Here is a 144,179-nt window from a genome sequence, read left to right on the forward strand (position 1 = left end):
CAAGAGGAAGATGATTTTTCATCAAAAATAATCCTGAGTGATGAGGCCCATTTCCAGCTTAGCGGGAACGTAAATAAGCAAAATATACGCTTCTGGGGCACTGAAAATCCGCGTGTAACCCACGAAGAGCCATTACACCCGCTCAAAGTCATTGTATGGTGTGCTGTTTTCGCTGGAGGAGTCATCCGACCTTTTTTCTTTGAAGACGTCGCGGGCCAAACGGTTACTGTGAATGGTGAGCGCTACAGAGCAATAATCAACGAGTTCTTTTTGCCGCAACTTGATGAATTGGGATTGGAAAACATGTGGTACCAACAGGACGGTGCAATGGCACACACTGCACGTGCCACAACCGATATGCTGAAGGATGCATTTCCCGGGCGCCTAATCTCCCGTTTTGGCGATTTGCACTGGCCAACAAGATCGCCTGATTTGACCGCTCCAGACTTCTTTTTGTGGGGCTTTTTGAAGTCGCGGGCTTATGTCAACAAGCCTCAGACTCTTGCAGCTCTTAAAGACAATATCCGTCAAGAATGTCAGGACCTATCGCCGGAAGTTTGGCAAAGTGATGGAAAATGCCATAAAAAGGGCTCAAATGGCAATCAACTGTGGCGGCGGCCATTTACATGACATCTCGACTTGATGTAAAAAAAAATTAAAAGACCTAATAAAAATAATCCACAAGAAGAACTTTGAATTTTTCATTTTTGAAGTGAAAACTTCTTTATAATCGTTGGAAGTGATTTGAGACTCGATGAAACGAAAAAGCGACACTACGAAGCGTTATATGTTGATTTACGTATATGTGTGTGGTTGCGTACTGCTGAGCCACGCTAGTATAGTGAGTATTGTAGTATGTATACTACACTGCCTATTACTTGCTTTGGTGTTTAGTTCAAGCGTCATACGTATGTATGTTTGTATGTATGCTAGTACCTGTGTGTGCGCGCCTGCGTATTACGGAGCCACGGTGAGCGAGAAGGCATTATGTATACCTATACTACACTAATACTTTATTTTTTTTAATTACAGCCAAAAAACATCGCAAGGTTACTTTTGCGCCACCTTGTACATTAAGCAAGTCACCACAAAGCAATCATATCCATTACGATTGATTACCGCTTCTTTGTGTAATCTGTGAATGTATAAAATCATGTATAAAAAAATGTGAATAAAATAAAAATAACGCAATTAGTTTTCAAAATGAAATATTTATTTATTATGGGAAATAAAAATTAAATTAATTACAAGCAAAACTTTTATGATATGAAAATTACAAATTACAAAATACTATAATGTGATATAAAATTTAACATTCATCGCATTAAATTACACGGTTATTATTCGGTAAAAAAATAAAACGATACAATTTTTCTTTAATTTTTGATAATGTGATGTTTTACGAATTTTTTAGATGTGCTTTGCATACTAATGCAAATATATTTGCTAGATTAATAGTAAACAACAATAATTTTTCTTTGCATATTTTCAAAATTGCAAGTTTTATGTTGAGAAACAAATCCAGAAAAAATAAAAGAATGATCGCGCAACATTCTACATGAGAAAATGTGGAGAAATATAGGTAAAATAAAAGTAGAAATATAGTGTGAAACAAAAGATAGATCTCCGAAGACTTTGCGTTGGAATTATCTACTAGACAAAAATTACTTTTAGTAGAGTCTAAAGAACAACCTAAAGATTTAGCAACATATACTCGTGTTCAACTATGCGGTCAGAAACATTGATGAAATTTTGTTTAACAAAATACATTTGAGTTTTGTAAAATAATTTAGTTTGCTAGATCACATACAATACATATTACGTACATTGATTTCTTTTTTAAACATAGCAATCTGGCTTCAAAGTTCGGTTTAAGTGAAACTTGGAAAATGCTTGAATTTTTATTTAGACCTAAAAGATTAAAAAGGTTATGAAACTAAAAGTATTTAATACGAAAAGGCCAATTTGCATTTGATTAAATTTTAATTTTAATGCAGTTTAAACTAACTAACATAAAGAGTTACGTAAGTATACAATAGTGTGTAAAAAACTTGTTTGATTTAAATTTTCTTTCACAATTCCATTAAAACATTTTCTTTACTTGTTTTAAACAATATTTGCACTTTGTTATTGTTGTTGTTGTTGCGATAAAAACATAAAAATTGTTGTTGAAAAAAATTGTGTAAACTCAAATCTAAACATACACATTTTTTTGTTTATATGTATGTATATATTACTATCGCATGCCAGCCTGTGACAATTTGAACTTTTCAATGCGTGATTCTTTTGTTTTTTGTTTCTTACTTTTTGCTATCATTCGAACAACAAATATCGACTCTAAGCTTATATTAATATGCCTATGAAGTTATGTGTCGGTTTTCGTTATTTTTGGCAGTGATCTTTCTTACGCACATAAAAAATTATACAAAAGCTCAAGCTTATGCTTTGGGATTACCGAGCGTGTTCGAGTGTGATGGTGCCGAGCTTTGAGTGTTTACGTAAATTCCAATATTTCAAGATTTCAAATTCAATGCTTTTCGGGAGTGACTAGAAATATTAAAACAAATTTTGCAAAGCTCTCTAGTCTCAATTACATTTCCATCGAAAATGAGCTATGGGAAATATAAAGAAATCAATTGAAGTGTTAAAATAAGAGACGTTGAATGTTTCAGGGTATCAAAGATAGCAGAATTTGATAGCAGATATCGTCCCCTTAGTATTAAAATAGCCTATACATTTTTTGATGTTCTGAGAAAATGAATTTCAAACTTTTTGTCGAAAGTAGCTCTCACTCAAATCTCGTTATGTCTGTAAATATTTATTATTTTTGACTGACGTTTTGACCCACTTTGTGGAACTAGAATTTGACCAAATTTTGACCACATATAAAATCGACGATGGAGAATCCAAAAATTCAATAAAAAAATAATAGCCTATGAGCACATAGGCTATTGCTATACTAAGGGGACGATATAATGTACAAAATGATGAAAAGGCAAAAAGGCAAACAACTAGGGTGCGGACCATGATTCAATTATTAAAGGTTTGCTCACTAGTGACATTTGATAACACTGTGCAACAAATTCAGGTTAGGTCCATTCTGAGAGTGGCGGGTGAAAATAGAGGCGAAATTAGAAGACCCGTATCGCGCCGTTTTTTTATGTTACTTCGAATTTTTTTTTAATCGGCCTTCGAAGTTCGAAATCGGAGCAAAATTGTTTATATGGTTTTTTGGCTATAACTCGTCGACTAATTAATATTTTTTCAATCTGTAAAAGCCAAATTATTGCTAGAGACCTGTGCAACAATTACAATTTTTGAAAAGATTGATTTCGAAAATTTTTGTGGTATTTATGAAACAATATACTGAAAATCGGCATTTGACTGCAAACTTCGAAGGCCGATTAAAAAAAATTCGAAGTAACATAAAAAAACGGCGCGATACGGGTCTTCTAATTTCGCCTCTATTTTCACCCGCCACTCTCAGAATGGACCTAATTTTTGCTAACCTGAATTTGTTCCACAGTGTAATTGACACTCCCTTACAAAAGGTCGCATTTAAGAAGGGCGTAGAAAGTGGAAAAATTAAATACCTTCTTGGTAAAAATGGTAGCAAAAAACGTTTTCTTTTTACTTAAATTATAACTGGTACAAACAGAAATTGCCAGGAATGATATTAAAAAAAATGTTATTAAGTTAAACCCAGATTGATATATTTAGTGAATTAATTTTTAAATTGAAAACTGAGCACGAAGTTGGGAAGTTTTACCAATATGAAGCTACCATACCTAAGCAGTATGGCCCTAATGAATTCCTTGCGCCTTGCTTTACTATGGTATGCCCACGTAAGTTTGGAGTTTTGACCCCCAAGTCGCGATTATCCATTCCTAACTACTTGACAAACTACCACCACGGGCATGAAACACCAAATGATGAAAAAATGTTGTTTTTTAATAGCAGAGGCTCCTCGACAGGCAATGGCACACCTCCGAGTGTGACTTGTTTACAGTAGCACAGAAAACAAACTATGTGACATATCACGCTGAAATTTGCCATGTAAGCTTATAACAGTCCTACCAAAAAGAAAAAATTTATTTTTGCCATATATCATCCGCGGACCGTTTTATTGATAACGTCTCGTTCATATTTGAGCAGAAGGTATTTCTGCCATGAAAAAAATCCTCATAAAAAGCCATCTGCCATCAGGAGGCTATGATTAGTTACATATTGCAAAATGAGCTCTTGTTGGTAACTTATGTATCTTAAAAGTAACGTAGTAAGTACTTCCCCCACCTGTATTTGAAAGGCATTGGACTCAAATTGTCAAAACGTTCATCTTTCCCGTTCATTGCCCCAAAAATATGCTTTGTGTTATCCTGATTTAAGCTGTATGTCAGTATGTTTTCCACATCGTCTTAGTTATTCACATACCGAGCAAGTGCTTATACACGCTTTTGAAAACGAAATGTTTTTCCTACAAATTTTACATTTCTTCCACTTTTGCTAAAAATTTCTAGAGTTAACCACCCAGTGTCTTGCTAAGGGACCGGATTTGTCAAGAGGGAATGAGAAAGCTGCTTACTGAGCAAACCTTTTATTACTGAATCATGGGTGCGGACGAAAACAAATCAGTTACGATTCAAGAGAGGAATGCAACTCTGGAAAGTTAACAATTCAATATGCTAGAAAATGTATATCGTCAACATGTCGTGTAGCCGTGTCCTTCGAGCCGTTTTGAGCAATTTATTTAGCACATGAAAGATCCGTCTGAAAAAGCTTACGGAACACAATTTTTTGCGAACGCCTCTTTTCAATTAACTCATAGCTATAAAGTTGGCATCATTACTTGATGTGCTGTTGTTTAAGTATTAAGGGCAACAAATTTTTGAATTACATCAGTTAATATAAAGTTTGAGTTTCATTAAGAGTAATACTTCTGTGAAGTAAATAAAGCTTGAAATACACTTGTATGCTCCAAAATTGCAGGTATACTATTAAACTAGTTAGACTTGGATGGGTTATATGGTTATGGTTGTGGAATAAGTTCACAGCGTTTTTATATTTTCTTTTATTTCACAACGATTTCGTTGCTCTTTCTGCTCTACAAAACTATGTTAATTGCATTTTTGAGTTATTTATTGGGTATGGAAATAAGTTTCCGTCCTTTCTTAGCCAAAGTAATGAATTATTTAAACAATTAAATAATGCATGATATTATTCGAAAACTGACGAAAAATTCGAGTTCTTTTGATTTGATCCATTCATTGAGCCAGTTTGCAATGCTCTCGTAAGAGGTGAACCGCTCTCCAACAAGGGCAGAATGCATTAACCGTAACAGATGGTAACCCGAAGGTGTAATGTCTGAGGAATGCGGCGGGTGGGGCAAGATTTCCCAATTCAGTCCCTCTAAATATTTCTGGACCGATGTAGCAACGTGTGGCCTGGAGCAAAATCAGTTTGTCATGTCTACCGTCCCATTCCCGCCGCTTTTCTTTGAGAGCTCGATTCAAACGCATTAGCTGCAGTCGGTAACGATCGCCAGTGATAATTTCAGATGGTTTAAGGAGTTCATAATAGATGACACCGTTCTGATCCCACCAGCTGCACAACATAACCTTTGAAGCATGAATATAAGTTTTTCGCTGTCGATGGACCTGGTTCACCTGGAAGTCTCCAAATTCTTCGACACTTAAGGTTATCATAATAGATCCATTTTTCATCACCAGTGACGAAGCGATGCAGAAAAACTTTTCTATTCTGCCGTTCAAGAAGCATCTCACACGTCACCAAACATCGCTCGATATCCTTCTCCTTCAATTGATGAGGCACTCAGTTACCTGCTTTCTGGACCATTACCCACATTTCAGCTGCACTTTTCTTTAAAAGGTAATAATGAAGCATGATTTCCCGCAATTACTGATTTTTCGTAAACATTTTTGACGTCACATAAAAAAGGCTATTTACGCTTTAAACTCATCTCAACTACTGCGATCGAGACCTCACATATACACCATCAAATCAACAGTATTTTACTAGAGAAACTAGAAACTTATTCCCATATCCAATAATTTTTTATTAGCTTTGAGGCTTAAAAATGGAATACCCAGGAGGCAAAAATCAACATTTTCGACACCTGCTCTTCTTTGCTTTTCATCGAGATCAAAAAAAAAATGTACTGCGTGCATAAAACGATTATAAATCATCTTCGTTCAATGGGATTTTACCGAAAAATTGGAAGCCTGGGTTTCTCACGAGTTCAACGAAAAAAACAAAGAAAGTCGCCCTCAAATTGCTTCTCAGCATCTCGCCCGCTATCGAGCTTTCATAAACAGCGTTTTTTCTACCGAATCGTCATGGGATATGACAAATGGTGTATATACATCAATATGAGGCAAAGAAAGGAGTGTATGGCTCCAGGAGATACGCCAAAGCCGAGAGTCAAGCCGGATCTTCATCCGTAGAAGATCATGATATGTGTTTGTTGGGACTTGGAGGGCATGCTTCACTGGGAATTTCTCGAAAAGAATACCACGCTCAACAAGGAGCTTTACATTGTCCAGCTACACCGCGTGAATGAAGCTATTCGACTGAAAAGACCTGATCGACATCATCAAACCATACTTCTTCGCGACAACGCCGGCCCCGTGTTACACAAGTCGTCAAAGTCAAAGTTCAAGAGCTCAAATGAGAGATCCTTCAGCACCCGTCGTATTCTCCGGGCCTTGCACCCACCGATTACTATCTTTCCCCGCTCTCTGTCCAACCATTTGAAGGACGTTACCTTCGATAACATAGAGGTACTTAAAAACTGCCAACAACTTCTTTAACACCAGACCAGGCGATTTTTTGGCGGAACGGCATCAACAAATTGGTCGAGAGCTGGAAAGAAGTTGTAAACAGCAACGGCGAATATATAATATTGGGTTGGGGAAAAAGAAATGTCGTATTTGTGATCGAAATTTGACGCTTTATTTAACGTACTTAGATTATCCGATTCAAGTCAGATATGCCCCGTTTTGTTCGCAAACTTGTTGCCATTTAGAAGGCAACTCCATTATCCCCCATTTATAAAACCCCCCCTCCTTATTTGCAAAAAACTCAGACAACCAGTTTTCGCAAACCTCTTTTGAGGCCAACTTGGTATCACCAAGGGCGTTTTGCATGGACCGGAGAAGATGATAGTCATTTGGTGCCAGCTCCGGACTATATGGTGGGTGTAATAGGACATCCCATCCGAGCTCCCGTAGCTTTTGGCGGGTCATCAAAGATGTGTGAGGACGAGCGTTATTCTGGTGGAACACAACACCATTCCTATTGACCAATTCTGGCCGCTTCTGGTCAATCGTCTGCTTCAAACGGTCAAGTTGCTCACAATAGAGGACCGAGTTAAGGGTCTGGCCATAGTTGAGCAGCTCATAGTGAATAATTCCCTTCCAATCCCACCAAACACACAGCAAAACCTTCCTGGCGGTCAATCCGGGCTTGGCGATGGTTTGGGCCGGCTCGCCGCTTATCGACCACGATCTTTTTCGCTTGGCGTTGTCCTACGTCATCCACTTTTCATCGCCAGCCACCATCCGCTTCGAAAATAGGTCAAGTTCGATCCGATTTAGCAGAGAATCGCAAGCGTTGATTCGGTCCAAGAGATTTTTTTGCGTCAACACGTGTGGCACCCAAACATCCAGCTTTTTTCGGAATCCAATCTTCTGCAAATGGCTCCAAACGGTTTTGTGGTCTACACCTAGTTCCTGACTAATCGAGCGAATGCTCACATGCTGGTCTCTTTAGATAATTTCAACGTATTTATCAGTCTCTACGACGATAGGCCTACCAGTACGGGGTTCATCTTCGACGACATCGAATCGTTACAGTATCAGGCCCATAAGCTTCAGAAATTTTTGCCGTCGCCTTCGTTGCATTTTTACCTCTAAGGTAGTAAAAACGTAAAATATGACGAATTTCTTGCTTGGTGGACTCCATCTTTGACTCGCTATAACTTAAGACTGAAACGTACGATCACAACACTGTCAAAGAGACACTTGTAGTACAGATTGTCGTCTTCAAATCGCCGTTTAGTGTGACCCGATGTAATAAGTACAACGCAAGACATGTTTTAATGTCGCGCTCAATTGACAAAATACGACATCACTTTTTCCCCAACCCAATATATCGTATAAACATAGCTTTGGTTTTCACTCACTTAAAAGCCCGCATATTAAATGAGCTTTTAACAGCAAAGCATTTTTCCAAGCATAAACGCAAACTACTATTAATTTCCGCAGATATGCCAATTATTGCCCTCGAGTAAAATATTTTTTGCGTGAAATTTTTGCATTTGTGAAATTTAGATATTGATATTGACATATTCTAAGTTAAAATGTGAAGCGATCACAATGCAATTCCTGTCTCCACCAGGTTTCTGAAGCTGCGACAGCAAAGTTGTTAACAAGTTCTCAAGTCTCCAGAGCACAATGTAGTCACGTAGTGCTTTATAGGCGCATACCCTACAAGACAGCTGACTATCATATTAGCACTCATATTATCATCATCACTATCATCATCCAACTACACATTTTTGTTCTAGCCATGGGAAAGTTCTGATAGTTTCCCCTTGTCGGTGTGATATTCTATCTCTCTTTTACCAATACAAATTTCTTATAACTGAAAAATATATCTGCTTTGCTCTAAACTACTCATTTTCGTCATCAAAAAGGAATCAGCACAAACTCCTCAATAACTCCTCATTAAAAAGTAATCAGGCTTATGCGTTTCGTTAAATTGTTTTATTTAGAAATTATAAAATTTATATTTTTCATTGAGATTCGAACTCACGAATTTTCAATATTTTTTTGTTTACATTAAAAAACTTGTACACACCAATTCGGTGTTTCATCCACGGAGATTCGAACTCTCGAATTCTCAAGTCTTAGCCAAGCAACTACTCGCTCGGCTATAACAAGTATGAAACAAAGACAGCTAAATCTCACACTAGAACTGTTTTCAGAACAGCCACATTATTTCGTTAAAATTAATCAACACTGATGCCTTGGCGTTTAAAGTATAGTAGATATATTTTTCACTTATATAAAATTGCTATTGGTAAAAGAGAGATAGAAGTCACACCGAACAGGGGAAAAGAATATCAAATGAAATATTTGATTTCCCCATTAAAAAATGTTGTATATGCTATTCTGATAATGAGCATGTATTAGAGACTAATAAAATACTTGTAAATGTGTTGGAATTTTTGTCAAAAGTGCTCAGCACTGTCTTGTAGGGTAGATATTCGGATATTTCATACCTTTGCGCAAAGTGCTATGAAATGAAAGCCTTCACGAATGAATATACTTTCACTGAGTGATTTAATAGCGCCATAAAAATGCAATACTGCCGCCGAATGCGCATCCAATATGAAAGCTTTAAACACTTTTTATTTTTAGTTCACACCATTCCCGCTGTTTATATTCTAGCAATTGAACGTTGAATATTCAATAGCAGTTCACTAGAGCTTTCCAAATTTAAATATCTTCATGCAAATGGAGGTGATATTGTTAATAAAATTTTATGATAAACTTTTCAAGGTGGTTGAATTTAGTGGAAGCTCAGAACTGACACTCAAAGCTGCGTGCATTCGAAAGGAAATTATTTCCACGCATTTCTTTGCCGATTTTTAAATGGCATTCCCATCTATTAGCTAAAGCGGAGAGCAAAGCTTTATTATATAATACAAAATTTTCTTATTTTCTTTTATAAACAGTGCACAGTGCATACATACTTTGCTCTACATATATACCATACTTATGTATATATATGTACATATATTGCATTTACTTGCATTAGTTCGTAGCTACAAACTTAAATGCATATCCATTTCATTTACGTAAAGTTACTAATTCATAATACCAAGTTAATGTTTAAATTTTTTTTCATGTGCTTCGCGTTTTCAATGCAACAAATACAAGAAATCTAGTTAATTATAAATTTTAGTTACAATAATTATTTAGTAATTGTAATAATAGTAATAATAAAAAAATTGCTTTACTTTGGTAAAATTTATCATTTGTTCTGTATACTCAAATAGCAAAAGCTCTATCAGCGTACAAGGTCTAACACTCAAAGCTTTCACACATTTTTATAGAGTTTTTCATGCACTTAAAAATAGGTATTTTGGATCATGTTTTACATAGAAAAACATAACAAAAACAAAAAATACAATTACGACTAAAAGGCGAAAATTATTTGTAAGCTCTTAAAGATTTTTATATACATACCTATGTAATGTATGTATTTATTTATTTGTATGCGTGAATTAAAGCAGCTTTGTAGCGATCTAAAATGTAATGCATTGAACACCTGAAGGAGTACAGTATGTTGTTATGTCAACATAATAAAATTATCAACTATTTGCATTGTTCATTTTTGTATACAATACATTTTTATATTTGCACACAAATAATATGGAAATTTGTTGAATGTGTTCAAAGATTAGCCTAAATTTATGTAGTCGCATTAGATAAAGTTAAACAATTTGAAATAATTTCCATACGCAATTTTGTATTTTTTTTTTTTTTTTTTGGTTTTTTGTCATGTGTGTGTGCGTTTTTTTGTTTTGATATTTATTATTATTTGTATTTCCTTAACTAATTATTTCTTAATATTTGCATTTTTTGTGTGTTGATGGCACATTATGATTACATTTCTCAATTATCAATTTTTTTCATTTTATATGATTTCTCTTAATATCTAATTTTTTTCCTTATAGCTAATTTTAGTACGTATGCTTTTGCTTTGATTTTTTGCATTTTTTAATTATCTTTTCAGTTATTCTGCTACATATGTACTGCTTTCGGTTAGTCTTAACACATTTGCACATTTTGCACCTTCATTTGGTATGCCACTTTCGTTCATCTGTTTCAACCTAATTGCTTCATTCTATTTGGAAAACTTTTTGTTATTTACATGTGACGCTTCATATGCAACGCCAAGTGATCTGAACGGGAGAAGCAGCGATCACAGTTACGACATTTAAACGGCTTGGCGCCCGTGTGCTTGCGATAGTGTCGCGTCAATTCGTCGCTGCGTGCGAAACGCCACTCACATCCTTCCCAAGAGCATTTATATGGTTTCTCGCCTGTAAAGAGAGAGAAGATGACGAAGATGAGATCATAGGAAAAGGTTTAGCCAGCTGATTAGATAAAGGTTCATGAATACCTTGATATTATGTTAAACTATAAACTTAGTTACATAAAACATTTGGATAAAAAGCTTTCTGAGGCAAAACTTGCAATAATTGCTAGGTGGCTGAAATACATAAACACTCCGAGGATAAATATTTCAACAGTACAAAGCATTTTGTTACAATATGGATTTTATTTCTGTCTTTTTATAACAAAACAATATATTTTAAATTCATGTTTTTTAAATTAGTATTTGATTCTCTACTAATTACTAGAAAACAACAAAAAAATAAATTACAACAACAAAAGTTGTAGACAAAAACAAAATTTAGTGCATATTTTGCGCGTCAAAATAAAGTGTACAGAAATATATTTTACAAAAATGATATCGATTTAGTATTTTGTTGATTTCCCTTTTGCTTTGATAACGGAAGGCAGTCTTCGTAGCATCGACTAAACTAGTTTTTTTGACACGTCAGATGAAATTTTATCCCACTCTTCCTGTATAACGAGTTTCAGCATATCCATATTGGTGATTGTCCTTTTCCGGATTTGGCGGTCTAAATGCTCCCACAAATGTTCAATAGGGTTTAAGTCCGGTGACTGTGAAGGATGATCCAATGTCTTAGGAGTACGATAAAGCAGTCATTCTTTTACTATTTTTTCTGTGTGCTTGGGATCATTATCCTGTTGACAGATCCAAGATCCCTGCAAGTCTAATTCTGCACACTGGTTAGAAAATTATTTTGGTAAATATTCAGATAATCTGTTTTGTTCATGGTACTTTCAATAAAAACCAAATTGCCAACTCCGCGTGCCGCCATACATCCCCACACCATCACCGAACCCCCACCGTGCTAAGCTGTGGTTATCAAGTTTTGGTCGGCATACTCTTTATTTTTGGTTCTCCAGACTTTAACCGGTTTTTTCTGCCCAAATACCTCGATTATCGCTAAACAGGACATTATTCCAGAAAGAAACATCCCGATTTTCGTATTTTTTTGCATAATCAAGACGTTTTTTTTATTAATTGTCGATATTAGCGGCTTTTTTCGTGGGAGACGACCATGTAACCCATTTACATGCAGCGCTTGACGTATTGTACTGGCACTTACGCTAGTATCTGATGCAGTTGAAACTTCTTGTGATATCTTGGCCGCACTTTTATAGGGATTTTTCTAGACATCATGCACTATAGACCTTACTTCAATCTTATTTAAAACTTTTGGACGCCTGCACCTGTGCAATTTTCTACTTTGCCGAACTTTTTGTTTTCGTCAACTATTTTTTTCACAGTTGACAATAGAGCCAATTTCAAGAAAGGTTTTATCTTCATTGCGAAGCTTTAGTACCAGTTCTCTAACATCAGTCGAAGTTTGTTTACCCATTATTAAAAAAAATAAATAATAGAATTGAATTCACTGTAGACAAAAACTTTTCAGTCTGCCGATCACAACCACTTAACCCTTTCGGTCCGAACGGGACTTATATGTCCCGGCAATGTTTGAAGATACCTACAATTTTGATGGGACAAAAGACTTTTATTTCACCCATAGCAACTAATAAACATATAAAATAATTTGTATTTCCGTTAGCGGCTTTCCGTACCGAAAGGGTTAAAATACAATATGAAAAAAGTTTCAGTGCATCGAAAAAGGAAGTAAACTACCAAATATAACGGATTTTTTTACCGTACAACATCGCTAAAATGCTACTGATGTACGCTGTACACTTTATTTTGACACGCACAGTATATTATACGGTGCCTTAGTCTACTGGCAGACAGACTCCGTCGCATCATGGCTAAGGTAGCAGTAAGGTAGGGATTACTTTGGGTTAAGAAGTGAACTAAAATATACAATGGTGTAGATATTGATCCTTTTTCAGTCAATTTCCATATAATAATTAAGGCATTTTAATAAAATTTTTCTAAACTTTCAGGCGCCTCTTGCCTCGAAAAAAGTGGTTTGCAACGAAAAAATCGAAATGCCTTTTGGCAAGGGGACCCGGTGGTATAGACATTTCTAAAAATCGATTTTTTGTTTTTTCGACTTTTCGAAAGTATGGTATCTTAAGAATACACTGTGAAATTTTCATGCGGAAATTTCCAATATTATAGCTTCTACAGCCCATTAACTAGGTAGAGAGCGGTCCGCGCGAGTTACGTACCATCACTCCACCACCCCATCTATTTATTTCTCTTCTTTGAGTTGTGAGAGTATTGTCTTACATTTAATGAAATTGGAATCATACACCAAACTATCACAAGTAAAGGTTCCCACCAAAAGATTTGCTTAGTATGCAATATTACACCGACACGTTTTTCGCTCAATGCAGTTATGCTCTCAATAAGCATAAAGTACTGCATAAACTGAGCGCAAAACAAGTGTTATTAGAATTAAGAAAATTATTTTAAGTCAGTCTGTCGATTCACAACAACCAAGAAGGTTGATTTTGTTTAAAACAAAAATAAGGAAAAAAATAACTTTGGTGGTTTTAATTTAAGTCCAAAAACTTAAAACACATTAGTCGCGCTTCTGTACCTTAAACTTTAAACTCATTTACATATCTCGAAACGACTTTTTTCGGCACGACGGGGATAAAAACAAAAAAACTATTCAACCGAAACACTTGAAATTTTAATATGTGGTTCACAACATGTATCGCTATCGTCGAAACTAGAATCATAATTTTATTTAAATAATTTCCTATTTTTTAAACTAAAAAACTAGTGAAAAAACCTCGATTTTACGAACTTTTTTTTTTAAAGTGCGTCATTTTGTCAATTTTTCATTTTTTCGGTTAGTTCTAGTTCCGATCATAACTGCACTCTTTCTGATTAAGAATCTTCTTGAATTTTGGGTTTCAGATGCGTAGAAGTCTGGAAATCATCTACGCCGTCCGGGTTCGATTTTTCGAGAGGGTCATCTTCAGCGGCATTTTTATATATTAATAATAAATATTGTTTCAAAAGTAAAAAAAGAAATTTGTTGTATGCTCAATAAACGTACTAATAAGCCCGAAAAGTTGAAACATCGTTTTTTAAATTTTTAATGGCAAAAAAAAAAAAATCGTGAAAATAGGTGAAATTTTCGTGCTCTAGACCACCGGGTACCCTTAAATAAGATGTTTCCAGAGGTGTTCTTTAGAGTTTTTTTCCTTTTTTTTCATTATATCATAGCACTTGGAAGCCAGAAAAGCCATTTTAGCTGAACAAATCGTCAAATTGGTTAATGTAGGATTGATCAGGTATCATTTAAAGAAATAAAAAATGCAAAAAGAAATTTCAAATACCTTATCCGCAATGAGCTATTTGAAATCAGTGGAAGCTATTTCACAGAGTTTTGGCGCTCTTTAAACATTTGGCAGACTTGAATCTGAGAGATTCTCAGCTAAATTCAGTATATAGTACATGTATACGTGTGTACATATATTTCAAGAAATAAATCATCATAAAGCATGCATATTGCACACTTTGGAAAAGCCTCTAGGAGTAAGCTTGGCACCAATAAAGAGAGATTTGATAATCAGGGTGCAGTTATAAGTCTGCTTCGAAAGGAATTTCCTAATGAAAATCCCTTCTAGACTGGAATGGTTTGAAGAAGATCCAACTTCCAACACACCCGTAAAGATCTACACGGACGGGTCTAAGATGGACACCAGTGTAGGATCAGGGTTATTTTGCGAAGAGCTTTCTATTAGTGAATCCTTTAAATTACCGGATCACTGTAGCGTTTTTCAAGCGGAAATAAACGCTATTCATGAAGCGTTAAAATGGTTAAAGATAAGACAGAATATCATCAACGAATATCTGCATTCTATCAGACAGCCAAGCTGCCCTACGAGCCCTGGATGCATTCCAAACAACTTCAAGGAGTGTCTTACGTTGTCGCTAATCTCTAAATGAGATGGCCAAACAATATCGTATAATCTTATGCTGAGTTCCAGGCCACAGAGATATACCAGGGAACTGTAGGGCAGACCAACTTGCAAGAGAAGGTACCTGTATGCCAGACATAAGTAATTTTATGGAGAAACCTCTCGCAACTTGTAAGCTTCTCATTAAGGACGCATTAATCAGGTCTGCAAATCAAAGATGGATTAGCGTTAATACCAGTGAAATTGCTAGGCAAACATGGCCAAGGCTCAACTTACGTCTGTCTAAGAGTATTATAAAACTGAGTAGACTTCAAATCAGGACCTTAGTAGGGGCCCTCACAGGACATTGTCTCATAGGAAATCATGCAAAGAGATTAGGCGTTTACACGCATGATTTCTGTCGTAGCTGCAGAAATGAGGAGGAGTTGGAAACGATTCAACACCTTTTTTGCACATGCCCAGCTCTAGCCAAAAGCAGAAACCGATTTTTAAAATCCTACTTCTTAACGAATATAGATAATCTATACACTTTAGGTATCAACAACCTTTTACGCTTTGTCAAAAGCTCAGGATGGTTTAATATGGGGAGGGAAATGTAGCCCAGCCCCTGCGGTTCACAACGGACCCATTTCGTGGTCTAAGTGGCATCGTTGTCTCTATGTGCGATGCGGCTGCCAAACCTACCTACCTATAAGTCGCGCATTGAAAAAAGTAATATAATTGAACGGTAATCTTAATTGTCATATACATATGTACTTGCATAGGCATACACATCCACTTGCCTTCCCAATATTGCATACGGTTACAATATAGCAGATATTTATTCAAATATAAGCGAAAAACTTTCTCTGCCTTCTTAAGTACGAATTCTTTGTTTCAGTTTTTGAATAAAGCAAAGAAACAAAAAATTAAATATTAAATACAATTCAAAAAAGTATGTGTGTTAAATAAAAACAAAATTCTCATACAACTCAAAATGAAGAAACTTTTCGTATTTCCCTAACAAAATATGCGCGAGCAAAGCGGAAAAAAGCAAGAAACAACCAGAGAAACTGTTGTTTCTACCTCAGCACATCCAAGGCATATTCTAAGAAATAAGTAAGCAAAGCAAATACTGAAAGAAAAATAGCTATAACAACAACAATTGTTACGAGTACTAGCAGCAATGCGGTTCGTAGCTCAAGCAACGACAAAGTACAATAGATGAAAAATAAAACTGCAAAGGATGCGGAACAACTGCGAAACAATTAAACAAAACAAAAGAATTAATATTTACAAGAAAGTCAAATATTGTAATGAGAATATTTACTAAGAAAGGAAATGATATACTCGTAATATATACAGTGGTCACAAAAATTATTCGTACACTCACAGTTTATAAGCAGATACACCTGATACTTTGCATAATTTTTTACAAAGGAACAAAATTTTAATATATTGGTAAAATATAACATTTTTATTCAATATTTGAGGAACAAAAACTTCCAAGTTCATTTCTAGAATTAAAGAGCTTAAGGAATAAGGCACAATTTTATGCAAAAATCTTTTTCGTACATAGCCATATAAGGAATATTTTATTAAAAAAAAAATAATGAAAAAAAACGAGTATTTAGTACTTTGTTGGGCCGCCTTTAGCTTTAAGAACTGCTTCTTTTCGCCAAACTTTTGCAGGGCCATCTGATCCGGAAACATTAAATTTGGAATCATCACAAAATATAACGTTTTCCCAAAAAGAGTCTGGCTCAAATATATAGCGTTTGGCGAACTTCAATCTCTGCTTTCTATTAATACATATCTGGTATGTAGGGCTAGCGGTGTACCACTCTGCTATGATAACCAGCGTTGTGCAGACAATTAAGGACTGTTTGTGGGCCTATTTTTTTATGCAAAGACTCTAGAATATTTCGGCATAGCATCGTGGAGGTTATTTTCGGATTTTGCGCGACTAATGGTACTTTGCTGCGTTCCTCACGTGGAGTCAGTATTTTTCGCCTTCCGGCTTGGTTGTGATTAGCTTCCAATTTGCCAGTATTAACGTAATTAGCAGTAACAACCGTAAAATGCGATTTGCCAATTGTTTTGCCGATTTCGCGCAGATACTTGTTTTCCAAGTACAATTTTATACATTTTCATAATAATTTTACGCCAGCGAGATATTACGCGCGACTGAAACTGAATCGGCGATAAAAGCTAAGAAAAACCAATCTTATTTCGTTTCAGCAATTAGTAAAAGCACAAACAATTCTTACCGTTACTTTTGCAGCAACAATATCATGAACTGCAAGTGTACGAATAAATGTTTTTCAGCATTTTGGCACATCTGCCTGCTCTCCTTGGAACCTTTCAGTGTGAGTTGAAATAATGGGAATTTTGTTTGCGGCAATTCATTAGGAATGCAACATTTTTACGGTGACCCAAAAGAAATATATTGTCACAGCAAATATTTTGCGCAAAGCTAAAGTTTTTTACGTACTACGCAGGGTGTACGAATAAATTATGTGACCACTGTAAATACATATTTTTGACTTCAAAGTACATGTAATATAAAGTAGATAAAGCTAAAAAAGTGAACTGCAACGTAAAACGCAAATCTGTAAAGTCAAATAATTGTATCGTTATCATTCTACCTTAATGAAAAAGCACCTTTATAGTTTCAGTCACGCCTTTGCGGTCATGGGGTGCGTTAGATATACTAGTGCTTATTTGCGGACCGAGTATTCAGAGCCATGCATGGCACATTACCATAGATTATTCTTTACACACAACAATCCAGTTTTAAAAGCCTACCAAAGTATTGGCTCTTTTAAGATACTATTATAATGAACAGAATGAGGACTACAGTGGCACATATTAGTTTAAACGTATAACCGCTTTTAATCAGTTTGATGTGGAGAATGTGGAGTGCATTTGATAGAAAGTTCAAAACATAGGAAGTTAGCAAACAATCCAAACAAAAGATATACATGTATAATATTCATAAAGCACTAATAGCATAAGAAATATTCGTTTAACCCTGGAAAGTCGTGCCACGTCGTTTCGACGACGCGAGCTTTTATTTTACCGTTATCACACCGTTCCTTTCTTTGTAAGGTGCCTTTCTTCTTTACAGCGTTAGTCGCTGTTGACGCTTGCAGTTGGTTGGCTTCGTACGATCTCTGTAAGTATTTATTTTTTAAAAATGCGTAGTCGGAAAGACGAACGATGAACTTTTGTGTGAGTTTTTCGTTCCGAAGTTATTTTTCTTGTTTATTTATCTGTTTGGTATGTACAGTTGTAATATAATATGAGTGGCAGCAAAATTTATACTGACGAAGAAATTGAAAAATTAAATTTCTTGCAATGTGCGACGACGAGAATGAATTAGAAGATGAGTTAGACAACAGCGAACTAGAATCTGATGCAGAAATCGAACAAAACGAAAGCTTAGGGGATACAAGTTCTTTAGAAAAATCAACCGACACAGATGAAGATAATATACCTTTACATTTATTGAGAGCCAAGTCAAATATAATTTATTTTAATAAATCTATTTTGCGGGCAAAAATCAACATAAGTGGTCAACAAAAAAGGGCAAATCTTATCGTTATGGTGGAAATGTGGTACATAAAGCTCGGGGACCAACACACCATTGCAAAAATATTATAGACCCACTGTAATGCTTCCCAATGTTCATTACACCCGAGATCGTGGAGAAAATTGTTCAATGGACAAACATTGAGACTGCCGATTAGAGTCCATCTTACTTGTAACTACAGATGAAGCTCAAAGAAAAGCAAATTCTTCAAATTAAATTTCTGCCTTAATTGGACTCTTGGTACTAACAGCAGTCAAGAAAGATCAGCATCTGTCTGCAGATGAATTGTTTGACAGATCTTATGGTGGAGCAACATATATTGCAATAATGTCAAAAGCAAGGTAAAAATTTCGTATGTCGTGTCTTCGATTCGACGATAAATCTGCACGCCTTCAAATAGTTGAAGACAAGTTTGCCCCCATCAGAGAAATGTGGGAGATGTTCATTCAAAAGTGCCGTGAAAACTATACGCCTTATTCACACAACGTATTTCAAACAAATAAAACACCTCTTAGTCGTCTAGCTTTTATGAAAAAATTGCATTATGTCCTTATTCAAAGTCACTTGACAAACAGACTTGAAGTAACAGCATTGTTTACATCAAATATTGAAAATGTTATTTCTTATGATGAAAATACCGCATATACTAATTTGAGCAATTTGTCCCCCTGCTAAGCGACGTATGACGAAATCATTTTGTGCAAAATGTAAGAAAAGTCTTTGTGGGGAGCATAAAATAGAGCTTTGTGCCTCTTATACAAAATGAGAACTTTCATTCCCTGAAGTATTTTATTTTTTTAGTTAATAGTATTATCTTTATGAAAAAATATCATTCAGTGAATAATATGTTATGAAATAGCTACTTTTTTTTTCTTAGTTTGCATTTTGTACAAAAGCCAAATGAATCAGAGCTGTGAAAATTTTATTTATAATAAAAAGATTTAAGAAAAACTATTTGATATTATTTTATTTAGAAGACATATAAACAAGGTAATGTGAATATATTGTTTTGCGTAGGTTTTCATAGGTAGGATAATAAATTAATGACTTTGAGTAATGCCGTCGTCGAATCGACGAGGGATGACCTCTACGTTATAAAAATAACGATGACCTTCTAGGGTTAAACGTACTCAGGAAAAGTAAGGAAGTATTGAATCAGTTCAAGTATTCGTTTTGGCATCGAAAATCCTAAAATTTTTAGCCCAAACATTTTTAATTTTCAATTTCATTTTGTGTATTTTTGAACACGAACCCTGGAACTATTACGACACATAAGTTTCGCTATTTCAGTTGCAATTTTTTGGTCGCCTCATATCTAATCGTCCCAATTTGTCTATTTATCAATTTTTGATTACCTTTTGTCGAATTTTTGACTGATATCATCCGTTAATCAAATATCCCATTTTTCAAATTGAATATTTATTTTGAATTTTGATTTTTTCTTTCTTCATCAATTATTTTCCTATAGGAACTTCTTGTATCTTCTGAGAAAATGTCAAGAGATCTCTACCACGTTTTTTTAATTATGTTTATCGAAAGATAACTTATCAGTCTTTACTCTAAATGTAAAAAAATAAATGCAACCTTTTGTAAGGGAGTGTCAAAAATCGACTGTCACAACTGAGCAAACCTTTAATAAATGAATCATTGTATGTACTTGGCCCCCATTACTTTAAAACAAGTTTTGGACTATAACTACGTTGGTTGGGAACCCCATGAATATTACAATATATTACTCAAAAAATAATTTGAAAATAAAAACTCAATGACATGGGTATTTAAATTATTCTATTTATCCCGGATTTTTGAAAAGTTTGCTCGCCCAAGCCAAAATCGGTTAAAGTCGCGATTCCCACTTAGACGTCAATTCAAAAGCCACTTGCAAGAAGCCATCAACAATAACCACAACTCAACTTACCCACGCTTGAAATTCTGGCAATTTTGTTCTGTTGCCAATTTTGTCTAATTTTTTGGTTTTTTGGGCATTTCAATTACTTAAGCGTCGAAGCGGCTATAAAAATGCCAAAAGGAGAATCGTTGAGAAAATATTACAAATGCAGTCAAGTGAAAGGACACAAACAGACCAGAAAAATGGTAAGCTCCGACAACAGCAACACGAATGACAAACGCCACACTTAGAACTGTAAAACAAGAAGTTGTGAACTAAAGCGGCAAGTAAACAAACGGAACACTGATGCTAGAAAATAGCAACTCAACAACCGCCACATCCGAGCCAAGATTTTCGAGCAACAAAAGCCAAGTGCGACTAAAGTGAGTTAGTAGCTACCAGCATGTGTAAAGAGATATTTCAAATAATGTTGTAGTTGCAACAAAGATGGCGAAGGACTGCGATAATAGAAAATTCACCAACAGAAAATTAAAAATTCCTTTCGAGTTTAAAACAAAAAGAGGCGTAAATACGCAAGGAAAGATGAACAGCATAGCAGCAGTGCGATAAAGAAGGTGGCTAACGGAGGCGACAGAGGAGCATGTTCTCAAAAGTATTAACATGGCAGAGCAAGTAAAGTGGAATAGCAAGATAAGATAGACATGAACGCAATTCCATTTAATACAGTGAGTTAGAAAGTGCCAAATATTCTGGAAAGCATAAAGGATGACTTCTGACTCACTTCTGAAAAGTTCAAGAATTTTGCAAGATGGCACTGTTCTATTTGGTATTCACTGCTCACCAGCCACCACCTTAAAGGCAAGGGCAATGCACGGGAAGGTTATAATTATTACTAAAATCTCCAATATAATTTGTTGTTCATATTGGAGATACCTTCAAAAGCTAGGAAAAATATAACAGCTGCTGGTAACGAGACTACGACAGGTTTGATTCGTAAGAAAAAGTTCTAATTTCAGAATAGAAATATCGCCGCTTAGATCAAATTTTGTACGTTTTCATTAGGAACTACTTTTTAAAATCATTCATTCCAAATTTAATGACACTACATTCTTTGGTATTCGAATCACTAGTATATCGAACTTTGTCTACTGGCAATCTACGCGAGAATAGTATATATTAGGCCGGGTCGATTTGTAAGGAGGCAAAAAAATCGCCCATTGTTCTGTGAAAATCATATTCTAAGGATCAAAATAAGAAACTTTGCCGAAGGAACCATACCTCTAAAACGAATTCTGATGTCGCCCAATTTGAACTTCGTCGAACTTTTTAGTTTCTTTTCTCATGTAAAGGCCAAAAATGGTGAATATTTTGAAATGATTGTATGGGGAACCCCCCAGGGGAGTTCCAGGGGGTGTGCCACTGGCATGGGTGGATCGGCCGTCCAGAGTTAGTGGGGGTCGGTCATACATTTGGACTCGATTGGAGCACTCTAAATGGGTCAAAGTGGGATTTTTCGTTCGACCCAAATTGGGGGACATCAGAATTCGTTTTAGAGGTATGGTTCCTTCGGCAAAGTTTCTTATTTTGATCCCTAGAATGCGATTTTCACAGAGCAATGAGCGATTCTTAAATCGACCCGCCCTAGTATATAGTCTGTGTCAGAAAACAGGAACCGCGATTATTCATGAAGCATAAAATATATATTATATATTTAAAAAAATTATTTACATGAAAGTACATAGGTATGTACAAAACTACGAGTCGCAATTACTCAATAAGCCGCGTAGTCTTCATCGTCTGGCATCTTTTTCATGCTTTGAACCAGCTTTTCTGAGTAGCTCGTCGGCAAACTAGATTTTGCCAACTTGACGCACGAGTTGCTTTAAATCATGGACCGGATTGGCATCTGAGTACTGGGAAGGCCAGTCAAATACTGTGACGCCATTATCTTGTTTTTTTTTGTTTCTTAATGTGTTTTTCTGAGAGCAGTGGTTTTGATGGTGTGGGACGGTAGGATATGTTCGTCTCCTTCAGTCGACGTGGTATTGATACTCACATCTATTCCCTTTTTAGCAGGAACTGATCGTGCTTGGCGTAGTCACAAGGAAGAGTCCCGCTTAAAAAGTTGAACGATCACTTTATCCTGCTTTTTTGTCGTCACTCGCTTCAAGCCAAGCACGCAAAATTGTGGTACACCTTATACCGCTGAATCACAACAAATTCTTTTGACTTTTTATTCACTTTTGCAGCGGCGTAAGATAATTTGGGCATTCTCGAATGCGTGCATAAAAATATCGCCTCAAAACGGTTCGCGTACTTCTCACTCATTTTTATTTGGTTGCGTTTACGGGAAAGTTTCGAACGACACTAACCTGAGTTAGCAGCACTGGCGTTGTTGATGTTGTTGTTTTAGCAGCAAAAAAATTCCCCATGCATGCATAGGCAGTGCTGCTGGAGTGGCAGTCCTTGGCCGAATACATAGTAAATCTGGGTCGTTCCCGTAACGTAGAACCGACTGTCGGGGGAACTGCACTGGCGATGACCTACAGTTTCAAGCCGACTCCGAACGACAAATATTTTTTATAAGGAGCTTTTTCACGGCAGAAATACACTCGGCGGTTTGTCATTGTCTGCCAAGGGGCGACCGCTATTAGAAAAACTTGTTCTTCATTTTGGTCTTTCACCGTTATTCGAACCTACGTTCGCTCTGAATTCCGAAAGGTAGTCACGCACCAATCCATTCGGCTAGGGCGGCCGCGAGAATAGTATATGCTATCACTAGCTATCCCAATTCTATCTTCCCTCGTTCTTCATTGACATATTTTTCCAGCCATAGAGATTTCGTTGTGAAGAGAAGCTGTAACTCCCAGTTCTGCGCAAAAATTGGTGAATTACATTAACCACCCATCGCCTAAAATCCATTGGTTGCAATATAAGTAGGATGCAAATTAGAGCCACTTAGTTTTAGGTGCTGTGAATATCGTTCGAGAGATGTTTTAGAAGTTCTCTGTCCCTGGAAATTCCTGTATCTAGAAAAAAGTGGCGTTAAAGGAGTCTTCGCACTTTGTGCCAATTTTGCATTTAGTTTTGTGGAACTACTCTCCAGAATATTGCTATCCATCACTATAACGATGATTAGCATTGATATTGCATTCAGTTATGATGTACTTTTAGACAGGCTCCTTTTTATTAATAGTGAATAGTTTTACTGTAAAGATTGAACTTTTTATAGGTATAAAACTACAATTAAATAATTCGCATTAACTATTTCACAACGTCCCATAAAGTTTATATATTATATTATATATTTTGTTTCTAGTGCTTCAATTATTTTCATTTTTTGTATCTGTAGTGCGCCCAATGGCCGACACTTCCACCTAAAAGATCTTTTGTGACCTAATTATTTGCGCTGTTGTGGTACAATTTAATTTTTCTGTCAGATCTGTTCAGATAGAAAAGGATCTAGTTTATTCCCATATGACGTCCAGAAACGCTATTATTCAATGCACCTTCAACCTTCTTAGTTCTAAGTAATTATATACCAAGCAGTCATAGGATCTAAGTAGATCCGACTGAACCTGAAATGAATTGAAATGGTCCACCGTCATCCATTGTCTTAGTAGACAAATCCATCAAGTTCTAATGCAAACGCAGTCAGTTATAACCAGTTGGGTAACTTCCGCGCAACTTTAACTAATCCCTATCTAACCGAATTGCTTTCTTCCTACAGAAGTGGCATTAGTTTTAGCTCCTAATGATCCACTGTGCTCAAGGTTACCCTTGTTTACCTATGCAGTGCAGTGAAGTAAGACCTCCGCGATTACTACGGAAATGGAAAAGAAAAGAACAAAATGCACTAAAGCAATAAAAGAAAATGCGCTACTACGACTTAGCTGCATTTTGTGGTCGAAAATAGCGAGTGGTTGCCAAAGCGAATGTATGTGTATGAGTGTAAGTGAGCATTTAGTGGCTATTTGATGCTACTGTACTCTTGACCGAAAAGAAAAAAAAGGAGGTTAAGATTCAGAAGAAACACACTAACAGCTTTTCACACAAAAGCAATAGAGCAAGACGTTTGCTAACTAGTAGCCTTGCAAGTTATTGTGAATTCATAGCATGGCGACATCTGCAGTTGATAAAGCGTTGAGGTTACATTTTATCTGCGATTGAGGCAATAAATTTTCGTGTAATTTTATGGTTGCATTTTAAAAATGTATGCAACGTGCGGCAGGCAGCGAACAGCAGCATCCAAGTGGCGTCGCTCAATTTTTAAGTAAGTTGAATGTGCACACAGTGGCTTAGGTAAGTCTTTGTCTGAAGGATTTAAAATCTGTGCTTTTGTCATTTTTTAAACGAAAATTTGCTTTATGGACTTCCTTAATATGATGTTAGAGAGTATAGTGTATATTGCCAACCTTATGGCCATTTATATAAAGTAGAGTTAGGCAACAAATAATATTTAAGAAAAAACAATGTAATTAATATTTAGTCGGCAAGCCTTTATTTGTGCTCACAGCATTCGGTCTTTTTGGCATGTGTTCGACCAGCTTCTTGCATGTTAAAAGATCTATTTTCCCCCACTCTTCTTTAGTAGCATATTCTAGGTCTTTCTTGTTTCTAATAACTTGCTTTTTCAGTTGGTTTTCCAAATGAGCCCGCAGATGTTGAATTACATTGATATCTGGAGATTGTGCAGGTGTTTCACGAATGGCAGTTGCACGTAACTCATAGACGCACATCAAGTGCATTATGCTTGGGATCGTTGTCTTGATAGTACTGGGAATTGTCCTTAATTCCCAACCTTTCAGCACTTTGTGCCAAATTTTCTTTCATAATTGTTAGGTATTGTTTGTGGTCCATATTGGCGTTAATGAAGCAAAAATTTCCAGTACCAGCAGCAAACATACATTCCCATACCATTACCAACCCATCCCATGTTTAACAGTAGGACGTAAGTTTTTTTCCAGCACTCTTCATTAGGTCTTCTCCACACAAATGATTGTCCATCTGACCTAAGTATCCCTACGACGCTTTTTGAATTTAATTCTCTTGTGTCGATTAAACTCGTTGGTGAAAGGTTTTTTTCGTGTAACTCTTCCATTATAATTATTATTTCGCAATACTATACGTATACTTTCGGGGTTTCAGTTAATATTAAGGTGTTGGGCAACTTCTGTTGCAATCTTAGAAGCGCTCAAATTTGGAATTTTCTTAACTCATTGCACTATCCATCGTTCATCTGCATCCGAAAACAGTCCCGATTTCTTCTCAATTTCACGGATTTTGTTTCTTTGAAACATTGTATCAGGCTGCATACAGTCGAACGGATAGACCCCCGTTATTTCTACGATTGACCGAATGGTTTTACCCTTTTCATGATGACTAATAATTTAATTTTTGAATTCAATTGAGCTTGGTCTACGCTGTCTACCCATGTTTATAATTTGGATTTTCATTGCACAAAGCACGACTGAAATTTTATTTTAATTTGTTACGTTTGCTTCTTTCTTTACACTGTTCTACCGAGAGCAAATTAATTGTGGGATTCCCCGTTCTAAAGTGATAAGCAATCGTAATAATGCCAGATGTCCAACTCATTTTTTGAACCTTATTTTGCGAATGCTGCATGATAAATTTGCCATCCCTTCGTCGGCCTACCAGGGGTGCATGGAAGACTGGGTTAAACGTTGGCACATGTGTGTTGTTCAGACGGGTCATATTTTGTTTTATTTAAACATTCCCGGTACTTTCTGATCATAGGGTATATATGTAAGTACCTATGTACATATACGAGTATAACAAGCTCTGACTTGGACAAAACTGAAGTTTGTTCAAGCGTACATCTTTCACACCTCTTCTAATCTCGAACCCAGCCATTAACATTTATGATACCGACTCGAATCCTATTAGTATTGAATATTATCCTCGTATATGGTCCTGTGGCTAGGGATCCATATATGTAAGCTGAATGCGACTGCGCATACCTAATAGGTTTAATCTCTATACTCCAGAACTATTGATTACTTAACGATAAAGAAGATAAAATCTTAGAATGGTAATCATTAATCTCCAACTTGCATGGGGCTCAACCGCCTCTGAACGGCTTTCTCATCTAATCCACTGCACACTGCACTACGTAGCAGCAGTAAGTATATGCTGGTATGTGACCATTTGCTATGCTCGCCTGTCGTCACCTTTAAGTTTCGTTCGTTATTATCATTATTTACAGGCCCGAATTTACAATTTTTCCTTGGGCTTGCTATACGCTTATGCACTTATACGCGTGCTACATAGTTGCATGTATGTAAGTCGCTTGCTTTCTTATTCCACTTACTCTGTTTCTTGAGTTTTGCTACAGATTGTCACCGTTTTTATTAAAATATCTGTGTGTGCTCACATTTTATTTCAGTACTTTTCCAAAGCTTTTTCTTCTTTCTACTTAAACATAACAATTGCGTTTCCTTGTTGTTACTTCCCTTATTTTATCCTGTTGACTGGCTCTATTTTATTGTTTTCCGCAAAATCCTTTCCTCTTCTATCCATTTTTTTCTTTTTGTGCGGAAGCAAGATTTCATTTATTGCACTTTGCTACTCGTTGTGCCCTGTCAAATGCAAGCGTGCATTCTACACTTTAATACTTAACCTATTTTCTTTCTCCAGACAAAATATTGGCCGATGCGAACCGTCAGCGGAATAGCAAGGTATGGATAATTTTGTGGTTAAAGTGAAAATATTGGAGTATTGCAATCATATAATGGCTTCATAAAGGTTTTCCCTTGTGCAATTGAATAGAACGCGTGCGCGTCCGCAAACAAAAGGAAGGTATGAAATGTGCAAAAAATGTTAAATGGAAAATTACTAAGTGGCAACGGCAAGGAGGCGTCAAAAATGGATGCAGGCACTTACATATATGGGAAAGTTCTCGAAATATTGTATCATATTTACTTTTTTATGCTGATTGTTGAAGGAAACTTTTATCGTTATGAAGTAGAAGGTTAAAGAAATGTTACATAATATAATTTGTGGCTACATAGATTGGAATGTTTTTGTCAAAAAAATTAAATACAAATTAGTCACAGAAAATGTTTCAGTTTTGATTATAAAAAATTTACATATTTCTCTCAGGAGTTCAAAAATATTTATGAGCGAACTAACTGAGATATGAATATTAGGCCGGGTCGATTTGTGGGGAGGCAAAAAAATCGCCCATGGCTCTGTGAAAATCATTTTCTAGGGATCAAAATAAGAAACTTTGCCGAAGGAACCACACCTCCCACCTGATGTCCCCCAATTTGGGTTTTAGTTTCTTTTCTCATGTAAAGGCCAAAAATGGTGATATTTTGAAATGATTGTATGGGGAACCCCCAGGGGAGTTCCAGGGGGTGTTCCACTGGCATGGGTGGATCGGCCGTCCAAAGTTAGTTGGGGTCGGTCATACATTTGGACTCGATTGGAGCACTCTAAATGGGTCAAAGTGGGATTTTTCGTTTGACCCGATTTTCACAGAGCAATGAGCGATTTTTAAATCGACACGCCCTAATGTATATGTATGTGTAGAAATGTCGGATGTACCAACTTTAGCAAATTCAATTATTCCAATTATTCGTGCTAAAAATAGTTTATATTGCTCTTGGATTGAGAAAGATGACTAGTGGCCGCTGAATGAATTATTTCCTGCTTTGCGTTTTTACTAACATTACTTTTGTCACAGCGATTTCACAATACAAGCTCTGACAAATATCTAAAAATATATATACATACGGACATTCTACAAAAAAAGGGCCGGAGATTGATAATTGAAAAGTCTGTTCAAAATGATTTAAAAAATTCGAAAAAAGACCTGACGATAAAAAAAGTAATATTAATTGAGCCTTATGTAGCGTTTAAGAAAGCAAAATCCTAAAAAAAGAAAAAAAATATTTGTAAAAACAACTTGTGCACCGCGATTACTCCAATTTCACAAAGTTTTTATTCTAAACGAATAGCCGTCTTTGGCTGCAACAAGACATAAAAGAAAAGTCGACTCCAAAAAATCCGTTTCAAACATGTTTTGGGACTCTAATCTGTAAAGCGATGGAAATGGGAATTTGTATGGAAAAACGATTATTTACACTGTATGAATTATGTATATGAATTGTATTGCTATCTATGTGTTAGGGACTTTTCTGTCCAAGTGTTATATGCTCTCCCCTTTCTAAACGAAGCTAAGACCTTCGTAATCAACAACGCACAAAGCCATCAACGTCGTTTCAATAATACAGAATTGCAATACGAAAGAAAACTTAGTATTTTTTATAGGAAATATCGCATTTAAATATAGTATATCTCTGAAAGAAAATATAGTTTCAAAGAAATTTAACTAATAAAATACTATTTACTAACAAAAGATATTCATTATGCAGCTGCTTTGCACCTTGATAAAGATGTAACCATAATGGAAGTCCAACAAATAATTAAAAATGCTAAAACAAACAAAGCACCTGGAGAAGACAGAATACCTTATGAGCTACTAAAGGCTATAGGTCGCTCCATTTGTGGAACAACATCAAGACGCACGCCACAAATAGGAGGAGAGCTCGGCCAGACACCCAAAAACACACTATGTATATACATATATGTATATATACAACAGCATTACAAAACATGCATTGACGCGGATGATAAGCAAATTTTTCGTCACACAAATTTTGGTACAGTGATAAAGCCTAAAATGGCACATAAGAGTGCTAAGCTGAGTCACACGCGAGACATGATAAAAAACATTATAAATTACCTAGACGATATCTACGAATGGCAGTCAGAACGCCAAATTATACAGTAGTCTGAAATCAAATAAAAATGTTTGCCGATACATAAAAATTTTGCAAAACCATATCAACTTTCTTGGAATATACTGAGGTATTATTAGCGAAAATAGCTTAGGAACTATGTCAATAAATTAGGTATGTATAGGTATGCCGGCATATACGTACATATGTATGTATAATATGATTACCCTTTAGGAAAAACAATCCGAATGTAGTGGACACACTTCTAATGGCTTTAGAACCTTCCATTATTACTTTTTTTTTTTGAAGCAGCAACTCATAAATTTCACTCAACGAAGTACAAGCCGTAGTATTAATGTTTTCCCACAAATGGAGGGGCCTACAGTTGTAAGCAGACTGCGAACGGCAAATGTTTTTTATGACACCTTTTTCATGGCCAAATTGCAATCGCAGGTTGTCCATTTTCTGTCGATGAGCAACCTTCTAATACCATTGTACTAAATATCGACAAATAAGTATAAGCAATAAATTATCTCGTTGTATTCCAAAACCGGCCTTGATTAAAAAAAAAATATATCCTAAAAAATAAATTTGAAAGTGTTTAAAATAGTTGAATAATAAAATTGAAAACTTATTATATTATATTTACTGAATTTGAAAAATCCAGATGATCTTTCCACTCGCGGTTGAAGAAGTAACCAAAAAATCACGGAATGAACGCTATGAAGACTTTTACTTTGATCGCATGCATCGAGCATTTTTTTTTTGCATCAGATATATAGTAGATATGCTTCTTTTACCATTTTAGGTTTTTCCTGCAGGGTAAGTGAACAAAAGCAGCAAATAAAAATAAGTATGTACACAAAAGCGCGTGGTTGCTGAAATATGTTTACAGACACATATACATATGTATGCTTTTAGCTGCCTAGCAGCGTAGCTTTCGAGAGTGACTAGAATTACACCAGTTACAAAGTTACCAATTAGAGGTGTTTAAGGAACAAGTACCTATTATATTTCTATTTTGTAAAATTTTATTTATTGTAATTATGTTTTTGAATAGAAATATTTAATAACATTTATTTTTAATGCTTTCATTCACTTTCTGAATAAATGAAATTTCGTCATTTTTATAAATAAAATTATATTAAATATACCTGATGCTAGCACTAAAAGAATGGCTAACTACTTCAGTTGCAAAGTAAATTAGTTCTAAGGTAGTTCAGAACTATTAGTTTTGTCTACAGAGTTGTTGATGTGTAAACATATTGCCGCTAGAGGAATTCCAACTATGCTATTCGCACGCTACACTAACCAACAAGCAAAGCAATCAAGCCACAACGTACTGCACTTGATAACTGTTGTTGTACGATAGGTACAAAAAGTCTAAGCAAATTAAAATTTCAATTAAGCGCACACTGGCACAAGCACAAGCGGTAGGTATTTTTTTATAGGTACGTAGTTTTATCTAATTTTACTCTTTTATAACTCCAGGCGTACATGTTGTAAATCCAACATAAGCAACACAAAGCCAACTTCTGTATGATAGCTTTTGGCGGCCATTATTCAGTATTTTTGGCGATTTCACTTTGTATTTGATTTTTTAATGGTTTCGAGGCATTGGAATTGGCATGAACTGAGGCTATTTGCTATACAATCATAAACACTATTTTTGGGATTTAGACGAGTATATGTACATAGATGGACAAAATTATTTACACATGACATTTACAGTATACACATGGTAGAAAAAGTCTGCTTTCACCCACTGTTATAAAGTATTAAAATAATTTAACGTGTTTATCTTAAAACTCTCAGTTATTTCTTTTCACTTATTTCAAAGAAAATTATTCATAGAGGTTATGAACAAAATTTTTTGGAGTTTGAGCTGCGTCGTGTTCAGATAACGGGATTGAAGTACAGTTACTTAAATACGTTGAGCAGAAAAAGTGTGCGTTCATTTCGAATAGTGACGATTATTTGCATGGCAATTACGTTAAATTTAATTTTAAATCATTCATGTAGTTGACGCGGTTAAGAACAAATCTAAAGAGGGAAAAATTGATATTAGAAATACATTTTTTGTTACTATGGACCAAAGACGACAAGAAATATGTAGATATTGGTGAAAGGAAAATCATTGTAAGTTTGTGGCAAAATAGTAAGAGCTATCGGGAAATCGCGAAAATTGTTGGGAGGCAATACTCCTCGGTCCAAAGAGTGATAAACAACTTCAGGCAAACGAATTGTTTGGAGTCTAAGCCTCGTTCTGGGCGTCCAAAAAAACTGACGGAAAGAGAAGAACGCAACATAATTATTCTTGTGAAGTCTAATCCACGACTAACAGCAAGCCAAATTTCAAAAGACATAGAAGTAAAATACCAAAAGAAAGTACATCCAGATACAGTAAGAAAAATTCTAAAAAGAATCGGATTTCACGGCAGAGTGGCCCGAAAAAAACCCTTCATATCGCGAGTAAATCGACTTAAGCGGATGGCTTTCGCCAAGTAATACGTAAATAAGCCACCAGAGTGTTGGAATAGTGTGATTTTTTCAGATGAGAGCAAGTTTTGCATTTTCGGGATAAAAGGTCGTAAAATTATTTGGAGGAAAAACGGAACGGCACTTGGAAAGCAAAATCTGGTACCTACGGTAAAGCATGGGGGAGGAGGTGCCATGATATGGGGGTGTTCGGGCGTTGAAAATATACAGCTTATTGAGTCGATAATGAACAGACATGATTATCTCGATATTTTAAAAACGAATTTGAAAGAAAGTGCAATCAAACTGGGACTCGGTGAAAGATTTGTTTTCCAACAGGACAACGACCCGAAACACACAGCAGAGATTGTTAGGTTGTGGTTGTTGTATAATGTTCCAAAACAACTTCGCACACCCCCCCAATCACCTGACCTTAACCCCATTGAGCACTTATGGGACGTTCTAGAAAAAAAAAACGAGAGCGTATAATAACTAGCAAGGAAATGCTTAAGAACGCGCTTAAAGAGGAATGGGAAGCCATAAGTCCAGAAATAACAGCCAAACTAGTTGGATCAATGAAAAGACGCCTTCTAGAAGTCATAAAAAGGCGTGGATATCCAACTAGCTATTAATTTTAAAACATTCCTATGATCTTAAGCCTTTTATTTTATTATTATTGAAGTGAACGCAAACTTTTTCCGTTTAGTTTGAATGGCCTTTTTAATTTTATGTGATCTCATTTTAAATTTGATTTTGTTATTGGTAGCGAAATATGTGTGATAGTTACGTTTAAGTGAACTAAATAAAACTCATTAAAAAAAATGTCTGAAATATTTATTGTTTTGAACTTTTTCTAATGCAAAGAATATTTGAATATGTGAACGCAGACTTTTTCTACTATGTGTATATGTACATCAATCCATATCTTCTTACTAATGCATTTACTATATGTACCAAAAAATTTTCTGCATATAAATTACTCTTTTCTGAAGTACTTAAATATAAATAAAAACAGATAAAATGTTTGCCAGAACAAAATAGTGGCTTTAATTTCGTAAACTAATCCCATTACAATGGGGACATAATTATTCACACATTGATAACTACTGATCTTAAACATTAAAATTTTTATGTAATATGGCATCGCTATTTCTAAAATTAACAGTTATTTATTAGTAGGCGTCATTTGAGTAAAAATTTTTTTATTTGTGACATTTGAGCGTTGCAAAAATTGTAAAATCTTTTGAAATGGGCCGAAAGCAGAAAGAAACCACGGAAGCTGAGAGAAGAATAATGTTGGAGCTGCATAAGCAAAACAAATCGTGTGCACAAATTGGTGAAATTGTAAAGAGAAGCCGATTTACCATCTACAGTATCATAAAACGCTTTCAAAGTGAAACTAACCTCAAAAGTCTTCCACATAGTGGCAGGCCTCGAAAACTGACTACCAAAGTTGAACGAAATATAGTTAGGAAAATCAAAAAGGATCCTAAAATAACATCCACAAAGTTGGCTGCAGAGTTGCTAGAGGAAACTGGAAAAGATATTCATCCCAAAACCGTTCGCAGAACTCTGCACCATGCTGGTTACAATTCTCGGGTAGCACGAAGGAAGCCACTCATAACCAAAGTGAATAAAAAAAAAGGGAATTGAATTTGCAAAAGCATATTTAAATAACCCCGTTCAGTTTTGGAGTTCTGTGTTATTTACAGATGAAAGCAAATTCAATATTTTCCAATCTGATGGACGAGAGAGAGTATGGAGGCAGCCTAACTGTGAACTTGAAAGCAACAATATAGTGAAAACTGTAAAACATGGTGGTGGGGGAGTGATGGTGTGGGGTTGTATGCCGGCGGCCAAACAGAGTTATCTCCTTTGAAATATGATTCGTCTGAAGCAGCACACATATGCCAACGTTTAACCCAGTCCTCCATGCACCCCTGATAGGCCGACGAAGGGATGGCCTTCAGCTCCTTCCTCGCATTCTCTTTGATCTCCTCTATCGACTGAAATCTCCTGCAACGAGGTGGTAACTTCAACTTGGGAAACAAAAAGAAGTCGCACGGGGCCATATCAGGTGAATACGGTGCTTGCACGATGGTATTTACTTGATGTTTGGTCAAATAATCTAGCACAATTTGGGCTCGGTGTGATGGCGCGTTACTATCATGCAAAATGTAAGAATTGTTTCCCCAAATTTCCGGCCGTTTGCGACTTACAGCTACTCTCTAACGCTTCAAAACGGATAAATAATATTCTTTATTGATTGTCTGGCCCGATAGACGGTACTCATGGTGCACTACGCCTTCGGTTCGTTTAAATTAAACATTACGGGTAGTTTCTGATCATAGGGTTCTTAAGGTCTTTAAAAAAGAAATCCGTGTTGCCAAAAAAAACTCCTGGAAGGACTTCTGCGCAGGTATGGAAAAAACGGTTGAAGTGGCGAGGCTTAAAAAGCTATTGTCAAAGCATCCTTTTGTACCTAACCTTGTCAGGAAGGAGGATGGTACATGGACCAAAAACATAGCAGAAACTCTAGAGGATCTCATTAGCACCCACTTTCTAAGCTGTGTTGACGTAAGCAATACCGATCCAGCCAGGGTTACAGTGGGATTCACTAAAGCAGACACAATTACACACGAAAGGCTGGATTGGACAATCTGAATCTTTCTTGAATCTTTCAAATCGCCTGGAATATATGGTCAATCCGGCCATGACACAAAAAGCTTCACGTTTAGTATTATAATACCATGGTTTAAGAATATTTACGAGGGATGTTTGAGGCTAAACTATGTACCGGCAAATTGGACAGTTCCGAGGGTCGTCTTTATGCCCAAATCAGATAAAAGTGGTCATCTGTACTCGAAAGATTATAGGCAGATTAGTCTAACGTCATTCATTCTCAAAATCTTTGAAAAACTCTTGGCAAACCATATAGGGGACAGGTTACGTTCCAAAGGGCTGGCAAAATCACAACACGCGTACATTAGGGGCAGATCCACCGAGACTGCACTACATATTCTGGTCTTGAACTTTGAAAAAATTTTGGAATATAAGGAATATGATTTGGGAGTATTTCTGGACATTACTGAGGCATTCAACAATGCATCAAATAACGCTATTTTAGAAATCCTGAATGGTGTAGAAATGGATCCTGCCATATATCACTGGATTTCAAACCTCCTGAACTGTAGAAGGATTGTGGCGGAATGGAATGAGACTATTTTAACGAGGGAAGTACGCACAGTCCCTGTCCAATTCTCTTGTTGCTTGTCGTAAACCAAATACTGACTCGATTTGAAGGTGGATCTTCAAAACTGATTGCATATGCCAATGAAATTGCTATAGTTATTACAGGAAGGTGCCTACGCTAAGCGTTCTAATGAGCGACACAAACACCCAACTGGACTAGCAATGCTGACCTGAGCGTCAATGACTTTACCCTCGCTCGGCGATGCCTCTCTATCGCTGAAAAACTGCACCAAGTACCTAGGATTAATAGTGTACAATAAATTGGCATGGAAATCGTTTGTTGAGGAGAGGATGAAGAAGGCCACGAATGCTTTATACGAATGTAAAAGGATGCTTTGAAGCACATAGGGCCTATCACCCGCTCTTATGCACTGATGCTACAGTGCAATTATTAAACCTATATCACTATTTGGCATATTGGTGTGGGGGAAGGCAGTATGGAAGAACACACATCTCAAGCCATTGGTAAAAGTTCAACGACTATCCGCGCTTAACATCACTATGAAATCAACTCCAACGGCAGCTCTCGAGGCTATCCTCAACCTAACACCGATTGAGCTCGATGCAGAAAATCGAGCTGCAAACTCAGCTGTGAGGCTACAAGCAACCGAACAGCTTACCTCTTGAACCTTCGCACATAGCTCTATTACTGGAAATGCCACAGTCAATTTAGACTATATGGTTCCAGTTATGAGTTTTGGCTTGGTTCCGAGGAGTAACACCATCAATTTATTCACTGATGGATCAAAAGTGGAAGAGGAGGTTGACGCTGGCATATCTTGTGCGGAATTAACCATCAATAAGGTATTTAAACTCCCTAACTATTGTACTAATATATGTTTCAAGCTGAGATATTTGCTGTAAAGAAAGTAGCTTGTATGTACCAATGCAGCAATTAACTGGGCAATAAATTTCTATGTGGATAGACAAGCGGACATAAAAACGATAAAATCATACTGTTAATCAACCAAAAATGTCCTTGAATGCAAGGAGGCAATCAGCAAGTTCGCTCGTAACCGCAGGCTTCATGTTCCTGCGCATAAAGGCATAGAGGGAAACGAGACAGTGGATGGAATAGCTAAAGAAGGTGCGAGACTTGCAGGGGATTAAATAAGTCCGATACTTAAACCTCTGCGCACAATTCAAAAAGAACTAGAGGAACCCATGCTAAGAAAGGCAAAAGGCAGTTGGCCAAGCCTCACCAATTGCACAGTTGCCAGGATCATGTGTGAACACGCATATTATGAGAAGTATACTAAATCGGTTATACCGTTCGATAGAAGAAATTGTAGAACTTTAGTTGGTATACTAAAAGGACACTGCTAGTTGCAGCAGATGCTTACAAGCTAAATTTAACCATTAACGCCGTTTGTAGGAAATGTAATGAGCCGGCTACAAGAGAAACCTTGAAGCATCTTCAAAGCTACTGTCTGGCTCTCTCGAAAACTAGACTATGCTACCTGGGTTCTCATAGCTTTGAAAGGCTTTGAATCTATCCCTGAACTGGAGCTCGAGCGACGCCTAAAATTCGTGAACAGTACGCGTATCGTGAGTGATACATATTTTCGCTAAATAGTACACTGATCTGGTATCACTATGGACCAAAATGGTCTCTGCGTGGCTTCGCCCAGCCAGTATAACCTAAACATAGTAGTAGTACAAGACAAGGAGAAAAGCTGTGGGGCAAATTTCTCCATACATATGTAGATGTTTCCAACGTGGATCTCACCTGGAATCCTCAGGCGATTGTTACTGCTAAAAACTAGTCCACTGATTTCAATAAGGCTCAGGGCTACAGTTGCCAATGTTGGTAGTTTCCAACCAAACTTGGTCGTTTTCTTCTTATTTTTTAGAAATTTTTTATTTGGTAGTTTCTTGCTGATTTGCTTGTTTGCACTTAAGAATTATTATTTTTTCCTTTAAAAATAGTATGCAATAATTTACTTTTAATTTGACCAAACAGGCCGATATTGCCATAGTATAGTAGCCATACATACATTTCTGAACATTCTCTTTTACATACGAGGGGTGCCTTTTATATGTCGGGATTTGGCAACCCTGGTGTTGCAATCTGGCAACTGACAGCTGTATCGCGAAGTTTGACATTTTTTGGCTTTTACGTACTCAGAACGTTTTGAAATACCAGAGCTATTTGTGTTGTTTACAGTAACTTAAAAGATTCATCTCGGTCCAAAAATGGAATTAAATCGTGAACATTTTCGTGCAATTATTTTTTACAACTTTCGACGTGGATTAACTCAGCAACATTGCATGGATGAACTTAATTCATTTTTTGGCGATGAAGCTCCATCAAGGACCAGTATTTATCGATGGTATGGTGAATTCAATTGTGGTCGTAGTTCACTCCAAGACGAATTTCGTGAAGGTCGTCCAAAATCAGTTGTTGTTCCGAAAACCATTGATGCTGTGCGCGAACTGATATTGCAAGATCGTCATGTGACCTATGGTGAGATTGAGACAATCTTAGGCATTAGTGGGACCAGCATACATTCAATATTGCAAAAACATTTGACTGTCAAAAAAATTTGTTCGCGTTCGATCCCACACAATTTGTCAATCGCTCAAAAAAAGGTTCGTGTCGATTGCTCGAAGGAAATGCTCAAAAAATACTATCGCGGGGCTTCGAAACACGTCTATGACATCGTGACAGGTGATGAATCATGGATTTACGCGTATGAGCCCGAAAGTAAACAGCAGCCGAATGTATGGGTGTTTCAAGATGAGCCAAATCCAACAAAAGTTGTTCGCGCACGAGGCACTTCCAAGCAAATGCTCGCCTGTTTTTTTCCGAAAAACTGGACATGTCGCAACCGTACCACTAGAACAACGCAAAACAGTAAATTCTGAGTTTTACACAACCATTTGTTTGCCAGTTGTCTTCTAAGAAATTAGAAAAACCAATCGCCAAAGACGGATTACTCTTCACCAGGACAATGCGAGCTCTCACACATCGGCTCAAACAACTGCATTTTTGAGCACCCAAAACATCGAATTAATGGGTCATCCGCCGCATAGTCCTGACTTGGCACCGAACTGGCACCTGACTTATTCCCGTACGTAAAAAACAAACTGAGAGGTCAACGTTTTTCGACACCTGAAGAAGCGGTTGCGGCATTCAGAATGCATGTTTTGGAGGTACCTCATTCAGAGTGGCAAAAGTGCTTCGACAATTGGTTCAAACGCATGCAAAAGTGTATAGATCTTCATGGAGAATATTTTGAAAAACAATAAAGTGATTTTCGATGATTAAAATTTGTTTTTGTTCTCTAATCCCGACATATAAAAGGCACCCCTCGTATTAACTCGAGTTCCTTGTATTTTTGATCTGTTCTCTTACTATACAATAGGTCTGCTGAGGTGCGTACGCAACGTTTTTCCTGTAACTTCTGACCAAATTCTATAAATCCTAAGATAACAAACCATTTGTGTTTCACAATTTCATCGGATAGTGGAAGGCCAAACGCACCAAATATAGTAGCGGCACACATCATTTTATTGTTATGATGTTAAGATTTTTGTTTGCACTTTGCAAATTTATTTACTTTCCTTTTGCCAACAATTTTAATTCTCCACCTACTGGCAATGCTCTTTTGGCGCTGCCCCACATCGTTTATCTTTTGCCCTGCGCCATTTTATCTGATATCCTTGTTTGGCGATGCGCATTTCAAATTCAATACAGCCGTTGGCGATTTGGCATGCTTACGTCTTTTTCGCCTCGCGCTCGCAACCACTCGTAGCTTTCCACTGCACAATGCGTTATTTATGGTCCTGCCATCGATGCTGATGGCAAAAGCACTTTTGAAATTTTGCCAACAACAAAAACTTCTCAACAGTATTGCCTTTTTTCGTTGCCTAATAGCAAAAAAATTACAACAACGTGCAACCGGAAATCAGAAACAGCAAAAACAAGCTGCTGAACGATTGAGAATCCAAACGACATAGCTTGAATGTCTTTATGCTTATATGTATGTGTGTATGTGTGTTTGTTTTTGGTGAGCGGCTGTGGTTGTACAATCAGCTTGGCAACAGACAGCGCTCGTTACAGCTACTGGCGGACATAAGTTAACGATTGTTCATTCAGACAACCAACCAGCGGGTGAGAGTTCATTGTGGCTCCTGATCAAGCAGAAGAAAGAACAGCAGGGAATGAAGAAGCAGACAAAGGCAGGAGTTACAGAACAGAGCTGGAATTGTCTGCCTGCTAGTGACGTTGATTGCAATACCAGTTAACTGTTAAACGCCTGTATGTGCACTTATGTTATATATATGTATGTATGTATTTACGTGTGTTTGTTGCTGTATACATACATGCCAGTGTGGCGAAAGTGCAAAAGTGCAAAGTCGTTGAAAACTCTTGCAACATATTCGCCTAGCTTGGGGTTTTTATTGCAGCTTTTAATGGATTTAGTGATTTTGTTAGTTGTCAAGGATTACCGACAATTGCTCGCTTGTTGTGCTGAGTTTTAGTGTAAATGTGTACATGTACATACGCATGTACATATGTTGATTTGGGCGTTGGAGCTTGACCTTAACGCGCTCCATTGCTTGTCTGTTTGTATACTATAGTTGTGTAGTGCCAAATATGATTGACGTGCCACGTCTTTGCAAAAATTATAATCCGACAGGGTGATTAGTTTTATGCCAACTTGTATAAACAACTCGAAAAAGCATCAAACAGTGGCTAAACAGACATTGCTACAACAAAAAATGTAACAGAAGTCGTTAATAATTTAAATAAAATTAATTTAATTTAAATGAAATTGTATCTGTCATATCTACTATCTAGCAATTTTGGTCTAGTCTGTAATAAACGTACATGCTAGTAATCAGGAAGCGGTTAATAGCTGTAAAATAGAAATAAATAGTTGTAATTTCAATTTTAATATTTTTATATGTGTTGCATTTACGAATTTAATTTTCAGTGTACACTAATTTAAATTTTTTTGTGATAAAAATTAATTGTTTTTTTGTTTTATACTTATATAATATTATATGGATTTCATTAGTACTTTTTTCTACGTTTTTTTGGAAAATATTTCGAGTTTTTTCATCTTACACAGTATGTTCAATAAATAACAGAACTTTTTATTTAAATCATGGAACACGTAGAGCTATCTATTAAACTTTGATCATATTGAAAAGGTACAAGCGTCAGCTTTCAACCGCAGCCAACTTCATGTAAATCGTTTGACAGGTTAAAAAGTTACGCGCCTTTTATTGACAGGATGTTTCGTGCTTGTGTCGTAAAAATACAATGGAGCAAAGAGCAAATATTAAATTCTGTGGTAAACTTGGAAAAACATTTAGTGAGACGTACGAATTGATGCAAAAAGTTTATGGTGATGATTGTTTAGCTCGTTCAGATGTATATAATTGGTTTATACGATTTAAAAATGGTCGTGAAGATTTGAATGATGATGAAAGTCCTGGTCGTCCAGAAGCAAGTAATCGTGCTGAATTGGTGGAAAAAGTCCGCGAAATCATTGCTGTTGACGGAGATTTCACTGTACGAATTTTGGCTGAAGAATTAAATTCATCTACTGCTACTATTTGGAAAATTTTAACTGACGATTTGGGTAAAAGAAAGGTTTGTGCACGCTTTGTTCCACACCAATTAAATGAAGATAAAAAAATCGCTCGTGTAGAGCATTGTAAAGACATCATTTCAACAGCTGAAAACGATCCAGATTTTCTTGATTCGATCATAACTGGTGACGAAACATGGTGCTTCAAATGTGACCCTGAAACTAAGCGTCAAACTGCAGAATGGAAGTCGAAAGGGGAGCTAAAAGCAAAGAAATTGCGTTTTCAGAAGTCAAGAATCAAAACAATGTTGATCACGTTCTACGATTCCAAGGGTATTGTGCATAAGGAGTTTGTTGCCGAAGGTCAAACTATTAATGGAGAATACTATTTACAAGTTTTACATCGTTTGAGGTTAAGAATTGTTCGTGTAAGACCTGAATTTCCAGAAGGGAAACAGCTGTTTTTATTGCATGATAATGCACCACCTCACAAAACCAAAAATGTTCGTGAATTTTTTATGCAAAAACATATTTGGGTCATCGACCACCCTCCGTATTCTCCTGATCTATCACCATGCGACTATTTTCTGTTCCCTTAATTGAAAACTGCCATTAAAGGTGCGTTTTATGATGATATTCCAGCCATTCAAGCAGCCGTGACACAGGTGTTAAAGAACATTCCCTTAGATGACATAAAAAAGTTCATGCAGAAATTGGTTGATCGTTCTGAACGTTGTATCGAGTTAAATGGAGACTATTTTGAATAAAAAATAACTTTCAAACACAGTACGATACGTGTTTTATTCTACATCTGAAAAGTTATGTTATTTATTGAACATACTGTGTATATGATTTTTTTAAGTTGCGGAACATATCCCCAAATTTATCATGTGTCGCATGTACTTTTTTACACAATTTTTTTTTTTGCACGCTTTTCTAAGGGACGTATCTACCGTGCAAAAAAGAGCTGGGTGCACTCCCATAATTTCAAACCATAAGCTACAGCACAACTTTTAAGACCCAATAACAGCCGTCCATAGATAAATAAACGGCAATAGATCGAAAACCGCATTACCCCTTTCCTCAGCAACTTCAATTAATAATTATTACACAATAAATGCCGAATTAACTCAAAGTATGCTGATCTAGGTACACATACACACATATACATACTACATGGTCCAATAAGTTCAAAGTTATTCTTCAACATCGGCCCCTTCTGGTTCGATACACTCTTCCCAACGGTCTTCTAACATTTTGATGCTTTTCGAAAAATGATCGATAGAAAGTCCTTCAAAATACGCGTCTGTTTCCCATTCAACTTCTTCATTTGATCGAAATCTCTTTCCCTGAAGCCATCTCTTCAAGTTTGGAAACAACCAATAGTCGCTGGGGGCCAAATCTGGAGAATACGGTGGATGGGGAAGCAATTCGTAGTGCAATTCTTGCAATTTTGCCATGACAATCGTTGATTTGTGAACCGGTGCATTGTCTTGGTGGAACAACACTTTTTTCTTTGCTAAATGAGGCCGCTTTTTCTTGGTTTCGTCGTTCAAATGGTCCAACAAGCTGGCATAATACTCGCCGGTGACCGTTTTACCCTTTTCAAGATAACATAGTCGATGAAGATTACACCGCAAGTATCCCAAAAAATGCTGGCCAAGATCTTTCCAGCCGATTGTTGCGTCTTTCGACGTTTTGGTCGGCTTTGGCCGGCTTCCAACCACTCTGCCGACTGTTTATTCGACTGTGGCGTGTAGTGGTGGATCCATGTTTCGTCCATTGTTATGAATCGACGCAAAATCTCGCTTGGATTGCGGCGAAACTGCTCCAAACAATGCTAAGAATCCATTATTCGTTGTTGTTTTTGGTTGATTGTGAGAAAACGCCAACGCCAAACCAAATGTTCATGCAAAATCGTTCCTACTGACCCTTTCGATATGCTTACGGCCTCTGCTAACTCGCGCACTTTCACTTTACGATCATTCAGAATGATACAATGGATTTTTTTGATGTTTTGTGGAACAACTGCTTCATTTGGACGTCCTGCACGCGCTGCGTCCTCAGTGCCCGTACGACCGCATCTAAATTCAAGAAACCATCGTTCAACGGTTCCGATCGACGGAGCGGAGTCTGAATAATACTTCCATAGCCATTGGTGTGTTTCGACAGTGCTTTTTTTTTTATTAAAAAACAGTGTTTTATCAATACACGAAATGCTTTTGAATCCATTTTTTCACAAAACCAAAAGTAATAGGACTATGAATAAGTTCGTGCGGTTTTTTTTCGAAATTTGAAACTTTATTGACGTAAAATGGTTACAAATTTAATATTCAAAATATTGTCCATCGCTTACTACTACTTTTTCCCATCTTTCTGGCAATTCACGGATTCCCTTTGTGAAAAATTCGGTCGGTTTTGCCGCAATCCACGAATCGATCCATTTTTTGACTTCATCGTAATTACGGAAGTGCTGGTCAGCCAGGCCATGTTGCATCGATCGGAAGAGATAGTAATCGGATGGCGCAAGGTCTGGACTATACGGCGGGTGGGGTAGGACATCCCATTTGAGCGTTTCTAAGTATGTTTTGACCACTTGTGCAACATGTGGCCGAGCATTGTCATGTTGCAAAATAACTTTGTCGTGTCTATCGGCGTATTGCGGCCGTTTTTCTCGCAGTGCTCGGCTCAAACGCATCAATTGTCGTCGGTAGACATCCCCCGTAATCGTTTCATTCGGTTTCAGTAGCTCATAATACACAACACCCAGCTGGTCCCACCAGATACACAGCATAACCTTCAGGCCATGAATATTCTGCGCCGACGTCGATGTTGAAGCATGGCCAGGGTATCCATACGTTGCCCGACGTTTTGGATTGTCGTAATGGACCCACTTTTCATCGCCAGTCACAATTCGATGCAAAAAACCCTTTCTTTTGTGCCGTTGAAGCAGTTGTTCGCATGCCATAAAACGGCGTTCAACGTCTCTTGGCTTCAATTCATACGGCACCCAATGGCCTACCTTTCGGATCATTCCCATGGCTTTTAAACGTTTGGAAATGGTTGATTGATCAACTCCCAAAGTTTTTGCAACCTCTTCTTGCGTTTGAGCCGGATCTTGATCGAGCAATTCCTCCAATTCGGTATCCATGAACTTTGGCGGCGCACCCTCGCGTTCTTCGTCTTCCAAGCCAAAATCACCACTTTTAAAGCGTGCAAACCACTTCTGGCACGTTCGCTCAGATAGAGCATGCTCACCATAAACTTCCACCAAGATACGATGACTTTCGGCTGCTTTTTTCTTCATATTAAAATAATGAAGAAGAATTCCCCGCAAAAACACATTATTTGGCACGAAATTCGACATTTTCAAGTGTGGTAAAAATATTGTTGTTTACGCTTCAAATAAAAAACTTATACTGACGTTTGTGCCTTACGACAGTAGCTCTCCAATGAATGTTTGGAAATGTGGATCGATGGAATAATAATCAAGTTACGCCATCTGTTGTAAAACCGCACGAACTTATAAATAGACCTATTAGCTTCACTTAAACGACTGTAACTCTCAAACTTATCGGCAAAATGTCATGAAAATTTGGCAAGTAGCTCCTAAAGGGCGGTTCTCACTAAATACCATATGCTTTTGATATTGACGCCGCTATCTATGCCTCACCTCAGGGCCGTGGAGAGAGTATTCGGGCCCCAGGGGAAATTGAGATGCGGGCCCCTTCAAATTTTTTTTTATTTATCAAAATGCTTATTATGTTATAGTGATATAACATTTAAACATTGAAAAACTCATTGATAAAATTTTTGATAGAATTAATTATGAAATATATAGAAATATAGAAAACTCTTCAGCAGATCTGAAATAAAAAACGCAGCTGAAAAAAGTTAAAATTTTTTATTCATTTTGTGAGCCTTACAAATATTTGAAAATGGCTGCCACGACGCTTAGAATTTTGCTTTTCTTGCTTTAGCTGAGGCAAAAGCTCTTATAATATCAGCGAAGTTGAGTTTCCTTGCTAGCTCAGATTCCAAATACAAAGTTGCCAATCCTGTTACTCGACTCTGAGTTGAACAAGAACGATGGTAGTCTTTGATCCTTGATAAAGCGCTGAACGATCTTTCGGCGCCGGCAACCGATACTGGCAGGGTGCAGAATATTCGCAAAGCAATGCAGATGTTCGGGAACAGAGTATCCAAGTTTTTAGCTGTGATGGAATTCAACAAGTCGAACGGAGACATACAACATTCCGAATTTCCAGTAAAATTAGCCTTATACACACTCTTCAAGTGGCACATCTCAATTGAGATTTCTTCCGACACATCATAACGGTATTTTTTAGCAAAATTAAGAGCTGCTGTCTGAAGTTCTGCTTTTTCAATTTAGGAAATAGCCACAGGAATGAGAAAATGTTGTTTATGTTTTTAACTGCAGTAAACCGATTTTCAATACCAGTGATAACTGAGTCCATGATGACGAGAAATGTGTTCCTCTTGAAATCAATTTCTTCGGCGGTCATATTTTCCTCTGGTAGAAGTATTATTTACTATATTTTTTCAAGCAGGAAATTTCTTGGAATTACCCTCGAGTCCGGTCCACTCTGAAAACTCCGGGCCCGGGGGAAAAAAACTAGTGTAAAATTGTACATTTGTATACTTGGCAAATATTAAAGATTACATAAAAAGGAACCGTCTACGAAAGCTTAACACTGACATATAGTAGCGAAGACCCTTTATGAATATTTTTAAACAAAAGAAGGGTAGAGAATCTTGAAGTTGGTTGGAGCAGAAAGTTGTACCTTTGAACACTCCATCAAAATTCAGAACAAACTTCTAGAAGGAATAATTAATGAAGCTGGTTAAGAGCAATGAAAAGAAGTTAACAAGTTCAGTTGAACAAACACAAAATAATAAAACAGTAAATATAAAGTTCAGTTTGAGTTGTTTGATTTGGCATGAGCATCCAAATACAATACATGAGATCGAATGTGTTGCGAGCAGCATTGGCCTAATGATTTGAGGGCAGTTGTCGAAGGCCAATTATGAAGCAAACTCATTAATAAAGCTAGATTGTGTGCGTAATCAGTGAACAGATAGAATATATAGGGTGGGCCATGTCAAATAGGCTTTTTGAATCGGCTATAAAAAAAACTAATCAATATTTTTTCAAACTTTTTGTTTTATTTTGAAGATTAAATATTGTCATTTATGAATGAAAAATAATATCGTTCCAATGACTGCCACGACTGGCTTTACAGTAGGCCATTCGATCAGCCCAATTTTTAAGCACATTTTCGATTGTTTGGGCTCCAATTTCATGAATGGCAACTTCGATTTCGTGTTTTAAAGCATCAAAGCATAGCATTTGTCCTTAACGGCTCCCCACAAAAAATAGTCCAACGAGTTTAAGTCACAGCTCCGAGGCGGCCAATTGATATCGGAATTTCGGCTGATTATTCGGTTTTCAAAAACGGTAGCCAAAAGTTCGAGTGTAACTTTGACAGTGTGACAAGTTGCACCGTCCTGTTGAAACCAAATGTCGTCCATGTCATCCTCTTCAGTAACGTGTGGATTTTCTGAGCCCCAAATCCGACAATTTTGCTTATTGACGTAGCCACCGATGTGAAAATGAACTTCATCGGACAAGAAGAAGAAGACTCACCACTTTGGAAATAGGTTTTCCATATTTCCCAATTTTGTTCAAGCGTATAGCGTCCCATTTCGTAAATGTCAAACCTTTAAGTAAATTATGAGCACATTTGACATGTCATTTGTGTTACCATTCTCAAAAAAATAGGTGGTTCAAAAAGCAAACGCTATAAGGCCCACCCTGTACTATTTTATCAAATATACATATGTATTTATTAACTTTGTTTCTTCAAATAACCACTAAATCAAAAATGGGTTTCGCTGGTCTGGATGATTAATGCCCTCCTTTCGCAGTAAATATGCTTAGCGATGTAACCTTTATGATAATTAATTATTAATATTAATTTGTTCCTTATCGACTTATTTCTTACTACGAAGTATAAATATAATTTTGGTATGTATCTGTATGCCGTAGCCGAATGGGGTAGTGCGTGACTACTATTCGGAATTCAGAGAGAACGTCGGTTCGAATCTCGGTGAAAGACCAAAATTAAGAAAAACATTTTTCTAATATCGGTCGGCCCTCGGCAGGCAATGGCAAACCTCCGAGTGTATTTCTGCCGTGAAAAAGCTCCTGATAAAAAATATCTGCCGTTCGGAGTCGGCTTACCGCTGTAGGTCCCTCCATTTGTGGAACAACATCAAGACGCACACCACAAATAGGAGGAGAAGCTCGGCCAAACACCCAAAAAGGGTGCTTTTACTTACTTATTATGCACAAATTTGATGGGAGCGTGATCTTTTTCTTGAAAACCAATTTAGTACCGAATACGAGGTATCTATGACATTTATCCCGGCCATTTGCGAACATTTATATGGGCATTTTCGTTTATCCAATGAAGTTTTTATGGCATAAAACTCAAAATAAAGTTTATTAGGGAATATATGCGAAAGAATAGTTTCGTAGTCCGTTTTTGATAGGACAGTTTAGGACAATAATGAGTAAAAGAGACGTAAATCACTTTTACAGAGCTCAATATAGGAAGTTTCAGCTCTACATTCAACGGAATTTTAGATCTTAATGAAAAAAAATTAAATCGATCAAGGATGAAGAAAACTTTGAACAGTAAGCTTCACTTTTATTCACTTGTATGATAGTGTTTGGTCTATTTGCAGGGGAACTTTGGACTTGAGAACACAGTGGATATCCTGTATCAATTTATTTCTCTTCCTTGTGGGACTACTAAGCATATGTCAAGCTGTCTCAGAATGTCGAGAACGCAGTTTCTAACTACTTCTAGCCCCCCTTTTTTTCTCCCGTTCCCACCATCCTTCTCTTTTTCTCACTTATTATACTAAGTTTTAGTCTATAAGTTTAACAATTTTATTATTAGTTTTATTTTATTAAATTAGTTTTCAATTTTAGGTAGCATTTTTATGTATACCCTCCTCGATTTCTAGAATTATATGAAGATGTACTACCACAAGGCTTTTGTCTTACTATGTTCAAAACAAAACAAATAAATTGAAATTGAATTCAAATTATAGGCCTTTTTTTTTCGCCAAGACTAAGCAAATGGCGATTAGATGAGGAAAATGAACATATGTCCGCAACGCGGGAAGAGAACTGCCATAAATAACATGGGCTGTTAAGGCAGTGCGGCCTAATGAGCTATAGCCATACTCGCTAGCGGCGAATCTTACTCGATAACTTAGTCGTTGCTTTCGCATGCAAATCAAGTCAAGTTAATCGAGCATAGAAATAGCGAGCGGGGAAATGGCGAATAGAAGAGGCCTTAAGAGTGTATTTGAAGTGAAATGCGAAATTCTTACTGCTTTATTCCAAAAATAACTATTTCCATAAGGCAGCTTATAGTTTTCAGAATAGCTATTATATGTACTATTTTAAAGTTGTAGATGACTTCATTTGCTAACTGAACAACGAAGCCCTTCTTCGACGAACAGAAACAATATTTTATAAGTCCTCTATTATGCTCTCCCACTGTATTTTGTAGAACCATGTAAATGACAACCACCATGGAGTATTTGAGCGAAATATTCTCTGAAAGAATTGGCCAAGGAAGCTGTATCAGATAGATAGATAAAAGTTTATTAAGTAGAAAAACGTTACAATATTTATGTTATCGTACAATTTACAGAATATGATATAAATCTTAATTCTACATCATTATATTTGTATATTTATCACAGGTTTGGTTTTTTAAACGATTTTTTCTTTTTTTCGAAGGAAAAAACTACTATGAAAAACCTCCGCTATACATCTTACAAGCTAGGGTTAATCTATACGCATTTAAGTACCAGGGCCTAATTGAACATTAAGAAAGTTCAGTTATTAGCAGATTGTCCGAAAAACTGGAACGAATTTTGAATCTTTTAGTCAAATTTTGTATTTGATCTGACAAAATCTTAGTTTTTGATTCATCATGAAGCTTTCTGGTGGAGAAATGGGCCATGGGAGACGTAGCATCATTTTGAGTACCTTATTTTGGCAGATTTGCAGTTTCTTAACATGTGACTTTGCGATATTACTCCAGGCTGGACAGGCATATAATATTATTAGATTAAGCCTGAGCGTCTATTTATTAGGGGATATAACATTTTAATCGCTAAATTTACTTTCTCCTGTATGTACTTTACATGATCGCAAAAAGTACAAGTCCAAGTACACAAGTAGTCTGCCATGTTTTGTAGTGCATCTTGAAGTTTGGTTATGATTTGGTTACCAAGCGCTTGCGAATAAAATATGCCAATGTCGTCTGCATACATAGCATATGAACAATTGGCTCATTTGGGAAAATCAGAGCAATAAATAATGTACAGTAAAGGACCAAATACCGATCCCTGGGGAACTCCAGCGGGTAATTCGATCATGTCAGAGTATTCGTCATTCAGAGACACGCAAAAGTAACGATTTTTAAAAAAGCAATTTATGATTTTTACTAGTGGTAACGGAAATTTTAAATTTATTAATTTGTAAATAAGACCATCATGCCATATCGAATCAAAAGCTTTCTCAACGTCAAGAAGCATTAAACCGGTTGATTTCTTGTGATCGAAGTTAGATTTGACGTGATTATAGATTCGTTTAATCTGATGAGTCGTACTATGATGTTGTCTAAATCGAAATTGCTCGTTTGGTATAATCTTATGGGTGTCTAGGAACAGGGATATTTTATTTTTGATAATTTTTTCAAAAACCTTGCTTAAGCTGCTTAGAAGACTAATAGGGCGGTAGCTATCAGCTGCGTCTGCTGGCTTGTCCGGCTTGCGAATTGGAATTATTTTAGCAGTTTTCCACGCATTAGGGAAACATTGCAATTTGATGCAAGAGTTTATCAAAAAAGTAAAATATATCACGGCCTCTTTGGGTAGGTGTACCAGTAGTCCACCTTTTTTTCTCCATATACAACATATCTGCTCCGGTTATATTTCTACTACTATATTCACCAATTTCAGTGGTCATATAAGGCCAACTCTCAACATGTAGAGAATTATACTGCATCCTCAGTACTCATGCCTATATTCCGGGACTGGGTCAATGGGTCGTATGCTGATAATGCTTGAGGATACGGTGTGAACTTGATTTGTGGTTCACTTTGAGAAACTTTTGAATTGCAAGGGCAAACAATTGGTTACGTGACAGCAGCTGAACTAATCTTCATATCTGTTATCATAATTACAAATAACATTCACTATTTTTTTTTATGCAAATACTATACTACTGCAGAATGACGAACTTTCTGAATGAGATATTATAATTATAAGACCGCCTAATTCTGCCCCCGATCCTGAGAAGTTGCAGAGCTAAAGAAGAAATTCTAAATCAAAAATTTTGTATTCTTTCACAAAAATAGCAATTGAGAAGTTTGCTAATAAAAGAATCAAAAATAGTCATTATACAGAAAGTCATAAAATCATTTATTTTCCAGTTTTTTTCTTGGGCCCTTTTAGGCGCTTAAGTAGTTTAGTTTCTAAGTTTGAAAATTTTTATGTGCAGCATGTATACCATGTGCAAAAAATACTAAAAACAAACTTCATAGAAAACTGACAAAAATCGCTACTCGTCACTAAAAGTAATAAAAATTGCTGTTTTTCTTCAAGCCTATTTCCAGCTGCCTAAAATATTCAATAGATACTCAAATGCCTCGCACAAATGCTCTTTGTTATTCACTTTTTCCGATAGATGTTATATTTTCACTCACTTACCCACACTCTCAAGCACTCCACCCTAAAAACACCATTTTGTGCACGTGAAAAGTGTTGAAAAATTTATCATCAGTGAACCTGACAGCAAAACATTCAAAATTTCCACACGAAAACACAAACTTGCAATATTTCATGTACGCAATGTGCATGTACGAGTATCGAGCGTTAGCACCAACCCATCAATTCTTGCGACCCGACAATGTCTCACACTAATTTTGATGAAATGACTGATTTTTGTGTTGAAAATGGTAATTTTTCATATTTGAAAATATGAACTTACATATACGAACTTATGAAAACACAAATACATATATTTGTTCAAATGTGCCCGCGTACATAGGTATGTATGTATATATGTAGTACATAAGAGTGTAGCTAGTGATTTTTTCGGCGCTAAGGGTGGATTTTCTCGAAACTTTGTGCTTTTATTACTTTTGTTGTTAGTAGTATCATTGTAATGGTATAGGCTTTTTGATATATGACTAGGTTAAGCGTATTTTTCTGGGTATAGGCTCACTTCTAATTCTGCCTGTTGCACTGCTTCTATGCTGGCGTAGCAATTGGTCTCTGATCAGAGCATAGCATGCATGGAGGAGGTCACTTTGGTGTCTGTGAGTGTGCAAATAGGCATATGTATCATCGTTTATGAATTGATGCTGATATTTTGATTTATTATTTTTATTGTTGTGGTTGAAGCCGTTCTGTTTGCGTGTTCATGAATACTCGTACATGTACGCCACTAAAAAAGCTAGACTATTTTCTGAGCTTATGATGTCAGCTTTTGATGAGTAACTGACAGCTTTCTTTATATCTGAATAGTGCAACTATGAAACTAAAACATTTTTTTCCTAAAAAAATGTTAAATTGGCATACCATCTATTGATACTATGTGCTGTACGAACTAGCAACGAAAAGGCTCTTTAAAATTAAAACTTTTAAAAGTGCTTTTAGCAATACTGGGTAGTCGAAAAAGTATTTCCGTATTTTGTCAGTAGATGTCGTTGGAGTCATATATCCCCAGTGCTACCAATCACATTGTGTCATATCATATGGTGTTAGAAAGGTGACATTTTAAGCTTCATTTAAACAAAAAAAAAATTAAATTCGGAGAAGTTGAAAAAAAGTTATAGCTGTTCAAAAATGAGTGAAAATAATGAAGAAATTCGCTATATTTTGAAATTTTTGTATAAAAAAGGGAAGAATGCCACGCAAGCCACCAATGAAATTTGTGAAATTTACGGAGACGCTGCTGTATCAGTTCGTGTAGCACAACAATGGTTCGCTCGCTTCCGTTCTGGAAATTTCGATGTGAAAGATGCACCTCGCTCCGGTCCACCTTTCGTTGAAAAAGTTGATGAAATTATGGAAAAGATTGACCAGGATCCTCACATAAGCTGTCATGACATCGCCAAGGCACTAAACATTCATCATCAAACGGTTTTGAACCATTTAAAAAAGGCTGGTTACAAAAAGAAGCTCGATGTGTGGGTACCACATGAATTGTCTGTGAAAAATTTAATGGACCGAATTAACATCTGCGATTCTTTGCTGAAACGATTGGTAACAGGAGACGAAAAGTGGATCAAATACGACAATAATGTTCGAAAAAGATCATGGTGCAAGGGTGGTGAAGCTCAACAAATGGTCGCAAAGCCAGGATTGGCACCTCGAAAGGTTATGCTGTGTGTTTGGTGGGATTGGAAAGGAATCATCCACTATGAACTGCTCCAGCCTGCTCGAACGATTGATTCTACACTTTACTTGAAGCAAGCAATCAAAAAAAAACGGCCAGAACTGATCAGCAGCAAGGGCGTCGTCTTCCATCAGGACAATGCAGGTCACACACATCTTCTCATTTTACATATATATATACTTGTATTTTAATATTTTCGGTTTTTATAAACCTATACTTTACTTACCGGTGTGCGTTCTTTGATGCGCTTTTAGATGCGAACTTTTTGTATAGACTTTTTTGCAACCCAAAAATTGGCACTTATGTATTCGACGCTTAGCATCTGGACTATGATCATGTAGTCGTTGGTGGTTCTTAGTGGTCACTGCAATGGTTAAGGGTGGCACAAGAAGTTAATATGAAGTAAGTAATAATTAAAATTTTAAATATAATTGAAGCCTATTAAATTGTTCCAATACAATAGTTACAGCTTTTTAAGTTACATAGCTTTTACAGACTGAGTATGCTAGCTACAAACTGTTGCTACATATCTATAGGGTGGGCCTTGTAAGGCATCCTTCATCAGAAAGCTTATGTTACAGTCCCCGGTGCCGTTTGCGGGGCTATCAGCTTTGACATTTTTGGACGCAGTGCGGGCTTGTCCGCTTCCAACTGCATTATAAGATTGGAGCGATCTTTGCCGGCGGGGATCTTAGTAGTAAACTACTTTTTCTGAAGACCGCTCTTGCATCCACATTATCATCCGACTATCTCTAATTCCTTCATCTGTTTTTTGTTCGGTGGTTCGTTTTCTAATTTGGGTATTCATTTTCAAATTCTTTTGAGTCCCCTTTCCTTACACGAAAGTGCAGTTGTTGGTACTATAGCTAAAAGCGATATAAACAGGATGCCTGTGGTTTAATTATAAGCCAGCACTCTGGAGAGAAGGGAGGGTTGAGTTTATACCGAAAGCAGATAAAAGGAACCCTATACTCTCGAAGGAATGTAGACCAATCAGCTTGACCTCATTCCGCCTGAAAACGCTTGAGAAAATCTTCGACGCCCACATTAGAGAAAATAGGATGTCAGACTTTATGTCTAAGGCACAACACGCATATACTAAAGGCAAATCCACAGAGGCTGCGTTACACTCAATAGCGTTAGTAATAGAGAAAGCTTTAGAGTACAAGGAATATGGTTTAGGAGAATTTCTAAACACTAGAGGTGCATTCAACAATGTGTCGAGGGAAGCCATTTTAAGGGGCTTAGATACAACAAATACAGAACCCGCTGTTTATTCATGGATAAAGAACCTTTTAGGTTGTAGAATAATACGTGCGGAATGGAACGAAACTAATCTCACTAAACTGGCAACTTCTCTGGTTACTCGCAGCTAATGAGCTATTAACGAAATTTGAAGGCACGGCATCTAAACTAATAGCATATGCAGATGACATAGCCATAGTAGTAACAGTGAAATACCTAGATAGCGTGAGCGACATAATGAATAATACACTAGCAACAGTGTATCAATGGGCAACCCAGACAGGCTTGGGGATAAACGCCGATAAAACGGACATCATACTTTTAAGTAGAAGGTGCAAGATCCCGAATTGGCACCTCCCGAAGCTAAACGGCGTAGAACTGACTCTTAAAGACCACGCAAAGTACCTTAGAGTAATTTTGGATAGCCAACTATCAGGGAAGCACAATATGTTGGAGAGAAGGAAAAAGGTCAGTAACGCTCCATATGCATTTAAAAGAATGCTGGGAGTTACGTGGGCTCCATCTCCTTCAATAATGTATTGGTGCTACTCAGCTGTAGTAAAGCCAATATTAGTCTATGGTGCTCTAGTGCGGTGGACTGCATTGAGAAAACGACACACAAAACACCTATGGAAAGTATTCAACGTCTTGGTGCACTCTGCACAACAAGGGTAATTAAAACTACTCCTGCGGCAACACTTGAAGGAATTCTCAACTTATCACCGATTGACAATGCGGCAGAAGGTCTAGCAGGTAGATTTTCCGCAAGGCATAACGCAACGGGTGAATTTACCTGTAAAATATTCAGATATAGCTCAATAGGTATGAGTTATCGGACGAATACGGATTATATGACTCCGAAATACAATTGGGTGAAGAGATTCCGAACAACAAAAGAAGAAGAGGGGGGAAAAGAGGTATGAAATCTAGCCCCAATACGCTTAATACATTTACTGACGGCTCGAATATGATGGACGGAGTAGGTGCAGGGATTTATTGCGCAGAGCTGGACATCAGACGGTCAATTAAGCTCCCTGACCATTGCAATATATTTGAGGCAGAAGTCTTTGCGGTAGAAAAGGCTGGAGAAATAGCACTAGGAAGGGCATCGAGCAACTCCAACATAAATATATTATATATGTTGACAGTAAGCATTGCGGCTCGTATTCTTAAACACTGTAGTGTATTTGAGGCTGAAATTCTAGCCATTAATGAGGTAGCGGTCAGGTTAAGCCACATGTTTGTCTACCTTCAGAGAAATCTATATTAACTTCGATAGCCAAGTGGTGAGCAATTCCCTTGGTGGTGTTGTTACTAATGCCATCGTTCCGCGCAAATGCCGGGCATCTCTTAACGAGATAGCGGGATATTTCAGCATCCATTTGATAGGAAGAGAGGGCTCTACCACTCGACTCCCTCTTAGTATGGAGATTGTACCTCTTTTAACCTACATACTACGTGGTGTAATAGTTGATAGTCTAACGTGTAAGGCTACAAAAAGAATTTGGCCAAAATGAGACACCAGACGCTGAAGGGCACTACTTAACCGGTCAAGGAAAAACGTCTCTATGTTAGTTGCTTTGATCACATGCCACTGTCTCCTAGATCGACATGCTCAAAGTTTGAACGTACATACCTAACTTTGACTATTGTAGAAGCTGCAAGAATGAGGAAGAAGAAGAGTCTGACAGACATATTCTCTTTTATTGTCCCGCGAGGTATTCCACAAGGTTTAGATACTTTGGCTCATCGTTCTTGAATGATACTGATGACCTTAGAAATATAAGTGCAGCCAGAACCATGGGTTTGCTCTTTAAACTGCTACTGTGGTATCATAGACTGCCACTTCTACCTAACTACCCACCTAGCTATCTAGTGATGGAAGTCAGAAAAATTATAGAGACGTTTTCTTTGAGAAAAACATTACAATATATAAACGAAATTTCGGATAAAACAACAGAGTTAAGCTCGAATTCTATCTGTACCTCCTCTGTCTCTATTTCTATCTCTACCTTATCTCTCTCCAAACAAACATATTTCAGTCTATATTAAACATTTTTTTTATTTTCTTCATAGCTACTCACATGTGGTTACTTGCGGATTCTGCAGTTGCGTGCCACGCTGTGCGATCTGCGCTGCTGTCACCGCCATATTCATCACATGTTGTTGCATTTGTTGTTGTTGTTTCGAAGTAACTGTCGCATTCAGCATCGCTGCAGCCACACTCCCACTACCACTATTCTGCATTTGTATGATACGCGCCAAACTAATAGCGCCACTCTTCGTACCATTCGCTGATGTTAGACGAACGATAGTGCTGCGCGGAATGTTGCTATGTACCGTTGACGAAGATGACGACGAAGACGATATTGATGACTGTGACTGTGACTGCGTTGGTTGTAGCGGATGTGGTTCGGTATTGGTGCCAGCGCTTGTAGTTTGTGTGCTCAAGTGTGACTTTTGCTGCTGTTGTTGTTGCTGTTGTAGCAGAGGAACTGTAGTCGACGTCAATGTAGGATTCTTGCTGCTATTAACCAGAGTCGATACGGCACTGGAAAAGCGTAGTATGGCTGCTGAAGTTGGTGATCCAGCGGAGTATTGCGTCTGACCGAGACGCTGTTGCTGTTGAATAAGTGCAGCCAACTCGGTAGCACTTAGAGTACCAGCATCGATTTGTTGTTGCTGTTGCTGTTGCTGCTGCTGAGTGTTATTTGTGTTGCTGGTACGTATCGATTCGGGTGATGATGGTGGCGTCAGCGTCGGCGACATATAATCATGCGGGCTTGTACTGCTACTACTGTTACTTTGATTGTTGCTATTATGGCCACTGCTGATGCTAACATTAATGCTATTAGCACGATTAGTAGCACCTTTGTTATGGGCCTTTGTGGTAATCACGCGCAATTTAATGCCCTTCTCCGAAACTGTCCCGATACTGGCAGTATTGATGACACCAGCAACCGGCGTGGGCGTACTCGAAGCAGATCCACATGGTGAATACGCGAGTGAAGTGGCAGCGGCATTACCCAGCGATGTGGCCAATGCAGATGCGGTAAATTTTTCCTCACAACCATCCAAATGCAGTTCATCTTCATCTTCATCTATCCGCTCCTTCTTCACCACAACTGAACAACTAAGCGTCTGTGAACCACTGCTATCCCACGACATACCTGAACATGTTGATGATACTGACGATGTAGTTGAAACTGAATCGAGATTTTGCTCTTTGATTTTCAGCTCCTCGAAAATGCGCGCTGGTGCGGATAGCAGATCCCAAGCTGTGTCGATTTCGGAATGGATTTTTTTGTATGATTGCAATTTGGGTTCATCTCGTAGATAGCGCTCCAATTCGTACCATGTCTATAAGAGAGATAGATAAAGTACAAAATTTAATACTTCGTTTGAAGAACATATATTTAGAAGAGGTGGAAAATATATACATTAGGGCGGGTCGATTTAAAAATCGCTCATTGCTCTGGGAAAATCGTATTCTAGGGATCAAAATAAGAAACTTTGCCGAAGGAACCATACCTCTAAAACGAATTCTGATGTCCCCCAATTTGGGTCGAACGAAAAATCCCACTTTGACCCATTTAGAGTGCTCCAATCGAGTCCAAATGTATGATCGACCCCCACTAACTTTGGACGGCCGATCCACACATGTCAGTGGCACACCCCCTGGAACTCCCCTGGGGGGTTCCCCATACAATCATTTCAAAATATCACCATTTTTGGCCTTTACATGAGAAAAGAAACTGAAAAGTTCGACGCAAATTGGGGGACATCAGAATTCTAAAATTATAGGTCTATGCCAATAAGACACAATCGGCCGATGTCCCAATAATTAACATAATCCGAGCTCTTACTTGCACTTGGCCGGATCCGTGCCCACGCGCAAAGCTGGGGCGTGCATTTGAACGATGCCATTCACACAATTTACGAAGTATGTTTATGTTGCCTCTAAATGTCACATGGTTTTGGGGTTCCGAGACTTGCCTACTGGCATCCCAGAACACTTTATTCCTGCACAAACCCATTCTGCTCAGGTGATGGACATAAATAAAATCTCCAAATGGTTTTAGAGCTGGCGCTGGAAAGTGAACCAAAATAAATCTGTACATACAACCATTACTACAAGGAGAACCACTATGATACTGCCAAATACTTATATTTGGATTAACGGCTTATGATTAATGTTTCGAAACATGACTTGGCTGTGAAACCGTAAACCCCCTCTCAATAGACAACAAGCCTTTCCTTTATGGAAGCCGACTGCGGGGCACAGCGTCAGGTTGAAAATTGGAAATTCTGTAACGTTTTCAGTCCAAAACCATACACACCTTGGTTAACGCTCCGTGGTAGATGACTATTTTCCAAATTTATTGGGACTTAAAAATTCCTTTAATAAAAGAGGATATAAAAAAGTTAACCAGGAAATACCGAGATCGACTTCAATCACATCGAAATGAACTGTCACTATTGTATGTCTTTTTAAAGTTGAAAAAGAAAACACCGATCCTGTTCATCTATGAACTACTTATAAAATGTTAAATTTGTTTACTACAAGTAGAAAGGATATTTCACAGGGAATCAATGCAACTTTTTAAATGTAATCAAAAAGTTTGTTTAAAGGTTTCATTATGCTCCAAAAACAGCTTTTCGATCCTTTTGTGTTGGTGTAGCCAATTGTCTTTTATATGACCAGAAAGGTATAAGCTGCTACGATTGGGCCAAACACTCAATTCCGACCTCTACTTTCAACAACTTGCACGATTGAAGTAGGCAATAGAAAGACTTTTGGGTTCCATCAAGACAATGCCGCTACAAACATCTTTAACGCCTCGCCAGGAGTCTCGAGATATTAGACGGGAAGTGCCATTGAATTCGACTTATGGTCAAAGGCTGGCGCCTAGTATTATCACCTTTTAAAACATTTACAAAACTAACTATTATAAACACCAATACTACTACTATGTGAAATATAATAAAAAAGACTCTGTTCTCCAGCTATGAAACTGTGAAGCACCTCCTTCTTACAAATATTTTGTCCTGAAGCGGTGTTCGTTTCTGAATACACCTTGATATATCATATCTACATATAGGACATACGTTTTTGTGTAAAAATTTATGAGCGTGCTGTAACTTATATCTACATATTTACATACATACACCAAAGCAATCGTCGCGCTGCACATACCCAGTGAAACAATTTTTTGAAGCTGAAAGGATCCGAAAGAGTTTCAAATCGAAATTTTATTTGAAATAGATAAATTTATATTCAACGTAATCATTTCTTATTAAAACGTCGCCATATTACTGAAGATGTTAAGAAAAAATAAGGTTATCTAATAAAAGTAGGGCAAAAAATTGACAAACTTAACTTTTTATCAACCTCTAAACTATGTAAACCGCTAAACTAACATAACTACTCTTTGGATGGTATTAAGAATACAAACTATTAAAAAAAATAACATAGTTTGTTGCAGAAGACATAGAATGAAACAAAGTGGAAAATAGACAAAGCATAAGCATCAGATATTTATATGGGAATACAATAAAATACCATTCGGACCATTTAAAGAGATGATCGTTTGTCATATTTTTAGGTCGATTCATTCCAGCAGCGTAGAACTTCTTGGGATTTCGCGACAAAACTAGGTGCATTAAGCAACTCTATTTGAATAAGATCGCTCTGCAAAGTGAAAAAAAAATCATAATTTGGGAGTCATGCTTAAGTGTTCGGCTTTAGGTTTTTATGATGGCAAGGGCAATCGCTTTAAGAGGTTTAACTAACATTTTTGTTTGCTACCGCGTTAAGATTCTATGAATCATGCAACTAAAGAACCCAGTCAATCTTGATCTGGTTGATTCAACTGAAAAACATGCTTACAAATTTTTAATTGTTGACAGTGATTAGAATCAGTTTCAGCTCATTTTTTCTATAACATTTGCTTCTTTTTTTCATTATTATCATACATAATAAGCTTTTCATTATCATTAGTTCCTCGTATCTAAGTAGAATGAATTCTTTATCTCCTTTTCGATATACCTATACAGACGTATGTACCGAGAGTTTTGAGGGTTATTGAAAATACCGAACGATTACTACGTACGGTTGTGTAAATCTCTCAATTCTACCGATGAAATCCATCAGATTAAGAACCGAAATGCCAAAATCTTCTCCTTCTTCTCATTTGGGAATCTCCTGCTTAGCTAGCACATCCATATCCCTGTGACCAGGGACTAAGGGATGGGCCTAATTTTAAAATATTCGCAGCCCAAAGGTAAGCCAGACATTCCCCGACTAATTTCGAGCGCACCAACATCCAGCCCAGAGCTTTCATTGGCGCTTGAATGCCGAAGTAAACGTTTTTTTTCTTGATAGTAATAAGCAACCAACCATTTCTTCCTTGACTGCGGCTACTTCCGCATGGACTACACTGCAGTGATCCGATAGCTTGAATTTGAGTTCGATAGGGCACACTGCGTAGAATACTTTGACCTAAACTTTGAAAATTAAATATATTATAAAGAACACTATTCCTTGGTTCAGTTTAGGGCATTCTGTTGACGGAAACATCTTATTTAAAAAAAAGTTAGATTATGTTGTACGGTCTAATACGAGTATATATATGCATGTATAAACCGACCAAAGCAAGAGTCATTTCTATCATTCAACATTTTATAAGAGATTTTCAAAAAGTCGATAGCTTTTGTTGACTGGGTGCATACATACTTATGTTCACTCGGCTACCCAAACATACACCCATATATACTATAATATATTTGTGTTTCCCTCTAAGTTTCGGAGTGCTGCAAACATAAATTTTCCCGACAACATATGTTTGTGTGTGTGTGGATGTATTTTTGAAAAGCTGTAACACAAAGACCTTCTTTAATGGGATATGAATCAGCAGCAAAGCAATTTCACTCACTCATGTGCGATGATTAATGGCTGATGTTATGGACGTACTTTCGGCAATTGCCCATACAAACGTATAGATTTGCAAGTGAATATGAGAGTGTGTGTATGTAGAAATTAAAAATGGTTGCTGAAGATAGCAAAATATATTATTCGGCACTAGACGGTAGGGGTAACTTCGAATAGTTTTTTTCCTGTTAGATTTGGTATGAGTGATTGGTTCGATGTTTGTAGTAGCGTATTTAACAAGGATACAGATCCAATTAGTGTTTTATAAATCGCAATTTCGATGAATTTATTACAGGTTAAGTAATAATAATTTACCCGCCAGGTGCCTGCTTGACGTAAAAAGAACAAAACATACTTTCTTTTATTACTTTCGAAGCTGGCGTTTTAACTTATGTTAATCCTCATTACAACACTTTTGATATATCGTACACGCTTTTTACCATTAATAAAACGATAATATCCTTTTTATTTTACTCAGGTGATGCGCTCGTTTTACTTAAAAACTTGCTACCAAACATATTTTGCCCTCACCTAAAGGCCTAATCTCTTCGAAGTCTCCGAAACCGACATCCGAAGATCATCCTGCATGAAACTATGGACTTCAAACTCTGTAGGAAGCCATTTCGACAGACGCTGCAACTTTCACGTTAGACAACAGTTTCGACCGAAGTTTTGTGTTTTCAAGTGAGTTGTACACATATAGAGACCTTTCTGACCACGAAACGTACAGAAAGCTGAGTAAAAGTGATTGAAATACGAAACTAATTTTTCTTACAACCTTGTACATATCTGGGTTAGGTTGAAGCGGTTGTCCTGTGGGACACACTCAGGCTCATAGCCCATTGTGATGCCGCTCCCTTGTCCCTATCTCTCCTAAAACCAGTGTGTGTTTTTCAAAAATTTTAAACTATCTCTGATTTCTATAGAACTGAGCTCTTCTAACTCATTCAAAAATTGTCTACCCACAATAGTAAACCTGCGTCTGGATAGAGCAGGGCAGTGGCACAGTAGGTGCGAGATTGTCTCTTCCTCGTCCTCATCTAGACAACTTCTACAGAAGTCATGTGTTTGCACACCCATCCTTTGGGCGTGTCTACCTATTAGGCAGTGCCCCGTTATGACTGAGATCAATGTGCTAAGACTGTGTTTATTTTGGCTTAGCAGAGATTCTGTGCGTTTAGCATTTAGAGTCGGCCACAGTTAACGGGCGATTTTGCAGGTGGCTTCATTCCGCTATCTTTCGTTTGCTTTCTTTACAATTTCTTCAAGGATGAGTAGCTTACATGTTTGCAGGGGTATCCCTATGCCATTATCTTTGTGCTCGTCGGACAATTTAGTGCCGAGTCTTGCTAGTTCATCGGCTCTACAGTTACCCTCAATGTCGCGATGGCCAGGAACCCATGTTACCTTTAGGTGAAATGACTCAGCTATCTCGTTAAGAGATGTGCCGCACTTTCATGGCTACCTTGGAGGTTGTCGACTCTTTTGTGAGGGATTTTATCGCAGCTTGGCTATCAGTGGAAATGTAGATATCATTTCCGGATATCGCATCACACTGTATCAGTGTCGCGGCTTTTATTATTGCCATGAGTTCAGCATGAAAGACACTACAGTAGTCGGGGAGCCGAAAACTGAAGGAAATCCCCAGATGTTCGGAATATACACCTCCGCCCACCCTGCCCTCGAGCTTTGAGCCATCTGTGTATACATGGATGGACTCGCCCTGCCTCACGTCGTCCCGTTCCCACTCTTCCCTTGAGGGTAGGAGGGTCGTAAACGATGTAATGGCAAGTATAGGCGGGAGTGCATAGTCCACCAGTCCGGGAAGCCACGAAGTGCCAGCCAGGATTTTACATAATCCATGTTTGACCACTTGTTTAGAGTGTTAAGCCTTGTTGCCGCACTGCGTGCGTTATATATTGCCTGCAGATCTACCGGAAGGAGGTTTAATGTCGCATATAATGCTTACGATGGTGTGGTTGACATGGCGCCGGTTATCAGAAAAGATGCTAGTCTTTGCACCTTGTCAAGTTTCTTGATGTTCACACCCTTCTGAAGGGCATTCCACCATATTACAACACCATTGTAGAGAATTGGCCTAACCACTGCTGTGTAGAGCCAATGTATCATTCTGGGTTCCAATCCCCATTTCTTGCCCAAAAGCCTTCCACAGGAGTACATTGCGGTCATAGCCTTACGTACTCTGTCTGCGACTGTGAGCCCCCAATTTAGCTTCCTATCTAGTATAACTCCTAGATATTTTGCCCTTTCTATTACTCTAAGTGGTTTCCCTCCTAGGAGTATTTGTTGAAGAGCAGGTGTTTTGTATTTCTTACTAAAAAGTATCAGATCCGGTTTTTCCGGATTTACTTCTAGTCCCCGACTTTTACACCAAAGTGATAGTCTCTTGAGAGATCTTTGTTGGAGGTCACATAATGTTGGAAGGTGTTTCGCCGAGATTGCTATTACAATATCATCGGCATATGATATTATTTTACCTCCAATTTTTTCAAGTTCTTGTAGAAGATTATTGAAGATTATTACATATCTATGTATACGCATATTCCCTCACACTTGCAAATTCACTGCTAATGGTAGAAGCGCCATAAAGTATGTTATGCAAAAAAACAACAAATACGCATCAAATATGATTTACATACGTAGGTAGGGAAAAGGGCTGGTCAAATTGGGAAATAAAGAAAAACTACAAAATATTGTATATGTATGTATATACTATGCTATACACACATACGAGCGCAATATCTATAACAATAACTTGGAACGTGGAAATAAATAAGCAATGTATGCAGCGCCATATACAAAATATTACTTTTGAATTTTGAATGTGATTCAATAGCTACAGCCAGAGCAATAATAACAATAATAAACAAATGCAGGAGCGTTCAGTAAAGAGAATAACTATTTTACCGCAGCAAGCGTGTATACCTAGTATTTTTGGCTATTATAGCGAACAGAGCATTTGAGCGCTTATTTTTCATAAACATTCGAGATATACTTGTGTGTGTGTGCGTGAATTTATTTCAGTGTGTGTGTATACATATATGTATATATGCATATTCAATATGTATCTGCTGATTGTTGCTCGCTTATCGTTATTGTTATTGCTGCGTGTTTTTATTTCAATAATGTTGTCGTGATTGTGAATCATGGAATAAATTGCCTTCCCCGTTATCCACTATTCGTTACAGTTTGTGCACATATTTATTGATTGATTGTATTGTACTGAAATGAAAACTGTTGAGTTTTGCGCTGTTATGGCGCATTTTGGTAATCAAATACAAACGCAAGCATACACGAGCGCACATACAGTAGTACCCACATCTCGGATTAGCTGGATATGTAAACCAATTGATCAAGTTGTTTTGTTTGTTTTATTTTTAGTATTTATGAAAATCTTTGCAGTGTGTGGTGGGATATGTTTTCACAACATCATAGAAATTTTAAGTATACGCCATGGCTAAGAGTAGTAGCGGCAATATTTGGAAAAAACCGAAAATCGTATTTTTTATATTTTTTTATTTCCTAACAAAATGTCCGCCATGCTGATGTACGTAGGTATTATTTTGAATAGCCCGCTATTTCGGTAGATGTCACTTTTGAAGCTGTAATTTTTTGATATTTGACAAGTATAAACTACGCCATTACCAAAAAATACATGATGGAAAGAATAATGAGATGGCGCCTATCGTTTTCCCGTTACGTTGCTCTCAGCAAATTTGACAACGAGTTACGTGATTTTAGCTCCAGTATGGCCAGATTACCATTATCGTAACTTGATTAAGCATTTTTTTTTTGTGATTTAGTCTCGGAATTTTAGTTCTTCCTTCATGAAATTTTTCTAGCCAGTTCTAATTAAAAGTAATGTTTATAATTTTGTAAAATAAACATTTTTGAAAAATTTGTTCAATAATTCACTCAGTTTTATTTAGCTTTATTTTAACATCTGGTGGCATTGCCCGCGATTGCAGGTGTTGTTGGTGTTCTTCTGCCATCGGCAGTCAAATCTCTCTCTCGCTACTGCAGTGTTGCCTAGCTTTGGATATAAAAACGCACTGAAATGCCCATTCAAAGAAAATAACCCAACAAATTTTTATTGAATCACTTAAAGAACTTTGTATGCGTGACAAATTGTCTTTAGAATGTGCGTTTTTTTATTGTAAATAAATGTGTTATGCTTATGTACAATTTAATTTATAAGTTATTTTTGTCAAGCGAGACTCTTTTGTTAAGGGAACGACTTATTTGCTATATTTGAGGTTATGTAACTAGATAAGGTACTATTTTTTTTTAAAACGTCAGTATGGTTTCTTTAGTATTTTCTGGTATTTTGTGGCTTATTTTTACAAGGAATACACCTCTTGATGCCCTATGTCCCACTTAGGATTGATGGCCGGAAGAAACGATTACACCTCTATGGTTTTAGTCCGCATTCAGTAAATTCAAACGCCTGTTCAAATGTGTAAAAAGGTTTTCAATCTTAAGAAGGGTTGAGAGAGGGACATTTAATATTCTTGCATAACCTTAAAGGGAGCAAAAAATTAAATTCACACTTTCAAAATATCAAATTTTATAAGAACCAACTAATTTTCATTAGCACTAAATTCTTCTCAGAGTGGCCTTTTTTAACCTTCTTTTGTATAATAACACATTTTTTTGAACTTAAAGTTTCGGTAGCTTTAAATTAAAAAAAAAATAACAAACACGAAACTTCAAAATTTTCGCATTTTCGGTATAAAAAAGCACTAAATTTATTGCGAAGAGCAAATGGTTGGCAATACTGCACAACTTGGAAAAACGTGACGTCACATACTCTCTGATGGGCGCAATCTTCTTTCTATCATTCTTGCTAAAAATAGAACGATGCACGCTTAAACAATGCATTGAAATTATTAAAACTCACTACAAAAATGGTGACAATTTGGCAGAGACGGTTCGTAAAACTTGAACATTTTTGGTTACACGATAGCACCTTGTCGGACCGCAATACAGAAATTGGTCAACAAATTCGAGCTTTTGAGACAAGTTAGTGATGTGAAGAATAAAACCCGTGCACGTCGCTCAAGAATAGCCGAAAATATTGCTGTGGTAGCCGAAAGTGTTGAAGAAAACCCAGGTTTGCCCATTCCTCGTCGTTCTTTGGAATTAGGCATTCCACAAACGTCATTACACCGTATTTTGCATAAAGATTTGTGTCTTAAGGCTTATAAAATCCAGTTAACACAAGAACTCAAGCCGGCCGATTATCAACAACGTAGTGTCTTTGCTGATTGGGTCGTTGAAATGCATGAAAATGATCCGGAACTCCATCGAAAAATCATCTTGAGTGATGAGGCCCATTTCCACGTCGGTGGCTTCGTCAACAAGCAAAATTGTCGGATCTGGGGCTCAGAAAATCCAAGAGTTATTGTTGAAAAGCCTCTCTACTCTCAACGTGTGACTGTTTGGTGCGGTTTATGGTTCGGCGGAGTCAATGGACTTTACTTTTTCGAAAATGAAGCTGGAGCAACAGTTACGGTAAATGGATTGAGCTATCGAGAAATGATTAACGATTTTTTATGTCCGGAATTGGATAGTATTGATTTGGTCAAAGTTTCTTTTCAATAAGACGGCGCTACGTGCCACACAAGCAACGAAACCATTGATCGTTTATCAAAATAACACCTCTTATTGGAAAACCCTTTAGTAGAACAATATAATTACATTACTTCCACAAATTACTTATATTATATATACATATATACGAAATGTGTTAAAAAATAAGGTGAATTTTAATTTTTTAATATATTTCTCAAAAAATATTTATTTATTCATCAATTTCTATTTGATCTTCCTCAACGTAGTCCCCCTCAGGTATAATACACTTTTGCCAGTGGTTTTTCCAATCCTCGAAGCAGTTCTGATATGCACTTTTTGGTATGTCCTTGAGCTCTCTCAGCGACTCGGTTTTTATCTCCTCAATCTTCGCAAAACGCCGTCCGTTCATGGGTCTCTTCAATCTTAGGAACAGGAAAAAGTCGCAGGGGCTAAATCTGGTGAATACGGTGGCTGAGGCATGATAACGGTGTTGTTTTTGGCCGAAGAATCTCTCACAAGCAAAGATGAGTGAGCAGATGCATTATCACGATGCAAAAGCCATTTATATTTTTTTTTAATTCCGGGCGTTTCTTCGTATTGCTTCACGAAAACGGGGCATAACTTCAAGGTAATACTCCTTATTTACCGTATGACCTCTTGGTAAAAACTCCTGATGCACTAAGTCATGGTAATCGAACAAAACCTTGACATTTAATCGAACTTGGCGAGCTTTTTTGGTCCTGACTCTTCTCGACTCTGCCATTGGGACGATTCGGCTTTGGTTTCGATGTCATAGCCATACTCGTATACCCATGATTCGTCACCAGTTATGACCCTTTAAGTAAATCTGACGTCAACAAAATTCAGCAATTTTGGATCGAACTTCCCTGAAACACACGCTTCATGCTCAAAATTTCCGAAAAGATTAAATGGCATGCCAACTAATATGACGACATCTTCAGCAACTTCTCTAATTGTGATTAGACGATTCTCCATAACAGTTTTTTTTTCACTTTCTCAACATTTTCATCGGTTGCTGATGTGCTGGAGCGTCCAGAGCTAGCGTCGTCATTCACATCTTCTCTGAGATGATTGCACCTCATCCTCCATACAGCTGACGCAAACAGTACGCGAGACAATTCCAAGGCCCACAGCATGCATATCTCGCGGATTGTGCCCTGTGAGAACACCCACGAAATTCGAGAGCTGAGATTTTTTAAACGTTGCAAGATCCCTCGAACTCCTCCAATCCCCACGTGGACAGAGGGATTTCCCGACCTTAGTTCGTGTACTTACCCAGCGTTCGCTAAGTTGGCGTGAACCCCATCTTTCCAGGAGCAGATTACAGGTGGTAAAAGGTATCCCAATCCTTTACCTTCGCGAGGAAACCCCTTCTCAAGGGACATGTGGGACAACTGGGTGACCAGGAACCCAGATAAGCTTTAAGTCAAAGAACTCGAATGCAAGCGGAAGTGTAACCAGACATTCCCTGGCCAGTTTCGAATGCTCCATCATTGAGCCGAGTACCTTAATTGCCGCTTAGCTAACGGACAGTTAGTTTCTTGACAGTTAGTACGAGTAGCCAATTAGCTGCTTGTTTGACTGCTGCTACCTCTGCTTGGAACACATTGTGTCTCCAAGTGTAGCCCCCCGTGCACTCCTCCCTCGATGGAATGTGAGTGTATAATATTCCACTTGGACTAAGCGAGGGGTGATGATCCGCCGACAGGATGATGAACTCAAAGTTTCTAAGGACACTTTAGTGTCCATAAGTGAGGTCGAGCCAATAACCCGAACCTGATTACGGTATATGCAACGGTAATTTTGCCTGCGATGTCTACAGATACCAAATTCAACATTACACTGAGTGCTAGAGTTAGATTAGTTCGAAGCATCCCATTTATTCGAATGAGTGCAATCCTTTGAACTCTCCGCAGTTTCTTCACCGATGTCGTTATAACAAAATAGGCTTTATAATGGTATTATGGAGACTAAATACAACTCTAGCGCCTTTACATTCATACAAGGCGATTGTTGTCTTCCTTATTATCTCCTCAATGTTGGGCTTCCACGTAAGTTTACTGTCAAGGATTGGACCTAGGTACTTCACCTTATCAGAAAGCACCAACGGAGCGCCCTTGTTGAGGGGAGTTGAGCTCAGGGTATTTTATATTTGCTCGCTAATATTATTCTTATAAAAGCACTGTCAAACTCGATAACACTTTGTAAATACATTTTGATCACAACAAATTTTCTAGAAATCACAGGGACTTTTTCTGCGAAACATCCTGAAGAACATTCCGATCAGTGACCTGAAACACTCTTTTGAAAAGCTTTTAGATATTGAAAAATAGTGTATCGCGGCCAGAGGGGACTATTTTTAATAAATAAACTCGAAATTATCAGAACAAAGCTCCTGTCGTTTCTATTTTAGCTCAGTCTTGTTTGTTTTGGACTTCACCTTGTAGGAGAATTTTTGAGTGAACAACTAGCTCCTCCTTTGCAATATTATTAGTTTCAGGGACTAGCTAATGATACTCTCTACTATTCCATTCTGAAATTAACTGCTAGTTGGGAGTAATGAAAGACTCTTGCACTCCTAAATAGTGTATGTATTTACCTACGTAAAATGTTGGTCCCTGGTCTTCGGGATATTTTTAAAGTAAGGCAGGAATTCCGGGATTGCTCTTTGGTTTTAAAAATCACAAATTCGAATGCACGTAGGATCAGTGGTGAAGGCAATAGCGGTGGAAGACAAACAAGTTTCGAAGACCCGGAATTGGAGACATTTTCTAATGAAGCCTCGTGTAAAAATTAAAAATAATTAGCAAAACCATTAGGAGTGATTCAATAATCCATTTCGGGATATTTTAAAGTCGTGGGATGCTAATAGTATCAAGAGACGTTACAAAGCTATCATTTCGCATTATTCGGCGATCGGCGCGTGTGCCACAATAGCGGTGAAAGGGTTTGGGGGGTGCCGTATCGAGCTTTTCGCTGTGGAATTCATGAACTACTCGAAAGATTTATAACTTTAAACTAAAATGTCTTTTTGTTTTAAATATAGCATTGAATTTTGCGAAAAAAAACTGCGAAGTCCAAGTTGTGTATATATGTACATAGATCTTGGCCTAAAAAATAGTCCAGTTGCATTGTCACAATAAGAAAAGATGAGTGAAAAAAGAGGTTGTCTGTAAAGTCGGTTTACTGACGATAGTGACAACGTCGTAAGAAAATATTGATGGAATGGTTGCATTTTTCAGAAGAAAATTTAATTTTATTTGTTTGATTGATATTTTGTATGGATACTCGTATAGAGAAGGAGGTAAATGGAATCGCAATGGAATAGGTCAAGTCAAGTTACATTTACACAAACGTGAAAAATAACGAAACATTTATCAAATTCATGAAAGATATGTTCAATTTCGATTGTGCATCAGACGTTAATAAGTCCACAACACTAAGAGGCACCACCATCGATCTGCCTTTTTCAAGACACATTACACTCGAAACACTCGCTTTCATTTCCTACTTTTTCTATCATCGTCCTATTCTCAACAGAGAAATGGTTCATTACCATGCACACAGCAAGAAGGCATATGCAAATACAAATATGTGAATTTATATATGTATGTACATATGCGCATATACATACATATACAGTGAACCAAAAAAGTTTAAGTACACCTGAAATTTTAGAAAATTATCAATAAAAACTCCATCATACAATCTAAAAATAAAATTTATTCTTCGAAATAGATATATTTAAAGGTTAAAGAACACAAAATAAGCCTTTTCATGGGTTACGAACTTAAAACATAGAAATAGCTATACAAAAATGAAAAAAAAGTCCTGAGCGCACGTCAAATAAGTTTTCGTACACTTAACCGAAAATATTAAAAACATTTGAAAATTCTTATAGGTTAAGTGTTATTAGTATTTCGTTGGCCCTCCCCCGGCATCGATAACTGCTTGTAAGCGCCGCCGGTATCATTTTGGGTTATTTTCATCTACTCAGTCGATAAAACCTTCTTTAGGGATTCCTTCGAAGTAATTGTGTGTTTACGTATTCGTTTTTCGAGCAGATCCCAGATGTGCTCGATAGGATTTAGATCCGGGGACTGCGGTGGTGTATGTAGTTGCTTGCAGTTATATAGAAGCCACTCTCTGACCGAATATGACGTGTGTTTCGGGTCATTGTCTTGTTGAAACAAGAACCCATTTTTTTCAAACCCCAATTGTGTCGCACTCGTCTCAAGATTTTCTCTCAGGATTTTTAGGTAGAGGTGCTTATCCATTACATTGTCAACAAACACAAGCTTTCCAACAGCAACTTCTGCCATACAGCCCCAAACCATAATGTTACCGCCACCGTGTTTCACTGTAGGTACCAAATTTTTCACTTTCATCTGTTTATTTGGTTCTCTCCAAACTTTTACGGCTCCATCTGGACCAAACAAATTATATTTAGACTCATCACTAAAAATTACGTTGCGCCAAAATGATTCGGGCTTGTTCAAATAGTCTTTAGCGAAGGTAATCCTCTTTTTTTTTACTTTAGATATAAAAGGCTTTTTACGCGGTGTTCGACCATTGTACCCAGCCTTATGGAGTACATTTCGAACAGTTTGTGGGTGGACGCTTATTCCAACGCTTTGCTGCACCTCTTCCTGTATTTCCACAGCAGATTTTCTGGGATTAGACCTTATTGAATCTAAGATTCGGCGCTCGTCTCTCTGAGAGAGTTTTTTTGGCCGGCCGGATCGCGGCTTTGGCCGAATATTTCCAGAGTTTATATAAGAATTAATTACTCCTTGCACGCTGGAATGTGATTTACTGATAACTTTGCCGATTTCACGCAGAGATTTTTTTTCTAAATATAATTTTATAGTCACTTTACGCAAATCGACTGATATTTCACACCCGCGACCCATCATATACGTTAACTGTCACCATAAACACAAAACTATTAATAGTATACATACCAATTGCATCAAAATACTATCAACTATGATCATTTGAGCGATAATAAGAAATAACGGAGAAAAACCGTAAGTTTTGGAAAAAGAAACAACGAAAAAATAACAACGTACGTAAACTTTTTTGGCTGTTTTAGCTCTCTCTATCTCCTTTACGACAATTATTCTTCAACTCACAACAGTGAGAGAGGTGAAAGGAGTGAAACTAAGTTAACAATATTCTCTTTTTACACTACATGCCAAAAGTTTATGATTATATTTAAAAACAAAAATTATTTTAGTAAATTTTTGAACAAAACTTAAGTGTACTTAATCTTTTTTGACTCACTGTATATGCTCACTTAAGTAGGAGAGAGCAAGATGTCGAACGTTGCCGTTCGTTTGCTTTGTTTGCTTTGTCGTTCGTTTCGCGCTTTCGCTTGCAGTTCATTCAAGGTAACGACGAATGAGCAAAGTAACGACGATTGAGCAAAGTAACGACACATTTTTTCGTGCGTGCAGCCGGCTAAATCGAATTATAAGACGTTATCACGTCAAAAGAATAAATCAAATGTACTGAAAAAAAGTGAAATGAAATAGGTGAGTGAAAGGAAATGAAGCGAAAGAAATAGAAGCGAAATTTAATAAACAGTTTTCATTCCGCTCTAAGATTTCTGGGTAACTTATCAGCTCAGCGGCAAAAAAATCGATGTGACGGCTATTAAATTTGTATGTTGAAAAGAAATATATTGTAATATTAATATTTAATAAATTTAAATTGGAGTTATTAAATAATTTTGTCTAGACAATTGTTGTTCAAACATTCAATCATAAGCTAAGGGTGCACGCCTAAAAATGCTTTACTACCAAATATGAAAACTGAAAACCGCAAAAATATGAAATCTGTATGAAAAATGAATACCCAAGCGCCCTCATGTGCCATACTAAATACTTGTTTGCACGCATTCATTTACCTCAAAAATATATACTAACTATTTTTGATGTGGTGACAATGATAAATGTCTGCCACAAATCATAACATCTATTTGTGGATTCAAAATTTCAGGTGCTACCAAATTACTCCAAATTACTACAAATTAGCATAATTTGAAAAAGAGTAAACGAAGCCATAAATAAACAACCAGCCCACTGTCTACGGCAGCACATCAACACGAAAGCAATCATCATCATCACAATCATTTGCAACATAACTTGCAGCAACTGTCGCTGGTGTAGCAGCAAAGCAATTAACGCCAATAGTCGTGGGTAATAGTCGTTTCAAGGTGAACAAACAACAACAAAATACTACGAATCAAACTTACTAACATCGTCAATAATCGCATACACGAACATACGAGTACATACATACATCCCTACATAAATATTTGGTGTAATAATTTGCTGTAATATAAGGATACGTAAAGATACGGTGCATTACTGTTGCAAATGTTTACGTGTTTGTGTTTGTAAACAGATACATAGGCATGCTTATGTGTGCATGTAGGCAGCTATTGGTGGCAAATAACGTTGGCTGTACTCTTTCACTTCTGATAACTCTTTGCTTCAAGCGTATATACAGTGCCGCTCAACTGAATAGGTTTGAAAATTATTTCTGCTATTTTTTCTTCTCCCTTTGTTCCTATAGCATTTTTCCCTTCTTTCTTTTTTGTTTTGAACATTCATTTGTTTACTCATAATATGACAAAAAAATGTAACGGGTTCTATGCAACGGTAAATCAGAATTTTGCTTTCGTCGTGAAATTCTCAAAATGTGTGGTGTATTTTTGGCTCATCTGATTATGTTTGACAACTTTGACTTCATTTTTTGATTGACTGCGTGATTGAAAACATATAATTTCTTTGGTCTACTTAAATTTAAAGTAATTGCTACCATTTTTTTGTAATGTGGGTCGGGGAAAATCTTTAACCGATTTTGAAAAAGGTCAAATTAAAGTCTTTATTGAATCTGACCTGAAACATAATGAAATAGCAAAGAAGATTGATCGAAGCCAAAACGTGGTAAGCAATTTTCTTCGTAATGAAGCCAATTACGGGAAAAAAATGAAAGGAGCAAAAAAATATGCTACAACGGCATCAGAGAGGCGACTAATCCTTCGAACTGCTTCGAATTCCCACCTCTCTGCCAGTTAAATCAGGGATCAATGCGGTGTAAATGCTAGTTTGGCAACGGTAAAACGGGTTATTCGGAGTGCTAAACACTTAAAGAGATAAAAAATATCAAAAAACCTACTCTCAATGATGCACGGAAGGAAGGGCGACTTCGATTTGCGCGGGATCACATGACATGGAACAAGGAGTGGAAGGCTGTGGTCTTCTCCGACGAAAAAAAGTTCAATCGCGACGGACCGGATGGCTACAACTATTATTTTCGCGATATGCGAAAAGAGAAATGCTTCTGAGTCGTCATCACCCCTGTACAGAAGGCGTAATGGCTTGGGGAGCCATATCGTTTTATGGAACTTGCGATCTGCAGTTTGTTTCATCAAAGATGAATGCAAATGTCTACAAGACTGTGCTCCAAAAGGCTTTTCCCCAGTTTTCCGAAATTTTTGGACTTATTCACTAGACGTACCAACAAAACAACGCCCCCATCCATACAGCCCGGATTACAAAGCAGTGGATTAAGGACCAGAATGTCAACTTGCTCGAGTGGCCGCCATGCTCGCCAGACGTAAATATTATCGAGAACATTTGGGGACTTTCATCCAGGAGAGTGTATGAAGGGGAACACAATTTCAAGACTCGGCGTCCCTGGTTGAAGCGATGAAAAAAGCCTTGTCAACTATTTCATTGAGTGAAATTGAAAAATATTACGTTTCCTTATCAACTCGAATATTTGAAATAATTAAGAATAAGGGTGGTCATACCAAATATTAAATAATGCAGAAATAATATCTTTTATTATTTAAGTTACAAAGTTATGCCATGAAATATTCCTGTGAATAATTTTTTTTTTATAGTTTTGTTGGTCAAACCTATTCACTTGAGCCAAAAATAATGTAGATTTTCAGCTATGTTTTTGAAAATATAATAAAAAAAATATAAAAACCAAGCCAAAAAAAAAAACTTTTGTATTTTATAAATAATTGATCGTTTTACTTAACAAAATTTATTTGGTTTAAATCCGAGTGCTCGTTATGGAGATATTATGTTCTAAGTCTAAAAAAGAAGTCAAACCTATTCAGTTGAACGGCACTGTACATGCACACGTGCATACACCTGTATGTATATGTTTGTTCATGTATGCGTTATACGATTTTATGCTTATAAATATGACAACGAAACAGTTACTACTTAATTTGAAGTATCTTTGCAAGAACGCGTTCTGTGCAATATATGTATGTTCATATTTGAAGCTAACAGCTTTGCAACATTGTTGGCATTACTTTTGCCTCCAGCTCAGTACAAAATACTTAATAATAATTTAGTTCACATTTGTGATTCAAATGAGTGGTATCCTGTGCGTATGTTGAGCATTTATAAGTGCGATATGCATGCATGTGTAATAAACCCATGTTGGCTACGAGATAAATGCATATGAATGCATACACGAAGATTTTTTGGCTCATCTATATTTATAAAGCAGTTAGGTATTTATTTGTTTTAGCTGTTTGTATCCCGTCATGTTGGAAAATAAGAGATGCGATTATTTACTGATATTCATTTGCTCAGATATTATACCAGAAAATATGCTTTACTTTGAGGTCCGTAGATGCTTCTAATAAAAATAAGTTGTTTTCTCATGGTGAAGGGGTTTGTGAGTAACGAATTTTCGTATTGATATGTTAAGGTGTAAAATGATTAAACATCCAACATGTTAAAGTGTTATTAGCCTGGTATCTGACACGTGGGGTTTAATTAACCTCTGCGAATTTTATTTTTGAATTTTTATTTTTATTTTAAATTCTAACACAACAATTTTGCAATAGTTTTAGATATACTGTGAGCGTCAAAATAAAGTGTACAGCGTACATCAGTAGCATTTTAGCGATGTTGTACCGAAAAAAATACCGTTATATTTGCTTATTTACTTCCATTTTCGTTGCATATGAAAGTTTTTTCATATTGTATTTTAATTGGTTGCGATCGGCAGAGTGAAAAGTTTTTGTCTACAGTAAATTAAATTCTATTATATATTTTTTTCAATAATGGGTAAACAAACTTCGACTGATGTTAGAGAACTGGTACTAAAGCTTCGCAATGAAGGTAAAACCTTTCTTGAAATTGGCTCAATTGTCAACAGAAGCCATAATACTGTGAAAAAAGTAATTGACGAAAACAAAAAGTTCGGCAAAGTAGAAAATCGCACAGGTGCAGGCGTCCAAAAGTTTTAAATAAGACTGAAGTAAGGTCTATAGTGCATGATGTGTAGAAAAATCCCTATAAAAGTGCGGCCAAGATATCACAAGAAGTTTCAACTGCATCAGATACTAGCGTAAGTGCCAGTACAATACGTCAAGCGTTGCACGCAAATGGGTTACATGGTCGTCTCGCAAGAAAACAGCCGCTAATATCGACAGTTAATCAAAACAAACGTCTTTATTATGCAAAAAAATACGAAAATCGGAATGTTTCTTTCTGGAATAATGTCCTGTTTAGCGATGAAAGTAAATTCGAGGTATTTGGGCAGAAAAAACCGGCTAAAGGCGGGAGAAGTAAAAAATAGTGAGTATGCCGATGAAAATTTGATAACCACAGTTATGCACGGTGGGGGTTCGGTGATGGTGTGGGGATGTATGGCGGCAAGCGGAGTTGGCAATTCGGTTTTTATTAAAAGCACCATGAACAAAACAGATTATCTGAATATTTTACAAAATAATTTGCTAACCCGTGTGCAGAAATTAGACTTTCAGGGATCTTGGATCTTTCAACAGGATAATGATCCCAAGCACACAGCAAAAATAATAGGTCTATTTATAAGTTCGTGCGGTTTTACAACAGATGGCGTAACTTGATTATTATTCCATCGATCCACATTTCCAAACATTCATTGGAGAGCTACTGTCGTAAGGCACAAACGTCAGTATAAGTTTTTTATTTGAAGCGTAAACAACAATATTTTTACCACACTTGAAAATGTCGAATTTCGTGCCAAATAATGTGTTTTTGCGGGGAATTCTTCTTCATTATTTTAATATGAAGAAAAAAGCAGCCGAAAGTCATCGTATCTTGGTGGAAGTTTATGGTGAGCATGCTCTATCTGAGCGAACGTGCCAGAAGTGGTTTGCACGCTTTAAAAGTGGTGATTTTGGCTTGGAAGACGAAGAACGCGAGGGTGCGCCGCCAAAGTTCATGGATACCGAATTGGAGGAATTGCTCGATCAAGATCCGGCTCAAACGCAAGAAGAGGTTGCAAAAACTTTGGGAGTTGATCAATCAACCATTTCCAAACGTTTAAAAGCCATGGGAATGATCCGAAAGGTAGGCCATTGGGTGCCGTATGAATTGAAGCCAAGAGACGTTGAACGCCGTTTTATGGCATGCGAACAACTGCTTCAACGGCACAAAAGAAAGGGTTTTTTGCATCGAATTGTGACTGGCGATGAAAAGTGGGTCCATTACGACAATCCAAAACGTCGGGCAACGTATGGATACCCTGGCCATGCTTCAACATCGACGTCGGCGCAGAATATTCATGGCCTGAAGGTTATGCTGTGTATCTGGTGGGACCAGCTGGGTGTTGTGTATTATGAGCTACTGAAACCGAATGAAACGATTACGGGGGATGTCTACCGACGACAATTGATGCGTTTGAGCCGAGCACTGCGAGAAAAACGGCCGCAATACGCCGATAGACACGACAAAGTTATTTTGCAACATGACAATGCTCGGCCACATGTTGCACAAGTGGTCAAAACATACTTAGAAACGCTCAAATGGGATGTCCTACCCCACCCGCCGTATAGTCCAGACCTTGCGCCATCCGATTACTATCTCTTCCGATCGATGCAACATGGCCTGGCTGACCAGCACTTCCGTAATTACGATGAAGTCAAAAAATGGATCGATTCGTGGATTGCGGCAAAACCGACCGAATTTTTCACAAAGGGAATCCGTGAATTGCCAGAAAGATGGGAAAAAGTAGTAGTAAGCGATGGACAATATTTTGAATATTAAATTTGGAACCATTTTACGTCAATAAAGTTTCAAATTTCGAAAAAAAACCGCACGAACTTATTCATAGTCATATTAATAAAAGAATGGCTGCTTTATCGTACTCCTAAGACATTGGCTCATCCTCCACAGTCACCGGACTTTAACCCTATTGAACATTTATGGGAGCATTTAGACCACCAAATCCGGAAAAGGACAATCACCAATATGGATATGCTGAAACTCGTTATAAAGGAAGAGTGGGATAAAATTTCATCTGACGTGACAAAAAAACTAGTTTAGTCGACGCTACGAAGACTGTCTTCCGTTATCAAAGCAAAAGGAAAATCAACAAAATACTAAATCGATATAATTTTTGTAAAATATAAGTCTGTGCACTTTATTTTGACGCGTAAAATATGCACTAAATTTTGTTTTTGTCTGAAAACTTTTATTGTTGTAATTTATTTTCTCTTGTTTTCTAGTATTAAGTAGAGAATCAAATACTTGTCCATATTGGTTTCAAGATAGTTGAGCGAGTTTCCTGTAGCCTTCCGTTTGGTGAAAATATGGGTTTTCTTCCATGTTTTCTGCTGTAGTGTAAAAGTAAATAAATAACAAGCGCAATTTGTGGATAATGCAAAGAGTATTTGTTTTTATCGCCGCTGTTGCCGAATGGGTTGGTGCGTGATTACCATTCGGAACTCACAGAGAGATCGTTGGTTCGAATCTCGGTGAAAGCAAAATTAATAAAAACATTTTTCTAATAGCGGTCGTCCCTCGGCAGGCAATGGCAAACCTTCGAGTGTATTTCTGCCATGAAAGAGCTCATCATAAAAATATCTGCCGTTCGGAGTCGGCTTGAAACTGTAGGTCCCTCCATTTTTGGCACAACAGCGTATACAAAAACCCTCTCAAAAATAGGGTCGTTAAACAGTCGTTTATATTTCAAAATGCACCTGGAATATGCTGTGAAGAAGGCATCGAGTATGTAGTCCTGTCTGTCGCGAATAATGCCAAACAATGCTGGCCCTAGCCACAGCAAAAAAATACTATATACCAGAGTAGTCCGCTCGGCTCTTTTGTATGCCGCACCGATCTGCCGTCTATTGACAAGCGCTTTGTGGACTATCTGCAGCTTTCCTACAACTTCAAAGGACGCCTCCTTCGTTATTGCAGGACTAGTCCCCTTAGACATTTTGTCGAAAGAAATGCACAGACAATGCATGAAGGCTATCCGAACACGACGGTAAAGCAAGTCGTAAGGGTATTGAAGAAAGGTGTCATTCGATCACCCAGCAGCAGCAGCAGATTACCGACGTAGTTAGAAAGGAACCATGGGGAAACAAATTTCTATCTAACCCAATTCCTTTCAGGGCATGGGGTATTTAGATTCGGCCATGACAGTTCCCCAAACTGACGAATCTACACGGAGAGGGAAGAAAACGTTGATTATGTTTTGTTCCAATGTCCACGTTATGCTCCCGAAACCTGTAACATATTAAAATGAGAAAATATTACAGATTTTATGCTGAAATCGGGTGATAACTGGAAGCGAAACGACGCGCATGCAAAACATATTCACAATGATTTGAGACGCGCGGAGGTTCGTAGACGTAATAACTAGCAGTCTATGAGCTAACCGGCCCAGTGAGGTAATACCCTTTTGGCCGTTCCGCGGGGAGAATGGTAGATTGCGGAGAGCTGTCTAGTACGTTAGTGTAGCTGTGAGGCTGAGTTTCCTCTTCGGGGGCGTTGTCCCGGGGGGAAAAACAGAAGCATGTACAATATATGTATGAGTATATACCCTACAAGACAGTGCTGATCACTTTTGACAAAAATTCCAACACATTTACAAGTATTTTATTAGTTCTAATACATGCGAATTATCAGAATAGCATATACAGCATTTTTTAATGGGGAAATCAAATATTTCATTTGATATTCTTTTCCCCTGCTCGGTGTGAATTCTATCTCTCTTTTATCAATAACAATTTCATATGAGTGAAAAATATATCTACTGCACTTTAAACGCCAAGACAACTCATTTGTATGCTTATGATGTGGCTGCTCTGAAAAAAGTTTTAGTGTGAAATTTGGCTGTTGTTGTTGTAAGGTCGCCATTGCCGAATGAGTAGATCTTGGCTAAAAGTTTAAAATTCGTTAGTTCGCATCTCCGTAAAATATAAATCTTATAATTTCTAAATAAAACATTTTAACGAAACTCCTCAGCCTGATTACTTTTTAACGAAAATGAGGAGTTTTTGACATCAGTGTGGATTAATTTTAACGAAATAATGTGGTGCTCTGAAAAAAGTACTAGAGTGAAATTTAGCTGCGTTTGATGTACAGTAGCTGTAGCCGAATGAGTAGATGCTTGGCTAAAACTTGAAAATTCGTGAGTTCGAATCTCCGTGGATGAAACACCGAATTGGTGTGCAAAAGTTTTTTAATGAAAACTAAAATATATTGAAAATTCGTGAGTTCGAATCTCAATGAAAACACAAAAATAAAAATTTTATAATTAATTGCTAAATAAAACAATTTAACGAAACTCCTCAGTCTGATTACTTTATAACGAAAATGAGGAGTTTGTGCTGATTACTTGTTGATGACGGTAATGAGTATTTTAGAGCATAGTAGATATATTCTTCAGTTATAAGAAATTGCTATTGGTAAAAGAGAGATAGAATATCACACCGACAAGGGGAAACTATCAGAACTCTCCCATGGCAAGAACAAAAATGTGTAGTTGGATGACGATAGTGATGCTGATAATATGAGTAGGGTACATACTAACAACAGCTATTTCATTCGATGCCCATTCCAATGAGACCTTCGAAGTAAAGCAGCGAGTTTACATGTACATATTAGTGCGGAGTAGTTGACCTTAACAGTAGCCACGCGACGGTGAAGCGCATAAATATTTCTTAGCACCAATGAAATGGCAATGTTGCAGCTATATAACATGCAACATGGCACAGTTCTGCTCGCTGCTTTGATTTTTGTGGCTAACACACACATTCAAATATAATCTCTCACACACACACAGGTTAGACTTTATTGCATTTTTATGCGGTTTGGTTGGCGCTTTATTGCTTTGCTCTATTTTTTGTACTTCTTTTAGCTTTTATGCATTTGTGTCGATGTTGTTGCTGCAATAATTTGTTGCGATTTCACTACTTGGCTTTTATAGTTTCTTTTTCCTTTCTACATTCTATTTCGCCGCAAATTGTTCAATTTTCATCCGTATTATAGTAGTGGTAGTACATTCGTTTGAGCGTACACCTGGTAACAGCCTTCACTTACATTACCTTCAGCTTACTATTCTACACAACTTCGATATTATTGATTTGTTGCTATTAAAAGGCTTGTGGATATATTTCTTTGTACTGTTATTATTGCTTCTTTTCTTTCGGTTAGATGGTTGTATTGCCATTTTGTGGTAAAATGGCAATAAAAAGCGCAACAAAGACGGTATGCGCTGAAGTATTTGAAAATTGCCAGCGATTCCAATAAAAAGATCAATAAGCCATAAATGGATGTAAGTGAGAGAGTGACGTAGTGAGTGTGGGTAAATAGGTGGGGGCGAGTTCAATAGTACGTATATTTGGAGATTTTGTAAATTCAAGTTTTTAAAAGTATATACAAGTCATTTCCTAATTTTTTTTGTGACCCTGTTTAGGAGATCTCTTCGCGATGTCAAAATTGGCTATAAAATAGACAAAAATGTGGTTTGTTCTTAATTTGCTTATTCACAATGTTCTCAAGGATTTCAGAAACACTTTTGAGGTAGAGAGTGCTATGAACAATAACGGTAGCAACGGTGGAACCTCTAGGTACAGCTGGTATATTGCTAGTCGGATAGTGACAAGGGAATCGATAAGGTTTTCCTTGTCTTCCTTTGAGAACTTTAAGTCCCCTGGACCTGAATGAATATATCCAGCAATGCTTAAAAAAGGAGGAGACAGGCTGATTGAGGCCCTGAAAAGGTTCTTCACAGCATGTCTTGCATTTGGTTATATATCATCCCAATGGCGACGCGTAAGAGTAGTATTTGTAGTAGTAGTAGTGAGAGGCTGTTAACCGCTGGTGGGAGCGATGACGAGCAAATCACAGTCAGGGCCAAGCAAGGATGTCCCCAAGGGGGTGTTCTTTCTCCGCTGCTGTGGTGCTTCGTCGTAGACTCCCTATTAGCGGAGATGCAGGAACTCGGCTTTCACGTCCAAGCATATGCGGACCATGTCTGTGCGCTAACATCGGATAAATCCTTAAGGAGGCATTGCACGAAAGTGCAGAGGATTCTGGACAAAATCGATGACTGGTGCATGAGACAAGGTCTCATTTAAAAAATGCTTTATATGCTATTCTGATAATTCGCATGTATTAGAGACTAATAAAATACTTGTAAATGTGTTGGAATTTTTGTCAAAAAAGCTCAGCACTGTCTTGTAGGGTATATACTCATATATTGTACATACTAGTGTTTTTCCCCCCAGGACAACGCCCGTGAAGAGGAAACTCACCCTCACAGCTATACTAACGTACTAGACAGCTCTCCGCAATCTACCACTCTCCCCGCGGAACATGGAAAACCCATATTTTCATTAAACGGAAGGCTACAGGAAACTCGCTCAACTATCTTGAAACCAATATGGACATATGGACTGCAGCTAACTTCAACATCGAAACACTTCAAACATTCCAGTCGAAAACCCTCAGAATGAACTCAATCGCTCCTTATTATATCAGAAATTAACAAATTCATCGTGACCGGCCTCATTTTGGAAAAAATTCGGCCCAATGATTTGTGGGTGCATTGGTTTCTCGGCAATCACGCTTGGATTATCATTCAACCAAATCCAGCAATTCTGCTTATTGCCGAATTCAGGGGAGGTGAAAATGTGCCTCATCACTGAAGATTATTTTCTTCACGAAGTGCGTGATATGCACTTTGATTTGAACGCTCGTTTTCATAATAAGCCTGAATAACTTCAACGCGTTGCTAGATTGTGTATCTTTCCATGGTACAAATTGAGTTAATTCGAAATTGAAAAATGTCAAATGAAATTCAGAAAAAAGCTTGACGCTTAGGTGTGGTTTACATTCAACATCGGCCCTTGAAGTTTAACCACCATTTATATGCACATTTGAAATTTTTTCGTTAATATTATTTTTTTATAGTACTAAGTAGTGTTTGATCAGGAAGAAGACATTCGTATAAGCAACATGTTTTTTCTCTCCTATGTGCGCTATTTAAAAGTGAGAATATGCTATCATTTTATATATTAAGCGACTGTCGAAATATACTACTTGTGTAAAAAACAACTTCATACGTTGAGTATTTGCTGAACATTGCAAACACGTTCAAGGCCTCAAAGAATGCAGTAGTTAAAATTAGCCGGAAACCAACATGAGCAATCAGGGAAAGAACATTTATGGAGGTGAAACAAAGCACTTAGAAGTAATAAGAAAAGTCGCAAACCAAATCTAACAAGACGCCTACTACAAGTGAAATCAACCAGCAGCTGTTAGCAACAACCTTAAAAATTTTAACAAACATTTGTTCCATTCACTGTATTGTCTTGGACTTAACTTATACATAAGACCACGAGGTCGAAGTGGAAACCTCACAGAGAATCTGTACATAATTTTCATTGGTTCAAAGTAGTCATAAACTTAATACAGCACTTTAGTACGCGAGTGTGAGTGTGCACGTCTCATACAAATAAGCCACTGACCATAAAATTCACACTTAAATAGCCAGAAATTAAAGAAAGAAATTCTCATTGCGGAAAATGAACTCATAAAAAATATATGTAAAGCGAGTATAGAAAGATGTGAAAATTTAAGGTCGCTGCATAAAGTAAAGAAGACAGGGTTGAAGAAGAAGATGGCAAAGAGTGTAACATACAAGTACTGAGAACTTCGGGAAAATATGTTTCTATTGTGAGCACGTCAAGCTTATGCGACTGATAATAGGCACGTATGGGACAATGGGCTTAAGAGCGAAATAAAGTAGTAAAAACGTGCGTATAAGTGAGTATGCGCTAATGTTTTATATTACATAACATTATTACAGCTCTGAGACATACATACGAACATCTCAACTATAGAAACACTCAAAATCTGACAAGATCAGGATAAACTACGTTTAACCTTGACTTATATTTTTTTAGAAGGTTCTCAAACTCAGAGAGTTATTTAAATATACATATATATTTATTGTAATTTTTAAAATTTTTAATTAAAATTAAAAAGTTTCAGTTTTAAAAATAAAAGGGTATACAAATAATTTCATTTTGCAGTTGGTACAATGATGTTAAATTCCTGATTAGTCTCGACAGCTTAAGTGTGGATTTTCGCCAAGAAAAAGCTAATTTAAAAAAAATAGCTACTATTCTAAGACTAAAAAATGCCAAGCATTCATTATGTGAAGGAAACACCCAACATCTCCATGAAAATAAAAGTGTTAAAACTCAACGCAATTTCGAAACACTTCATACTGCACACTCGACATTTTCGACATTTTTATAGAGTTTCATGAAAAAGAGTTAGAAATTGTGCTGAAATTTTATTTATCTACATATTTAATTCTAAAAATGAAGTATTTCGTACCGACTTTGAAAAACAGATTAATGACAAACAATTCAATCAAAAATAAATTAAGCTTATAATTTACTTATTTCATTTTAATAAAAACGCAGCATATTAAAGAATACTTAGAATAAACAATTCTAACAATACTAGTTAAACAATTCATATAGAATATCTGGGCACATCCAAGGCTACTAATGTAACATGTACGAGGGGTGCCTTTTATATTTCGGGATTTGGCAACCCTGGTGTTGCAATCTGGCAACTGACAGCTGTATCGCAAAGTTTGACATTTTTTGGCTTTTACGTACTCAGAACGTTTTGAAATACCAGCGCTATTTGTGTTGTTTACAGTAACTTAAAAGATTTATCTCGGTCCAAAAATGGAATTAAATCGTGAACATTTTCGTGCGATTATATTTTGCAACTTTCGTCGTGGATTAACTCAGCACCATTACATGGATGATCTTAATTCATTTTTTGGCGATGAAGCTCCATCAAGGACCAGTGTTTATCGATGGTATGGTGAATTCAATCGTGGTCGTAGTTCACTCCAAGACAAATCTCGCGAAGGTCGTCCAAAATCAGTTGTTGTTGTTCCGAAAACCATTGATGCTGTGCGCGCACTGATATTGCAAGATCGTCATATGACCTATTGTGAGGTTGAGACAATCTTAGGCATTAGTGGGACCAGCATACATTCAATATTGCATAAACATTTGACTGTCAAAAAAATTTGTTCGCGTTGGATCCCACACAATTTGTCAATCGCTCAAAAAAAGGCTCGTGTCGATTGGTCGAAGGAAATGTTCAAAAAATACGATCGCGGGGCTTCGAAATACGTCTATGACATCGTGACAAGTGGTGAATCATGGATTTACGCGTATGAGCCCGAAAGTAAACAGCAGTCGACTGTATGGGTGTTTCAAGATGAGCCAAATCCAACAAAAGTTGTTCGCGCACGAAACACTTCCAAGCAAATGGTCGCCTGTTTTTTCGGAAAAACTGGACATGTCGCAACCGTACCACTAGAACAACGCAGAACAGTAAATTCTGAGTGGTACACAACCATTTGTTTGCCAGTTGTCTTCCAAGAAAAGGAAAACCAATCGCCTAAGGCGGATCACTCTTCACCAGGACAATGCGAGCTCTCACACATCGGCTCAAACAACTGCATTTTTGAGCACCCAAAACATCGAATTAATGGGTCATCCGACGTATAGTCCTGACTTGGCACCGAATGACTTCTTTTTATTCCCGTACGTAAAAAACAAACTGAGAGGTCAACGTTTTTCGACACCTGAAGAAGCGGTTGCGGCATTCAGAATGCATGTTTTGGAGGTACCTCCTTCAGAGTGGCAAAAGTGCTTCGACAATTCGTTCAAACGCATGCAAAAGTGTATAGAACTTCATGGAGAATATTTTGAAAAACAATAAAGTGATTTTCGATGATTAAAATTTGTTTTTGTTCTCTAATCCCGAAATATTAAAGGCACCCCTCGTATGAATCAAAAAAGTCCAAAAATAATTAAAGCAAGCACAGAAGATGACTTTAATATAGTGCATTTAAAATGTCTTTAAAAATACTTATGGAATCTAGAGCCAAATATCACAAAAAATTGTTTGACTAATTTTTATTTTTTTTTTTTAATTTTGAAATTTGGATATTTACGAAAAGATGGTTTTGTAAAGCGATCAGATTGGAGGTACCTTTTTCAAATGGATTTTCTTTTACAGATTACTCATGACTAATGTCAAACTAGATACATAATTTTTTTCAGTATTCATTGAAATTTCATCATTGAAAGACTTACGCCCAAACAACGTTTACATATCGTACAATCGAAAATCGACGCTCTGTGAAAAGTGTTCATCGCATGCTCAGGGACCCGATTTTTTTCAGTTATGAAATTTTCATATTTGAGCTAAAGATTAGCCCGAAGCCATTCAAGAACAGCCATTACATTCATTAAAAACAACCGTTTGGTGCGGCCCATGGGCTAGAGGAATCATCGGCCCATATTTCTTCAAAGACGAGGCTGGCGCCAATGTAACAGTGAATGGCGAACGCTATCGCGCCGTGATATCGGAAATTGTAGCTTTACAACATTTGGTTCCAACAAGATGGCGCTACTTGCCATACAGTCCGTGAAATAGTCCGAGATTAGTTCAACGAATTTAAACGTGGGCGAACATGCGTTTTTGACGACGTGGTTACCGGGGAAATCATTCAGCAAGAGCATGACATGATTCTCGCTGATCGACGAACGAAGTAACAGAGGCCATAGGTGTGTTGACCCGCACTGCAACTAATATTTTACATGATAAATTGGCGATGAAAAAATTTGTCGGCCCGATGGGTGCCGCGATTGCTCACGGTGGAGAACAAGCGGATGCGGCTGTTAACGTCGAAGCAGTCTTTCAAGCAATTTAAGCGAGATCCGAAGGAATTTTTGCATCGAGTTATCTCCAGAGTTATCATTACACACCAGACTTTAAACAACGATCAAAACAATGAATTCCTTACGGTGAATCTGCTCCAAAGAAGTCGAAGACAGCCTCATTGGCCGGAAAGGTCATGGCGACGATTTTCTGGGATGCGAAGGTCATCATCCTCTTGGAATTTTTAGAAAAAGAAAGAACGATCACTAGACAGCACTGCAGTGAGTTTTTGGACCGTTTTCACCAAAGTTTGAAGGAGAAACGGCCAAATTTGGCGAAAAGCAAGATACTGCTTCTCCCCGATAACGCACCAGCACTTTCAGCCGGAGTTGTCACCACCAAACTGCATGAATTGCGTTACGAATTGCTTGCGCCCCCCGACTTTTTCTTGTTCTCTAACATGAAGAAAAGGCTCGCGGGAAAAACTTAGTTCAAACGAGGAAGTTATCGCCGAGGCAGTGGCGTATTATAGAGAGTTCAACAAATTCAACAAAATTTTGTAGGGGTTGAAAAATGGCCAGAGTGTTGGAAGAAGTTTACCTTTATAAAAGGCGACACCGTTGAAAAATAAAAAATAAAATTTTTTTGAAAACATGGTGTATTCATTTCTAACACGAGTACTTAGTGAACCTCCCTCGTAAAGTCTAAATGCTTTGTATATAAACCAACTTCAATTGAGGCATTGAAAGCCAACAATGATGATCACGTGATGCCGAGAGAAATCCTCCGGAGAATCATTCTAAATTGGTATTTACGGATGGCCGGATTACGGCGCGATTGCGGTCAATATTTGAAAGGGATTATCTTTAGAAAATATTATAAATGGTTCTATATGAAATTCTTTAAAAGAATGGTGCTACACAAAAATAACAAAGAATGGCCAGTCATTTTGAATTTTCGTTGTTTTATTTCAATATAAAATGCGATGCCTCTAAATTGATCACAATTGCGAAGAATAACCTACGTTTTCGTAAAAAAATTCTAAAATTACAAGAGCGAAAAGCAAATTGTTCAAATTTGTCAAATTTGCTACAGTTATAAAGCTTACGGTATATACATTTTAAATTGGTTTCTTACGCTAATGAAATTTTTAGTTTTGCCTGAGTGTATAATGCTGACCGAGCATGCATCCATTAGAAAGTCGTGTTTTACCTTATGTAGCCTAAGTGCACTATTTTACCTCTGGAAAACACCTTGTTTTTGCTTTCCTAGGTACTTATGTATTTATTTGTATGTATGTACTTATGTGAATTCGCAAAGGTACCATAAAGTTATGGTGCAGAAGTAATCTGTAAGTTACATCTTCACAGTATATCGACTCGATTTTCAGCAAAAGACGCTTAAGTGCACATATAATTCTGCTTTAGCTCGAATTCACGGAAATAATGTAAGTTCTACAACATTTTTTAACGCAGCATTGACGCGTCCCAAAAGGATATTTGAAAGCATTAAAAGCAGCGCAAGTGTAAACTAGGATCCGTGTACTTACATGATTTTTTTTTGTTTTTGTTTTATACTACGCACATATAACGTGTAAAGGAAGAAATTGATAGCTGTAAGTGGGTGAAGCTTTAACGACAATTTTCCATTTGCTTAACAGTTGGCGAAAGCGGTGAGTGAAGAGTTTAACGCATACAAGCTACCCATAAATTATCATTAAGAAAAAGAAAGATAAAATTTTCCTAAGGGATATATGGCCGTGTAAGTTAAGATTTGAGTTAGGAAAAATAAGACATGAAAGCCAAGAAAATAGTATAAGGTAGAGAGATATAAGAATTTATAGAGTAGACAAAATTGTCTACTCTTTTTATCTAACTCGTTATAAATATCTTTCTTATTTTACTCGAAAGAAAGGTACATTGTCAATCCTTTAAACTATCGTTCAACAGGATCTTATGTGTAAGAAAAGGTACAAAGTACCTGATTCGAGTTGAACAGTCTCGGATTACTAAACGAACATTTTTTTGCCGAACGATTATCCAGCAGTGTTGTTTTTACTTGAAGTAGGCTCTCGCTAAAAAAAAAGTTGTTTCCAAGGAGCCCATCATATAATCATCTTCTTTCCTAGAATGTGGAATAGAAATTGAAATCAAGGGCGTATTTGCTGAAAACAACCAACCATCGACTAGCTGTACTGAGCGCACGCAACTATGGATATCAGCGCAAGGTTACGAGGGGTGCCTTGTATATGTCGGGATTTGGCAACCCTGGTGTTGCAATCTGGCAACTGACAGCTGTATCGCAAAGTTTGAAATTTTTGGCTTTTACGTACTCAGAACGTTTTGAAATACCAGCGGCATTTTTTCTTGTTTACAGTAACTTAAAAGATTCATCTCGGTCCAAAAATGGAATTAAATCGTGAACATTTTCGTGCGATTAGTTTTTACAACTTTCGACGTGGATTAACTCAGAAACATGGATGAACTTAATTCATTTTTTCAATTCATTCAAGGACCAGTGTTTATCGATGGTATGGTGAATTCAATCGTGGTCGTAGTTCACTCCAAGACGAATCTCGTGAAGGTCGTCCAAAATCAGTTGTTGTTGTTCCGAAAACCATTGATGCTGTGCGCGCACTGATATTGCAAGATCGTCATGTGACCTATCGTGAGGTTGAGACAATCTTAGGCATTAGTGGGACCAGCATACATTCAATATTGCATAAACATTTGACTGTCAAAAAAATTTGTTCACGTTGGATCCCACACAATTTGTCAATCGCTCAAAAAAAGGCTCGTGTCGATTGGTCGAAGGAAATGTTCAAAAAATACGATCGCGGGGCTTCGAAACACGTCTATGACATCGTGACAGGTGATGAATCATGGATTTACGCGTATGAGCCCGAAAGTAAACAGCAGTCGACTGTATGGGTGTTTCAAGATGAGCCAAATCCAACAAAAGTTGTTCGCGCACGAAGCACTTCCAAGCAAATGCTCGCCTGTTTTTTCGGAAAAACTGGACATGTCGCAACCGTTCCACTAGAACAACGCAGAACAGTAAATTCTGAGTGGTACACAACCATTTGTTTGCCAGTTGTCTTCCAAGAAATTAGGAAAACCAATCGCCGAAGACGGATCACTCTTCACCAGGACAGTGCGAGCTCTCACACATCGGGTCAAACAACTGCATTTTTGAGCACCCAAAACATCGAATTAATAGGTCATCCGCCGTATAGTCCTGACTTGGCACCGAATGACTTCTTTTTATTCCGGTACGTAAAAAACAAACTGAGAGGTCAACGTTTTTCGACACCTGAAGAAGCGGTTGCGGCATTCAGAATGCATGTTTTGGAGGTACCTCATTCAGAGTGGCAAAAGTGCTTCGACAATTGGTTCAAACGCATGCAAAAGTGTATAGATCTTCGTGGAGAATATTTTGAAAAACAATAAAGTGATTTTCGATGATTAAAATTTGTTTTTGTTCTCTAATCCCGACATATAAAAGGCACACCTCGTATCATGAGAAGACAGTAACTTTTAAGTGGTTGAAACCACATGACGATTGCTCTCTTCCATTGTTCAAATATTCAGACTATGAGTACGAAAAAGTCTTGTTTCGGGGTGATCTGTGACAAAATGTATGGATAATCGTGCTATACTATACTTACGAGTATATTTGTGAGGTTAGAGTTGTTTAAATCAACTAGAATCGAAACGTAAAATACGCAAAATCCATAAAACAAAATAACGAAGGAATGAGCGGAGTTGATATTATGGACCACAAAAAGTCATTCAATAGTCATTATTTCCCATAATAAAACTCATTTAATTTTAAATTATTATTCAGTCATATATCTAAATAAATAACTAAAACAAATTCTACGTTTCTACGATCTCTTTGCCTTGTCATACATTTGGGCTCGATTGGAGCACTCTAAATGAGTCAAAGTGGGATTTTTCGTTCGACCCAAATTGGGGGACATCAGAATTCGTTTTAGAGGTATGGTTCCTTCGGCAAAGTTTCTTATTTTGATCCCTAGAATATGATTTTCACAAAGCAATGGGCGATTTTTTTGCCTCTCCACAAATCGACCCGGCCTAATGTATAATGTTTCACCAATGATCGAGATTATTGTGAAACTTAGCACAAATTGTAATGTGTAAGTCGAAATGTAAATAAAGTTATATATTTTCCATTAATCAGTTCTTCTGCAATACTTTAATATGTCACTGATTGACCGTTGCCGACCAATGCGACTTACATTGGTATCTATATCCGTTTAGATTGGTGGGGTAGATAAATGTAAAAGGCCGTTTTGGTCGTTAAGTTGTGTTAAGTTTGGTACATGATATTTCAAAATGCACATTCATAATTTATTTTTCTACAGTGTTATCGCCTTCTTGATGATAGGTAGCAGAAAAAAGCGAGCAGCAGCTATTTTTGCCAGTACAGATGTACTAAGTTAGGATGTGCGCCTAGAAGAAAATATGATAAGCTAAAATAACAAAATATTCATAGATCAGAATTTCGAATCGATAAAATGGAATGAAAGCAAAGGGAAGAGGGTTAAATCTTAGATGTGACATACTCTAGACTAGTACACAAATAACAGCATGGTTATTAAAGCTCATGATATCAAAATCACCGGCATAAGCCAATTTAGGATTGCTTAGGCTCTGCGGCTCGACCAATAACTTCTAGCATGAGATTAAAAAATTCACATGATTGGGAGTCACCTTGTTTGAAACCTCGTTTGGTATCAAAGTCTAAGAGAGGTCCTTCGCAATTCTGACGTAGTTGTTGGCGGTGATGCTAAATCGAAGCATCGCGTCATAAGGTAACTCCTTTTCGTGCTGATCACGTGCATTGGCGTATTGTGAATATCTAATCGATTGTTGATTTTTCATTTGATGGCGCACTGATGGGAGGCCTGATAGGGGGCTTGATAGGGATTAAAATGCTATGCTTCAGATTTATTATATATTTGGTGTTTATTTTGATGTTTATATATTTTATTGGTAAATATAAATTTCTGCGACCAAAAGTGTGTTATAGAATGAAAAGTTATGTAATTTTGAGGTATCTGCTACTCGGCAGACAATCACAAACCGCCGAGTGTATTTCTCCTATTAAGCAGCTCCTCGTAAAAACCATCTACCTTCGAGAGATGGCGCATAACTGCAAGTCTCTCTATATGTGGAACAACATCAAGACACACACTACTAATTGGAGAAGAAACTCGGTTAATTACCCATAAAAAAGCCCTTAGAATTTAAAATTATAATACAAACCAGCACTATTGTTGGAATGAATTTCTGTTTATTATAACTTGGTAGTTAATTTCATGGCATTTATTTTTGTATGACAAGTTGCGCCGTCTTCCCGTCGCTGTTTAGCTCATTAAGTTTCGAAAACAAAAATCTAGTCAGCTCGATGCACTCGCCATTCACAGTAACGGCAGCTCCTTCCTAATTTTGAAAGATACAAGGACCGATGATTCCCGCAAGCGCTCTTTGAACTTCACGAATAGATAATTTTTTTTTTTTTTTTTTTTCAAAGTACACTTCCATTTATAAGCGTTGTTCTTGCGTCAAATTAATCATGGTGACTTGCCAAACATTACTGAACGGAAACAAAATTTGCCATTCTCAGCCGTCAAACCATAGTTATGGATTTTGATAGCTCTTGCAGCTAAAAAACACTTGATATATTGTATATAAGAGCTCAACGTGAAGTAAGTAAGGTGCAGGCAAAATAATATAAAAGGTGTGAAAATGCTGCACTTTTTTATTAAAAGTTATGCGCTCGAAAATATTTATGGAATGAAAAATCTAGTATTTGAAAGATATTTAAATGCTCAACGCGTATGCCTGAAACTTAAAAAACAAGTGAAGAGAATCGCAGGTCCCACTTTTGCCTTTCGACACATTAACCCTGCTACTACGTTAGGGTCCCAAATTGCATATAACATCACCGTATTTCTAACTGGTGGAATATATTTGAAAGTTCTTACTGCTCAGTGCATCAATTGTTGAAATATATTGAATTCAATTAGTTTTATCACCATTTTAGACTTAGGAAATTGTTTATTGCAAGTGCTTACGCATATCATATTCGAGTCATTTTATGACCCCTATCATATTTGTAAAACGAATAGTAAATATATAATGTAATATCCCCCGTTGCAGAGTCATCGTCTGGAACACCTCTCTGTTGTGAATGCTGGAATGCGTTTACAGTTATAATTTTTGTATTCAATAACAACGAAACCAAATACTTTCAGTTCTGTGCTAAATATTGTAGTGATGAGTTGCTATTGTAAATCTAAGTTTTTAGACGATAGATTTTGATAAAACATGGAATCTAGACATACTGTAAGTATATATAATCTACATTTTTTTTCTAAATTCATACTAGTATTTATACGGTAAAATTCGTTGTTGTATTTACTTGACTATAATGTCAGCGTGGACAAATGACTGAGCATGACATTGGTGCATTCTTGAGTGACCTTGAAGACGATGCCAGTGATGATTGTGATGCTAATTTTTTACTTGAGGAAGACGAATGTTTATCTTCAGAACAATCCATTTCCAGTGTCACAGAAGCCTTCACTTCATTGACCGTAACTAATAGCACAGAAGTTTTTGATAAAGATCGGATGATAAAGTGGACAACAATACCTTCTTTGCAATGTCTAAGTCGTGCAGCAAGTGAAAATATTCTTCACGGAAAACCTGAAGTGACTTCTTATTTTATTCATCGTATTTCAAAAATTCGTGATACTTTTGATGTATGCCTTACAGAAGCTATGAAAAGGGATATAATTCACTACAGCAATTTGCAAGGAAGTGCTGTTTCCGAAAATTTTCAAGCTATAGATGCTACTGAGTTCGATGCTTACCTGGGACTTCTTATACTTATTGGTATTTATTTATATTACAATATATTTTTCCTATTATAATTGTATAACGGACATATTATTCTTTTAGGAGTCTACCGGTCATACGGTGAAAGCCTTAACTACCTGTGGGACGATCTATCTTGATAAGAACGGTTTTATACAAAATAAGGACCATATACCGATAATTTATCACATTCATAGAAGAGCCAACGTTAAAACAGTCACGTCAAAAGCCCTTAACAGAGAAAACCAACGTTTTGATACATACATCTCCCCCAGAGACAAAATAGAAGCCCTTGATATTAATAAAAAATGTTGGTGGCTAAACAATACACAAACATAAACACTATTTCATGCCGAATACCCGACATATCTTCCTTTTAAACCATTTTATCTTCTATTAAAAAAGCTAAGAATGCACTGTTTTTACAGGTTTTTTTCTCTGCAATATAATCATAAAATATTATAAAAGCTTCAAATTAAAGCAGACACATCTAAAATACCATCAATTAATAAAATGTTACTATATATATCTATAAGAAGCTCGTCATGTACTTAAGAACTCGTCTAGAGTCATTGTATAATCATATTATATACTTAAAACTATTGTTTAGTTTAGTACATAACATTATTAATACCAAATAAATAATCAACTTAAAAAAAAAAAAAAAACCTGTGGGACAAGTTTCATGGACGTCCGTTTTTGAGAGGAATCATGTCTTTGGAGCGATTTAGCAATATTTCTCGTGTACTAGCATTTGACGATAGGCAAAGGAGAAGATCAAAACAAAGAGAAGATAAACTTGCTCCTATTCGCACATTTTATAAGCAATGGACTCAAAACTTGCAACTGCTTTACGTTCCAAGTGCTAACATAACGATTGACGAACAGCTTATTCCGTTCCGAGGTAGATGTCCTTTCAAAGTATACATTCCGAGTAATCCTGGGAAATATGGCACGAAAGCGTAGATAGCAGCGGATTCTGACACCGCGTTTTGCTTACAGTTCCAAATATACTTGGGCAAAGTAGGAGACAATGCTGAAAGGAATCAAGGCGAACGGGTTGTTCTAGACTTAGTGTCTTCATACCGTGGACGAAATGTGACTACCGATAATTTTTTTACGAGTCATAACCTTGCATTAGAACTGCTAAAGCAGAAAATTACTATTGTTGGCACAGTAAGGAACAACAAACGCTTTCTGCCGGTTCATGCAACATCACAAGAATTGCGTAAGCTTCCAATACACTCAAGTAAATTTTTTTTTTTCATGAAAAAGAAACTGTAGTTTTGTATGTGCCTAAAAAATACAGAATGATTTATTTGCTTAGCACCCTTCACCATAATAGCAACATTTTGGAAGATCATCAAAAAAAAATTGAATACTACAACTCGACAAAAGGTGGAGTCGACACATTGGACCAAATGGTTCGTACATATTCGTGCAAAAGGAAAACCAATCGGTGGCCAGTTGCCCTGTTTTCTAATTTATTAGATATTTCTGCTCTAAACGCTTTTATAATATGGACCGAAATATATCCTGAATGGCAAAAAAATAAATTGCACAAAAGGCGCCTATTTTTAGAGCAACTCGGTGAAGTTTTAGCTCAAGAACATATCAAGAGGCGTAGTCGACTTCCTCGCGCAAAAGCCTCTGCATCATTGGTACGAAGAACTCGAGAAGAAGACAGTGCATCACCATCTAGGAATTCGCCTTCTCCAAAACGAAAATTCGCTAGTGAACGGAAAAGGTGCAAATGTTGCCCGTCGAAAAAGGAAAAAAAGACCTTTACTGAGTGCATAACTTGCAAAAAACCTGTTTGTCCGTCACACAACCACTCTAACGACGACATATTGCATTGATCACAAGCCTTAAAAATATTTTTGAACTGTACAAATTTGAATTTTCTCAATAAAAACAAGTGTATTTTTTTTCTAACATAGTAGCAGGATTAAAGTATAGGCTTTACAAAAATATATACTCGTATTTCTGATAGCTTGTGTCAGCAGTACAGATAAGCTCGGCAACTTTGAGGAATTGAAGCAAGCTGCGAAGTGAGTATATCAACACTGTCAAACAAGCAACCGAAGAGCATAGTGCTGTATTTGCTTTGTGCATTAAAAATACATTAAAATTGCTTTTTTGCATTTTGTGATTCTGGCGGTCGAGTAAGCATGTGGAACATTTTATTGTGCTGCTTGCACACAATCTCGCGCACTTAAATTTCCTGCTGCTTCGCTTTTTTTTCGCCTGTGTCATTTTGTGCTTTATGCTTCATGTTCTTATTTTTATTTCCCAATTCAAGCTTGTTATTACTAATATATTTTTTTTTTGTATAATTTGTTTTATTTTCCTTTGCTTAAGAGATTTTATTTTGACTACCGCGTCCTGGCGCCTGTGTGTATGCCAAAAGGCATATTCACTTGATGTTGATGTAATTATAATTTTCTATGTATTTTTAATAAAAGCAGTTAAAGTAACGGTTGCGTCGACAATGTCTGTGCCACCACCAATTATGCGCCGTAATACTCTTGAATCCAGAAGAAACGAAAATACGTTAATGTTGTGCAGAAAATGTTAACGGTTGTGCTGGTAAACATTTTTGTTGTAATGGAATTTATTGTAGGGCGATTAAAATTCTTGTCAGAGTGACTGTGAGAAAATTAAGTGCTAAGGAGAATGCTTGTGAAAATTCGCTGTGAATTAATGAATAAAGTGTAGTAGCAATGCATTCAGTTTTGTTTCGGTGTTTTTTTATTGGCGCTAAATTGAAAATTTGTGTAGTTCAGACCCTTTAAACACATAGATATACATATGTAAGTATATATGCTCACATTCCTTTTGGGTGTTTGACCGAAAAATTTAACAAAAAAAAAATTAAATTCGGAGAAGTTGAAAAAAAGTTATAGCTGTTCAAAAATGAGTGAAAATAATGAAGAAATTCGCTATATTTTGAAATTTTTGTATAAAAAAGGGAAGAATACCACGCAAGCCACCAATGAAATTTGTGAAGTTTACGGAGACGATGCTGTATAAGGTCGTGTAGCACAACAATGGTTCGCTCGCATCCGTTATGGAAATTTCGATGTGAAAGATGCACCTCGCTCCGGTCGACCTATCGTTGAAAAAGTCGATGAAATTATGGAAAAGATTGACCAGGACCGTCACATAAGTTGCCATGACATCGCCAAGGCACTAAACATTCATCATCAAACGGTTTTGAACCATTTAAAAAGGGCTGGTTACAAAAAGAAGCTCGATGTTTGGGTACCACATGAATTGGCTGTGAAAACTTTAATGGACGGAATTAACATCTGCGATTCTTTGCTAAAACGAAATGAAATCGAACCATTTCTGAAGCGAATGGTAACAGGAGACGAAAAGTGGATCAAATACGACAATAACGTGCGAAAAAGATCATGGTGCAAGGGTTTCGAAGCTCAACAAATGGTCACAAAGCCAGGATTGACGCCTCGAAAGGTTATGCTGTGTGTTTGGTGGGATTGGAAAGGAATCATCCACTATGAGCTGCTCCAGCCTGCTCGAACAATTGATTCTACACTTTACTGTCAACAACTGATGAGATTGAAGCAAGCAATCGAAAAAAAACGTCCAGAACTGATCAGCAGAAAGGGCGTCGTCTTCCATCAGGACAACGCTAGGCCACACACATCTTTGATGACTCAGCAAAAACTGGGAGAGCCTTGGCTGGGAAGTTTTGATGCATCCACCATATAGCCCTGACCTTGCACCATCGGACTACCATTTGTTTCGGTCAATGCAGAACTCCCTTAATGGAGTAATGTTGGCTTCAAGAGAAGCCCGTGAAAATTACTTGTCGCAGTTTTTCGCCGAGAAGCCACAAAAGTTGTACACTGATGGAATACTCGTAATGTCTCTAGAAGAAAAATGGCAAAAGGTGGTCTACCAAAATGGTACATATTTGGTTTAATAAAGTTCATTATAAATATAAAAAAAATGAATTAAAGTTTGATTAGAAATAAGAAAAGACTTTTTCGAGTACCCAATATATAAAACAAAAATAAAAAGGAATACGTGTTAAAAAACATTTTAAACATTTTTTATAAAGCTTTATAAAATATAAGAAAAGAAACCATATGTAAAAATGACTAGTAGCGATTGGCGACTACAATTGGTGCATGTGCCGTATGTAAAACGAACAACTGATACCGGATAAGACTCGCGTATTCTTAAGACTTAGTTATTCTCTAATGTCAGCGCCGAATTCCTGCTGCCATTATCACGGTCTATTAAGCGACGATCGAAAGATAGTATTCATGTACATGCTCCAAAGCCCAAGAAGTAGAGAACGACCGATCTTCTTCTTCTACTTCGGCTTCAACCATACTCGACCACAAAAATTTCAGTTCGGTGCGGCTTCGACCCAAAAAGGGTCGAACTTAGGCTAAAAATGTCGGTAAATTCTTTTTGTTCAAAACCGAAGTTCGGTTTGGTTTGGCCCTAAGCATCGATGCAATTACGTTCTCTACCTGGAACTCAAAATTAATCTACGGCGAAGTGTTGCTACTAGATTACGGTGAAGGAGCATACTCTACCAGTCTTTCTCTTAAGTGAACCCAATGCTCGACTTCTTAGTGAACATTGCTGGCGTCATGCAAAATATATATAAAGGGTTTTCCAATAACAGGTGTTATCTATCGCTATCGAGAGATGATTAACGATTTTTATGGCCGAAATTGGATGGTATTGATCCGGACAACGTTTATTTTCAACAACGTGCCACAAAGCAACGAAACCATTGATCTTTTACGGGAAGTCGCACTCTCGAAGAGGTGATCACAATTTACCACCGAGACCTTGTGATTTAACACCTTGAGACTTTTTTTTTTGGGGCCACGAGAAAGAGAAGGTCATATGCTATCTAGAGGCATTATTGCTACTTGGACGTTTGGCTATTCAAAAGTCTAGAAAATAAGAAAACAGATGAACGATATTCCATTTTAATTAGGACAAAAGACACTAAGATCTTGATAAAAAGGAAAGCATACGGATCAAATTACATTATTACTTTACAGACCTATTGCAGTATTGAATACAGTAGCGAGGCGGTGGGTCGAAAATGAACCGATTTTAATGATTCGAAAATGAACCGATTTTAATGATTCTGGGTTCAAAATGATCGTCATTACTTACACGAGCGACTTCATGTAGAAACAATTGCAAAAAAGTAGTGGAAAATTTTTTATTTTCCAAAAAACAAAAAGTACGAAACAGGTTTTTTACTCAAAAATTCATTACTCAAAAACAACTCATTTTAGCAACTAGGCATTCAGCTCAATTGAAGTTTGAGGTGTCCTCTTGATTTGGAAAAAGTTATAAAAAAAAATACACTTTTTGAAATATCGAATTTCGAAAAAATTTCAATTTTTTTTCTTTTTTGCTAAATAAAAAATTTTCAACTACCTTTTTGCAATTGTTTCTACATTAAGTCGCTCGTGTAAGTAATGACGATCATTTTGAACCCAGAATTATTAAAATCGGTTCATTTTTGACTAAGTTATGGGCATTTAAAAAAAAAAATTCTAAAATAATTAAAAAAATCGATTTTGAGCCGAAAAACAAAATTGCCGATAACTCTTGAAAAAAAATTTTTTCGGGCGAACAAAAAAATACGTGTCTCATTATTTTGACCAGAGAGCAACATATTTGAGTTACATCGAAATCGAAGAACATGACCCGAATAGCCCGGTTGAATTGAAATGGAAAGCATCTATGTATAGGCATTGAAATTGCACGATGGCAAGTTCCAGCACTGCACTGGATACTACACATCCGGCATTTAATTACATTATTTGTTTACTTGTAACCAACTAAATCAGCCACCCACTATGACAAATAGTAACCAAAGTGACTCAAATAACAACCGTATAACAAAAAAAAATTAAGAGAAAATAAATCGGTACATACTTCCACAGCGCCATTAGCTACGCGAGTACGTCTTATCACATTTTCCCCCCAATCCAAATATGCATAAACCACAATTTGCTTTCAAGTAATCGAAAAATACTTGAAGTAAAATGTGGCAGAAAGTATGCTACTTTAACAGGAACAAGAGAGAAAAATACAACCAAAGAAAGTCGTGGAAAATTCGACTAGTAAACTGGGTTTGGCGAAAGTGCGCTACAAAGTATGCAAAGTAACTTGGTACTATGAACGTATACTCGTATACACACACGCTTGCTATGAATGTGGTAGCAAGCAAGTTCACAAATATATATTGAGCTTCGTCTGCTTTGCGTTACGCATGAGTATTTTACATGGCGAAGGGAAGTACATTTTTAGAGGGTTGCAAATTGGATACATCTACTGTTTTTCATACTATATTTATATCTCATCTTGTACGTACACATATACATATACACCAATACTAACATATACACACCAATACTAACAAATACACTTGCGCACAGTCAAATAAAACTAAGGCGTTGTACGCGTTGCTGAATTTAAATGAGGAATTAATGCGTACATTACATTCCACTTTTTCTGCATTTACTTCTGATCAGCATTGGCAACTACACCGCACAGCTTCGCACCCTCCGCATGCTTTTTACCCAGTGACGTTGCTAAGGATGCTTTTCAAGAATGCTTTACGTATTTCTCTTTTCGCTTTCACTTTACTGTTTAGTCAATTTTACTTTTACCCACTTACGCAGGTTTTTTGGCTTACGTCGATTTTTCGTTATATTTTTATATTTATTTTATATTATAAGGCATTGAGTACTTTTACACACTCCTTTGCCATTTCGTTTGACACTTTGTAATGCATGTGAAAAGAAAGTCTATGGGAGCATGCTTGTACCTATATACATACATGTATATAATATATGTATGTGTGTGCTTGGTGTAAGAAGTAGCAGCAGCAACAGCGGAGGTGAGAGCCACTTACTTGCGAGGATTTTTACGAAGCAAGCGCTTTTAAATGTGTGTGTGTGCATGAGCATGTTAGTATTGTGTAAGCGTGCGCAACAACAAATCGTCATGTGCATGTGTGCGATTGCTTTGAGAATTAAAGTAGCTGAAGTCGTTACGCGCCGTTGCCCAACACACTTTATCATCGTTGAGGTAAAGTAGAAAAAAAAAGAAATGTGAGCGAACACAAATAGTCCAGCAAAAGTTACAATGAACAGACCTGCATTGAATATCTAACTACTATAAATTGCTTATATTTTAGTATATAAGTCGTATGTAAGTATATTATATAATTCTAATAAATTATGTTGCCCACATTTCTACCGATTTTCCTTTAATTTCTTTTTATTTTCACTTATGAAATTGTTCGTGTTTTTTTTCTGTCGCCTTTGGTCGTAGCCAACCTTTATGTCAACGAAATCGCATTCACTGTTAGCCCAGAGGAGCTTTATATCTTCTATTAAGTTAAATAAATATTCTAGGCGCAAAGTTATATACGAGTATATATGTAAATATAATAACAGTCAAATTTTGGTGGTGATTACTGAAAAGTTTTATAAGTCATATTTTTTGGAAATATCTGGATGTATACATCTTTTGGACAATGCGATAAATAATAAATAAATTAAACAGAATTTTTTGAAGTGAAAACTTCTTTAGAATCGTTGGGAGTGATTTGAGGCTCGATGAAACGAAAAAGCGACACTAAAAAGATACATACATATAGATCTTATAGTACCTATATAGCCTGCGAGAGAATGAGATAGAACACAGTTATACAGCGTTCCCTATTCTCCGTCTCCTCTTTGAGCGGTACTTCGTAGCCTCCCCACTCTTGGCTACGAAGCGTTATATGTTGATATATGTACGTATATGTGTGTGGCTGCATATTGCTGAGCCACGCTAGTATAGTGAGTATTGTAGTATGTATACTACACTGCCTATTACTTGCTTTGGTGTTTAGTTCACGCGTCATACGTATGTATGTTTGTATGTATGCTAGTACGTATGTGTGCACGCCTGTTTGTTTTACGAAAGGTTTCACTTCTATCGCGTCTAACCGTTAGACTGGTATTTTTTTTTTTAGTTTTATAGGCATTTTAGTTTTCGTCTTCTACATCGGCAAGCTTTCTAAAGATCGTTCGCCGTTTGAATTTTGCAAAAACTAGCTTCAGGTTCATAATTCGGAATCGCTGTAACTTATCAAGTGGTGAAGAAATAGTGGGGCATGCATCTCAGCTCCAGCTGCTTAGCATTACTTGTATAGCACTAGAGTGAGACTTTTTGGCAAGCCTCAGCATTAAGTAGGACTAGAGCCAAATTTTTAGGACAAACCTGCTTGTGTTAGCCAAACAGAAATGGACAAAGCTAATTCACTGAATTTTCCTGGGCTTGAGGTGCATTAGGTGAAACTAAGAGGATTACCACTTGGCCTATTTTCATAATATTTATTCCATTTTCCATTTTTCCATTATTCCATTTTCCATTATTCCATCATTCCATTTATTCCATTATTCCATTACTGTGGGCAAAAAGTAAGGTGATTTTATTTGTCAAACTTCGCGGGATTAAAATTTCGCTCTAGTTATTTTTTTCATGAGTTGGCAGCACTGTTAATAACATCTGGGCCAACTTTCATGTGAATGTGATTATCAGTAATATATTTACGCTTGTGTTTCCCAAACGACCAAGAGTGCATTTTTCGATTTTTACAATGTCTGATTTGATTGAGCAGAGAAGTGCCATCAAATTTTGTTTGCGGAATGCAATTTCGGCTGCGGAAACGTTTAGCATGTTGCAGAAGGCATTTGGTGATTCGACCATGTCGCAGAAAAATGTTTATAAGTGGTACAAAGACTTCAAAGAGGGTCGAGAACGTGTTGATGACTTGGAGCGCTCCGGACGACCATCGACGTCAACAGATGACCAACACATAAAGTGAAAGAGTTAGTGCTCAAAAATCGTCGGTTGACTGTTAAAGACCTTACTGATATGATCGGAATATCAGAAGGATCTGTGAAAACCATTTTGAAAGACCATTTGGGCCTACGAAAAGTCAAATCTCGTTTGGTACCGAAAACTCTCAATTTCTTGGAAAAAAGTCGTCGCTTTGATGTGTGTGAAACAATGCTTTCAGACTATCAGGACAAGCTCAAATGCATCATTACGGGAGATGAGACTTGGATTTATGCTTACGACCCTGAAACAACCGACCAATCAAGGGAATATCGTGCTAAAGGCGAGGCCAGACCGAAAAGAGCACGTCAAAGTCGTTCAAAAATAAAGGTCATGATGACAGTTTTTTTTCGATTTTCGTGGTGTGGTGCACTATGAATTCCATCCACCTGGCCAAACTGTTAATAAGGAATATTATTTGAGCGTTATGCGTCGTTTACGTGAAGCAATTCGTCTAGAAAGACCAGAATTATGGGCCAACAACTCTTGGTTTTTGCATCACGATAATGCACCGTCTCACACTGCACTCGTTCTTCGTGACCATTTCGCCAAAAATTCCACGCATATCGTTCCACAACCACCGTATTCGCCTGATTTGGCTCCGTGTGACTTCTGGCTATTCCCAAAACTCAAGGGACCACTCCGGGGACGCGTTTCGAGTCGATTGAGGAGATAAAAGCTGAATCGAAGAAGGTGCTGATGGCTATACCGGAAATGGACTATTTAGCATGTTTCGGGGATTGGAAAAATCGTTGGCATAAGTGTACGAGTATTTCATCGAGAGGGGATTATTTTGAAGGGGATGAAATTGATTTACAAGAATAAATAAAGATTTTTCATTCTACAACCAAATTCACCTTACTTTTTACTAGGGTTGGGACTATTCGAATAAAAATTATTCGAATAATAAAATCTTTTATTCGAGAGGTATTCGTAATTCGAATAATATTTATTCGAATTTTTTATTCGTTTATTCGAATAATGCTATTCGAATACCTTACTATTCGAATACCTTACTATTCGAATACATCACTATTCGAATACTTCACTATTCGAATATTTTTGGTAAATATTTATTTAGATTAGCGGACTACTAATCGGTTTATGTACAAGTGCATGCACCATGAGAAGGGCCAATGTAACTTTTATATTTTTAAAAGCATTTTCTCCCCGTGAAACACCAAACTGAAGAAAGTTTTTTCCGAATAGCGGTCGCCCCCCGGTAGGGAACGGCAAACCTCGGCTAGAATTTAGTATAATGTCTATCGCTTTGGAAAAACGGTAAAAAGGGGGTGATAGAGGGGTGTATCCCCATCTTAAAACTGAAAACAGAACCTGCCGGAGGCTTATAGTTTTTAAGTAATTTAATGTTAAAGTTCTATAATTTAGCGAAAAGTTGGTGTTGCCATACACCTGAAATGAAAGCGAAGTTCGCACGCAGGGATGTTCAGTGGAAGGTTCATTGTAAAACTGCAGTATTTTTTGCTGTAATTTAAAGTTGAGAAATAATTTTGAAAATAAAAACATACAACTCATTTAAACTTAAAAACAATGATATTAAGCGTATCACAAAAAATAATAAAGTAATTAAAATTAAATTAATTAACACAGTATTTTTGCGTGGAACTCCTTATGGCGTAGGCGGCCTTCGGCCGCGCTTCAAAAAAATAACCCTCATCAGTCCAGCTCCGGCTACGCAATCCACAGTATTTTTGCGTAGAACTCCTTTTCGCGTGGGCGGCCTTCGGCTGCGCTTCAAAAAAATAACCCTCATCAGTCCAGCTCCGGCTACGCAATCCACAGTATTTTTGCGTAGAACTCCTTTTCGCGTGGGCGGCCTTCGGCCGCGCTTCAAAAAAATAACCCTCATCAGTCCAACTCCGGCTACGCAATCCACAGTATTTTTGCGTAGAACTCCTTTTCGCGTGGGCGGCCTTCGGCCGCGCTTCAGTCCAACTCCGGCTACGCAATCCACAGTATTTTTGCGTAGAACTCCTTTTCGCGTGGGCGGCCTTCGGCTGCGCTTCAAAAAAATAACCCTCATCAGTCCAGCTCCGGCTACGCAATCCACAGTATTTTTGCGTAGAACTCCTTTTCGCGTGGGCGGCCTTCGGCCGCGCTTCAGTCCAACTCCGGCTACGCAATCCACAGTATTTTTGCGTAGAACTCCTTTTCGCGTGGGCGGCCTTCGGCCGCGCTTCAAAAAAATAACCCTCATCAGTCCAACTCCGGCTACGCAATCCACAGTATTTTTGCGTAGAACTCCTTTTCGCGTGGGCGGCCTTCGGCCGCGCTTCAGTCCAACTCCGGCTACGCAATCCACAGTATTTTTGCGTAGAACCCCTTTTCGCGTGGGCGGCCTTCGGCTGCGCTTCAAAAAAATAACCCTCATCAGTCCAGCTCCGGCTACGCAATCCACAGTATTTTTGCGTAGAACTCCTTTTCGCGTGGGCGGCCTTCGGCCGCGCTTCAAAAAAATAACCCTCATCAGTCCAGCTCCGGCTACGCAATCCACAGTATTTTTGCGTAGAACTCCTTTTCGCGTGGGCGGCCTTCGGCCGCGCTTCAGTCCAACTCCGGCTACGCAATCCACAGTATTTTTGCGTAGAACTCCTTTTCGCGTGGGCGGCCTTCGGCTGCGCTTCAAAAAAATAACCCTCATCAGTCCAACTCCGGCTACGCAATCCACAGTATTTTTGCGTAGAACTCCTTTTCGCGTGGGCGGCCTTCGGCCGCGCTTCAGTCCAACTCCGGCTACGCAATCCACAGTATTTTTGCGTAGAACTCCTTTTCGCGTGGGCGGCCTTCGGCCGCGCTTCAAAAAAATAACCCTCATCAGTCCAACTCCGGCTACGCAATGCACAGTATTTTTGCGTAAAACTCCTTTCCGTGTTAAAACCATTGAACCCAAAATTAAAACGTCATATGCGTGTATGTAGTAAGCAGGCACAATAACCCCCATTCCCATCATTAACACTAAACTCAAGAACTTATTTTTTGTTTTCATTTGCAGGCATCCGGCAACACCATACTGTTGGCATTCCAATCTTCTTCTTATTCGCGCTTAAAATTGGAATGTGATTGCATAGGCAAATGTATTTGCATTTAATTTTAATAGATATAATTAGAATATTAGCATAAAAATCGGTAAAAACACGCGTGTGAGTGTATATTTGGTGATTTATAGTGAAATGTTAAAAAATATAGAGTGTAATGTGGCAAATTATAGTGATGTTCCCAAGGGCATTTTGAATGTAAATAATTAAAAAATTAGTATTTCCCGATTAATTTAAAGTTATAAAGAGTGTTCCTTAACACCTCACTAACATCTCCACCAAGTTTCATTAAAAAAAACATTATAGTTTGCCAGAAATTCCAAAATAGACATTGTTCTAAATTCCAGCCCAAACCTCTCCTCTTGGAGGGTATGGGAATTATGAGTCAGTTTATGATTTTTATAGTTTTTTGTTTTTTAATTTCTAACCCTTCGTTGGGCACCCAGGTCTGGCCAGACCTTTTCCGATTTTTGGACGTGAATTTAACATATATTTATCTATTATAGCTTACACTTGAGCTTCAGGTAGCTTCCTAAATTAATTTTTGTATTTACAAGGAAGTTGATGGGCTCAGAAATAGTGATACGAGATACAATTTTTCCACAACTTTATCAGACACATCGGTCCTTGTAAACATCGAAAATCGTATGAATAATCCAGCCAGTTTTTCTCAATTTACTACTTGTTTGGCTCTGGAATCATTTTTCAACAAACTATCCCTAATAATATTGTAGTCAATCAACCAAAAATTGTCGTTCTTGTCTACATGAGGGCGAAAAACTTGTTTCTACTGAATTGTACGCAGGATTCTAGAAAGTTAACAGCACTCAAAAATCTCTTATACATGTTTTGTTTGCCTTCGTTCGAATCCATAAATAAATATAATTAAAATATGAAATAAAGTTCATTGTTCAACTTTTTTTTGTTGAACCTTCTTCGGAATTAAACAAAATATAGAAAAAATTATTTTTTTTTTTCTAAGAGCATTATTTTTGCTTCTGCAGGTGGCTCAATGCATGCCAAAACCACCGAAAGAGCTAAAAAATTAATGTAAATACATAGCGGTCTATCCCAACCCGGATGTCCAACCGAAGGTTTTAAAAAGGTGTCCGACGGAGGGTTTAACTAGCCAAATTGAAACTACGGCCAGTATCATATCGTAAGTATGTAAAAATGAATGTTGTGAGAAAAATGCCCTCGAAATCCAAAGCAAAAGTCTATCTTGCCACCATATTGGTATCAGGCTCGAGTAAGTATGCCTTATAAAGTGAAAAGGAGAGTAATTTTCAGTAATCGGAAGTAAGAAAGCAATTTTAGGACTCTTTCGCGGCGATATGGATTTCAATTATTTCTTTTAACTTCTTGATAGAGCCAAATATACTTTGCAGAAGAAGTTCTTTTCCTGCAGAAATGTCTGCTCACAGTTGATTCTGAACCCTTCTCATATTAATCACAGATAGCACATGTTTCACTTATCTTATTATTCAGCCCATATGTATACACAGTATGTTCAATAAGTAACAGAACTTTTTATTTAAATCATGGAACACGTAGAGCTATCTATTAAACTTTGATCATATTGAAAAGGTACAAGCGTCAGCTTTCAACCGCAGCCAACTTCATGTAAATCGTTTGACAGGCTTCAAAATTTTCAGATAATTTAAATCGCCGGCCTAGCATCATTTCCGAACCATCTACCTCCGCAATTTTCTAAACTATTATATAAAGAGCCAATCCCCTTTGTACTTTACCTCCACAAGATACTACTTTTGCATTTGCATTGCATTATCACTTTTACAGCTATTGCACTAAAGCCAATTTCAGAATATTAGATTATATTTGCTATTCAATCAATTTGAGTACTCACTAAACTAAGTGTTGTTGCTCTTTTCGCTTCTTTACTACTTTCCAAGCAATGTAATTATTTTGAATTCTTATAAGCAATTTTCCACAATTCTTTTGGCTCATATATATATATGTGTATCATCCCCATTGTGGCCTACTTCCGCGTACAGCCAGATAGTCTATGTAGTACAACTGATTTCAAGTGAAAGCAAAAGATAACTTTGTAATTTCAGTTGCTGGGGAAAATTTTCTGATAAAATGTGCGCACATTCCAAAATTAATTGTGTCGTTCCTGAAAAGGATGGCATGCAGCATATCTATACGAGCGCCTAAAAGCCAGAAGTAAATGTCATGCAACAGACGAGCGATCAAAATGAATACGAAAAACTACAGTTTTGTGCAATGCCTAGAAGGTTGCACAGAAAGATAGAAAATATATGGACATATAAATTATACAGAAGATCAGAGTGGTAGAGTGGCAGAGCAACATAGGGGAGTGCAACTAAGTGTCATTGTGGATGGATGAAAATGGGGTAAACTGTAAGTGAAATGTAGATAGTGCAAACTATTCTAAGCTGGCGTGTGATAAGTGCACCTGATAGGCAAGTATAGAAACCGGATGCAGGTATGCCAAGTACTGCTCTGCAAAAGTATTGCAAATATCTAGTAGCTTCTGTTGTATCAAATTGCGGTTTAATAATCAACATACAGATGTAAGTCTATTCAGTGAAGTGAGTACTTTAATGGCTGTTTGTTAGACTTCTCAGAGAATCAACCATGCTGCGTGATATTGATATTAATGCAGATAAGCATGGAGGCAGGGTGAAATACTAGGAGGTCTTCTTAATTTTCTTTTCGATACACATTGGCTACATGCCATTAAATTTGGTAGGTATTTTACGATACTGTATATTTTCCAAAGATTTTTCACAATTACTGAAATAGAAAGCCAAAATAGAATAATTTCATGGAACAAAACAAAGAAATGTATTTGGGAAACTTTGCTTTAACTGTCAGAATATTGAGATTTAATCTCTTTTAAACCTACAATGATCCGTGCGACAACGGACTCAAATATGGTATTGTAACAGATTTATCTTATTAATATACTCTGTGGGCAAAAAGTAAGGTGAATTTATTTGTCAAACTTCGCGGGATTAAAATTTCGCTCTAGTTATTTTTTTCATGAGCTGGCAGCACTGTTAATAACATCTGGGCCAACTTTCATATGAATGTCATTATCAGTAATATATTTACGCTTGTGTTTACCAAACGACCAAGAGTGCATTTTTCGATTTTTACAATGTCTGATTTGATTGAGCAGAGAAGTGCCATCAAATTTTGTTTGCGGAATGAAATTCGGCTGCGGAAACGTTTAGCATGTTGCAGAAGGCATTTGGTGATTCGACCATGTCGCAGAAAAATGTTTAAGTGGTACAAAGACTTCAAAGAGGGTCGAGAACGTGTTGATGACTTGGAGCGCAACACGTCAATAAAGTAAAGGAGTTAGTGCTCAAAAATCGTCGGTTGACTGTTAAAGACATTACTGATATGATCGGAATATCAGAAGGATCTGTGAAAACCATTTTGAAATTTGGGCCTACGAAAACGCAAATCTCGTTTGGTACCGAAAACTCTCAATTTCTTGGAAAAAAGTCGTCGAGTTGATGTGTGTGAAACAATGCTTTCAGACTATCAGGACAAGCTCAAATGCATCATTACGGGAGATGAGACTTGGATTTATGCTTACGACCCTTAAACAACCGACCAATCAAGCGAATAACGTGCTAAAGGTGAGGCCACACCGAAAAGCGCACGTCAAAGTCGTTCAAAAATAAAGGTCATAATGACAGTTTTTTTCGATTTTCGTGGTGTGGTGCACTATGAATTCCTTCCACCTGGCCAAAACAGTTAATAAGGAATATTATTTGAGCGTTATGCGTCGTTTACGTGAAGCAATTCGTCTAAAAATACCAGAATTATGGGCCAACAACTCTTGGTTTTTGCATCACGATAATGCACCGTCTCACACTGCACTCGTTCTTCGTGACCATTTCGCCAAAATTTCCACGCATATCGTTCCGCAACCACCGTATTCGCCTGATTTGGCTCCGTGTGACTTCTGGCTATTCCCAAAACTCAAGAGACCACTCCGGGGAACGCGTTTCGAGTCGATTGAGGAGATAAAAGCTGAATCGAAGAAGGTGCTGATGGCTATACCGGAAATGGACTATTTGGCAAGTTTCGGGGATTAGAAAAATCGTTGGCATAAGTGTATTTCATCGAGAGGGGATTATTTTGAAGGGGATGAAATTGATTTACAAGAATAAATAAATACAACCAAATTCACCGTACTTTTTGCCCACAGTACTTAGAACCATATCTAAAAAACCTATAAGTACTATAAGTATTACGTAAAGATAAATAATGTGAAGAAAAGTACCTACTTTATAAAAGAAGGATACATTTAGATAACATAAAATAATCGGAAACATTCTAAGCGTTTGGGCTCTAAATATAATTTCTTAAACTACAAAGAATCTGCTTCTACCTGCGGTACCGGTTAGATTAGAAAATTCAATCCCTTACTTTTTTGCTTTATATTTATGTGAGCATTTCCTTTTATTCAAGTCATTTTTCCTGGGCTCTCATACACCTTTTTTTAAGTACCTATCCATGCAACTTTGAAATCAACATTTTCAACATTCAGTACTTACACGACCAATGGAACAAAGTAAAATGTTGAAAGGAAAAATTGTAATATTTTAACGTTTCCTTAATAGAAAAAAATAAATAAATGAACGACGCATCGACAAATGCGTTAAAATAGCGCCAAGAAGATATTGGAGGAGCAGGAGTGTTACTTGGGTGTAAGCAATTGGCAGACACCGGATACCATGAAGAAGCATTAAACCTTAAACAGCACACACATCTCACAGCGAATGTGTGCTTAAATGCATGTGCGTGTGAAATTCTACTTGTGAAGTTTAAGAATGAAAAAGCGACTGAAAGGAGTGACGCACAACAAAAGTATTTGAAAGATAGGACAGTAAGACAGCACAAGAAGCAAAAGTATCCGGTATTCTGATCTAGTGAAAATATTTTGCCTTGAGAATCATTGACATTCGTAGGCATTCCCCTAATTAAATACAAATTCCTAATAATCTATGTATATGCGTATCGACATACATTTTGGGCTTTGGTATTATTATTTCATTATAGCTTTTTTATTTCTATATATGTATTTCCATTTTAGAAAATCAAAACATTTTGTAATCATAGCATAGCAGTTCATTATAAAATGTTTAATGATGAAGTTTGTTCGGAGAAGCAGCTAGTCCTGTACCACAATCTACAAATTAGTCTGCTTAATTAGAGCTAACATTTCTAATTTCTTCCAAAGCGGCAACTGGTCTGCTTAATATGTTATGTTATGTTACAATATATATTTTTATTACACATTCCTTATTATGTTCTCTTTTATTTAACGACACGCAAACATACAAAGCATATGCAGGTAATTGCTTAGCATAACATATGTACGCATAACATTGTTTTTCTTGTTCCCAGCCTAATGCAGTTGCATATATAATAAAGGGTGGTTCAATTTCAAGGTCCGACATTGAATGTGAACCACACCTAAGCGTCAAGCTTTTTTCTGCATTTCATTTGACGTTTTTCAATTTCGAACTAACTCAATTTGAACCATGGAAAGATATACAATCGAGCAACGCGTTTAAGTTATTCAGGCTTATTATGAAAACGGGCGTTCAAATCAAAATGCATATCGCGCACTTCATTTTCAGTGATGAGACACATTTTCACCTCAGTGGATTCGTCAATAAGCAGAATTGACGCATTTGGCGCGAATGATAATCCAAGAGTGATTGCCGGAAAACCAATGCACCCACAAAGGGTACCTGTTTGGTGCGATTTATGGGCCGGCGGCATCATTGGGCCGTATTTTTTCCAAAATGAGGCAGGTCAGGCAGTTACTGTGAATAGTGTTCGCTATCGTGAGATAATAACGAACCTTTTATGGCCCGAATTGGAAGATATGGATGTGGACGATATGTGGTTTTAACAGGACGGTGCCACTTGGCACACAGCTAACGAAACAATGTCTCTTTTGCGCGAAAAATTTGATGGCCGAATAATCTCACGTCGCGGCGATGTCAATTGGCCGCCAAGCCCATGTGATTTGACACCGTTAGACTTCTTTCTTTGGGGTTATTTGAAAGAAAAGGTGTACGTTGATAAGCAAGCAATAATGCAAGAGTTAAAGGATGAGATAATTCGGCACATTAACGGCATAGAACCTCAATTATTCCTCAGCATCATCGAAAATTTGGACCATCGGATGGAGGTGTGCCGTCGAGGCCATGGCGATATTTTGCTTTATAAATAATTGAGCTATACCAATATTATCATAATAAGGACGAATGATAATATTTTCTTAAAAACATTTTATTTTATTTAAAATCAACACCGGCCCTTAAAACTTAACCACCCTTCATATAAATGTAAGCACGGCCACGCAAGCTTTGGCCATGGAAGCAATGTTTGTACAGAGTTCAAATACCATATTAGCGCGCGTTCTGTTAATACAGGTATATTTAAAAGTTTTAACCTTGCAAAGTAATCTTAATTTTTTGTACAGTAACGTCATCCGGCCGCCGTAGTCGAATGGCTAACTCCGTAACTATTAATTGGGTTCACGTAGGTTCGAATATCCGTGCATTACACACCAAAATGATAGAACAAGTTTTTTCCAATAGCGGTCACCCGTCGGGGGCAATGCAAACTTTCGACTTCATTTCTGTCATAAAAAAGATTCTTATAAAAAATATCTGCCGTTCTGAGTCAGCTTTTAAATGTAGGCCCTCCCATTTCTGGACAGCAAGACGCGGTTCGTTAGTTTTGCAGTCTTTGTTGAGTCTTGCCGGGTTATCTTACTGTACGTCAGTTAAGATGCTAAAGTTTTTTCCCCTGGGTATTTTTGAGTTATTTATTTTTCTATATCAGTTATTAGTGGCATAGGATTTATCCGTGTATTGATTTTCGGTTTTCATATACTACGAATTTTAAAACATCTGATGTTCAGAAATTTTGAGTAGTTGTAGGTGGTGCGTGCTGTCTTTAGATGCTTTGTCAACTAGTTTGTTGCATGTAACGTAAATTTACCAGTGTTTATATACATAAGGACATAAAATTAATCGTACCTGAGGGGTAACATTTTTAATAAAAAAAGTATATAAAACCTGCTATAAAATACTTTAAGCAAGGTAAACTGAGGAAAACGGTCCAACATTACATTGATTACGGGTTTCATGTGCATATAGAACGATATCAGACGATGCAATATGTGTTGTAGCCGGAAAATTGCCAGTTGATATTCACGCAAGAGAGCTTCGCCTCCTCTATAGTGAGCAAGGAGCTAAACCAACGGCAACAGAAAAAGCCATCAAACGAGAGCGATCTATGTATGAGTGTCAAAGAAGATGGGAAGAGTCACTTAAAGAGCGCTGGACGTACAAGTTAATATCACATCTCGAGCAGTGGGTAAAAAGAAAGCATGGTGCAACTGATTATTACCTTATGCAGATACTCACCGGTCATGGCTGCTTTATGGAATATCTCCACCGCTTTCAGCTGGAAGAAATCCCATCCTGCCCAAGCTTTCCTAATGCAATCGATAGCGCGGAACACGTGGTTTTTCATTGTGATCGCTTCGCACGAGAACGTGCAATACTTGAAAGGGTTTTGGAACACTCAGATAGTCCTAATGACATCGTACAGGACATGTGCTCATCCAGTGCAAAATGGGTGGCGGTTCGAGCGTTTGCTGGAAAAATTATGCTACGACTCCAATTCATCGGATGTCAGCGCAAGACCCAGCACCAGCAGCTACAGTTGCAATTACGAAATGGGGATGAACTGTTTCCGGACAGAATGACGAGAAACACAGACACTTGAGCCAATCACTCACAATAATATCAGACAGAAGATAAGACGATAGTTCGTAAATACTGCGCTATCGCAAATTTTCCAATGTTCCATTCCCTCCATAACCACGTATGAAAACAGTCGGGGGAGTGGATATCATCGCTGACGTAAGATCTCCATACGTCCACAAGAGAAGGACCTGGACGCAGGTTGTGTCAATAGACATAAACGCGGCTCCACCTTGATGAAATGTTTACAGCGGTCCCAGGGTGGAAATCAGCCGAGAAAGAGGAATGTTATGGTGTTGGTGGGAGCATGCCCCACATACCACTGGTGCGACGGCGCCTTTGATGATGTTTCTGACATTTTGATTTTGACCTTCGACCCAACAAAAAAAAAAAAAAAAAAAAATGTTGGACCGTTGCTATTTCAGCAATCGTGTCCTTCAGTATGATACTGATAATGGGTCAAGAAAGTTTGAAGCCACTAGTGGGGTCCCAGTTTGGAATGTCATGAACAGCGGGGTTCTAAAACAAAACATCCCGATAAGGCAGATATCTTAGGATATGCTGATGATATTGCGCTGGTAGCTGTAGACAAGTGGCTAGCTCAGCAGGAAGCAAAATGCTACGATGCAGCAGCGAGAGTACAGTGATTACTCTGTAATGTGGACTTGGAGGTGGCAGCCCCGAAAACGGAGGCCGACCTTATAAGCGCGCGGAAGCAAAAAAGGATTATGAGGATTACGATTGGTGGGAATGAAACATTCTCACAGGAAGCGATTAAGTATCTCGGGTCATGCTCGACCGAAGATTTAAGTATCATTTGGCAGCAGTTAATTGTAAAGCAGAGGCTGTCAATGGCGCGCACGAAAAAATTCTGCCTAACATAGGTGGGCGGCCGCAAGGAGAGAGGAGACGACTCATATCAACTGTGGTAGACTGTATCGTGTTATACGCAGCGCCGATATAGGCTGAGGCCAAGCATAGCCATATGCGTGAGGTGGTTCGTACCAACAGACGCAGCGTACTACGTACTGCATGCGCTTATAGAACGGTATCAGACGTCGCAATATACTTTGTTGTTAGAAAGATACCAGTGGATATCCATGCAATTGGGAGAAATAAGTGTAACTGACAGTAGCAAAAAAGACTGCAGAAAGAACGCGATTGATGGCCGAATGGCAAAGAACGAGCAGTGTTGGAGATGTGCTCGACCATTGCTAAATGGGGCGCCATAAAAACGACGACGTATTTGTTTTACTTGAATCCGCTAGTTGCACGGGCATTTGTCTATAAAGTAAATTTTCATAAGAGCCATTTGGCATTCGTATTACTACTATTAGCTAAATTTTAAACGCATTTCATTTCCAATATTTTTTAATAAAAACGTCTATATTGCGTACTAAAAAAATTACCTAGTAATACGTATTCCGTAGAACGAGATAGAATTTAACTAATTGCTTTATTTTCTAAAAAATATGCTGAATATTTGGCTGTTTTATTTGGTTCTAAGCATACATATATACATATCCATATACATATGTCTACATGCATATAACCGCTTATCTGTGTATTTGCTCCTGCTGACGCTCAAGCATGCTTGTCCAGCAGCTTATATGTATGTGTGCGTGTCGGGTGACCACGTATTTGCTTCGTATCACACATACTTGCTGTCGGCTTTTGCATGATGAAAATCATAAATTTTAGATATTAGCGTCATGCACCCGACTCGCACACATATAAGCTGCTGGGTATGCATGCTGGAGCGTCACCAAGAGCTATGTATATGTCAGCAACCGTTTGTGGCAACCATACTTGTAAGACCGCCAACGCCATTATCACTACCCTTACGCCTGTTGCCTGTCATTTGTGTCTGTGTAACATTTTGAGGTTTACATCTATCATGGCTTATGCTATTGACCCAAAACATGCTTACCAGGCTATACGGACGGATAAGGATAAGGCGCATAGGAAACACATTCACACAATTATGTGGACACTATAACATGAATGTACACCGCAGAATGGCTTTCATTGTTGCGATGGCTGGCAGAGTGGGTGAAGTCGGGATCAGCTACAAATACACGTACATATAATATACCAGTATACTTATGTGTGAGTTTGCTAATGCACTTGTATGAGTATGTTTGTATGTGCGAGAGGGTGTGTGTATGTCTACTGCTGCTATCACTATAGCATAAATTGCCATTGGTTAAGCAGTTCGAGTGTATTCGGGGTATCAATTTGATTGTCATCGAAACACCGAACTGTTGTGGATTTTAGTTTGCAAGCAAAGTAGGATATTTGTAAGCAGGACAAGTATAAGCATTCTACGATAACTCGTAGATATACAATTACGAGTGTGCAACATGTGTGCGAGCAAGTAGTATATGAGCAGCAATAATGCTGTTGGAGAATTGACAGTTAGAGAATATACAATCTCTAACTAAACCTATAACACATGCTCGAATGAGCACATTAAATAAAAAGTATTGGTAACAAAAGTGACATCTTACTACATACACATACAAATGTGCGCCTGTATGTATTATATGTACACAAATGCAAACAATATGACTGCCATTAGATACTACGAATCGATAACGGCTATTATACACAAACGATTTGCCAGAAAATTATATGGTAAATGTACATACATGGGATAACCAGGAGGAGGTGACTTCGATTTGCAGCAACTGCTTGTTGTTGGGTAGTAATGACACTTGTAAGCATTTACTGAGATGACCCAATATCGCCTACTAAATTGTGGAAAAATGTCACAAAGGTGTTATAGCTGAGCCGTATACATATAATCCCGCATAATAATAATGTAAACTTACATATGTATGTATGTCCATACAACGTAGGATACCAACCGATAAATATACGTGCACCTAAATAATTTGCAATTTTTCCAGTGGAATTAGGCAGAAATAGTTTTAAACCTTTTTACGAGGGGTGACTTATATATGTCGGAATTTGGCAACCCTGGTGTTGCAATCTGGCAACTGACAGCTGTATCGCAAAGTTTGACATTTTTTGGCTTTTACGTACTCAACGTTTTGAAATACCAGCGCTATTTGTGTTGTTTACATTAACTCAAAAGATTCATCTCGGTCCAAAAATGGAATTAAATCGGGAATATTTTCGTGCGATTATTTTTTACAACTTTCGACGTGGATTAACTCAGCAACATTGCATGGATGAACTTAATTCATTTTTTGGCGATGAAGCTCCATCAAGGACCAGTGTTTATCGATGGTATGGTGAATTCAATCGTGGTCGTAGTTCATTCCAAGACGAATTTCGTGAAGGTCGTCCAAAATCAGTTGTTGTTCCGAAAACCATTGATGCTGTGCGCGAACTGATATTGCAAGATCGTCATGTGACCTACCGTGAGATTGAGACAATCTTAGGCATTAGTGGGACCAGCATACATTCAATATTGCATAAACATTTGACTGTCAAAAAAATTTGTTCGCGTTGGATCCCACACAATTTGTCAATCGCTCAAAAAAAGGCTCGTGTCGATTGGTCGAAATGCTCAAAAAGTACGATCGCGGGACTTCGAAACACGTCTATGACATCGTGACAGGTGATGAATCATGGATTTACGCGTATGAGCACGAAAGTAAACAGCAGTCGACTGTATGGGTGTTTTAAGATTTCCAAATCCAACAAAAGTTGTTCGCGCACGAAGCACTTCCAAGCAAATGGTCGCCTGTTTCTTCGGAAAAACTGGGCATGTCGCAACCGTACCACTAGAACAACGCAGAACAGTAAATTCTGAGTGGTACACAACCATTTGTTTGCCAGTAGTCTTCCAAGAAATTAGGAAAACCAATCGCCAAAGACAGATCACTCACTCTTCACCAGGACAATGCGAGCTCTCACACATCGGCTCAAACAACTGCATTTTTGAGCACCCAAAACATCGAATTAATGGATCATCCGCCGTATAGTCCTGACTTGGCACCGAATGACTTCTTTTTATTCCCGTACGTAAAAAACAAACTGAGAGGTCGACGTTTTTCGACACCTGAAGAAGCGGTTGCGGCATTCAGAATGCATGTTTTGGAGGTACCTCATTCAGAGTGGCAAAAGTGCTTCGACAATTGGTTCAAACGCATGCAAAAGTGTAAAGATCTTCATGGAGAATATTTTGAAAAACAATAAAGTGATTTTCGATGATTAAAATTTGTTTTTGTTCTCTAATCCCGACATATAAAAGGCACACCTCGTATATATAAAACTAGAGTTTAAGTTTAAAGGAACTGCATAAAAAAGTTGAAAAATTCTATCATTCATGTGTTTTCTGTGGCTGTTTGCCTTAGGAGTTTCCTTGAACGTCCACGATCTACCCGTGGCCAGAAGGATCTCGCGACCTTGCACGTTTGCGCACTAGCCCAGCGCTCGCTGAGTTGACTCGAGACCCATCCATCCAGGAGCAGACCACAGGTTCTTAGGGGAACCCCAATTCTCTCATTTCGCGACGAAACCATCTCCAAAGTTCCCTGCCTAGCCAGCTCATCAGCCCAGCAGTTTCCCTCTGTGCCGCTGTGCCCGGGAACCCAAAGGAGCCTGATGACGAAGTATTCGGATGCAATCGAGAGAGAGGCCAGACATTCCCCGACCAATCTCGAACGCACAAACAGCGAGCCCAAGGCCCTAATTGCCGATTGGATATCGGAGTAAATATTTACTTCCTTAACGGTAATTACCGAATTAAGCAACCAGTCCACCGCTTCCTTAATTGCGGATACCTCCGCTTGGAAAACACTACAGTGGTCCGGGAGCCTAGATTTAAGTTTGATGGGAGGCTCCTTACAAAATACTACCCCACCAACCCTTTCGTCCAATTTCGAGCCATCCGTGAACATGTTTTCCATGCCTTGCCGCCAAATGTTGCACCCCGCCAATTCATCCCTTGAGGAAATGTGAGTAGAAAAAGGTCCGCTCGGACCTAGAGTGGGTGTACAGTGGTCCAGCGCCATGGGGATGAACTCAAAATTTTTAAGAATGCTAGAGTGTCCGTAACTTAAGTCTAGCCTATGGCCCGAACACCTTAATCTGATTGCGGCGCATGCAGCGGTAGTTTTTCCCACAATGTTCACGGGCGCCACATTCTGCATAGCGTTAAGCGCTAGAGTAGGAGTGGTACGGAGCGCTCCACTAATTCCAATGAGAGCAGACCTTTGTACCCTCTCCAGCTTCTTAACTGATACCATCCTTTCTAGCGAGTTCCACCAGACAAGGACTCCGTATAGCAAGATTGGTTTTATAATCGTGTTATAAAGCCAAAAAGTGACTTTAGGCGAGAGGCCCCATCTTTTGCCGATAGCGCCCCTGCAACCATACAAGGCGACTGTTGCCTCCCTGATTCTCTCCTCAATGTTTGGTTTCCACGTAAGACCTCTGTCAAGGATGAGTCCTAGGTACTTCACCTTGTCAGAGAGCACCAACCGAGCGCCCGCTATTGAGGGGAGAAACACTCTTGATATTTTGTATTTCCTCGTAAATAAGACGAGCGCCGTCTTCAGAGGATTTATCGATAGGCCGCAATTTGTGGTCCAGTTTATAACTAGATTCAGATAACTCTGCATCAGTTCCATCAGAGTATCTAGAAACTTGCCTCTGACAATAAGTGCCACGTCATCCGCGCAGGCAATCTCCTTACAGCCCCTCCCCTCCAGCTCCTCCAGCAGACCGTTAAGTACGGCAACCCAGAGTAGGATATTTGGAGTTAGAAGTATTTTATATTATATAGCATCCAACAAGTCAAGTACGCATAATTTTATCGATAACTTTTTAAAAGACGTGGTAGGTTTAAACTTTAGCTTAGAACTTTGCTGATATATGTAATAAGATATTGAAGTACAACTCAATTCTTTCTCAAGTCAACGTAGACGGTTATTGCTCGTGACCACAATTATTAGTAATATTTTGCACAGTCTATGTTGGCTTAAGAACGCAGCTCCAATTAAGTGCTATATGAAGTGTCTGACAATTGAACAATTTCCATCGCAATAGAACTAACTTCAACAGGCCAGCAAAGTTAGTTTAACTTTGTTCCGAAATCAGTTGCAGGAGAATAGGGACATTTAAAGACTGCAATTAAAGCACGGTTGATATGGATTATTGGCCTTATAGTATGTCCATTTGTTTCAGGAAACATTTTGTTGTCGAAAGTGTTTACCCAATAAATGCATTTGCACAACATTTTCAAACAATTTCATGGAAACACACAAGTCTCATAAGCTACACACACAACAGTAGCAGCAACAACACAACCAGCAGTGGCAGAGTAAAATATACAATAAATCACAACAGTAGCTGCGAATTGTCGGCAACCAATGCAAATGAGTGGTGCAAATACAAACTTAGTCAACAAGTCTCAGCGCATAAACCAAAAAAAAAACACATAATTTAAATAACAGATAGAGGGAGCAGAGATGGTAGGCACGTAGTAAACTGCAGATTGTCAAATGCAAGCATACAACAGCAAATCAAAAAGTTAACTATGCATGCTATACATGCAGGCTCTATATATACTTAGTATAGGTATATGCATGTGTATGTATGTATATATGAATGAATAGCCCCTAGTGACCCAACAAATTCAGAACACAAATCCAAATACTTTTTAAGATACGCCTCACACAACAGATAATGCCACCAAATGACTGTTTTGTACGCGCCTGTGTAAAAAAGTGGGTATTGCAGCACTTTCGAATTTATATTAGAAAATTTACTACATTTACGTATATGTGCGGAAATGTCCAGAGACTGCTGATACATATAAACAGCATTGCAAGAAAACTAAGCGCGGCAAGTATTTACATATAAATTTAGGTGGATTTATACACGTCCCATGAAAAGCGGGTAGCAAAGAGGTTGAGCTGCATTGCCCATTTCCATTTACCCCAAATGCATACAGACGTGTATATAACAACATGTAAGTATGTGTTATGTATCTAAAATCTCTAAGGATTTGCAAAGAAAAACTGCAAATTTATGCATCATGACACTGACAGTGCGATAACTGATAAAAATAAAAACAAGAATAAAAAAGGCATAAAGAAGGCGTGCCATGCAACTGTAGCATGCAGTTCGAAAGAGCAACAGAGCATCAAAATGCCTTGCCCCTTGGTAGGAATGACGCTAGCGTAATGTTAGCAAGCAAGCCGCAAGGAGACAAAGAAAATGCACCAAATTTTCTCATAAATTGGCACATCTGTATATTTATGCAGAATTACAGTAGTACCTCGATTCTTGCACATACTCGGTACTTGCACACCTCGATTCTTGCAACATAAAAAATTTTTCCATTACGTACTCAGTACTTGCGACATCCAAAAAATTTGAACTCGATACTTGCGACATTGCCTTGGTGCTTTTGGTAACGGTTCCTTAGATTCAATAAATTTCGGGGAAGTCCCGATTTATTTCGGAAATGAATTGCTGTCATTGGCTAATTCTCTTACGCACGTGTATTTTGGGACATTTGAATCAGTTTTAACAGGCGTTTCATTGAGTGCGGTCTCACAATGGCAGGGAAAAAATTTACGTTGCTTACAATAAAGCAAAAAGCTGAAATTTTAAGGAAGCTAAGTGAAGGATTTTTTATAGATGCCTTAGCCAAAAGCTTTCACGTGCACAGGTCAACAATAAACCGCATTAAGAATAAGAAGAACACCATAAGGAAGTTCCTGGCGCATGCTGAATCTGGTCCTGGGAAGAGAGAAACGTTTAAACCTGCAGAGCTTCCTAAAATGGAAATAGCACTGATGAAATGGTTTGCAAATCAATGAGCCAAGAATTTACCAATCACTTCTAATATGCTTAAACAAAAGGCCAAGTTTCTCCATGCCAAAATTAAGGAAAAATCGGGGGACTCCCATGCTAACAATGGTTGGATTACAAACTTTAAAAAAAGATATGGAATACGAAGACTCAAAATATGTGGGGAAAAACTTTCGAATAAGACTCATTCAGTTAATCCATTTTTATAAAAACTAAACAAAAAAATTGCTGATTTAGGTTTGACCAAGGGCCAGATATACAATGCCGATGAATCTGGTCTCTTTTGGAAGCTTTTGCCTGATAGAACTCTTGTGCGGTCAAAAGAAACTCCCGCTCGAGGATATAAAATCAGTAAGGAAAGAATAACTTTTCTGGCTTGCACGAATGCATCTGGAAATCACAGAGTAAAACTAATGGTTATTGGGAAACCATTAAACCCACGATCACTTAACAATTTTACGGATATTCCAGTTGTCTACAAAGGAAATAAAAGTGCTTGGATGACCTTGGCTTTGTTTGAGGAATGGTTTCACAAAACATTTGTTCCAGAAGTACATCTGGTCATCTTTGTTTGTAAAAAATTTCGTTTATTAATTTAAATTTCCTAAAATTGCAGGTAAAAGGGTTCCTTCGTGCCGCAAATCTGCCCGAAAAGGCTATATTGCTTATTGATAATGCTCCATTCCATCCCAAAGACGGCGAGTTAATGAGTAGTGATGGTCAAATATCTGTTATGTATCTTCCTCCAAACTGTACTGCACTTATACAGCCCATGGACCAGGATGTTATAAGACTTACGAAATTGAACTACAAAACAAGCCTTTTAAGGTACATCGTTCGCCGTGGAAAAACAATAGACGAACCTCTGCGAAACATCAACTTAAAACACGCAACATGCTTTTTAGCTAATGCCTGGAATGCTGTTAATGTGACCTCCATTCAGTCATCATTTCAAAAACTGTTTGAGGTAACATCCGAATGGGATAGTGAAGATCTCATCCCTCTTTCAGAGTTATGCTTACAGCTTGTTGAAGATACATTCAATATTCAAGCAATTTCAAATTTGCTTCAAGAAGTAGAACCATTGCAGCAAATATCCGATTCTGAAATTGAGCAATGGATTGCTGAACCTATTTTGGAGTCTTTTGAACAAAATGAAGATCCCTGTATCAATTGTGACCTTACTGATGGTGAAGGAACAAACAACGTGGTAGTAAATACGAAGAAAGTTACACAGGAGGAGACTTTATCAGCATGCAATATTTGCTTAGAATGGGCTGATCAAAATAATGCCTCTTTAGACGATATTGTGACTCTCCAGAGACTTAGAAGCAGCGTAGTAGTGAACAACCGAGCTTGCACAAAACAAACAAAAATTTCAAATTTTTTTAGTTCACCATAAAGTATGTGAGTCTTTCTATATTTATGTATATGACCGAATTAAGCTTAAGCGTATTGAATTAAAATACATATTAAAAATAATAAACTTATTTTCCAACCAAATTCTTTCATAAAATTGCCTTTTATTTCATACAAAAAAAAATACTCGCTACTTGCGACAACCTCAATTCTTGCACCGAGCCCTATTTTCATTATGTGCAAGAATCGAGATACTACTGTATATCCAAAGCATAGTGCACAAGTATTTTATCCATTCTTGAGTTCATGAAATACTTGGCCTGCAACTGAGGAAGTGAGGCAAGACAACAATTACAAACTGCAACGAACAACGAAGGACTGAAATTGGTAATGGCGTATTGAAACAGGCAAAATGCTAACAAGTTTCAGCACTGCATGAGTAAGTATAGGCATAAACTTATACACATACATATACATACAAACACAAACACACAAACATATAAAAATATATATAAGCATTTGTGCGGACATTTGCATGGTCGATTGCATTAAAGGGATTTAGAGCAGCATTTTCGGTGCTCATCGCTTGTGTAGTTGCTTTGCTGTAGCCGGCAAGGCAATGCACTTATACGCATGCACAGCACAAACACTCACCTATACATACATATGTACGAGTATGTATATAATAATTTTCCTATTTTGTATTGCACTCGATTTTGCTCGCCTTGCTTAATTTTAATTTTTGTGTTTTCTCATTGTAGTTATGCATTTTGTGGGTGTTAATATAAATATATCTGTATGTATTTAGATATAGCCGACGATTTTCAACTGCCCACACTCAGCTGTAAGGCGAGCAATCCATGGCTCAATGCCTGGACTCCGGATATGTTGATTGTGTTGGCTCAGTGACTTTTGGGCTTGTCGTTGACATACATACATAGTTGTTTGTAATGCATTTATTTACGGTTGTCAATTTGATAAGCGCCCATAAGTATGCTAAGCCAGTGTGTAATACTATGAAAATGTTAAATGTTGAAATGGTTAACACAGACGCGCGCATATAGATTTAGAAAAGCCATAGCAATTTCGTGAATATATTTGAGGAAGCCAATGGTTAAGTGTACTAAACTATTTATTACGATGAATTGCTTGAATCGAAGGAAGCTGATGCAAATTCTCAAATTCTAATTTAAGTTCATCTTATGCATTTAAGTTTGAATATTTCAGGTTGATTAGTATTGTTAGAAACAGCTAACAGATCATAAAAAGAAGCACTCGTTGTTATTTTCAAGTTTTTGTAAATAATCTATATATATAAAAAGAAGTTACATTTCCTTGGTAATCTTAAAACTCAAGAACGGGGTCACCTATCCAAACCAAATTTTTAGGCTTTGTTTGGACTATTCAGTAGATGGTTTGTGTTTTAAAATTTTAAGAATCGGATCCAGGGTCTCGAGAAATAGGCCAAAACGTGAACCCGGGTAACCCTAGGATGTGTTTGTACAATATGGGTAGCAAATGGAAGCTATTGATGATTTCTATAGTATAGAGTATTTTTCATACCGTTCCGTGACTAGGGTCTCGAGATATAATCCAAAACGTGGTCCCGGGTAACCCTAGGATGTGTTAGTACAATATGGGTAGCAAATGGAAGCTGATGATGATTCTATAGTATATAGTATTTTTAATGCCCCTCCGTAACTAGGGTCTCGAGATATAGACTAAAACGTGGACCTGGATAACCCTAGGATGTGTTTGAACCACATGAATATCCATTTCGGCAAAAATGTAAAGCACTTATGGATTTAATTGTGAAATTATATGTATTTGGGGAGGTGCGTTGCCATATGTACTCCATCGAATGGCAGAAAAGGGGATTGCCGCACGCACATATACTAATTTGGCTGGTACATAAAATAACTCCGAATCAAATCGATAGCCTTATATCAGCTGAAATTCCTAACCACACTGCTGATCCTGGGTTATTTCAAGTTGTCGTTATATATTACATTTCCTTGGTATTCTTATAACTCAAGAACCGCCGAACCGATTGACACACAAAGTTTAGAGTTCTTTTCTATCTTTAAGGAGGTGGTGTGTGTGAAGTTTGATTGAAATCGGTGCAGCCGTTCCTGAGTTATGATATTTTATGTGAGTAATGGTGTCCTCTCATACGAAATGCCTGTATGCGAAAAACAATAACAAATACACAACCGCTTATGAGCGTTTCTGTTGTACTGTTGTGGTTGTAAGTGTATTATGTTAATATTAATTTTGGGCGAAAATATAATAAAAACTGGAGCATTCAAGGAACTGGAAAAACATTTTTAACTTAATTTATTTTAGCATAATTTATTTAGCGTAAAAAATTGAAATGGAAATTAAAGAATCAAAGTTTAATTACAAGTTTTTATCGGCTCTTTCACCTTACCTGTATATAGGTGACCACCACAATCAAATTTTAAAAAAGTACAGAAAAGGCTATTGTGACATCTTTAGAAAGTATGTTGAATGAAAAAAATCAACTAATTCAACTGTTTAAACATTTTACGAGTTCTATAAAGAAAACTTAATATGAAAAATTTCTTGCGATATAAAAAAAACATTTTATGTATGGTGGTGCGAAGCCCACTGGGTGATGCTAGTAATAAATAAAATATCATCAATGGGTGTATGGAGACTCTACTCTAAATTATTATTCAAATGTAAGCTGTTCAAAAACATTGAAATTTAATTGAAAATTAAATACGATTGCTTTATTGAAATACTTATTTTAATATTTACCGGGAGTTTATAAAACAATTATACTACAATATTTAAAAAGGCAATTATATAAACAAAAAGTCTTAGGAGCGTGATAATAGTCAAGTTATTGGCGACCCTCCATTGTGGGAAACCATCAAGACGTACACCACAGATAGCAGAAAGAGCTCGGTGAAACACCTAAAAAGTATGTAAGCGAACATTTTTACATATATGTATATATACTTTACATATAAATAAGCTCGAGCATATTTTCAGTAAAAGTACACTTTATATTGTATTATAACATTATCAACCCAATAAATCCACCTCCTATGTAGAGAATTATAGACCAATATCCCTTCTTCCCTGTATGTCCAACACTTTAGAGAAAATACTATCTACCCGAATTATGTGATACGCCAAATCAAAGGGACTTATAAACCCCCACCAATTCGGCTTTCAGAAAGAGTTGGGAGTTATGGACCCTCTACTTCTATGGACTCTACTTCGAACTTTCGCCTCTTCAGCCATGGCTGCTCGAAACCACACATCCGTATTGAGCTTGGACTTCGAAAAATCATTTGATAGAATAGGAGTACATACCTATAGTTCTTGATGAGCTAAAATGTTGGAAGATTGGTACCAAAATATACAACATTGTTAAATCTTTTTTATCAAATCGGAAGTTTGTTGTTTACGCAAATAAGCACAAATCTCAAATATACAACCTTCATAATGGTATACCTCAAGGCTCACCCCTTTCTGTAGCTCTCTTCACAATAGCCTTCAGCAAAGTGAGCTCCATAATCTCTTCTAATCCACTTGTTGATCACTTCATATACGCAGATGATGTTTTAGTTTTCACTTAAATAAAAGACCTGAATAAAGTCAAAAATGTATTGGTAAAAATTTTAAGTGATATCAACGTATGATCTGAAAGTTCTGGTGCCAATATTTCAGCAAATAAATGCTCCACATTCCATATATGTCGTAAACATATATCCTTTCCCTACATATCCTTTTCTAACATTCAAATTCCCCATTGTAACACTTTAAAAGTATTAGGTCTAATATTTGATAAAAGTCTAACATACAAAGAACACTGTAAATCGGTTAGATTTAGCTTATTCTCTAGATTAAACATTATAAAATTTTTATCTTCTAAACATTGTTTGTGTCATACGAATTCACTTGTAAATATTACAAAAGCCCTTTAGTTATCAAAAATCGATTATGGCCGATATATGGACACTGCGCCAAGACCCACATCAAACTACTCCATGCTCCGTACCACATCGCAGCTAAAAGAAGTATTCGAGCTTTCCCAACCTCGCCAACAAAAGTAGTACTTGCAGAGGCCGGATTGCCTGATATTTCCTCCAGAATTGCACGTAATACTATGATGTTAATTCCTAAGTTGTTTCACGCCCGAAACGACTTATTGCTTACACAAGTTAAGACCGTCATTGAAAAACCAATCACAACGAACAAACCTTCCACCATAATGCGTTGCTTAACCCTATCGAAATGGCTCCATATCATATCAACTCCGTCATTGGTTGAAACAGCAATATTTCCGACTTGCTCCTCGCTTATACCATCACTTATTAATGTATCACAAAAACAAACCAAAGACTCTACCAGCAATAGTGAATACCAACAGTTACACAATGCAGCCCTTAAGCCTTTCCAACGTGATTGGGAGATAATATATACGGACGGATCGAAATCCGGCACCAGTACTACGTTTGCCGTGACAAACAAGTTTGGTGCCGCCATTGATGTATACTCCTTGCCCTCGTACTGCTCGGTATTTACAGCCGAAGCCGCTGCTTTACTTGAAGCAGTACTTTTTGCCTCTCGCTATGGAAGGAAAACTGTAACTTGTACCGATAGTAAATCCGGCATCGAAGCTGTTTTCAACCAATTAAACGATACGCCAATGATCATGAAAATTCGCAACCTTCTATTTCAGTACTCCAATCAAATTAAGGTAATGTGGGTGCCCGCCCACGTAGGTATACATGGTAATGAAATGGCGGATAAAAGAGCAAAAGAAGCCAATAGAGAACCTCTGCATATGGCTGATTACCTTACCGAAAAAGATATACGCACACTTAAGCATATAAGAGAAACGTTTTCAAGTGAATGACGTAGTTTTAGCCATTACTACAAAGGCCATAATCCCACTGGCGGAAAACCTACTTACCCCACAAGCTCAGCGTGTAGGAAGATAACAGTATTCGCGCGTCTCAGGATTGGTCATACACTCGCAACTCACGTTCATCTCTTGAATGGCATCTCCCGACCAAACTGCGTACACTGTGGATCTCCTGATTTCAACGTGACTCACCTCCTCGATTACTGCCCAAATTTACAACCAATGAGATCATCGATATTTGATAACAACAAACCATCCGATTATCTTGCACAAACAGTAGACTGTCATATAGAGCTGATTGCAAAATTTGTTCCACTTTGTAAACTTAATATGGTATAACTCCATAATTTTTTCTAACAATAAAAAACATTTCTAAATATTTTTATTTGCCTGAATTGTTAATATTTTCTTCTTTAGTTATAAATTCTCTTAACTCATATTAAACGATCTCTATATAGTTAATATATAATAAATATAAATTAATTTTTACTTAAGCCGAAGGTCCTGGCAGCCAGTGCTTTAGTATTTAAGTGGAATAGTTATTTATAATTGTTTTTCTTTTAAATAAATAAATGAATAAAAAAACATTATCACACTGTAAAATTCTCCAGAACCATAGACATGCCAACTATTAATAACAACTTCAAGTGCTCATCAAGCATTTTATTCATTAGCTAACAGGCGGTTCTCACGACATTAATTTGGGCTAAAGGCAACAATTGTGATTCCAGCATGACGATGCTCAAGCTAATTGTTTGAATGACCAGTATAAGATTTCTCTTTTTGGTGTTATTTGAAAACATTATACACATAATATGTATGCATGCAGTACCTGGCCATTGAATTATGATCGATGGCATTTTTTCTGAAAACTTCAAATATCAGATAAAATTATCAATGTAATTTCGGCTTTTCCAAATAAAAAAGGGTATTAAACTGTTCTTAGATGTTTTTAAAAATTTCCGGTCAATTGGCCTGCGACGATTAGAAAAGGACCAGTTTTTTTGCTTATAAGTGAAAAGATAAGTGTGCAAGTGCTAGTGCGAATTAATTTGATCATGTGTGAGGAGCATAAAAAAAATAATTGGAATCGTCTGAAAAGTGAAAGAATTGAATAGTGAATATTCATATATCTAAAATATAACTACAGTAAGTACAGAATATACAACATATCTTTTGAATTTGTCACGTAGATTATCCTTTTTTTCAATTTAACCAGTTTTTTTTAGGAAATGGGCCGAAAGTCGGATTTGACATCAGGACAAAAGCAACAAATTGCAGTTCTTTTGAAAGCCAAGAACCTGAGCTGTGCAGACATAGCAAGAACCGTTGGAATATCCAAGGCGTCCGTGGTAAATGTTGCCCAAAAGTTGAAAAATACCAACAACGTTTTAGCGGTAACTTCAAACATCCGCCAAAATTGGCGCCGAGAACGCATCACCTCAACCAGACAAGATCGCAAAATCGTCCAAACAGTTCTCTGGAACAGAAATGCATCAAGTAGGATGATTTTAATAGAGGTTTAGGATTGTGAAGTAAATATTTCGGAAAAAACTTTACGACAACGCTTATACGAAAATGTACTTGTTTGCTTACGACCAGCAAAAAAACCGAAACTGACACCGTGTATGCGAAATCGGCGGAAACTTTGGGCACAACTTCACAGAGACTTCGACGCAGAATATTGGAAAAAAGTAAGTTTGAAAAAAAAAAACATTTTTTTCCTTTGTCAAATAGCAGTAGTAAGGAGATGTGAATATTCACACTTTTTTGTGGTTGTGTTTTTCTTCTTACAGATCATCTTCAGCGATGAATTCCGATTGGAAGCGGTCACAAAAACAGCAAATTTTGCTCGCAGAAGACCCGGAGAACGATATTCTGAATATTGTGTGCTTCTAAGGGTCAAACATCCATCCTATTAACTTTTAACATATTTTACATAGTTTTTTTTAACTCTCTTCATATTTCCCCCCCTTTTATGTTCGGTGATGCTTGTGTGGTACAATGTTTTTTCTATGTAGAAAAAAACTGAAGGAATCGAACAAACACAAATTATTTGACTATGCTAGGTTAATCAAAAAGTTTTGAGGTTCGATAAGAAAAACACGATTTTATAGTTTGAAAAATTCTTTATTCTTCAGTATAGTCTCCCTGAACATCAATACACTTGTTCCAACAAGATTCCAATTTATGAATTCCATCCCTGAAGTGAGAATCTGGAAGGGCTGCAAAATACACTTCCACATCTGTTATGTTTTTATCATCCTTAGTGATGAATTGACGTACAATATCCACTTTATCCTTTCGAAAACGCTCTAAAGGTTGAGAAAGTCGTATTCGAATGTGCTTTTCTTCCATTGTTAGCGAATGCGGCACCTATTGTACACACAGATTTCTGAAACACAATACTTCAGTATAAAGTTTCTAATAAATCTTTTCAGTCACTCGACGATTTTTCAATACGATATCTTGAATTTTTCTACGACTTCTAGTGTTGCTGCTGTTTTGGACGTCCTTGACGTGGATCGTCTTCTAGGCTTGTACGACTACATTTAAATTCAGCAACCCATCTTTCTACTATACTAATTGATGACGAAAAATTCTTATGCACTTTCAACAATCGTTCTTAAATTTCATTTGATTTTAAAACTTCAAAAATAAAAATTCAATCACTGCACGATACTCGATTTTTTCCGTTTCGATACTGAATGGCTTGTAAACATTCTTTGTTAATGGGCACATTGAAATGAAACTTCACATACGTTCATATGAAGAGTGTACCAACATAACAAAAAATTGTAGGCTAAAGGGTTTTTCAATAAGGGCGGGTAGATGTTGAAATGGTCAATAGTGGCGTTTGCCGTGTGGCACGTAGCGCCATCCTGCTGGAACCACATGTCATCTAGGTCCATATGGTTCAATATGGGCCATAAGAAATTGGTTATCATCGTTGTGTAGCGCTGGCTGTTGACGGTGACCGCCTCACCAACGTCGTTTTCAAAAAAGTACGGAACAATGACCCCGCCGGCCCAAAATCCACACCAAACGGTAACTTTTTGAGGATGCATTATCACCTGGTGAAGCTCGTGTGGATTGGTGTCGTCCCATATACGGCAATTTTGTTTGTTAACACAGCCATTCATCCAAAAATGCGCCTCGTCACTAAAGATGATTTTTCGCCCAAAACTGGGGTTCTCTTCCAAACGATTCGAAGCCCAGTCAGCGAACAAACGGCGTTGTCTATAGTCATCAACTTTTAGCTCCTGGGTCAGTTGGATCTTGTACGGATGTAGGCCCAAGTCCCGACGCAAAATTCCCCAAGTTGAAGTCTGCGATAGGCTAAGTTCTTGTGCACGGCGAGGATAAGAATGCCTCGGGTTCTGCTGTACACTTTCACGGACCACGGCAATGTTCTCGGCTGATCTTGCGTTCCTTGAACGTACGGGTGTTGGCTCATTGTTTACTGACCCGGTCGTCTCAAATTTGGCCACCAAACGTTGAAGAGTCGACTTTGAAGGGCCACTACGTCTACCGAAAAATGGGCGCAATGCGCGCAACGTTTGCGTTAATGAACACTCATTTTGATAATAAAGTTTTATCGTTTGAACGTGCTGTTCAATCATGTAACTTGCCATGATGATTTGGCATAAACAACTGAATAATAAACAAAAGATTTGACAGATGTCACCAAAACAAAATGGCTGCCACAGGGCGCCAAAATCGACCCGCGCCGATTGAAAAACCCTTTAGTAGCCCTTTCTTATCGAAACGAAAAACTTATTGAACACTCTAGTATGTGATCGTATAATTCATCACCATTATTATGTTCGCTTTTCGTCCGATGCCCACTGTGAATACGAAAAATCAAAGTATAGAAAAAGCTCTTTCTTATACGGATCATCCACGGTGGGCATCGAGAACTTCTGAGTGTATTTCTGATGTAAATATTATAATCTAGTTATTTTCATAACTTTCAAATTCAATTATTTTGTATTTAAGTGGCAACTCTATCGTTATAGTTTTGAAACATTTACGGTTCCCAGAGTTAACACCATACTCACAAATTGATCTACATAAGTGCACATTTTTTATTTTATTTTTTTACCTGAAAAGAGAAAAGATAAAATTGGTTAGAAAGAAAAAGTGTTAAAGATTTGGTGATTCAACTATAATAAGAATATTTATGGTACGTAAAAATAAGAACATATGTATGTATGTATACAGGGTTGCCAGAAAAGTCTTGCTAAATATTTAAGATCAATTTGATTTTATACCATTTTCGAGATATTCCATTTCAAATATATGTTAGAAACTTATTTTTGCTTGATACAATTTTGAGTTTATGATTTTTCGCTAAGTGTTTCCTGGTTGGTTGGTTGGTTTTAGTGGTGATTCTTCCAGAATCCAACTAGCGCTTCCTCACCATTTTGTTACCAACTTGTTTACCAGTTATTTCCTACTTGACTTAAAAAAAAAGTTGTACAGAGAAGTATTATATTTTAGGAACTAGTAAGTATTATTAGTTGTTCAAAAGGATATAATATTCTAAGAATAATGCGATTGAGTAGACTCAGCAGGTGATTCATTCAACATAACAAAACATCGCATCCAAACACTACCTGTTTAGTACCTGCCATATTTTAAACAATCGAAAAGTTCGGTTGAACTTTTTTTAACGAGTTCCGTTCTGTCTGTTTTCCTTTAGTCTGCTTATGTATGCGTGGGCCACGATGTTTAATGGTTAATGGTTGTAAAGGGTTAAGGTGTGGCCCTTTAGCACTGCGACCATATTGATCTATGTGCACCCTATGCTGTCTATTGACTGTTAAGTATGCTTATGAATTGTACCAGCTCCTTCTGAGGGAGTGATTGAAGGTCTTCATCTGTAAGCATGAACTTGTTTAAAAACCTTTTCCTTCTATGCGTCAACCCCGGACATTATTGTTGTTCTATAGACTATCCAACTTCGCAGCAAAATCTGCAGGTGCTGGTGTTAGTTATGCCTAATTTATGTAAGTGTTTGTTGCAGGTGAAGTGACCCGTGAGGGCGCCTGTGAGAGTGCGAATGCTCTTTTTGTTTAACGTGAGGGCCATGTTAGCTCTTTTAGCGTTGAAACTTATTAACTTTTTGGAGTGTCTAAGACCCTCTACGTTGTTCCAATGCTGATTTAATAGAGTTTTGGCCCAGTATTTTACTTTTTGTTTTAGGCTGTTATTGTTGAATCCAAACATAGGACTAGGTCCGATGAAGTTTTCATCTGCCCCTTTTTTGGCTTGAAAGTCTGCCTTTTCGTTGCCACGATATCATCACTCTAAAATCCAAAGGAAATTGTGTGGGGATTCCTCGTAACCACGTTGGAGTTTCCGACTTCAGATAATTTTTTTTTAATGACGTTGCTGAAAGCAAAATGTTTCTCCATAAAATATTACTATTTTGCCAAATTCGAAACCCAGTTTGAGTAGCTGTGAGATCCAAGCATAGAAGTGATAGCGTACTGGATGGTCAATGCCTGAGCCATTTAGACATTAGACGTCAGTAGGGGAATTTTTAGCACAAATTTGCATATAGAACGCGCAGTGACAGCTTCATTCGGCCAAAAACTCTATTGTACTCAATATATATAGAACTCCTTCTCTTATTTGTAGTGTGCGTTTTGATGTTGTTCCACAAATGGAGGGACCTACAGTTTAGCGCAATCAATAAACAGTTTAAAAAAGTATTGACTTACTCTGGGAAAAGCCTTTACAGAAATGCATAGCACTTTTCCCAACAAAGGTAGGCTCGGATTTGCTATAATGTAACATGCGTAATTTTAGGCAAACTATAATGACTTATTTAATGAAACTTGATGGAGATATTAGTGAGTGGTTCAAAAATAACCTTTATAACTCCCAATTATTCCATAAATAATAGTTTGGAATTTATATGCCTCCAAAATGCCCTCGGGAACTTCACTATGGTTTGGCACTTTATAATATATATTTTTCTACACTGACTACGACTGATGAGGGTTATGTTTTTGAAGCGTGGTCGAAGGCCGTCTATACATAAGAAAGATCTAAACGAAAATTGTACAAATTTGTAAAAACCCTTCTGGTCGAAGCTCCTGTAAAACTCAACTTTATAATGTTTTAATGTTTCTCAATTCTAAACTAAAGCAAAAACTACTGCATATTTACAAACAACCTTCCACTAAACGTCTCTGCAAGCGAATCTTATTTCAGGTGTCGAACAAATTGGCGATGGGATCCGTATGCTTATTTTACTTCGATTTCTTTAAGTTGATTTTTTTATTTAAAGTTTTTTCCTTTTTAGCGATATTTAAAATATGAGCATACGTACATCTTTAAAGAAATACTCATATGCACTGAAGTAGTCTTCCCACAGATTTCAATTGATCTTGAATGGCAATGTGGTTTGTTCGTCGCACCACGCACCACGAGTATGCATATGGAAAATACACACGCAATTGCTAGCAAATGTTTTTTTCGTTTTTTACTTTGAGGCAAATACACAATATTTTTATAATTTCCCTTTCCGTGTTTTGCTGGCCACAGACGGAAAACAAATCCAAAGTAGGTAGGTAGGTAAAATGGCAAGAGTGCCCTAGGCACACTTCAAGTAGCACTTACATATGTGCCGTTTTGATACCATAATGTCGACCATTACCAGTACAACGAAAAGGAGAGAAAAGGGATCTAGGCTGGAGAATTTCTTCAAGTCATCCCCAAAGGGCACGCTAAGGAACCTCAAGCGCCTAGCCGCCAGAGCCGGATATTCGCAGAGAAAATGTTCAACAGTCTATTTCTCTGTAGGATTCCCGCAGCTTCTGCAATAGGAGTTGTACGGAATTCCAAGCTTCTCCGCATGAGTACCAATCGATCACCCAGTGACCACTGAACACTGCAATGAGTTTGGAAATTGAATGGCGGGAGATTCCCATCACCTTAAGCGTTCTGTTTCTATTATTGGGGCCAATAATAGGAAGAAGCTAGCTTCTTCAAATTTTCGATTTTTGTCCTGACACATAATTAATTTTCCCAAGCTTTCCGCAACACATTATCACAGCTTCGATTGCTATTGGATGACAAAGTGTGCTTACCATCAGCAATTATTCTCCCAAAGTAGATAAATTTAAAAAGTTTGATTACTACATACATTTCATATTTATATATTTGCCTTAAATAAGCCCAAATACCTTAAAAATTTCATACTCAAAGGGACAAGTTAAGAAAAATGTCTATATTTTACTATTTTAACTTTGTTTGTGGCCAACTTTCGATGCGCTCCATACCGAAAACTTAAATATATTTTTATCGAAACTACACTTTTCAAATCCGCTAAACACAAAATTCGAACAAAGTTTTCCCGATTAACCTGAAATTTAAAACTGTAGACTCGCAGCTACATTCCGCATGGAAATAGTGATGGATTTGAATATACTTGTATTGCATAGTTTTCTTATTAACAAAAAACGTTTGACTTTTTTTAAAAGCATATTGTTTTAAAAAATGGATTGTGTCAAAAAACATTTTACGTACTTTTAAAGCTATAGCAATAGATATGTGTTCACCGTAAATCATAAATTGAATTTGAAATGGCTCAGCCAATATCCTTGAACACACACAAAAAAAGGCTTCGACAAAGAAGAGCTCTACATTACTTTTAAAATAATTTGTGCTATTTGAATGAAATCCAAATAAACAAATAGTGTTTAAATGGCAACAATTAATTAAATAATGGTTATGCCAACAAATTGAATCCTAGCTCAATTAATCGTCCTGCTGATACTGTTACTTGTATGTATCGTGAAATGATATCTGTAAATATTAGTGATCTGTTCGCTGATCTGTCAAATGTTAACTGATACAAATGTTAAGACTTTTCATGAAAAACTTTACTTTTTCAGTAAAACCTCCACTGAACTATTTGACCATCATGTCCCCATCCGTACTGTTCGTGTCCAACGTGTCCCCATCCCTACCCCTTCAGCTTGAAAAAAACTCGAAACAAATTGTATACACTATAACTGCCTTAGCCTAAATACGGCCAGTGTGACAGTGTTTAGGTTACATAAAATTGATGTTGCGTTTAATAATGTTACGCGTTACGTCTATGGTCTCAAAAGATATGACCACATCTCTATGTGAAAAAACACAATTCTACGATGTAACATAGTTTATTATCTAGCGGCCAGAAATTGCATATTTATTTATAAGTGAATTGCATTCAAACCCCGCAAATACTTAGTAGGAAATGGCGATTGCCCTCAAATATCCTTACGTATCTTCATTAATTTCAGTTACATTAAGTTTCAGTTAGAGTTATATTTAAATAATAAAATTTTCTTATTTATTAGTTTAAAGTTTGCACTAAATAAAAATAATTGATTTTGAATTTTGTAACAGCGGTGTTAGGAACATATTAAAGTACCTGTTAAAGTTTAATTTATTAAGTTAAAAATTATTGCTAAGTAAATTTAATATGTCTGCTCCAAGCGAAACTCGTACACCCACTTAGATACAATTTATTATATATATATATTTCACAAGGAAAAATGTTTGAAGTGGATCTAGAAAGTAATTCACGTATTTAAATATTTCTTGTAAAGCAAAACAAATGTATTCTATTTTTTCGCCATTTATGAAACAATTTCGAAATTCTTTTCACATATCAACAAAATAAAAGATCAAAGCAATGCAAGTGATTATGTTTATTAGGGCTGGTCGATTTAAAAATCGCTCATTGCTCTGTGAAAATCGTATTCTAGGGATCAAAATAAGAAACTTTGCCGAAGGAACCATACCTCTAAAACGAATTCTGATGTGCCGCAATTTGGGTCGAACGAAAAATCCCACTTTGTCCCATTTAGAGTGCTCCAATCGTGTCCAAATGTATGACTGACCCCCACTAACTTTGGACGGCCGATCCACTCATGCTAGGCACACCCCCTGGAACTCCCCTGGGGGTTCCCCATACAATCATTTCAAAATATCACCATTTTTGGCCTTTACATGAGAAAAGAAACTAAAAAGTTCGACCGAAATTGGGGGACATCAGAATTCGTTTTAGAGGCATGGTTCCTTCGGCAAAGTTTCTTATTTTGATCCCTAGAATATGATTTTCACAGAGCAATGGGCGATTTTTTTGCCTCCCCACAAATCGACCCTAACATACCCTAATGTCCATGTAACTATTCTGTAAGACCCCCTGTAGCATCTATTACCGATTGTAACCTCTTTTCCCATTTATCTTTTATTTATTTATTATTTATTTATTTATTAGAATTAATATATAATACTAAAACTAATACAAGAACGAGTACTAGCTGCCAGGGCCTACAACTCGGTAGATAGATAGAACAGTCTGTGTTATTATTAGCAAGTCTTATTAAATCATAGTAGTTAAGTTACAATCTTTCAAAAAATTATTTAAAGCAGTTATATTGATGGTAGAAACCGTAGCCAGCAGAGCAGACGGTTTGGTAGATCCGAAGTGTTTTTTCCTGAAACTTTCTAAGGTACGACAATCGTTTAAAAGATGGTCAGCTGATGCGTTATTATCACAAAATGGACATTGTTGTTGGGCACCTCCTTTGAAGAGGTGTTGGTGTGTGAGTTTAGTATGTCCGATTCTGAGTCTGGCGAACTGGCTTGATAAATATCGAGGTGTATTGCTTGGGTATAGAGATGGTTTGCGCCTGGCGTTGAATTCAGTATACCGATGCCTAAACGTATACCATTCTGCCAGCTTAATCGAGTCAATATGTTTTTTTATATGCCTATGTAAATCCTTCTCTGAATAAACTGGAAACAATGAGCTTGTTGCTGGCATAAGTCGAGCTGTTTCGTCGGCTCGCTCGTTGCCTCGGATGCCTTTATGGCCTGGTACCCACATAATGTTGATCTTTTTTAAGTTCCGAATACAAAGGTCTCTTATTTTGTCAACCAATTTGCTACTACTATAAATGTTTTGTATGGCTTTAATAGACGACATGCTATCCGTACAAATGAGGAATTTTCCTTTATTACTCTGCGCGAAATCTGCTGCTTTGTATATGGCCATTGCTTCCGCTGTGAACACCGAGCAGTGTTTAGATAACTGACCTCCAGAAATGAGCAATCCTTGTTGATTAACTACAGCGAACGTGGTGTTTGTGCTGGTTTTTGATCCATCCGTATATAAAAAATTCCAATTGTTGTTCCGGTAGTTTCTTTCCTGTTCTGCGAAGAGTTGTTGATAGGTCGAACTACTTGTCGTAGATTTATTAAGTGCGTGAAGCACGGTGTTGAAATTCGATTTATATATAAACCACGATGGTTGGCAGTTTAATTTAGTGCAGCTCCTAGGTGGAGTCAAATCAATCTCTAAGCCATACGAAATACAGCGGCAAATTGTGGACTTGAGCCTATATCTACGTTTGTGTCGAAACGCCGATATGTAATCCTTGTGCAAAATATGATTAGTAGTAGAAAAGAGTTTCGGAATTAGTAGCCATGTCGCTTCGATTACACGTTCCTTTATAGTAGGGAGACCAGCTTCTGCCAAAACGCATTTTACGGGGGATGTTGGGAACGCGTTTATACTACGACGAACAGCAGTATGGTATGGAGCATCAAGTAGCTTAATATTAGTATTGGCAGTCCATCCGTACACAGGTAGACCATAGTCTATCTTAGAAAGTATCATTGCTCTAGTGATATTGACTAAGGTGTTTGTATGGATTAAAGAGTGTTTGGATGACAAATACTTGAGTATATTGAGTCTGGCAGCTAGATTTTTTCTTAAACCTAAACAATGTTGCTTAAATGTAAATCTTTTATCAAATGTTATGCCTAAAATTCTTAAGAAGTTTACATTTTCTATATTCAAGTTATTAATTGACAAAGTAGGGTATAAACAGTTACGTTTTTTACAAATATGCAATATTTTACATTTTCCAATTGATAGGTTTGCTCCGGAAAGCTCACCCTACGTATTTATGTCTGTAATTATGTTTTTAAATGTGTTGTTTACTTTAGTTATCTTTTATACAATATATTGTATCAAGTTGATTTTGGTTAAAGGACAACTTTTTCATTTTCTTTTTCAAATGCAACTATAAATTTTAAATTGGACTTTGAGCATAAATATCTAGCACGCTTGAGGATTTATGTAGCAACCACGAAATGTATATGTAAAACTTGTGCTTGGGATCATTATTTTGCTACAATTTGAATAAATCTGTATAATTTGCGGATCGTGAGTCCAAATTTTTCAGTGGATGAAAATGAGCGTCGTGCGTATCAAGAACGCCTAAGTAGTAAACTAACTGTAGCAAAGGAAAAATCAGCAGAAACCATCTGGGTATATGTACCACTAAAAATTATAAAACTATTCCAGATGACGTTATCAAACACCAATCCGAGGGTTATAATAAATGGAGATGTCATCACGAATTCAGCATCTCATCAGGTGTAAAATAAGGCGACTCACAATCAACGACAATTCTTAATTTATTACTCCATGAGGTAGTATGCAAACTATTGTAAAATATGGCAAAGCGATTTTAACTGCAGCTCGTAAGTGTTAGCTTATGCCGACGACAGTGTCGTGATTGTGCAAAATGAAAATGAGCTTAAGAGAATAATTAAGCGATTAAAAAATTCAGCTTTAGAAGTGGGTCTATGTGTAAACACAGAGAAAACCAAATATATGCACTTCGCAAAGAAACCAAGCGATTATGTACACATTGAAATGGATGGTGAATGCATTCAGAGGGTTGACAAATTTAAATACTCAGGTCTCTTAATCAGCAGTAGTAAATGCTGGGAAAAACTTGCACAACTCATGTTGTAGTTAAGCCGATTAGTTATACATATTTAGATATGTATGCTGAAGCAAGACTGGCAGTAAATAGTGATTACTTCAAAGGTTTAGCAGGACCTTATTGTTGTGTTTATTCCAAACGCACCATTAGTAATTTCTGATTTTGCATAGATATCAAAAGCCTACTTTACGCCGTCAAAGCCGAAGCGACTAATATAGGTATATCTATACACGAAACACGAAATAACAATATGTATTCACAAAAACAACAACAGCAGTACCAGCAGCAGCAACAGCAATATGAACATGGAGCATTGTCCGGTAGGCAGGCTGTCATTGCAGGGGGTTGGCAAGTGGCTGACAGGCCAACAAGCGGCTAAACAGTTAAAGTGATTGCCTATAAAGTTCACAAAATGACAAATCGACAACTGCAACGCGAATGGATGGCTGGTTCATGACTGACAGTTTGATGCTGTAGCAACTGCAATTTGCTGCGCAAAAACATTGATCGAGTTTTGATGTGTTGGGCGCCGGTAAGTATGCATTTAATTAGGCAACTCCGGTAAAGTGACAGCGAGTTTGAGGCGACAAGCACTTGCATCGAATTAATTACAAAATATAAAACTATTTAAATCTAAGCCAACACAAATACCAGATGTACGTATTGTAAAAATGTGTGTGAGTTTAATGACTTTAAAGGTTGATCAAATTACTCAGGGCAACTTGATTTGATTCGTTGTGATTTATTGCCTGCGCCACTAGAAAGTATTGATTGAATTATACATCGAGTTCATCTGCAGCAAAGATGTTGCGTCAGCGTGTATGTAGTATTCCAACTGTGAGCTCAATATTTTTCCAAAAATAAAAATTATTAGATTACAAATTATTAAAAAATAGCGATGTGCTTAGAAATTTGCCGTAATGTAAGTAATGAAGCTAAGACCCTTTTTTAAGCTTGCCCTACTCTAAATATCCAGTCTGTACACGTTAGCTAAAAAATAACAACAATATGATACGCACCTGTGTATACTTAGTCCTGCCATAAGTTATGTTACAAGTTAAGTCTATTATAGATATGAAATAATAATACTAATATAGGCTGGAAGACCTGAATAGGAGGATAACATTTCTTATAGTAGCTGTAATCCGCCTTTGAAGCTGCTCAACGCTGTGTTGAGCTGGAATAATGTTTTTGGGCGAGCACTATTTTGATAGACTAAAGGAGGCGCTGCTTTTACTCGGACTGCTTTTAAGTATAATCATTTTTCCAATGTTTTTTGTAGGTATTATTACGTATGTATTAAAGCGCCCGTTCGTAGCCGAAGCCAAATGAGTTGGTGCGTGACTCCGGATCGAATTTTATGCATGAAACAGCAAAATGATAGAAACAGTTTTATCTCCTAGCGGTCGCCCCTCGGCAAGCAATGGCAAACCATCGAGTGTGAAAAAGCTCCTCAGAAAAACCATTTGCCGTTCGGAGTCGGCTTAAAACTGTAGGTCCCTCCATTTTTGGAACAACATAAAGAGGTACACCACAAATAGGAAGAGGAGCTCGGCCAAACACCTAACAGAAGTGTTACGCGCAACTTTTTATTAAAGCGGAGGAGCTCCTTTACCGCTTATTCGAGTTGTTGACACTTGAGGCATCGAGTTACCAACCTACCAGTGTAATATTGAGAGCAAAAGTAGTTTCTTCTAAATCTGATTCAACTCCCGAAAAGTACCCGCATCCAGCTGATGCAATGCATATATTCCAACGGTTTGTCCAAGACTCGAAACAGTTTCCGGAATGGTCTTCAAAATACAAGTGACTCGTACTCGAAACGGTACTTCCGAAAGCGAATCGAAATTTGAAATTTTAACGAAATATACTCGAAGAGCCAGTGCAGTCTGAGCTTTGAAAGCTTTGAATATATCGATTTTATTCTTCCATATAAAAAATATTGGCTATTAAAGAAAAGGTTGACAACTAAACTTAGTAATTCAGAATTTAAATTATACAGTTTATAGCATGTCGCGTTTAAGCTAAATTCATAAAAGTAATCGAATACCGTGAGTATTGGTCCGACATTTATTACGTTCTCTATAACTTATAGATTTTGAAAAACCTTCTGTTATAAAATATTATTGGGCAAAAAGTAAGGTGAATTTGGTTGTAAAATGAAAAATCTTTATTTATTCTTGTAAATCAATTTCATCCCCTTCCAAATAATCCCCTCTCGATGAAATACACTTATGCCAAGGATTTTTCTAATCCCCGAAACATGCCAAATAGTCCATTTCCGGTATAGTCATCAGCACCTTCTTCAATTCAGCTTTTATCTCCTCAATCGATTCGAAACGCGTTCCCCGGAGTGGTCTCTTGAGTTTTGGGAATAGCCAGAAGTCACACGGAGCCAAATCAGGCGAATACGGTGGTTGCGGAACGATATGCGTGGAATTTTTGGCGAAATGGTCACGAAGAACGAGTGCAGTGTGAGACGGTGCATTATCGTGATGCAAAAACCAAGAGTTGTTGGCCCATAATTCTGGTCTTTTTAGACGAATTGCTTCACGTAAACGACGCATAACGCTCAAATAATATTCCTTATTAACAGTTTGGCCAGGTGGAAGGAATTCATAGGGCACCACACCACGAAAGTCGAAAAAAACTGTCATCATGACCTTTATTTTTGCTCTTTTCGGTCTGGCCTTGCCCTTAGCACGATATTCGCTTGATTGGTCGGTTGTTTCAGGGTCGTAAATATAAATCCAAGTCTCATCTCCCGTAATGATGCATTTGAGCTTGTCTTGATAGTCTGAAAGCATTGTTTCATACACATCAACGCGACGACTTTTTTCCAAGAAATTGAGAGTTTTCGGTACCAAACGAGATTTGACTTTTCGTAGGCCCAAATGGTCTTTCAAAATGGTTTTCACAGATCCTTTTGATATTCCGATCATATCAGTAAGGTCTTTAACAGTCAACCGACGATTTTTAAGCACTAACTCCTCCACTTTATTGACGTGTTGGTCATCTGTTGACGTCGATGGTCGTCCGGAGCGCTCCAAGTCATCAACACGTTCTCGACCCTCTTTGAAGTCTTTGTACCACTTATAAACATTTTTCTGCGACATGGTCGAATCACCAAATGCCTTCTGCAACATGCTAAACGTTTCCGCAGCCGAAATTTCATTCCGCAAACAAAATTTGATGGCACTTCTCTGCTCAATCAAATCAGACATTGTAAAAATCGAAAAATGAACTCTTGGTCGTTTGGTAAACACAAGCGTAAATATACTCGTATTACTGATAATGACATTCACATGAAAGTTGGCCCAGATGTTATTAACAATGCTGCCAAGTCATGAAAAAAATAACTAGAGCGAAGTTTTAATCCCGCGAAGTTTGACAAATAAATTCACCTTACTTTTTGCCCACAGAGTATATACTCATATACCTTCATTAAAGAGCCAGTTCAATTACAAAAAAGTGTTGGCATCATTGGGCCGAAACTTTCTAGTTTTCTCCTGCTTGCCACTGATCAGCCTGAATTCCTATTTTAGTGAGTTATGTTCTACTTGGCTTATTTTTTATTTGCATTTCTTGATTTTTTGCTTTTCTTTTAACTATACCTGCCCTTTAGCAGGCGCGCCATAGGCCAAACGGTTGACACGGTATCAGTAGCCAGCAATTGTAGATTGGCTAACAAAGCCACCAACGATCCATGCTCATATGCGATGGTCAGCCGAGTATGTAAAGGCAGCAAAAACTAAGGTCGCCCAATAAAAACAGGGCTACAGAACTAGCCCGGTTATAATTCCTTTCAATTCTCTACTTTTTCCTTTTACGTAGCGTTCGACAGTATTTCAGTGTGTGCTTTGTAATATCGTTCGCTGCTATACATGTGAGAGAGTTTTTCCGAATGTTTATTCTGTTTGTAATTTTCACCTGTACAGATATGCAAACCCCTTGCTTTTACAACAGCTTATTTATGAATGTACGAGTATGTATGTATATCTGTAGCACTATTTGCAAAGCTATAAAAAGTGCTGTGGAAGGGATTGTCTTTACTGTGTATATGTGAGCCATATACCTATACAGTGACTCACAGCTTATTTGAGGCAGGTAATACTTTTTTAGAAAAAAGAAAATGAATCGATGATTATTAAATTTAATAAAAAAAAAAAATGTATAAGATTTGTAATGAGATATGTATGTACTGTTTACCACTGCAGAAAAAACAATAACAAAAACAAAGCTTGCTGAAAAATATAGAAACAAAGCTGATGTAATGATGCAGTGTATTTTATATTTTTTCTGAAAATGCAATAACGATGAAATGTATTTTTTTTTTCTGTTTGGCTTAGCGTCTTAAGTTATTCTCAAAAAAATTTTTGTAAAGAAAAGTAGAAAAAATTTAAGTTTTTTAAAATGGGAAAACGTACCTCACTTGAAAAAAAGGGAAGACCTTATTCGTCGTTATAAAAAGGGCAAAGGCCAACGAAAAATTGCAGAAAATGTTGCTTTCTGTCCAGCACGTTATAGAAAGGTTTCGCCACTAAAACAGGATATTTCTATCCTACGGGCAGATCTGCGCCAAATAAAATATTTAATGATGCAGATAAGAGGTGGATTGCTCGCAAAGTTAAAGAAAACCCCGATTTAAGCGCACCAAAATTAACGAAAGAAGTCGAAAAATACTTAGGCAAGATCTGTAAGCCTGAAACTGTTCGTAGAGTTCTGTGCGAAGAAAATTTTCATGGAAGAACTGCCCGAAATTACCGTTGATTAATGCTCGTAAGAGAAAACAAAGAATAGAGTTTTGCAGACAACATTTGAACAACATTTCGTTCTGGAAGTCCCTTATTTTTGCGGATGAAAGCAAATTTAACCCTTTCAGGTCTGATGGGAAGTCCTGCGTTTGTAGAAAACCAAACACCACGCTTCATCCATATAATTTGCGCTCTACAGTTAAACACGGCGAGGACAGTGTGATGGTATCGGATTCCATGTCCTGTTCAGCCGTCGGAAATTTAACATTTATCGAAGGAAACATGAATAAAGAGATGTATCTGGATCTGCTAAAAGATAACTTAGTACAAAGTGCGGCTAAAATGGGCATTAGGGATTATTTTAGGTTCTACCAAGTTAACGATCCCAAGCATACGTCTGGTATTGTAAAAACTTGGCTTATCTGCACCTGCCCACATGCACAGCGTCCAGATCTCAACGTTATTGAGAATTTTTGGTTCAGTAGAAAATAAAATACAATAAGAAACCAAAATATTTCTAATGGTTTTGATCTAAAACGGGCACTACAGGAAGAATGGGATAAAATTACTTCCCATTATACAGCAAAACTTAAAAAATCTGTTCTGAGGGATACCCCACTAGGTATTATCCGCAATCATGCAATCGAAATATTAATGTGTTTACGTTTTTTGAATACTTTTAATTTAGTGCATCATTTAAGCTGTGACCTCGAAATTGTAACTGAATTATTTTAATTTGCCATATCTTACTTATGAAGAAACATTTTTTGTTATTTTTTGTTATTAAATAAAATATGTTATTTAACAATAAAAAAAAGTATATTATAAGATTTTTTCTGTAATGGAAATATATTTGATATTTTAAAATTTTTTTTTGACTGCCTCAAATAAGCTGTGAGTCACTTACATATGAGGGTATATACTCGTATGTGTGTATAAGTACAATAGTAGCGCACAAATTTTTAGATTTTGTTGTCGTTATTGGCTGACCGTATGGGTCAATTTTAAACCACAAATGTTCGA

At 37.3% G+C, this 144,179-nt stretch overlaps 1 protein-coding gene across 1 annotated transcript; it reads right to left on the minus strand.

The window, feature by feature from the left end:
• Positions 1–10,006: 10,006 nt before the first annotated feature.
• On the minus strand, positions 10,007–112,297 carry LOC128867115 (Krueppel-like factor luna). The gene is made up of 4 exons (XM_054108216.1): positions 112,172–112,297; positions 55,368–56,643; positions 52,265–52,402; positions 10,007–11,131 (listed from the first exon to the last, which is right to left on the minus strand). The coding sequence occupies exons 1-4, from the start codon at positions 112,295–112,297 to the stop codon at positions 10,956–10,958; spliced, it is 1,716 nt and encodes a 571-aa protein (XP_053964191.1). The 3' UTR covers positions 10,007–10,955.
• Between the last annotated feature and the right edge of the window lie 31,882 nt (positions 112,298–144,179).

Source organism: Anastrepha ludens, chromosome 6 (genome assembly GCF_028408465.1).
Source record: "Anastrepha ludens isolate Willacy chromosome 6, idAnaLude1.1, whole genome shotgun sequence".
NCBI lineage: Eukaryota > Metazoa > Arthropoda > Insecta > Diptera > Tephritidae > Anastrepha > Anastrepha ludens.

Excerpts from the sequence above, each read along its gene's own strand:
- LOC128867115 (XM_054108216.1), bottom strand. The coding sequence starts at position 112,297 with ATGAAAAACCACGTGTTCCGCGCTATCGATTGCATTAGGAAAGCTTGG. Across the intron at positions 56,644-112,171 it reads CCGGTGAGTATCTGCATAAG|ACATGGTACGAATTGGAGCG; the intron begins GTAATAATCAGT and ends TCTCTCTTATAG. Across the intron at positions 11,132-52,264 it reads GCATCAAAGAACGCACACCG|GCGAGAAACCATATAAATGC; the intron begins GTAAGTAAAGTA and ends CTCTCTTTACAG.